This window comes from Poecilia reticulata, chromosome 14 (genome assembly GCF_904066995.2).
Source record: "Poecilia reticulata chromosome 14, P_reticulata-male-v2, whole genome shotgun sequence".
NCBI classification, from domain to species: domain Eukaryota; kingdom Metazoa; phylum Chordata; class Actinopteri; order Cyprinodontiformes; family Poeciliidae; genus Poecilia; species Poecilia reticulata.
Genome location: NC_088843.1, coordinates 14,800,167 through 14,911,216, shown reverse-complemented (window position 1 = coordinate 14,911,216; position 111,050 = coordinate 14,800,167). Strand labels below are relative to the sequence as shown.

Genomic DNA, 111,050 nt, shown 5'->3' with positions numbered 1-111,050 from the left:
TAGTTTTTTCTGTTCAAACTTCGTAGACATCCGCATCTCAGTGCAGCTGGACTCCAGGCTGACTGAAGAAGAGTGAAGTTCCCAAGAGAGGGCGTTTAACCTTCAACGGTGACTCACGTTCTTAAATTACGGCAGGAAATAAATATAATATTGTTCAAACTGGGAGTTGGGTACGTGTATACCCCTCCACTCTGGACGCTCCACCATTATCTGCTTCTAAATATAGCCCGGTCCCTGTCCGCCTGTGTGGTCGGAACCGACGCGGTCACGCTCGCTTTGCTCCCCCCTCGCCCCCCTTCTCTCTCTCGCGCGCGTGGCGTTGGAGCTGTTGGATCTTCCATGTGGTCACATGCGCGTGGCGGGCCGGGCTCGCGACTCACTAGAGGGAAAAAACTCCCGGTGCTTGTCAGCGCGACCTTGAACAAGGTCACTCACTCGGCGCTGCAGACGCTGCAACTCTGCGGGGCTGCATCACAGCCTTCTGCTGCAGAGTCGGCATTATCCCGGACGAGAAAGCCGTCACGCTGAAGAATTCACGCCGCATCCAGTGGCGGGGGGGCGGGGGGGGAAACACGCGTGTTTTAAGCAGGTTTTGTTTTTATGAGTTACTACTTCGTGAAATGTTCTAACAAGTCAGTGCGGCTTGTATCCTATGGTGGAGAATGACTTTATGGTCTGGGCGTAAGGAGCGCTTGATGGATGCCAGCTGGGGTCCCAAGGGTGCTCCTTAGTGCGGGTCATGACCTCAGACAGGTGTAGGCTCATATGGTTTATAAATACCAAGGAGCCATTGTGCCTGTAGTGCACAAGCATGTAAGGCGCAGTATCAGTGAGTCACAGATTACACAAAACAGTGTTCACTTTTACACCAAACAACCTCAAATCATTACACTATAAAAAAAATGTGGAGGGTATTAAATATAAGCTAATAGACATAAATTTTGATAACGCACAGTCTAAATGTGTAATGCTCAAAAATGGTGAAATTTGACCTGAAGTCAATTTGCCCTTCCATTCATATCCCATTTGTACCTTCATGTTGCCATTCAACGTGGTTCATCATGTATGTTTACAGCTTTGATAATTTCATATCTTGCTTTTTTAGACGTCATCTGTCTATATGACTCCAAAAGTCCATATCTACCATCAGATCTGAGGTCATAATGTGTCTTGTTTCATTAGACGTTTAGCCCAAACAACAATCAAAAATGTGTGTCATGCATATGCTTCCCATATCACATGGTATGAATGATTATAGCGAAAAATGAAGAGCAATAAATGATAATAATGATATTTCAAATTGTTCATTTAAATTAGCTTTCAAATTTAAAGTTATGTATTTCTGTCGTAAAGTACTGTGCTAAATGTGAAGATTTACGAAGGCAGAAAGGAACCACGTGTTCACTAGACAAGTAGGAAATGTCCAGATGTACAATTTTTCATACAAATTGCAGAGTAAATTTCTTCAGCCTACAAGTATTTTAATAAAAAATGTTTCCTTATATTTCTTTTGCCTTCTTCCCACTGATTGAAGTTCCCCTATGACACATGACGGATTATGACTTCCTGTTGAAACTAAAGTAAGCTTAGGCACATTCCAGTTGGAGGCTGTTATTACTTATTAGAGTCACAAAACCACAACTGTTTACAGAAAACTAAACCTCACTAAGTCTGCAGTCATCGAAGCTGGTTTTAAAAAAATTATATATGGTTGGTGCAAAATGTCCCTGTTGTCGCCTGAAAATGTTTTGGTTGTTTTGTACCCAGGTTTTTAGGGTGTTAACAAGTCAATAAAATTAAGAACCCGTCACAAAACTTGTTTTCGAGCAAGTTTCTGTGTTAGGGAGAAAATTTAAGTTTACATCCAGCTAAAACTCAAATATACTAAAACCTAAGATTACCGTTGTGACTGAGAAGCAAATTTTAGCTGTAAATATTGACAGTTCACCGTATATTTGAAATGTTTAGCAGTACTTTAGTAAAATTGTATGCCTTCATCAAAAGCCATCGCTGATGTTTGCCTTTGATGAGCCAAATGATCTCAGTAATTAAGTTGGTTTAAGAAATTGGTTGGTTTAACTTTTAAACTCACATGATGTCTTCGCAGAAGTATTGGTTCAAATCTACCAAAATAAAATGTACACACATTTTTAAACTAGTCTCACTGATTAGATTTGAACAGTTTGTTTGATCAGCTCACCAGCTAAAGAAAGCTGGTCTTGACTGATGGCCAGAAATGAGAAGCCAGAGCAAACCTAGGTCACCAAGAAGGTAGTGCAAGATAAACATGCTTTTTTTTAAGTAAATGTAACTTACTGTATTCAGATTGTATAGGTTAAGTTGTAATAATTACCCATAAGGTCAAGGTTCACCATTGTTTTTCTGAACCAGTATCAGAGAACATGTACTCAAGTCAAGGGAGTGCTGCGTTGGCAAAATAGCTAACTTTTTTTGTGACACAGATGTCTCGTTGATTCTGTATCTAGATTAGTATTGTATCATTACTAAATAAAAAAAAAAGGAGTCCTGACAATGGGAACCCCGGATTTATCTTATTCTGTCAAAAAGGCTGCGGTTTCTGTCTTGTATTGTGCGCAGCACTGTAGAGACACCATATTTGGATCTAAATTGGGTACGGATTTTCCCATTGAATTCAGGTCAGGAGTGTGCCTCGGCACTTCAGACGCTGCCCACCATTCGTCCTCTAGTGGCAGCAGATGGAGGCTGCGGTGGATGACGTTATAGCAGCTGAGAGTGTGTCCTCCAGTAAAAGGTCACCCACTGCCTTTGTACATCATCTCTGCTTCCTGAATTCCTTGGTTGCAGTCCCCAAACGTTTCCTTTTCTTTTAGCAACGTCCTTCAGAGCGGTCTCAGGTTTCCAAGGGACACGTTGTTATTTGGTTCTTTGCCTTTGTGTTTTTATTTGGCAAACCTGAGACTGGATGGAAAGATAGGATAATTAAAAATAGCCTCATGCCGTGTAATTAAGATTGATGCAAATCCACAATCAGGAGGTAGATTAAAATTTCACTCCAGCGCCACAAAGGTGTTAAATGTGTTGCTGCATCTTGCCTGCCATCTGCTGGTTGCTTTAACATTAAAGTCAGCAGTTTTTGTCTTTAGCAAGCAATTGTGTAAAACGGTTTTTATAAGCATCTAGCTGTTTTCCTAATTGAAAATAACTACTAGATAAGAGATCTGCAGCCGCAGCAGCATTCCCCCCCTCCGGTGCCGGTTTCAGACCGACTAAAGCTAGAGTTTCCAGCAGAGTATCACTTACGGGGATCACCTGAAAAGCATCAATGCAGGTTAAAACGGCCAAGCCGACGACTGCAGGGGTATCACACTGTACCTCCACCAGATAGAATGTCCTCTTTTGAAATTTGGCACCATATTCCTGACCTGAAATGTTAAAAAGTTGTGCAGTGTTTAAAATATTCAAACCCATTTCAGAAACCGTAGAGATCATGATGCAGTCTGACCAACCCTATTAAAATTGACAGAAAATATATTTTAATTTGAAGAAACATGACATGCCATTATCTGTTTTCTACTGGATCCTCCTCCCTTTTTAATTTTATACTTTTAATATATTTTAGTTCATTTTATTATGTATGGCATTTGGTCCTGTATTATGCTTTAAAATGCTTTTAAAAGGCTGGACTGGATTGGAAGCTGGACAAACTCCAGCATAATTTTATGGGAATTTATTATAGACAAGGACAAGGTACCATATATTTTTATAAAGTGGAAGTCATGTAATATATGATTGCTGAAATTACAGCTGCAAGGTTTTAAGGCTGTGTCTGTAACAACTTTGCACTTCGAGACACAGAATATCTACCTGTTGCTAAATAACTCGGCCATGAACTTCAGTTTGTTTGCAATAGTGCTAATGCTAAAGTCAAACTTGCTAATGTGAATTCTGAACGTTTTCCTTAACCAGAGATAAAAGGTGTTCAGTGGGAACGACTGACTCAAGATTAAGAAACTTAATTTGCTAACGAGACCGACTTTAGGAAAGCTTCTGTAAACAGTCATTTCAGGTCTCACTGGAAGTTAAGTAGGATTTAATAGTATAACTCGGTTATTAATTTTGGTTGGCTTGAGTACATCAAATTGCATGTATCACATTTGAGAGTAATTATGGACTCAGATTTTTAAATTTAATAAACAGATCCGCTCTGCTTGTCAAAAAAGGAATTTTTCTTCAAGTTCTGACACTCAGTTTTGTTGAGGCATGTCTTGGAGAAAACAATAGGCGCCTTAATCTCAACATGACTCGACAACTGCAACCAACTTTATGCTGGTGTCAGTCAACAATCTTTGTCACATCTTTGGCTTGTTTAAAAATCATCCTGACTGTCTTTTAATTTGTACCCAGACTAGAGCACATCTCATTTGCTTTCAGTTGCCACAAAAACTAGGTAGAACCTTAGTGGAGATGAGGGTTTTCCTGTTGTGCTCTCTCAAACTTTGGATTGTGTTGCCTTTTAAATATTCAACAGACATTTTTTCCTCCTTTTTTTTTAAGTCTCCTTTAAAGCCATTGCTTTTCAGCAGCATTTGGCCTGGTGTGAGTCGACATGCTCTTTGTAGTCGTAATCAGATTTATTGGCCAAGATGTGCACAGACAACGATTTGCACCTCGATATTAATGCGCTCACAGGGTCCAGTCAGAAGACCAGTCCAGGGACCACTGGAGATAAGTACCAGTAAGTATAAACAATGAACAGATGACAAAAAATGTAAAGGTATATCAATTCTTATGCAAGGCTCTGTTCTTTTGGAAAAAATTGCCATTGTTTTTTTTTTATCAAGCAGCATGTATGAGGTTTTTGGTGGAAGTCTGAGAAATGGTATTTAACAACAACAATTTCTTTTTGAAAAGTTCTTTAATGCACTTATGCAGTATAGTAGCAATGATGAATCTGACCATCAAAAATGCAAACGGATGGCTATGCATATTATTTTTACAAACTCGTTAGGTACCAAAAAGTAAACCTGTTAGATTGTTGGCAGGATTCAAGGACAATGGACTCGGGTAACAGCAGCATTTCTCTAAATTGAGTTTCACACTGATGTAGCAAGTTTCTGACAACACAAATCTGGTTGCAGTATCCGGATTATTAAAAAAAAGTGGTTCATTTTGACACAGTGGTGATCAGTGCAATACCGTTTTAAGCCAGTAGAGAGCAGTAGCTCCTCACAAAGTCGTAGAACCTATGGCATCTTAATCTTTTCATTTGCTGCATATGCACTCACATGCAAGGAGAAAAGTTATATGGCAAACCACACAAAGGTTTATAAGGCATCAGCATTGTGTCTTTGTTTTAACTGACAGTATATAGGCAGCATTTACACAGAAAGGAACTGCTGGACTGAGACCTCCTCCGTCAGCAGTGGGCAGGTGTTAGTATTCTCAGTCCAGAGGCTTTTTAGGAAGATCTGGGACAGGTGTTGTGTTTCCATTGGGTTGTCTTTTGTTATTGTTAGAGTAGCTGGTTTTAGAGCTTCTCCTATTAGTCGGCCGCCTGTGGCGTCTCCTCTTTGCCTGACGAGACTTGGGTTGTTTTGATTCTTGTACTGGTTCTAGTTGCACTTTGCCACTCTGAGCGTCCGAGGACTCGTCAATGAAGGCAAGGTTCTCCGCCAAGTAGTCCAGAGGCTGCGGCTGCGGCTGGACAGGATCCGGAGGAGCCTCCGTTCCTGGAACCCGGTCGGTCTGCGTGGCCTGAGAGTCCGTTTCTGATTCTGATCCAGATTCAGAAGAGGAATAGGAAGAAGAGTAAGATCCAGATTCGGTCTGACTCTGGTTTTGCTCTTGTTTTTCTCCTGGGGCCCCGTTGGCCGAGTGACCGTGACCGTGACCGTGACTGTGACCATGGCTGCGATGGCGGTGCTTTCGCCGGCGACGCTTGAAAGGGTCCTCTAAATTTCCTGGAATACGAAAGTCCACGGACATGTTCTGGATGTTCTGGGTCCAGTCTGTGGCATGGGCTCTCAGTTCCTCCATCTGAAATAGAAACACAAAAACTTTAAAATCTGTACTGAATGTCTCAACATTTTTAAACTCTACTTTTGAAATAAAATACTCCTTGTGTTTTAGTTATTTCATGCTTTACATGCAGAACAGTCTCTTCAAAGCCAAAACAGTCTTGTAATGTTATTAGTAATGGTAACTCAAGACACTGGAGCTGATGTAGCTCATGGTAGTCCGCATAGTAGGTGGAAAGAGACCCAGGAAACACTTGAAACCATTCACCATCATCTACCATAATACCTTCCCTCGTTAAAACAAACGATGATGTGCAGACAGCAGGAAAAATACAGAGAAAGGAAGTACCTCTGCCCTGGTCTTCTTTGATAGAACCCTGAGCCAGTTACCGATCATTGTCAGTACGGAAGCAAAGTATGCAAGACCCAGGAGGATCCAGAACCACACCAAAGGCTTGTACCAGTACTCTGGCAAAAGGTTCTCTCCTATGCGTGTCATAAATTCACCTTCCCCTTTGATACAAATACAAAGTATACAAAGGAAAATGTTAATGAAATAAATCAACCAATCAACCCATCCATCCATCCATCCATCCATCCATCCATCCATCCATCCATCCATCCATCCATCCATCCATCCATCCATCCATCCATCCATCCATCCATCCATCCATCCATCCATCCATCCATCCATCCATCCATCCATCCATCCATCCATCCATCCATCCATCCATCCGAGACAGAGTAATCAATAATTCATCCCTCGCACAAAATATTTGAATAATTAATGATGCTGTCTGTGCATTAGAGAACTTAATGCATTGCAACTGACATGTATTTATGGATGACTAATTAAGTCACATTGCTACTTGTCTACAGATTAATAATTTCATCAAAAACATACCAAAAATGGTCAAACGCGTCTGTTGACTTGAGTTCCTTTGCAGTCTGACATTAAATCAAAGAAAGTGTGAGAGATTTTAGGACAGTTAGGATTAACATTTCTTTTTGCCAAATACCAGAATAATGAACGAGAGATTTTTTTATTTATTTTGGAATATTTTAAAATTCTCTTCAAATTCAGAAGTTTACATACATCTCCTTAGCATTTGGATAAAAGGTCTTCAAACTGAGTCTAAGATTTTGGGCATCCTACAAGCTTTTCACAGAAGTTTGTTGTAATTTTGGCCGATTCCTCTTGACAGAACTGGCATAACAGAGTCAGGATTGTAGACTGCCTTGCTCGCAAACACCTTTTCAGCTTTACTTATGAATTTTCCATTGGGTTGAGATCAGAGGTTTGTGATGGCCTTTACAAAAACTGACTTTGTTGTACTTAAGCAAATTTGAAACAAAACTGTCAGTATGCATGGGAACATTCTCCAACTGGAAGAAATGCTTTAGCTTCCTGGCTCATGTCTTGTGATGTTGCTCTAATATTTCCGCAAAAATGGTCCAATGGCCAAATTTAAAGACATATATCAAAGCATATTGGAGTCTCTTTTGGGGAAAAGTGCCGCTTTAGAAGAAAATGCACTAGAGAAGCTACTCAGTCATCCAAGACATGACAGTCCTAATTACTTAAGTAGCAGGCAAGTAAAGAAGCATGTTGAAAGAGAAGTGAAACATCAGCAAAAAAAACAAAAAAAAAAACAAAACAAGAGAGTAAGTCCAGTTTCCCACTTATTAAGAATACGTTAAGGAATGACAGTTAAGTCAGAACTGTTTGTTTACCTGCAACATAGTCACCAAAGCCCACTGTGGTCAGTGTGATAACCACAAAGTAGGAAGATTCCAGAAGGGACCAGTTTTCCACCTCTTGAAAAACCAAAGTGGGCACAGCAAGAAAAAGCAAGCAGCCCAGCAGGATGGACAGGACTGCTGAGATCACACGCACAACAGTAGGACTGACGCGCCACTTCTGTCAACAAAGCGAGATAACGTGGTATAAGACAAAGAAAAACTTAAAATGAAAGGAAGTGTTTTAAATACTATGAAAGCTTCTGACCAGGAAGAGCTTCTCTATTTTGGCAACAATGTTCCTCAGCCCGGTACCGAGACGGTCACCAACCCCAGCAAGCAGGATGCCAAACATTGGGATTCCCACGAGGGCGAAACAGATGCAAAAGAGCTTCCCTCCATCTGACTTGGGGGAGATGTTTCCATAGCCTGTACATGTCAAGTCAGAGGTGAGGAAGCAGCTTATTTAAGTCAAGGCAGTTATATATACGACACGGTGAATGTTTTAGCAGACACCTACCGATGGTAGTCATTATTGTCCCTGAGAAGAAAAGAGCACTGGCCATATCCCAGTTCGTGGCAAAGGTTTTATTGAGTATAGCAGCTTCAGCGTCCACTCCCGCACCTACAGCCTCAAGCACTTTCTGAGAAGGGACAAAGAACAAGAGATTAGAAAGGTAAAGGTGCTTTGAAAAATGCAATGTTGGTAAAAAAAATGTCTGTGAACTAGAACTAGAACTATAATGGCTCACCAAGAAGACTATCACTTCCATCTATTTGTAAGAGTTCACATACATGTGGCATAGCTGGTTGTTGAAAACACAACATTAAAAACAGTCCATGACTTATTCACTTGATTGCAGTCACAGCAGCAGATGTGTTCAAAAATATCTTTCCCCTCACCAGACACACAAACAACCCCTTTAATATCCACTCGCAGTTCCAAGATTTTCTACTTATAACTTTGTGGCTTTAGGCCCAGAACATACTAGAGCAAAACTTTGACTAAACCAAAGAGTTGTTTAGCATCCAACATGTGGCTCAATGAAACCTGACACACAATACCACCTTGGGGCAGGGGTCGACATCTGAGGGATAACTGCGAGGGCTGCCAACACAATCATAAATAAGAGGAACTAAGTTCTTGCGTAAGCCGTCGTTACCTGCATAGTCCTGTTGAGTAACTATTCTAGATTTCTTCATGTGGTCTGTGAATGCATGGTGATAATAAAATAATCCTATTTTGCTTCGTTATATACTATTTGATCATGTCAGTAAATCTAATGATAATAGCACTGTAAAAATATAGCACTGTAAAAATGTTAAATTAAAAATTAGGTACGGTGTTTTCTACTAAAATAGCATAAATGTTTGCCTGTTGAACTGGACCGTTCAAGGTCGCTATCAAGCTAATTTTCTTTTAGCTAATTCTCTTCTACCAAGCGACATACAAACATACCTTTACCTTGGCTTTTTTTTCTATTCTTCCTCTTTTTCTCTCTCCCTGAAGAATAAGTTCTTTTTTGCGACAATGTAGCAGAGTCAGAGGAATTTTCACAGATCCTCTGTTTCATATTCTGTCAGACACTTGTCACAAATAATTCATCCATCCATAATCTAACACGCTTATGCTTACACACACACATTCACACCTTAGGACAATTTAGAGAGTTTAGAGAGAGGACAATTAATCAATTAATTTTTTATAAATTTTTTATAAACATTTTTATAAACTTTTTATAAACTTTCCTTATATAGGAAAGTTTTAATAACGTTTGTTATGCTGTTTTTAACTCTGAAATTGATCTTGGTTTTTCTCCATTGATTTTGGAGTTAGGAATTTTGCCTGTCTGTCATGTCGTTTACTTACTGGAGGGTTTTTGTTAGCGCTGCAGAGCCACAGCTAACAGCTAACTCCTCCCTTAGCGGCTCTAACGGAGCCTGTGCCATTAGCAGCGCTGCTGTTGCTCCTCCCACACTTTGGACCGAACCATTATTCCAACAATGGTGGGGGGGGGGAACTAAAATGTCATTCTTTTTTTTTCTTTCTTAAATGTAAGAAAAAAATAAATGAGGGGAGGACTATTCTAGACTTTTCCAAGATTGTGGGGGTCCGAATCCTTCCGACCTCCGCGAGATTCCGCCCACGCATGATACAACTATTCACAGATGAAGTCGGATAGGCCTGTTTTATCTCGGCACACTTCAAAAACACACATCTAATGTTTACTGTAGGCGCTAAAGGACCTGACGTGTGTGGACATATGTTTCAGTCACAAATCTGGGATACCTTCTGGCCCTGTCTGTGTGTAGAAACAGGCTGAAGTCAACCTGATGCTGCTACATCAGGCTCAAGGCTGTAATGTATTGATCACAGATGGCTGGCGGATTGGAGACAGAAACCAAATGATGAACCACTGTGGTGTGGTACATCAGGCATACTTCTTACCATCAACACGCACAGGACAGGTCAAAGGTGTCACACACCTCCAGGAAGGTGTCGTACAGTCCCATTGTGATTAATCTTTTGGAATGGGACACGTCACATCCCATGTGGACATTTACGTTGAACCTACTGAGGTCCACTTCACTTCTCCTTTGGTTTTATTTGCAGGAGTGAATATTACTGGCTTTAGTTGTGATTTATAATTAGCCAGACAAGCTAATTGGTCTTTGGCTTGTCTAAGAGACATTTGATGAAAATGTTTTGTTAAAGAGGTTTGGCTGTCACTGTGTGGCAGTTTACTGCTCTAAGTTTTGGATGCGGACCAGAACAGATCTGCTGACTAAAGAGCTACAATCTCTGAACTTCAGGGAATTGTGGTGCTCCTTTATGCTGCCCCCCTCCTATCCCCCCTCCTATCCCCGCACCCAGTCCACTGCTTTTAGGATCGCAACTGGTAACCCAAGCCTTTCAGGACGATAACCAAGTTAGAGCATCTCAAACGTTACTCTGCGTCTGAGCTGAACAAGATGCTGTGACCTGTTCCCTCCTTACTATGTTGATATACTTACTCTGCTCTTGGTTCATTTTGCTCTGTGACATTTTTAAGACTCAAAAGCTTTTAAGATCACCCAACGTCTCCACAGCCTTTATGAACAGCAGAGCAGTTTAGAGCAGAAATGGAAAAGAAATTCAGTCTGCTGATATGAAACCATGAATTATCATAGAAACAACATAAGAACAATGTTTCCTACTGGTTTACACCCGAACCAAAGGTCACCCTACTACGACTGGATCAGCCATATCTCAATTTCCCTCTAGACATGGACATCTTCTAATGTTAGACTTCATGCTTCTTCATTAATTTGATCTCTCTCTAAAATACTTTACAAACTTGTTACTTCTCTTCCGTCCTTCGGTCGCGTTAACCTTTTCGCAAATGTCAGCCATCGCACATGTAGACAGCATAGCGAGCTAAAACAGTCATTTACGATGTTCTTTCTGAAGCGAGGACAGGCATCTTTGGATCACAACCCGGTGGCCAAACCAGCAGTGTAAATTCTCCGCCTATGTGTGGATCAACTTTCCTGTACTTAGACGCACCATGCAGCAAAACCAACGTCACATAGCTGCTCAGATCCCACCTGTTATCCAGTGGAGCTACGCAGGAACGCTGCTCTGCTACACAGAGCTGGGTCTCTATAGATCCGCAAAATAGAGACGCAGCACTCCAGTGAGTAAACAACATCTGCAAATATGTAAAATATTAAAACATTTTTAATCTATTGAACTTTTACAGCATATTTTTGCCTACAGTCATGTTCAGGTGACCATCAAATGTAGGTGTTATTGTTAGTCGGCCATTCCAAAATGTTGAATTTCCACTTGTGAGGTCCATTTATTTGCTGATTTGAATCTATGTTTAGACTCAATGTGATGCTAAAATCTAGAATCTATCTTCATCTTCAGTTTTCCACTCAAAATCTTAACTTGTAAGGTACTAAGTAAGCCAATAATGCTTTAATATTGATGAAAAAGGGCTAGTTATAAATGAAGTAATCAGCCAGTGAAAATTTTTTTTTTCCTATTAAGGATAATAATAGGGTTACACCTGCCACTAGTGCCTAGTGTCACCAGTGGCAAAGGCAGATACAGTTTGCCAGTCATGGGTCAACACAGGGCAAACGACCGTACACACACGCACACTCCCCCCCCCCCACACACACACATACTATATATGCAACACTGTGGAACCTTTTGTATCCTGCTCCTGACCGACACCTTTATGTAATGATAATTCATTTAAAAACACTTCAACTTGAATGAATCAGCAAGAGGTTTCAACAAAATACTACTGCAGTTTTTTAATTTTCTTTTTTTTTTCTTCCCATCAAAATTTTTGCCAATTTGTATGAGTCATTTTTGCATTGAAATATTCCAAACTAATTTCACATGAAGCTGTATTTAAGTTGGATGATTTAAGCGAGTACCAGATACAGCTAAAAGTTTAACAGCACCATAAAAATGTAGTTCTTTAAATTTAAAATAGAGAATATTTATGATCATAATTTTCCTTAAGATAAAAAACTGATTTTTATACAATCCAACACGTCCTAAAATAGAGTTGAAAGGATAACAAAGCTAAATACTACTGCTGTAAATGACAATGAAATAATTCTTAAACAGAAGCAGTCTTGCAACGTACAGTTCAAAACAGACAAGGACACGACGTCCCGCGATTTGTAGAAAAAGAAATAAAAAAAACCCCAAAGTTATCTATAAGTGACAGAACAAGTGGCTCCCACCTCGCCGGGTCCAGCTTTACCTGTACGTAGTCGTTGAGGGCGTACAGGTCAATGCAGGAGTTGTTGAACAGAAAATCCCGGGTTTGGTCCATCAGCACCGCGTGCTCTTTTTCCTCCAGCGGAGCCTCTAGGGAGCGGAACACCAGCGCTCCCATCACCAAGTAAAGGAGCACCACGGTGAAGATCAACAGCAGGGTGGAGCAGCGCATGGCTGCGCCGCTGCTCAGTCCGAACTCAGCCTGGTGCCTCTCTCTGCCACCCTCAGCTCTGACGGGGCCTCGATCCCAGCTGCTGCAGCTGAAACATCAGCAACCACAGAAGCGCGCGGGTTTTATTCTGACCACACAGCGTCTGAAAGTGGCTCCTGACTGCACACATGCCTGCAGCAGGCAGTCCAGTTACATCAGCTGCACCAGGCATTAAATCAACTCAGGCTTTACTGTACCACTGACACACAAGAAGATGGGGGGGGAGGAGGGGGGGGCTGTCATCTGGCCTGCCTGGTGACACTCTGAACAGAAGCCATTGTGTGTCTGTCTATAAAATGTCCATGATGCGTGTCGTGAACGCAACAGATGGATCAAACTCACCTGTCGGCCCTCTTTATTTGCCCACGCCTTCGCTCCTTTTTCGCATCGGCTCTTATGATGGTGTCCCTGGACCCGTAGTCGATTGGAAACCCGTCACCCTCGCACTCCAAGGAAGGGGACACTGCACGGGGAAAGACACACTTCAGACCTTGATGTCACTAATCAAACCAGACCTTGATGTCACCAATCAAACCAGACTTTCCCCCATCCCTACAACTAGCGGCAAAGTGAAGCAAGGTGGAGCTTTCTCAGGAGTGTGTGGGGTGGGGTGGGGGGGTTCTGGCTCTTTATCATCAGCCGGAGGAGAGAGATGTGAAAGAAACAGGTTGGGTGAAATGACGCTGATCGCTGTTGGCTCAGATCAAGACAGCACTCTACATTATTAAACCCCAAAACAAGAGGATGTTTGACTCTGCACAAGTCCAGCGTAGTTAAACTGCAGCAGCTAAATGTCATCAGAAGCTCAGACACCGAGTAAAGTTTGAGATGCTCTAACTTGGTTATCATCCTGAAAGGCTTGGGTTACCAGTAGCGATCCTAAAAGCAGTGGACTGCATGCGGGGATTGGGGGGGGGGGGGCAGCATAAAGGAGCACTACAATTCCCTGAAGTTCAGAGATTGTAGCTCTTTAGTCAGCAGATCTGTTCTGGTCCGCATCCAAAACTTGGAGCAGTAAACTGCCACACAGTGACAGCCAAACAGACGTGCACTCTAACCAGTTTTACAGCTGCTGGGAATGCACAGAGGTACTGCCCGCTTGCAAATATGAGCACATCTCAGTCATATATACATATATACGTATATAAATGACTAAAAACCCAACATGATGCTCGTTTGTAGTCAAATTGTTTTATAATGCTGGCACACATTTGGAGTCAAAATGTAAACTTTTACACGCTTAACTGAGCTCCTCTGCGACCAACCGACGTGAAATTGCCAGGCGAATAAACACCCCAGAATGCTAAGCACGCTGCGAGACACTTGACAGAAGGAAAGTGTAACATGCACTGCGTTAAGTGCCAACAGGGCTCCTGCTGCTGCTGCAGCGCAAACGCAGCCCTGCATAACGATCCACTTTTATTGCCACTCGGGAGTCCATTTGAATCCATAAGTTTCAGCCTGACAGATGCTGCGGACGCTTTGAGGCATGTGCGCTTACCTCAGACCCGAAGGATCCTCAGGAATCCAACGAGAGGCGCGGCGGCGGGGAGGGCGTCCCGTGGAGTTCAAGCAGCCGCATGCAGACAAGTGTGTGTGAGAAAAGGAGCACAGTCGGGTTGTGCTGAGCACACCAGAGAGGGGGAAAAAGGTGCTCAATCAAACGGACTTTACGTACAGAGCGAGAGAGGGAGTTAAAGAGGGAGCTGGGATGGAGGTCTGGCAGTGTAAGTCAGGCAGTTTTTGGTTTTTAATTTGTATTTTAGGAAAGATTTACTGAATTATTTACTTCATTATTGTGCAATTCTTGTTTCACTTTGCAAAAAGCAAACAAAACTACTAGAAACCCCCCCCCCCAGCAGGAGTGAATTGAGTTGTATTGTAGCAAGTTGGTCTATCAGTGCCACATTTATTTATTAGCTCACTTAAATCCTATTTAGTCTTTACTTATTTATTTACCTATGTGTACGCCATAGGTCTAATACCAGGGATTTTTTGAGTTCCTGTGCTTGAGTCCAGTGAGACCTGGTCAACATACACATGCTTACATTCGTACTATTTCTGGCTCATCTGCATCAACCTAGAGTTTCATTCATCGGTCTTCAATTTCATTCTCCACTCTGATAGCTGGCGCTGCACCACACGCAGAGGAAACTGGAGTCAAACAAACAGGAAAGTCTTCAAACCCATTGACCTTTTAGTCTTTTTCACACAATAAATCCAGAAAATCTAATGTGTTTTACTGAGTTTTAATGCAACACACCAACATGAGGATGAGCAGTTGAAGGAAACTGAGTTCAGTTCAATTCGGTAATAATTTATTTATGCCCAAAGGGAAGTGAAATGTTGTAACTCATATCATAAGACTATTTTCAAAGAGTCCAAGGTGTTGCTGTGAGGAGTAGCTCTGCTAATCCCCCTCGTTTGCTTTTGCTGCTACTCTTTAAATCTCTATCTGGCTGTATGGTTAGGTGTTTTTTTTTCTTCTTGCTGCAAACCTCTGAGGTATTTTCCTACCAGCTCTTGATATCTAGAGAATGATTTTTTTTTGCACGTTCTTTGCAAAGTAGCTCAGGCTCAATGAGAGTTGATGAAAAAAATTCTGATTCAGGACTGGATCATTCACACTGATGAGTATATTTTGATCTAGAACATTGTTTCTGAAAGTGGAGGCCGCAGTTGAAAATTTTTGACTTTTGAAACTTTTGAAATTTCCATGTTTTTTTTCCCCAGAAAATCTCTGGGATTAATCTAAATTTTTACTCGTCTCCTCGGGTTTTTGGATGAGATTGTCAGATATATGTGCTCTCAGGGTGTTGGATATATAATCTTTTGCAGGCATTTTCTGTAGTAGTTTCAGTTTGTGGACATTTTTTGGCCACCAAGAGAATCTTGTGCGCATGAGAAACCAACTTTTTTCTTTTCTCCATGTACCAGTAGCGTCCAAAATGGCGGTCTGGGGACTTGTATAACCTCAAAACGATTTTGGGTGGAAACTTAATTACAATTCATATGTAGCTTAAGTTCTGTGACGGACTGGTGACGTGTTTGATAATGGATGGAAATGGCCTAAATTTGGTTTGATGGTCAGACAGTTGATGCAGATGCACATAAAAACATCCGGGGGTGTGATTTCAAGTGATGCTTTGTCTTTTCAAAGAAGATACAAGTTAAAATCTTAAAAACAAAATTCCTCCAAGTTTTTGATTTCCATATAATTTATTAGTAAAAGGGGGCCACAAACACACACACTGACTTTTACAAAAAAAAAAAAAAAAACAGATTTGGGAATGCCCTTAACATAAATTTGGCAAAATATTGTAAGAGTGAGGCATATCCTGTTCACCATTCTTATTGTTGAAAATACACACACACGCACACGTTTCCGTGGCTATCTTTGTGGAGACTTTCCATTGACTTCCATTCATTTCTATAGCCTAAACCTTACCCTAACCCTATCCATTACCTACCTAACCAAAACTCAATTCACAGCCTTGGTGTGAAATCTAACCCCTGAACCATAAACAGCGTTTCCACTTGTGGACCCCAGGCTTCGGTCCCCACAAGGAGCAATTGGTCCCCACAATGTAGTGTCAGGAAAATGGTTCCCACAAGGTATTACAGACGCACGTACACACACACACACACGCACACACACACACACACACACACACACACACACACACACACACAAAAAATCTAGAAAAGGAAGATCAACCTGACAGAAATACGGGACATGATTTGCAGTTACTTTTTTTAAACTGGAAGAAGTTTTTCATGATTCAAACCTACAAAGACTTTGACTAGCTGCCAACAGGAATCATGAAATTAGACTGCTTCGAGTATTAAATTAAAATATTGTGTATTTAGTTTATAGTTGAGCAGGTAAAAATGAAAAAGAAAAATAGTTTTTGCTATTTTAATATTAAAAACCGAAATATTTTGCAAGTACATTGAACTGGGGGCGTTTTTGGCCGTCGAGGCAAAACGTTTGGCACCAGAGCCTCAAATGCTCCTTGAAGTTTGGTGCGTTTTTCTTCCATCTCCTCAGATTTTAGTGCACAGTGAACTATTAGCCTCCCTCAAGTTAAATCCATCTTTTTCTGTCTGGCTCCTGAATGTCTGTCTGCCTTCATAACCTCCCCTCCACCTCCCACTTGTGACAGATGGTTCCCTTATGGTGCGTGATCTGATCAGATGGCGCTACAATGACTTTAAAAATAAGAACAACAATATGCGTCTGTGTACTTTGTCTCTATGACAATTGTTTTCAGTGCGAGCTTTGTGGCTTTCTGTCGCATCAGATAACATGTTCCCCGTAATCAGAGAGCGATTATCACCCTAAATACCGGTTACCATGCTACCAACACATCTTCAGCTGTTGTGCATCAGTCAGTCTCATTCACTCCTTCGCTCTCGCCAGTTCCTCTCGTTTCTGCCCCCCGGCGGCACTTCACCGACGCTCTCGGTGGAATCTGACCAAGCGTCCGAGAATGTGTAAATATTTTAGATCAAATCTACGAGTCGTGGCCGAAACACCAGTGAGAGGTGGTTCTACAAAGAGCCGAGTCAGAGAGATCGAATATAAATGAACTTTTGATGTTCACATCCGATTAAAAAACGATGTGAAACCGTCTAGTACTTTGTGTTCAGCCCGTCACAATACGCACTAAATCAGTTAATCGGTCATTTCCATTTGCGTGCTTGTTTGCCTAATCTTTAAAGCAAGTGCTATTTATTGTTGATGAGAAGCCGCCATTTTGAAAAAGTTCAGCAAGCATTTGACACACAGTACGATGCTGTTAGTTTGCTTTTTTTTTTTTTTACTACAGGGAGTTTTGCTGGTTTTCTCTGTCTGAGCCTAATGATTAATATGTTTTGTAAAGTGATTTTCCTCTGTTGAGACTTCATATTCCATTGTATTTATCGTTTTCTTTATTTTGGATATTTGAAATGTCTTCCAGTTCCAGTGTTAAATGTTCTTTGGAAAGTTTATTGATCTCTGAGAGCGGGTCCTTTCATTATCGTGCCTTTGTTATTACATTAGCTGAAAATCTTGTCAAAGCGACAATGTTATCGTTGATCGCAATAATTTCTGAGACAATTTATCCATCCATCAAAACTGGTTAGAGTGACAGGCCTATGTTGTGTTTCCTTAGATTAAAAAATAAATCAAAACACATTGAAGGCTGTCAAAATGTAGATTTTAACCACACACCTCTATAAATTCTGTATTAAATTAATTGGTTGTTCATTTTGCTGATTAATAACGTTTCCACAACAGTCCTTGTAAAAGAGCTACGTCATGAATCACAGCTCAGCGCCGGGGTCGCCGAGTTTGAAACACAACGTTCAAAGCCGATTGATTGTACACGGCTGCTGTGGCGCCAAAAAAAGCGCTAAACTTTGAGTTTCTACGGCTGTTATAGTCGAAGGAACATGGAGTAAAATGAGCTGAGACGGACCCGACTTCAACGTCTTCATCTTTTCCTGCAAACCCGGGAAACCTCCGCTGGGGTCTGGACTTGCTGAGAGGCAGAATTGGATTTATTTTATGCACTGCACCTAATAAACTGTTAAATACATTTAGCCGCTTCAATTCAATCTGCGTGAGAGCTTCCGTCTGTCCGATCTCTGCAAAACTGAACTCTGTCCAACTGCAGTGAAAGAGGTGTGCCGTTGCTTTGAATGCATAAATTACTTCATGAGAGAGAGAAAGAAGAAAAAAGTTTGATGTTTGGAAAAACCTTAGAGAAGAGCCGTATTATATTCTGCGAAACAAAAAAAATACTTTAAAAAAAAGTAACTTTTTTCCCCAGTTCAATCATTCATGTCAAGTCACACAAACAGTAAAAGAGTTAAACAAAGAGATTGAAATTCCTCTTACTTCTCGTGGACCAGTGACTGCAACTCCAGATGTTCGTACAGTTAAATTCTTTGTTTTGTTCCTTGCAGCCAGATAAAGACAGCAGTGGAAACGGATCCAATAAAACATCTGCAAGACCCATACCGGAGCAAAAGTTTGCTCAGACTGATTGACCTGACGACAGACGCGCTCATAATTACCGTAGACATGAAAAGGACGGCAATAAAAAAAAAAAACGAAGCAGACAGAGGAGGAGAGCTACGCCGCTATTATGAGCACTTTATTTTCAATTAAGCCCTCGTGCCTCCACAGCGAGCTACACTTTCTGACAGATTTGATGATGCGGGGACTTTTTCCCGACTGGAAATTGCGTGATTAGCAAACGTCGGCAACTTTGGTCATTTGAGGGAAGACATGTTATCGGACACGACGAATGAAAGAAAGGACAGAAAAAGATGATGAAATTACAACTGGAAAATGTATACACTTTATTTTATACATGTTTTGCTTATAATCGTGTAGAATATAGAAAATAAATAAATGTCCAATACTTATTTAATAAAATATTCAATAAATTCTCAGTCAGTGGCGCCCCGTGGTTGAATGGTGCCCTGGGCGACATCCCTTGTACCTGCAGGATACATGCAGGGTTGCTCCCAGTGTATTATAAGCCTGGCGGGCTACCAGGCTTTACTTGTGCCCCACCAGGCTGAGCATTACTTATTTATTTATTTTGTTTAATGTTAGCATTTTAAGACTTTATAGTTGATGTGCAGGTATTAATCTTCAAATCTTCCAATAACATAATTATCAAGTGATATTTCCTGTCAACTATAAACATTTTTTGACGGGCCGAGTTTAGCAAGTTTTCTGGGGAAACCCTGACATAGAAGTATTTGTTTAGCGCGTGAAAAGTTTTACAGGGTAAAGAGATAAATGTGATCACGTCTTTATGCCAAACAGCAGCAGGCCTGAATCTTTTTTCTTTTTCTCAATAAAACCTCATTGTGAAGATGGAAATATCTCATTTTTCTTCCACTAGCAAGAACAGACCACTTGTTTTCCTCTGAAATTGACCCAAAAAAGAAAAGCATCAATACCTTTTATTTGCTTATTCATCGCATTCCTATTTAATTTCACAGCACTGGGAGGGATCCAGAAACAAAGCAGAAAGCCTGAGCAAACAACAGGTTTTTGTTTTTGTTCAATAACGTCTTTTTATACATGATTAATGAATATAAAGAAATGATTTTGACATTAGACCAGGACCTTCTGCAATGGATGTAAATAACTTTGAATGAAATGGTAATCAATGAAATTATGTCTTTAAATGCAGATTTAATAACAAATCCAAGTTTTAGCTTGGCTTTTTTCTGGAATAATTACATTTCCACAAAAGAATGACATTAAAAGTATCAGTAATGTCTTAAATTAAGTTTTCATGTTATTGGGTTTGAAATTTTTTTTTTTTACAAATCTTTCCTCAAAATGTCAAAATCCCAATGAAATTGTTTTTAAAAAAACAACCCAAAATAGATTTTTTTTTAAATTACCACATATTTTCTATAGAATATATTTATAGAAAAGAAAAAGTTACTTTTTTCAACAAAAAAAAAAAAAAAAAGTTTTTTCCTGGACTGAGGGAAAAAGTTAGTTTGCAAACCTCTGAGTATTTAATCTGGTTAAACTCTCCACACCTTTAATTCCCGTTGATGTTGGACTTTTCTTTACAATAATGACGACACCAAACCTCCGACTATGTTGTCTGAATCGTTAGCCAGCTTGGATTAAAATCACATTTTAATATATTGAAGCAAATCCTTTAATTTATATCAATAAAATGCCAGGAAACTCAAAGTGCAGACAAGTGAGCTAATGTGCTAAAACAAACTTATCTTCCATCTACCAGTCATTACTAACTGAAATGACACAAATGTGACCTCATTTCCCCATTTTTACTAATCATCCGACACAGCAGCTGCACAGTAAAGCCAGACCTTCGAAGCTGTGTGCATTTGACACGTCCTGTTACACCTCTTATTGATCCGCCCAGGAATCTACTTTACACTTTAATCCAATGCCTGGAGAAAGCTTTCAGACACCGAGAAGGAATCAGGACGACGAGGGAAGGAGCTACAGTAAGGCGAGTAAAGGTGTGGAACGACAGTCGCGTCAATGAGACGCTTTAAATTTCCTTCGGTCGTCATGACTCCGATTCAGATTCTCTTGGTTTCATTTGCCCAGAACATGTTTTTATGGAACATTTCTATGTGTTTTAGAAATACTATTCCAGATTTTATTCATAACCATGACTCCACACATAGAGGCACATTATTATAAAAAAACATTGAGTAATGACACACAATAATTAAAAGTTGTTTCTACTCATTTCAATTTAAAGGTTAGAAAATGGTTTTTTTAGCATTTAGCAAAGCTAATTTGAGCTTCATCTTATTTTTTTAAGTCTCTTATAAGTGCTTTTATGAGTATTCTTTATTACACCTCTTAAACTAGGATTTAGTCAGAATTTTGTTCCATAAACATGTAAATTTGAGCTGATATGACAATGAAGTTCCTTGAAATGATTCTGAATGATACTTAATATGCATTATTGAAGCAAGAGGTACTGATAAAACAACAAATGAAACACTTTGGATACATTTTGACTAATGAGATTTCTTTCTTCCAGCTACTTCTTTTCATTCAAAACCTGTGATATGTTTATTTCAAACTGTAAATGAATAAATACAATAAAACTTATGAGATCTCTCTCTCTGGGAAAAAAAGAAATATCTGATTGCGTGTTGCTTTTGCAGGTTTTTATGATATTCCCAGTTAATCTCACAAAATCCCATAAACATTTTGCAGCTACTTTTGTGAAAGATTTAAGGAAGGACCCGGATCCGGCGTGTCGGGTTTTACGACAGGCATGTGCTGGAGCCGCCTACATCTGTCATGTTATGTTGTGTTCAGGCCAGCCTCTCTTTATAGATTTTCAGCTTCATTCCTGAGGCTTAATAACATAAAACTAAGTATTATTGCCTGTATTTTTGCACTGATGCTGACCGAACAGACTTTGACTATCCGGTTTTTCTTTTCCCGTTTGATGAGTAGAGAGACTCCAAATCAATTTCCTGTTGGGGACAATAAATCACCTGTCAACCCAGAGGGAGGACAATTTACCTTCTCACGAAAACGGTTAATAGACAAAATGATCTAAAGTAAATAAAAAAAGAACAAAAACTACATGTGATGGGTTTCTTTTAATGAATAGCAAGCTCTGGAATAGTCTTACATTCGCCACATTGGGCTGCACTTGGTACATCACCACCCACCGTCCGGACATTTACACAAACTTCAAATGCTCGACTTTGTGAAAATGTGAAAAGCAGTTCATTGATTCAGACAGCTTAGCGCTGCCTTCAATCTTCAGGATTTTTTCTTTTTCTTAATTTCATTCCTTCACACATCACACAAATGATCTACAAGATAAGAATTGAGATGCATTTCTGCTCTAAAATGTGCTAAACAGGAAAGAAAAAAAGTCCAAAGGATTAGCGAGTTTTTTCCCCCCTCCCCGTCATGTAACAAATATAATCTCTTTTTTTTATATTTTGGAAGTTGCTCATCTTAAAATGTAAAAATAGACCTGCGTATTAAACAGATGTCAGTTCTGCTCATTAACGTTCAAAGGCTAAAACAAGCTGTGCTTAACTGGACTGATACGGGGAAGAGCTGCAAAATCATTCATATCATTATCATATCATCATATCACTAACTTTTAAAAATTAACCCCCTACATAGAGAAAGAGACAGAGAGAGAGAGAGAGAGAGAGAGAGAGAGAGAAAGAGAGAAAGAGAGAGAGAAAGAGGTCAGCATGTGGAATGCATAAATTAGAGCTGAAGACGTTTTGTTACTGTGGCACACAAGCAGCATTGCTGGTTTCTACAACCTGACCTCTGACCTCCACTTTGTGTGAAATGATGGTTGCTGATGTGAAGCTCCTCCTCTTCCTCGTCCTGCTGCTGGGGATCAGAAGAGTTTGACCATGCTTTCTCTCGACTTCCCCACGCCGACCCACTTCACTGAAACGAGAAACAACAGCGTTGTTTGAGGACGTGAGCGGCGGGCCCGGCTTGGGTTTCTCCATTAGCCGAGGAGATCTCTTTACAAACCCGGCACTTGCAGGAAGTCCTCGATGAAGCGGATGTAATTCTGCGCCTGAGGAGGCAGCTCCTCGAAGCTCCGGGCCGTCTCGGTGCTGCAGCGCCAGCCGGGCAACGTCTCGTAGTCCACCGACACCCGCGTCAACACGTCCATGTTCGCTGCGGCGCGAGAGACGGATGCCGTACCGAAAAGTTGGAGGAAAACAAAAACAAAATGCTTCTTTTAGGAGTTTAGTGGCAGAAAATGGATTGGATTTCATCACTCATCTGGGTAAAAGGCTTCAAATGTCCCATTTGTTGCACTCTGAGAAACAAACCGAGTGCTTAGGAAGACAAATTTTTAATTTGCTGCAAAACGGATTTGGAAAAACAGAGATGAAGCGGTTTCTGCCTGGAGGAGCTGATCCAAACAAAACCAGCGCCATGTTTATTCACCAGGGCCCAGAATCTATACGCAACAGATAAAGTGTCTTCTAATTTATGAATAAATAATAAAGACATGTCCACTTCACGGCTTTTAAGGGAGTTAAACATTAAATTGTGAAAATTCAGTTAAATACATTGTATTTACTTCACACATAAAAAATAGTGGAATTCAAGCAAAGTTTCCAACCTTTTCCAGCACCACAAATTAAAGACATTAACATTAACTAAAGAAAACAGTTTCAATTAAAGCCGTTATATAATATCATTTCTTGATGTTAATAATATAGTATTCTCTACATTATATACATTATGGTCAAGTAAACTAAAATAAAGAAAAATGTTATGTCTAGACACCTGAGAAAGTTTTAAAAATAAAGTTCTGTCCAGGTTTTCTGCCAAATTTCAAATAGAAATGATTTTGTTAATTCTAAACCAAGAAAAGGATCGGCTGATTTAACTTCAGACATTCTTTAAATATCTGGCTTCAACTGTAAACAACATTTTTCCCCAAATTTAAATCAAGCACTTTCCAAACCTTGAAATCCAAGAATTTTTAAGGATTTCAAAGCAGCCGATACAAAACCCTGACAAAAAAAAAAAAAAATCCAGGAAGACCTTCGAGCAGCAGGAAGTGCTCACCTGGGAAGCTCGGCAGGGGTTCGCCGTTGACCTTGTAAGCCACGCCCACTTTAATCTCTGGCAAGGTGTCCAAGATGTCCAGCTTTGTCAAAGCGATTCTGCACAAATGAAACACGGCCGTGTTGAGCTCTCTGCAGAGAGGAGACGGAGAGAAGACGCCGCAAAACGGTTCCTTACGCCGAGAAGCCGTTGACCATGTGGGCGTATCGGACCAGAATCAGGTCCAGCCAGCCGCAGCGCCTCCTCCGGCCCGTCGTCACGCCGAACTCTCGCCCTCTGCTCTGCAGCAGATCGCCGATGTCCTGCAAAGCCAACATGAAGTTAAACTAGTGAAGCAGGAAGCTTATCTACGACTAAAGACTTTGGATTTTTGACTAAACAGCACTGATCTTTTTTAAACGGACTGGTTCGCTGGTTTGGGCCTGATTATTAAATCATTTCAAGAGAGTCCTTTTAGGCTCCTCCCACTTAAAATGTCTGACCAATCACACAGCAGCTGTGGTCAGAAGCCACTTTAAAAAAAAGTTCTACCCAGAAGATGCGTCGAGAGCTCCACATCCAGGGTTTTCAGAACAAAATGAGATCATTTGGTTCTTGAATTGATAGGAGAGGTCAAGTAAGTCAAACTTAACAGCACAAACACACCTGGTTGGACGTCAAAGCTGCTTTTGGAAAGAGTAAAACTGTCTCACAATAAAGAATCTGGACCCCTGACCTCTCCTCCATCGAAAATGGATGAAAGTCCGGTTTTCGCCAGAAAACCAACTATAAAATAAACTTCCAATTGTGCCAAGAAGAGTGGTTGAATATTCAGCCTGGAATATGCCAGTGGGGTTTTCTTCTTGCCAAGAAACATTTATCCGGATTAGAACTGACCAATTAATCGGCCTAATCAATCACTGAAATAATTGGCAACTAATTTAGTTTGATTAATCATTAACTGGAGTATAAGACTCAAAAACACACTGTCCAATTGCTGTCCAATTATTAATTAATTATTCCAAAAATTAACAGATAAATCCTTCAGTTTCACATGTTGGCAGCGTTTGTTCTGTTTTTGTGTTTTGGTGCAGATGACTCCTTTGTTACAAACGATCAAGCGTTCACTAAAGGAATGCTGGAAATTTTTATTTTCTTACTCAAAAAAGCAAGTGAATTTCTTGTGTATTTGCATGTTGTAATGCATTTCTGACAGTTTAAAAAGCCATTAGTGGCCAAGTAAAAAATCTGCAGAATGTGCCTGTTTTTATCTGATTAACTAACAGAATAATCAATTACTTAAATAATCTTTAGTTGCAGCTCTAGTCCAGATACTAGTGGGAATGCAGACAGTAAATCTACAATAAATTCAAACTTATCTTATTTTTATTATATCACCCAAACTATCTGGTGTACCTTCATTCTAGCATTGAGAAAGAACTACTCAAAAACATCATTAAAAGCCTCAAATGAATATTCATGCCAGCAGAGGATCAGGAGGCATCAGACTTATTTTTGCAGAGCATCTCAGCGACTTCTGCAGCTTTTATGGGAAGCACTGCTCCACAAATCTGTCAGCGACTTGGGTCACTGTTTCTCACTCACGTTATCCTGCTCAGTTGGAAAAGCACCAACTCCCACCCGGGTCGTATAGGCTTTAACGACGCCGTAGACCCGGCCGACGTACGAGGGAGGCACGCCGAGGCCGGTGCAGACGCCGCCGACGGTGCAGTTAGAAGACGTGACGAAAGGGTACGTCCCTAAACAGAGACACGTCTGTTTAACAGGGACAAAGAGAAGAGCCGTTTCTTCCTCGTTTGTTGGAGCGGAGTCGCTGTCACTCACCAAAGTCGATGTCCAGTAGAGCAGCGTTGGCTCCTTCCACCAGGATTTTCTTGCTGGGACCAGTGAGGGCTTTGTGCATGAAGTACACGCCGTCAGTCACCAGGGGGCGCAGTTTCTCTGCGTACTCCTACAAAACAATAGCGCTGCAGTTACACTCAGAAATTCACCTGAGCATCATTTCAAATGATTTTGAGTTAAAAAATTAAATATAAGTGTAAAAAAAGGGAAAAACATAATAAATTACTTTGAGCTGTTTCAGCTCCCCTTTGATGTCGACGTTGAGGTTTGGATACATGGCCAGGAAGTGATCGGCCAACATCCGAAACCTGCAAAAGCAACCAGAGCAGATCTTAAAAAAAAGAAGAAAAGACTCAATTTACAACAGGAAAGAGACAGAGCAGGGAGACAACAAGGTTATTTCAGGTTCTAGACTTTAGAGAGGTGCTGCCATCTGCTGGCCAAACAATGCACAGCCTTTTGTTATATTCATAAAACTGGTGAGTTACTTGAAAAGTTGACTGTCCTGTTGACTTTTTCAGTATGAAGAGATTTTATAAAGTAGTGCTCTTAAATAAATTGTGGATAATATGAATTTAGTGTTTTATCACAATATTTTGTGATAAAGATTAAAAAATGATGATAAAAAGTATCTACTACTTATTTTTTTTAGCTAACTGGAACAGCATTCACGGCACCAGAAACACAAAAACTGCTCTTGAAAACAATTTCACAAAACAAAGTATGATCTGTAATACTAAGCCGCAAAAATCAAAAATGGATTTAATCTTATTTTCAAATTTACGAATTGCTGATGGTTTTGTGGAACAAACAATGGAGAAAGTAGTAGAAATAACATTTCAGATGTCAGTTTTTTTAAACATTAATTGAAATTTATCGGGATAACTACACGACAAACGCCCACCACTATATGGAGGAAGCAAGAAATTGTCATTTTAGGAGATTTCTCCGTAAATGTAGATGTAAAATCTTCTTTTAATAGCTACAACAGGCTTTTCACAAAGTAAATTCCCTGTCCTTAATTTTCCACCTTATTCTACTTTTTTGCAATATAGGAATCATATTGTTCTAAAATCTGAAAATAGAAATGCATTCCGGTTTGAGTTTGTGTGCTTTAGCAATAAAACATTTTACTCTGGTCGGGTTTCATTTTGTAGCAGCGGGAGGAAAACAAATCGTCTCCTTGAATGGAAAAGGTTGAGCTGGACGGTTGGAACTTGGACACAGTTGTCACTCACTTCTCTTCAAAAACCTTGAAATCTGAGACGAGGTCACAGACCCTCAGACCGTTGCGAGCGGCTTTGGATGAGTAGGCTGGTCCAATGCCTTTCTTAGTGGTCCCCAAACTGGAGGGCAAGCAGATGAAAGAAAAGCCACAGAAATAATTCGCAATTTGAGACGAGTTGCAGAGAAGCACATTCACATTTTGTTCAGGTAACTTATCAGACGTACTTTTTCCCTTCTTGCTGCTGCCGCTGCTGCTCCTGGATCCCATCAACAGCTTGGTGGAAGTTGAACACTAGAGGATACCATGAGGACAAAAATTATGTTTCCAGGTCAAAAACATGAAAGAACGAGAGGGGTAAGCAAACTCACCGATGTGGGCCCGATCGGAGATCTTTAACCTCTCCTCCCATCCCTGTAGTCCTGCAGGAAACAGAGAAAACTTCAACTCGCGTGTTTTCACACAAATCTGTCTGATCTGACCGGAGAAACAGTTTTTACCTTTCCCCTTCCGCAGATTTTTGTCAGCCTCTTCAAACAGTCCTGGCAGGTGAATCACCACTCCGTTGCCTGTTTACAAACGAGGAAGAGGAATTATTTAATACATCTAATATCCTAGAAAATGAACACTTAAAACTTATTTGAGGCAATAAAATGTTTAGTTTTCTTGTTTTAAAAAGGAGGTGAATTATTAATTTGCATGCTTTAGTGTATTTCTTATATTGGGTACAAAATGTTTGGTTAAATAAGTGGTTAAATGAAAAATCTGCAGAATGTGCCACTTTTTAAAAAAATGCAATTAATCAATCATTAAAATTCTAATTCAAAAATACTTTACCGATCTCAAAGAGAAACTGAATGGTGTTGTAACTCATTTAATTAAAATTTTTTTCAAGGAGTTATTGCAGACGGTGATGCTGTGGGCAGGAAAGATCTCTCGTAGCAGTCTGTATTACAGCGGGTTTGAAGAAACCTCTGACTAAAGACATTGTTTTTCCACTAATAATGTTAATAATTACTAGTTACAGTCCTACTCTGGTCGGATAAGAACAAAATTGACCTTTTTGGCCTGAACATCCTCTTCATGTCTTCAGTCAGAGGCTTCTTCACAACCTCTGTAATACAGACAGCTACGTCAGAGCATTCCTGCTCACAACAACTGTTTAAAGAATATGAAATATAACAACTTTGGGATTACTAACGTAATTTTACATTTTTAAACACTGCCCGGAGCTATGGGGGGGGTCTGGCCGGATGGGGGCCCGGGTCTGGAGGTGCCAGGGATGGAGGAATGGTTTCATGTCGCTTTAATGTCTGATTATACACGGGAGAAAGTGCACCCTTGCCTGTTCAGAAAGGTGTATGTAATGGTAAAGTTACTGTCCCTCAATTGAATATATAGTAGTCAGTCCCAGTGGCTGTTTAGCCAATGTGCTTCCTGGGTAAAAATGAAACGGGAAACGGGCCTAAACACCCCCCCAACACCCCACCGCTCAACAGTTTCCAGCAGCACAGGTGATACACATGAGGGGCCCGGTAATTGGCCCCGCCCCAACGCTGACTTGTTCTGCTAGTGGCCCACATGCTGGATCCAGAGGAAGGGGTGATGGCAGCATCATGCTGATGCCAATGAGAAGCTAGATGGAACTAGACAAAGGCAACCAGGGAAAAAAACGTTTGTGGAGGCTGTGAGAGGATCTAGTAGGACAATGACCCTAAAAAAACACAGACAGGACTACAAAGGCACATTCAAAGTCCGGACCTCAATACAACTGAGAATGTGTATCCAGGCTTAAAAAAATTAGTAAATCACTCGCAGGCCCAAAACAAAGCTCATGGAGGTGGGGAAACAAAACAAAGCTCATGGAGGTGGGGAAACATTTACGACAAGTCCATTTATCAGTTCCACCCAGGGTAAACCGGGTCGTTGCTCAGTCCAGCTTTCTGCCAAGCTGTACTGTCTCTATGGTTCAGTGCCCTCTGTTTACTATGGCGCTTTCTTATCTCTTCCTCCAGCGCGACTGAGGAAGAGATAAAGGAGACCTGCCTTAGTTCGGATGCTGTCCTTGTTAATGACGCCTTTATCATCCCGCCATCTTCTGGCCTGAAAGCGAATAAATGCCTACCGATGAATGAGATGGCCTTCTTGTTGAGCACGCCGCTGGGCAGCAGGTGGAAGTCGTACTCCACTGAATCCACCACCACGGTGTGACCTGCATTGTTTCCTCCCTGCAAAACAGCACACAGCATGCAGCCGCTCTGTCAAGACAGTCCTGCAAAATCAGGTTAGCGAGCTGTAATATCATTTTCTGATTAAGCCTCAAAAGGCCGTGGCAGCTCTGCTGCTGGACAGGCAGGGGAATTGCATTTGGGGTAATAATCTCTGAAGCTGAGAGTGTGAAGAGCAACAGGGACAGCTGCTTCCTGCAAGGTCGATGCCTTACATAACTGATTATTCAGAGGCTATGCTTATCGGTGTGGTCACGAGCTTCATTCTCTAACCGTGTCGTTCTCGTGACTATGACTAAAAGAGAAAAAAGAAGAAGAAGAAATAAACAGGATAAAAAAATGACTGCTAACATGAAACTAGCCCTTCCACATCCGGGAGGTCAGGGGAGGTGATGACGTCAACATCGGTCATGAATATGTAAAGAAGGCACACACGCACACACACAAACAGACCGACTTCCACTCACGAGTGGAAACATAACTGTTAGTTCAAACATAAAAACGACACTGACCTAACATACAGACGCCGTTAAGTAAAAACTATTGCGCTAACACGGTAGTGTAGTTTGGTACCTGGCACCTGCATACAATATCCGCATCCATAGCGAGCAAGTCCACAACTTTTCCCTTCCCCTCGTCGCCCCACTGCGCTCCGAGCACCACGGTCACTTTGTTCTGGGGCTCCCTCGGGGCGCGGAGCGACACGTCCTGCTGGACGTTTTCCCTCGGCCGCTTCACCACCGGCTCTCCGTTCAGGGAGGCAGCCTCCTTTCCGTTAATGTTAGCCATATTGTCGTCGGATGCCATGCTGCCCTCTCTCCTCGTTTTACCGCGTTCTCCCTCTGCTCACGGGAAGTCCTGTCGGCCTGTGCCGCTAGGTTGCGCTGTTTCCTTCAATTCACTTATTGTTCTGGCTAAAAATAATTACTGGACGTTTTTAGTTTACTCTTTCGATACCTTTATCTGGTGGCTGTGAATGACTTTGGAAGTATAAAATAAACCAATTCTATTAAGTTTTAGCAGATTATCAGTTTATTAGAATATCGCGAGTAGGCAACGAAAAGGTATGTGACGTTATATGACGCAGTTTGCACAACTTCCGGTTGTTTTGCTTCGGTACTGATATGGGAGGAAAAACGTCATGTCGTTGAACTCTTGACAAGTCTCTTGTCCTATTAGATGTTCATGTGCTTGTTAATATTTAACTTACTGAATTTTACACCAAGCTGTAGATCTCTAAGGACACATAAGCATATAAAGAGAGGATTTCCCTGTGCGCTTGTCCCTGATAGAGAGAGAGCATGGCTGTGCTGAGAGCGTCCAAACAAGCCCTGAGGAAAGAGCTGAAGCGTCGGCTTGCTGCGCTTAGCGCCGAGGAGAAGCAGCGACAGTCCCTGGTGCTTTCACGCAAGCTGTTGAAACATCCCAAGTATGTCTCCTCACAGCGAATTGCAGTGTTTCTCAGTATGGATGATGAAGTGAGCACTGAGGAAATAATCAGAGACATGTTCAAACGGGGCAAAAGCTGCTTCATACCCAGATATCTGAGCAAAAGCTCACATATGGACATGCTGGAGATCAACAGTCTGCAGGACTTGGAGAAGTTGCCTCTGACATCTTGGAATATCCGGCAGCCGTCGGATGATTGCAAAAGCAGAGAGGAGGCATTGTCCTCAGGCGGGCTGGATCTCATGCTGATGCCAGGCCTGGGCTTTGACCTCAGCGGAGGACGTCTTGGACGAGGGAAGGGCTTCTACGACACCTATTTGAGACGCTGCAGCGAACACCCTAAAGGGAAGCCTTACACCATCGCCCTGGCTTTCAAAGAGCAGCTCTGTGAAAAGGTTCCTGTGGACTCCACTGATGTCTTCATAGACGAAGTCCTATATGAGGAGCAGTAACCAGTCACTTATGTGTACATCTCACATGATCCAGGATAATTCACGAATCACTTTCCACGTCAAAGGAATGGCGGCATGTAGTCTTGTCTTTATGACCTTCTGTACAATGACGGTTTGGTTTTACAGTCATCATTTGGTGGTCATCCATAGATGACCTAGCTGTGATGCTTGTAATGCCATAATACAGTCTGACCTACTAATGAAAAATAAAACACAAAATATCAAACAACCAACCTGGTCATAAGAATCATAATTTGGACTTACAAGCTTATAAACAGTAGTTCCTCAGGGTTATTTATTTTCTGATCGAGTTTTAACAATTTATGACTGAGAAATGGTGCTATAAGTGTTTTAACGTGTATTTTACATCACAGTGGAGCAATTTCAGTCAAATTTCCATTTTCAGGATTGTTTAACATCAGTCCCATTAAAGGGGGTTGAGCATGAACAACCTTTATAAAGTCATGCCACAACATCTCAAGCTGATTTAGGTCTGGACTTTGACTAGGCCACTCCAAAACCATCCTTATGCCCAGCTTTGTGGACTCGTTCTCTTTGACATCACATTGATATTTAGGGTGGATGATAACAGAATATCCCAACCCCACTAAGGGACAAGGGTGCAAGAAAATGGATGGATGGATAACAGAATAATCTTCTTCCTGTGTCATTCAGCTCAGACCTCCATTTTGACCTTAATTCAACACTGGCCCACTGCAGGCTTCTCTTTGTGATGTTCTGTCATGCAGGCAGGTGGCAGTATTGGCCACATATTGACATTTTACATGTGAATCCTTATCTTCTCTATATAGTGTTTGTATTTTAAATAGCCCAGCCTTCACTAGCTATCCCTAGGAATAGATACAATGGGCACCATTAGTCCTGTAACATTTCTATGAAACATTTTCTGTTAATATGCAAATTAAATTTGTTTTAGACTGATGAGTTTAGTAGTAATGTGGTGTATAAAAAGTAACCTGGGTTATTTCTAACTATTCTTGACACTTTGAGTTCACATTAGTCATACAACACTTTCCATGACAAGTGGCACGGTAGTCACTAACCAGCAGGAACAGAAACCTCCTGATTTCGGGTTTAATGACTTTAAAATGGCCATAAGGGTAAATGTGCACTTGAGGGTTTTAATTACCAGCCTTTGACTTAGCCATGATATACAGAAGAACTACTTAGGGCTAATCTTAGCCATCTACAGCTTTGAGCACAACATGCTAATAATTTGGAGGGGGGGAAGAACTTAAAATATTAAGAAATAATTAAATAAAAGCTCATGTAACACTAGTTAAGGCTAGGAACCTGACTACTGACAAATATGGTAAAAGCCAGTCAGAAAGGTTCGAATGAGGAGCTGTATGTGTGTGTGTGTATAAAACACCATTAGACAGGAAGTAAGCTTATTGTATTCAAATTAATATATTTGCATATATTTAGTAAAGTATTCAATAATAATAACATTAATATTTCACTATAAGTATAAACAATAAACACAACAGGAAAACAACAACAAAAATAAACCCTGATGACACCCAAGAGTTTTTATTTTATTTTATTCAAGTTCGTTCTTTTGTATGCAGGGTGATTAATGGTCCATCAATCAATAATCAGAATGTTTTTAGTCCACGATCCCAGGCAATAGGTCCGGAAAAGAAAAGTAGTTTGGTTCAATAAAGTTCTACCGCAAAGCTGCTGTGATCCACTAGCCAATCTGGGTTGAAAAAGGGGTGGAAAACAAGAGGAAAAAAAACTGACCTAGCCAAAGTCATAAATAAATAATAATAATAATAAAATTAGCATTCACATTTAAATAGTTTTATTGCTATCCAAAATAGCTAAACATTCATTAAAAAATTTATTGCTATATTCCGTAAAGCATTTCTCTGAAATAATACAAATGAATTTTAAGTTACAGCTCAAATTAAAGTTACAGATCAAATTAAAGTGCATTTTCAAGTTTAGTCCAAGTTTAATTGACATTAAAGTCATTTAAACTTAATTTACTTAAGCATTGATTCAATAAACAATGAATTGGTTTTTTGTTTTGTTGCGCATCTCCAAATAAATGAACCAATTCCAGATTTCTATAGGCCGTCTACAAAATCAATGAACAGTAACTAAAAGTATCCTAAAAAGGATGCATTTACAAAAATCAAAGAACTTATTTAATACTTTGAGGATATTTCTTCTATTCGGCTATAAAATGAAGAAAAAGATAGACTTTTTAAATCTATAAGACCATTTTTAAGTCGCAAATACAGATTTTGAGTGGGCGTGTCGCTACCGCATTTCTATTGGTAAAAAACACAAATTACGTAAAATTAACGACTCACCGTCGAGTGGTTGCCAGAAAACACACAATATAATCCTTCGGCTGTGTTAATTTGGCTCGAACCAGCAGTATTCTTCAATGATTTTGGAAAACACTAAGCACAAGCAGCTAGCCACAGCGGCAGGAGATCCGAGTTCACCTCTGACCGGGAACTTAATAGTGTGCCGTCAGTCTGACCCGCCAAAATAAAACACAGGTTGATTATTTTGCACAGGTTACACTCGTCTAGATGCAGGGCGGAAGTGGCTCAACTGGGGCCAATGTACTCCTCCCTTCACACTCCATACTCACCTGTACAACTCTATTACAACTGTATTTTCATTGGCTACATCCATAAAAATGGCCAACGTTTGTGAAAGTGGAATTTCTTGAGGTTTCCTGGTTGGTAGCAGCTAAACACACACTCAAGCTATATGAGGCCCTTATTTTTTCCCCAAGATTGTTTGTTATGGAAATTGTTAAATATGGCAAAAACTTTGACAAATCAGTTCGTTCTTGAAGTGAGCAGAGGTGTGACCAAGTCACTGTGTTGCAAGTCTCAAGTAAGTCTCAAGTCTCTGTCCTCAAGTCAAGTCAAGTCAGGAACCTTTAATTTCAAGTCCTTTCGAGTCGTTTTTTTAAATATATATATATATATATATATATATATATATACACACATATATATATATTAGTTTGCAATTATACATAAAATTCAAATAATGGACCATTTGTTCTTTTTAAAGAACAAATGGTTCTTTAAAAACCATTTTAAAGAACCATTAGATAGAATTTTGAGATAAATTCTATCATTTATCTCAAATGATAGAATATGTGCAGCTGAACAAAAAGTATAAAAAACATTTTTAAATTGGACCTCTTTATTGCGCAGTTCTGTTAAACTTGATATTCAATAAAAAAAAGTTTTCAAAAAATGAAATAAGTATATATGAAGTTATCACAAGTAAACTCAGGAAGGTCTAGTGCATTTATTTTTCTGCTTTTATTTCTAAGTATGTTAGTTTCAGTCCTCCGTAAATATGGGCCAGATATTCTAAACACAAAATTTATTTGGGACAGTCACTGTATTTGGTCTGTTTTAACAAATAAATCACATGAAAAAATCAAAATCATTGCAAATAAAGTGGAGTGGTTTTGAATTTGGATGTGATGGTAAAATAAATATCTGTCAGGCCAAGTTGGTTAAATCTACAGCCAATTTCACTTCTCAATATTGATAAAAACATGTTGTGAATCAAGCTGGTCAGAATCACTAAACACAAAATAATGAGCTCATTATTTTATGTCTTACTCAGTAAACTATCCCACTTAGTGTTATATTCAGGGTCAGTGAGATTGTACAATTTTTATTTTTACAGAAATTTTTGAAAGATGGCCAAAAAAAAAACGGGATTTTTTTTTTTTTTTTTAATTAGTTTTTCCAGCAAAGCTACTTGGAAATGGGTTCTGTGCGACATGTGACAGTCAGTCAGCGCATTAAGTCAAAAACAGTTGACTTAATCCACTGACTGCAGTAAACAATATATTGTCAATATAATTTCCCAACGTAGATGTCTTCAAATACACCAACCATCCTTAGATGATACTAGACCGGCTCTTCATCATGATGGGACAGAGAGACTCTGTTCCCCGAGTTCAGGTCCAGAATCTGCTTTCTGTTCCGGAGCCCCGCTCACTATCCACCGGCTTCCTGAGCTAATAAACACGGTGCACATTATTTGTGGAGGCATATGAAGGACCGGATTTATGGTAAATCATCACCAATTTAACCCGGAGTACACATGCTAACACGAAGTTAGCTAAAGTCAACTATCTTACAGCAATAGAAAAGCGCCACCTACCGATCTTTGTGAAGCTTCAAATGCCGGACAAAGTTGGACAAAGTCGTGGCATCTCCATCCGGTATTCTCTTCTTGCATGTTTTACAAGTTGCAGTTCGTTTTTTATTCGAAAGTTCATAACCTACGTAGCCAAAAGAAATTACTCGTGGAAGCATATTCGAGCGGTTATTTCGTCTTTTGTTCCCTGAGCTCTGCAGCGTCGCCGCGTTTTTTTAAACGTCCAAATCCTGTTAATTTGATTGGTTGAGCTGCAGCTACGCACACATACATACATAGGAGAGAGGAAAAACAGAGGGACGGTCTGCGCATATTGATACGGAATGAGTGAAATTAATTAATGACGCCACTTTATAAATAATGTGTTTTAGATTTTAAGACTTTGAGTAAAAAATGTCAAGTCTTTTCAAGTAAACAGCTTCAAGTCCCAAGTCAATGGCATGAAAGTCAAAGTCAAGTCCGAGTCTTTGAGCATTTTTTCAAGTCAAGTCTCAAGTCGTGATTTTAACGACTCGAGTCTGACTCGAATCCAAGTCATGTGACTCGAGTCCCCACCTCGGTTGTTTAGTCTTTCCAATGTGTTTGTGAAATATTTTTTTAATGTTTCACGGCTGGTGACCAGTCGGGTCACCATCTACCGGTTCACTTGGTCCTCTGGGCTGAGGTTCGCCATCCAAGTTCTTGTAAGGGTGATGAGGTCTCTGGACACAATGCTCCCAAAGTGCACCATAAGAAAAAAAACCTGACCTGGAAAAAGGTCACAGTAAAACATCTTAAAAATCAGGATGCTAATATCAATAAAGCTTAAGTAACAATTGAAATTTCAAACTAAAAGTGCCAAAGTACATCTATAACATTAAATCTACATTCAAAATGTGGATTAGAAACCCGCATTAGCTCTGACCTACAGAAAACAGAAAGTTCCTAAGTAATAAGAACACATCACAGCACCATCACATTAACAACGTTGAAATATTAAAACGTACTAATAGAAAAAGAAGTATATTTACATGGAAAAAATACAACATACACAATAATAATGATATAAAATTTATAATACAATTACATTTTTTATTAAATTTGAACCGTTATTAGGTATTTTAGCCAATTTTTAGTGAATTTACTGGGCCAACGGCTGAGCGCGTGCAATTACTCACCGATGCTTCAATGCTATACAACTACCAGGGATTTTTCCGGACATCAGGTGTTAGAAGCTTTTGGAGATCTAATTTTAAAAAATCTTCTAATTTCCTTTGCTGCATAATGTACATTGCATTTATTCTGGCGTTAGGTAAACGTATCTTGAAGGAGAATAACACTTAAAAGTCCAACAAGGATATTTATTTAGAATTAAAAATAACTCGCCCTGAATTACCATAATAGATATAAAGTGTATCATTAATTAAGGGGAAAAAAACTCAACCCAGATGTAACCCAGTGTAAAAAACACAAGTAAAATGAATAGATGTTGGTTTAATATCATTCCACAACGAGATTAAAAAGTATTTAAATTAAAAAAAAAAGAATGTTTGTAAATATGTTCATAAATATTGATAAAAAAGAGTGCTAAAAATCTTTTAAACCTGTGAAATATCCCTTTAATGATTGCTTTTAATTACATTTTAAACAACCAATAACTGGCACCGTCTGATTTCAAATCAGCCAATCAGGTTGATTCTTTAACTGCAGCGCTGAGATTTAACTTCGATTGCGTCTAACTCCCGTGAGAGTTGAAAGCTGACGGTTGTTCCGTGAATACCCTGTAAGATTCTGTTAAATTCTACAAAGAATCCTGGAAATTGGTAAGACAATGTTAAATTAGCATCTCAGAATTCATAATTCAAAATAGTGAATTTGTTTTTTTTAATTAGACCTCCGAAAGTTTCTAACAGCTTACGTCCGGAAAAATCCCTGGTAGTTATATAGCATTGAAGCGTCGGTGAGTAATCGCACGCGCTCAGCCGTTGGCCCATTAAATTCACTAAAAGTTGGCTAAAATACCTAATAACTGTTCAAATTTACAAAAAAATTAAATTGTATTATTAATTTTATATCATTATTATTGTGTATGTTGTATTTTTTCCATGTAAATTTACTTCTTTTTCTATTAATACGTTTTAATATTTCAACGTTGTTAATGTGATGGTGCTGTGATGTGTTCTTATTACTTAGGAACTTTCTGTTTTCTGTAGGTCAGAGCTAATGCAGGTTTCTAATCCACATTTTGAATGTAGATTTAATGTTATAGATGTACTTTGGCACTTTTAGTTTGAAATTTGAATTGTTACTTAAGCTTTATTGATATTAGCGTCCTGATTTTTAAGATGTTTTACTGTGACCTTCTTCCAGGTCAGGTTTTTTTTTTCTTATGGTGCACTTTGGGAGCATTGTGCCCAGATCACCCTTACAAGAACTTGGATGGCGAACCCCAGCCCAGAGGACCAAGTGAACCGGTAGATGGTGACCCGACTGGTCACCAGCCGTGAAACATTAAAAAAATATTTCACAAACACATTGGAAAGACTAAACAAACTTTGAAAGAACATTTGACAGACATCAAAAAGACTGGTTCATTTTATGTATTTATTTTAAAAATCGCGCAATTTTTGTTTATTTGTACAATGTGGATCCACACATGTTGTTTATATTAAATTCTACTTTTTAAAAAAATATATTATTCTACTTTTTTATATACATTGTGTGCTCTCCTCTGTTGTTCACACCTAGGCTCCCCCGAATTTAGAATCTCCCGATCTGGCCCAACTTACTTATACTTTTGTAGTGTTGGTATTGCCATCTACTATTAAAAAGTATTCAAAATAACCTTTCTTGTGGGTTACACAGACTTTAAGTTTAGGGTCTGGTTCACAGAGTACGCAGTTAAATTTTTTTTTCCCAATGGGATAAAAGTAAAATAAAATTGTAATCAAAACTTTTGGAATTGTAATGATTTCTTTTTTAAAAACAAGTCGTTTTGTTTAAAAAACTTTTTTTTAAATTAAATAACTAATTTTTGTCTTGTGAACTTAAAAAGTTATTTGCCAAACATAAACTTTTATTTGCATACATCAGAAATCTTTTGTTGTGATTTTAGGCCCTGCCCACGACGTCATGTGAGAACCACAAGTAAAACTATGAGTCAAACAACAACTTAGAATATCAAGAAAATATTTCTGACATGCACAAATAAGTTTGTTTTGCAACAAAAAAATCACTTCATAAGACAAATGTGTGATTTAAATGTTTAAAAAAGTTTTTAAAGCAAAACTCAGTAGGCTTTTCTCATGGTGGCATGCATTAACAATTAAATTTTTGCTTTTGTTTTTTTCTTTTTTCTGCAGTTCCACCTTAGTTTGATGCAGCTCTGCTTTCCTGAATGGACTGGCTTCATCTCCACTGCAGCAAACAGGCAGTTCTTTTTTTATAGATTACAGTCCACTAAAAGGTTGCATTGTGCCCTTGTTTATATTTTTAATAGTGTAATTCTGTAAAAACAAAATATGTAAATCACAGCTAGATCACCAGCTCTTATTTACATATCTTGCTAAATTGCTGGTTTGAATATGGCAATACTTTCCTATAACAAAATAGCCCTGCAGAAAGAAATTACTAATAAAATATCTTACATATGCATAGTTGTATGCTTTATATAGAGATTTCCTTTACCTCTGATTGTATATCTCACAATTTTGTAATTTATCATTGTTTATTAAACTCTGAAAGCTGAGTGGCTTTGTTAATATTCGGTCCTAGAATGCGGTTAGATGTGCCCTTTTTTGTTGTTGAGCACCTGCCCCTTTAGTGGTCTCTGCACGGCCCTGATAATGGAGATGATAAGTTTTGGACGGGCGATGTGCCTCGTACACAGGGAAGGAGCTTTTTAGTTATCTAGCTTTGCTAGCAAAGTCGTTAGCTAGCAGCTAGCTAATAGTACAACAACAACAGCCTAATGTCTGTATGATAAAAATACTGAATCGATAGATAAGAACAGTTTTTCCTCACCTGGCTGTCTCCTCCCGCTCAGTAGTTCTTCTGAGAAAGGCAGACGCAGAGGCCTGTCAGTGTCTGTTGTATTTTATTATCTCTCTGCTTAAACCGCTACTCTGTGCTGAAGCAGAAACGATACTTCAACGTTTTCCTTCATCTGACAAGTAGCAAGTCTACTCAACTTTATTCACCAAAAACGTTTTTTTTTTATAATTAACCAAAAACTCTTCTATAATCTGGAACGTTCGTTACGTTGAGCTCCTGTTAGCCACTTTATCGCACTGCGCGAGAGGCAATTGCGTCATGCGTCACGGGCATAAGGTCAAAGGTAACAAGGTGACTGGAGGGCTTATTATGTTGTACAAAAAAAATAATAATCATTTTGGTACATGTCATTATGTGTCAATAATAATACAAAAAATAATACAATAATACAAAAAAAAAAATAAAAAATTGACCAAAAGGGCACTTGGGGGCAAGGAGCGAAAAGGGCAGGTGCTCAAGCACCCCCAGCCCCCCCCTCTGCACGTGACTGACAAACGTATTAAATTGAACTGCAGTAAAACTCCAGTAGCGGGAAAAAAAGAACAAAAAACAAAAAAAACAACGTAGAAGTAATTGGAACGTTACTTTCTAACTAATCATAACTTCCATGGTAATATTCCATAAAAGCTGTTTAGCATGAGGTACGTGTGTACTGATGCAGAGGTGCTGAAATTTTTACATTAAATACAATCGCTAAGCTACCATATTTAGTACATTCATTAAATATGACCTGTTGACTAAAAACTAAAACATTGGCTTAGTGGGCACTGTACACAAAAATGCAGCTCTTTAAACATTCAAGCTAACAGGCTGTGAGATTTAATCTTTTATGCTAAAACTCATTGGCATACATATAATCAACAACTGAAAAGTCACAGTAGAGTTCAGGAAAGGTTTTCTGTAAGACATTCTTACAGAAAATTCTTACAGAAAACCAGTTCTACAGAAAAAGTGGCACAGGGCTGCACAGTGGCGAAGTTGGTAGAGCTGTTGCCTTGCAGCAAGAAGATTCTGGGTGCATGGAGTTTGCATGATCTCCCTGTGCATGCGTGGTTTTCATCCGGCTTCCTCCCACAGTCCAAAAACATGACTCTTAGGTTAATTGGTTTCTCTAAATTCTCCCTTGGTGTGAGTGTGTGTGTGCATGGTTGTGTGTCCTGTCTGTCTTTCTGTGTTGCCCTGTCCAGGGTGACCCTGCCTCTCGCCCAGAACGTTAGCTGGAGATAGACACCAGCAACCCTCCCGACCCCATTAAGGGACAAGGGTGTAAGAAAATGGATGGATGGATGGATTACAATTACTAATTATTCACATGTTGTATTCAATAATTTACACATGAACATGAAAGGTACAACACAACATGTCAAAGAACATTACTAATAAATTGGAAATACTTAAACTACCCACTTGTTCAATGGAACTTGGTTGAACAAGCTCATCACCTGCTTGACCATCAGTTGTTTCTGTTGAAAAGTTTTCGGTATTAGGTTGTATTTGTGGGAGAAAAACATACAAAACCACATGAAAAAAGCATGAAGACTGTTGATGGAGTCTTCAGTGGAGAGTCAAAACTTGTGCAGGTCACTTGGAAGAGAGCGTCAGGAATAAATAATTCTGTTTTCCTCTACCTCTCTCAGCTCTTTGCATGCTCGTACATACATACACATAGGTGGTTTTCACACACCCATGTGCTCGAAGCTAAGGTTGAACGAAATGACACGCTGGGAACACCGTCTTTAGGGCAAGGCTTAGATAGCGGCCAACAAAAGAAATTAGAAACTATTGTTAGGTTCCTCATAAAAAAATGTATTGATGAGGAAAACACTGTTGAGCAGATTTAATGGGAAACCGGGTTATTGTGTTTTGCACATTGTAAAGCCTATATCAGTTACAGCCACATTGGCTGAAGCTTGTCTAAATTGTTGAAAAAGTTACATTTGTATTAATATGAATGAGTTTATTTGGAAATGTTTTGATGGGTTGAAACGTCTCCTTTACTAGGAAGTGTGAATCACTTCAGAGCTTTTCCTGGTTACCATAGCAACTATTACACTTCTACCTAACTGATGATGTCACTAGGAACCCAGGCTTTGTGTCATAGATTCTATGACATCAGCTCTGAACCCTTTGAATATCTTGTTACGTGTGTTCTAAAGCCAGATGTGCAGAACTCAACGAATTTAGAGAATTGCAATTTTTCACCTAGAGACTGAAACACAAGATGGATTCACGTCGATTCCCCAAGAGGCCTAACACCCCTATGCCTATGACGAGAAAGGTTACATTTGACCCAAACCCATGTGATCTTCTATTCAAGAAAAGTGTCAAATTTCAAGATGAGGACAGCACTTTAAGAAACTCTACTTTAAAGTTGCCTAAAATGAAAGATTTCCATCCTACCCCCATACCACAACGTAAACTTGATATTCAGGAGAATTCCGCCACAAGTGATTCCGACATTAGAAATAGCTCAGGTTTCCTTATATGTTTGGAAGACGGAATTGATGATCAGACACGCATTGACCTAGATAAATTTCGAAGAGCACATGAGTTGAAAGAAAGACACCAAGCTGCACTTCGTAAATTACAGGAGAAGGAACCAAGACCAACAAATGCTTGTGCACGGGATGTGCAAAACCGGAGAGACAAGCGGGAGAAAACTCCATCAAAAACGGTGCTGCAGATTGACAGACATGGGCAAAAACCTCTCAACTTGTCCCCAGATGTGGACAAGTTCAGAGATGACAAGTTGAGAGCTTGTCCACAGCTCACTGTCCTTTCTAATGTGGATTCTGGAAAGGACAAACAGTTTAAAAAGTCTTCGTCATGTAAAAAAGAACAAAAACTCAACAAGCAGCTTAGTGAAAAGGCAAAGGAACAATTTGTAAGGCCAAGGAAAACACACAGAGTTAGTGAAGGCAAACGGTCAGAATATGTACATGACGAGAGGGAGAAAAATGGTCCCGAACAGGTAAAATTTCAAGAGAAATGTAAAAAGATGGCCTATGATAATTTAGAGAATATAAAGAGACAAGAATATCTCAAAGAAGCTTTCGAGGAGAAAAACCTTAATGAAGAAATTATTAAGCAGGAGTTTGCCCAAAAGTTACTTGAAAAACAGGAGAAAAAAAATAAAATTAAGATGCAAAAGTATTTGACTGATGCATGGGATGGTCAAGTTGAATATAAACGGCATAAGCAGATTGAAATAGACAAAATTGTAAATCAAGGGCAAGAAAGAGGTTTTCAGTATAAATCTGGCTTTCTAGGCTATGGGAGTGACTGCAACATTCCTGATAAGGACAGAAGTCGTGAAATACGTCAAAAAATAGTGTACAACCAACTGTCACTTATAAAGAAGGAAGAAGCTGAAAAACGGGCTTTTATGGAGGATAAATTACTGAAAGAAAAGACACAACGGGAAACTGCAGAGCAAAAGCGTGAAAAACTGGAGAAAGAGAAAAAAGCGACAGCTATGAAGTCTCTGACAAATTCTTGGAATTCCCAGATACAACTTAAACAGCAAGAGAAAAAGGAACGTTGTGAGATTGAAAGGAAAAACATGCGGACCTTGATGGAACTGGACAGAGTGTGTGGAGGTGAAAATAAGATAAGCCACCAGACTCTGCCAGGGAGAAGTACCTCCAAGAACTGTACAAGAAGATCGGTGTGTTCTGCTGACAAACATGACGAAGCAAAAATCAGACCTATACTGAGTCGTCAGAAAGTTAGCAATACCAAGCCCGTCACACTTCCATTACACAAATCCACCACTGTGCACTTTGCTGAGGATGGCCAACAGCATAATAAAAGAGTAAGCTTCCCATCCATTTCCAGTCCCTAATAAATATCTATTTCTCAGCTGGCCAAGGAATGTGATGGGAATCCCCCGGAGGAGCTGACCCAAGTGCCTCCCTACTTAGGCTGCTGCCCCCATGACCTGAAGAAAATGGATGGATGGATGGATGGATGGATAGATAGGTTTTCTCTGGGTGCTCCAGTTTCCCTACAAAAATGACAAATAGGTTTTCTCTGGGTGCTCCAGTTTCCCTACAAAAAACGACAAATAGGTTTTCTCTTGGTCCTCCAGTTTCCCTACAAAAATGACAAATAGGTTTTCTCTGGGTCCTCCAGTTTCCCTACAAAAATGACAAATAGGTTTTCTCTTGGTGCTCCAGTTTCCCTACAAAAATGACAAATAGGTTTTCTCTGGGTCCTCCAGTTTCCCTACAAAAATGGTAGGTTTTCTCTGGGTCCTCCTGTTTCCCTACAAAAATGATAGGTTTTCTCTGGGTCCTCCTGTTTCCCTACAAAAATGATAGATAGGTTTTCTCCAGTGTCTCTTAAAACACAAGTGACAGACACTGTAATTTGCTCTGTTAGTAAAATCAACTAATATTGTTTTGAACAAAAGTTTTCTCTGGGTGCTCCAGTTTCTCTACAAATACAAATGACAGACAGACAGATATTGTCTGTAATTTTGTCTATTAGTGAAATAATTCTACTTTAAACATAAGTTAAAATTAAACATAAGTTAATTAAACATCCATCTATCAAGTTTGTAGAGTGCCTCTACAAACTTGATGGATGGATGGATGGTTCTCCAAACCACTCTTTGCTTCTCTCTTCTGCCTGTCTGTGAAGACGACAGCTTTCACTTATCGTTTACATAACATCTTTGTAAGAATGTGCGACATTCTGTGTTTTCTGCGTAGTTATTTTTGAGGTTTTTCTGTGTTTTAGTTCCGTTTCCCCTGTGAGTCTCTATTCCCTGTTGATTGCTCCCAGCTGTGTCCAGTTCCCTGATTAGCTTCCATCAATCCATCCATACATTTTCTTCCCCTTATCCAGGGTCGGGTCGTGGGGGCAGCAGCTTCAGAAGGGAGGCCCAGACTTCCCCCTCCCCAGCTACTTCTTCCAGCTCCTCTAGGGGAATGCCAAGGCGTTCCCAGGCCAACCGAGAGACATAGTCCCTCCACCATGTCCAAGTCTTTCTGATTAGCTTCTCTGTGTATTTAACCCCAGCTGTTGTCTCTGTCCTTCGTCGGGTCCTCGTCATTTGTTCATCGTTCGTCTGTCCGTTTCCAGTGCCGCATGTCTTTCTGAGTTTGTTCCTGATTCTTTATTAAATACATCATTTCCTCATTACTACCTGGGTTTACCGGCGTCTTCCTCACTTACAACCACGCAGATCATGGCAGAATGTCCCTATTACGACAAATATATGGGTAGGGCCGTGCAGAGACCACTAAAGGGGCAGGTGCTCAACAACAAAAAAGGGCACATCTAACCGCATTCTAGGACAGAATATTAACAAAACCTCTCAGCTTTCAGAGTTTAATAAACAATGATAAATTACAAAATTGTGAGATATACACAATTATATCTAAAGGAAATCTCTATATAAAGCATACAACTATGCATATGTAAGATATTGTATTAGTAATTTCTTTCTGCAGGTCTATTTTGTTATAGGAAAGTATTGCCATATTGAAACCCGCAATTTAGCAAGATATGTAAATCAGAGCTGGTGGTCTAGCTCTGATTTACATAATTTGTCTTTACAGAATTACACTATTAAAAAAGCGAAGCTCTCGATTTACCGGTCGATCTACGTTCCCACCCTCATCTATGGTCATGAGCTTTGGGCCATGACCGAAAGAACGAGATCATGGGTACAAGCGGCCAAAATGGGTTTCCTCCGCAGGGTGGCTGGGCTCTCCCTTAGAGATAGGGTGAGAAGCTCGGTCATCCGGGAGGGACTCAGAGTAGAGCCGCTGCTCCTCCACATCGAGAGGTGCCAGTTGAGGTCGCTCGGGCATCTGGTCAGGATGCCTCCTGGACGCCTCCCTGGTGAGGTGATCCGGGCACGTCCCACCGGGAGGAGGCCTCGGGGAAGACCCAGGACATGCTGGAGGGACTATGTCTCTCGGCTGGCCTGGGAACGCCTTGGGGTTCCCCCGGAGGAGCTGGAAGAAGTGGCTGGGGAGAGGGAAGTCTGGCCCTCCTTTGGATGGATGGATGGATGGATGGATGGATGGATGGATGGATGGATGGATGGATGGATGGATGGATGGATGGATGGATGGATGGATGGATGGATGGATGGATGGATGGATGGATGGATGGATGGATGGATGGATGGATGGATGGATGGATGGATGGATGATTGATTGATTGATTGATTGATTGATTGATTGATTGATTGATTGATTGATTGATTGATTGATTGATTGATTGATTGATTGATTGATTGATTGATTGATTGATTGATTGATTGATTGATTGATAAAAATACATTTTAAAAAAATTGACCAAAAGGGCACTTGGGGGCAAGGAGCGAAAAGGGCAGGTGCTCAAGCACCCCCAGTCCCCCCTCTGCACGTGACTGACGACCACATCAGATTGAAAGTTCAATAAAAACTGGTTCAGCATTTTTTTCCCCTTGACTTTTTATTACAGGGGAATTTGATGAATATAACCCTATTGTTAATGACTTTTATTGCAGCAACTGGAGTAAAAAAAAGTATTTGAAACTTTCCAATTGTTGGCTGTTTGTCAGAATGAATTTGTACTTTTCCACCAAAAACCCTCCAGTGGATACGTAAGAGCAAAAGTAACCATGTTAAATCACAAATGAGTTAGTGACCAATTAGTCACTGTGTGTCTTTCTTCCTCTTGAAAGTAATTAAGACAAGTGATTTACAACAAGGGACACTTGTTTGGACAGCACCTGGAGAATAGAGATAAAAGTCAGGAGACAACCATTAATGACTTCCCTTTGGAAAAATACTGATGCAACACTGATGAAACTATCCAAGGCGCTTGGCCCTTTGGTAATGCCGGTCACATGCAGTATTGTCTTTGTTATTCTTATCAAGCTGGATTTCACAAATTAGACTGTTCTGACAACACCTTTGTAACAATATCCAGTCTCTTAAAGAATCAAAAATCAATCTGAAGCAACTCTTTGTATAAAAATAAGCACCACCAGAAAAACCACAAAAGGTACAAGTACCATATTTGGTCTGATATCGACTCTTTAGCTCAGTCTGGGATAGTTGTATTAAACTGACTCTAAACACTTTAGCCACATTAAGACTGGCATCCAGTGGTGACCTCTTCTGACCTTGGATACCTGAAGAGGTTTTAGATCATTACAGAATCAAACAATATTTAAGGGAAACAATCCTCTTGATCAGTTTGCTGGGTCAAGTTGATGGAATCTTTATGGTGTGTACAGAGGAAAAATAAGGTCCTGCAGGAATTGTAAACAAAAATCCCTAACATATGATGGAAACAAAAATGCATGTAACACAACTGGAATTTTAAGTTCTTCTTAAATTCAGCTTCTTGGAAACATTCACCTCCATGATTAGTGTTGGCGTGTGGAACTAATCAGCCAATCAGAAGCAAACACAGGGTGACATAAACAGACTAAACTCATATGGCACTTTAGTAGAAAATCCTGTTAATTTGATTGGTTGAGCTGCAGCTACGCACACATACATACATAGGAGAGAGGAAAAACAGAGGGACGGTCTGCGCATATTGATACGGAATGAGTGAAATTAATTAATGACGCCACTTTATAAATAATGTGTTTTAAATTTTAAGACTTTGAGTAAAAAATATCAAGTCTTTTCAAGTAAACAGCTTCAAGTCGAGTCAAGGCCCAAATCAATGGCATGAAAGTCAAAGTCAAGGCCGAGTCTTTGAGCATTTTTTCAAGTCAAGTCTCAAGTCGTGATTTTAATGACTCGAGTCTGACTCGAGTCCAAGTCATGTGACTCGAGTCCCCACCTCTGGAAGTGAGACACCTCCCCGTTTGTTCAAACGGACTCAAATTAAAGGTTGTATTTTTGTAAAATCCCCAGCATGAGAGTGTGAGACGTTCCTCCTGCAACAACAGGATTTTAATTAAGGCTTAGGGGGTGACAGTAATTGCAGAGAGCACAACAAGCCCACAGTTTATTAATAATCCAGAGTGTGACTGAGCAGTCCAATAAAGTTGTGACAGTTTTAAAGTGGCTACTTTTCCTCTAAAACGCCGAGGGCAAAAGCAGCAACTCGATGGTTTGCATAAATCATCGCTGCTTCATGAAGGTGATAACAGGTTTGTTTGCAGGCTGAAAAGAAAGAATGCATTAGCTGAATTATTACCACATCATATATTATGAGAACAACGAAATAAAATTGGGTTTTATTTCCACGCTTGTCTTGCTGCTTTTTAATAGTAATTTTTGAATCCGTTCTTACAACATTTATCTTAACAATAGCAATAACAATTGTAGCAATAAAAAAAAATACTCTGTTACCCTCGATGTTAACATTTGAGAGATTTTTCTAGGTGGAACTGAAGATATGTACTATCTGGGAGGGTCCAGTGGCGGTTCTTACATGAGCGGTGCCCCGGGCGTCCCCCCCTTCCCGCTGGGGTCCCACTCTTATCTCGGACAAAGCTAAAAATGTATACGTTTTTAATTAAATAAACTAAAATGAACTTGCTCAATTTATTATCTTAACAAACAGTATTGGAAAGAATCAAAGTTTAGTGTACAATAACCAAATTCAAGAGCAACTAAATATGGTCAAGATTACTTAAAAATAGTGAAATAGCCCTTTAATATAGCCTCATTTGTAGCTGTAGCACAGCATCATTAAGTAGCTTTAATATTAAGAGGACATTCACATAGGAAATAGGAAACTATTTCAAGTCGCAACCGACCTTTTGTTTGTGACGCCCCCAGTGGGACATGACGCCCTGTGAGGTTGCCAATATCTGATGAGACCTGTTCCACTAATATCACCTGATCCCTCTGAGGCTAATAATCAGTCACCATTAAAACACTGCATGAAGAAAAGGGAAACGTACAAACAAAAGACTCGTGGACAAATAAATGTGTATTTTTATTTATTGTAAGTTCACAAAAACAAAAGACAAAAAAACATTTTTAAAAAAAGTCACTGGTTTCAAATCTGTGAAGGCTCAGAGGAACAAACGCAGCAGTGGCCTACAGAACTGACAGGCAGACGGTTGAAATCACTGGCTGTCAATTCATAGGTCATCACCTTGTGGCCCATCGCTTTAAAAAAAAAAAAAACACGAACTTTCTCCAATCGGCAACGGCAACCCTTTGGTAATCGGTCGGTCTCTGCAGGTAACAGCACCTCCACTGGAACTGACAGCAGCTTCCACATGGAGTTGCTGTTACATCCAGCGACAACCACTGGGATCGTCGATGACACGGATGATGAAGATCGCCTCACACGTCCGCCTTCCTTCAAAGAGAGAAAAAAGACAGCTAAGAGCTCAAGCGAGGATCTGGATTTAGTAGCCGGCCGACGCGGCTCCGCTCCCAGGCGACTTTGACCTGACAATTTCCTCCTCCCAGCTTTTATAGCCTGAAGTATAAACAGCATCAATGCTCGCACTCCTCCAACAGCACGGCCAAAGGGCCAAGGCCTGTGTAGATAACACAGATTTTATGGCAGCTGTCAACATGAAGGCGAGTATAAGGGTGTGTCTGACCTGTGTACCTGCAGGCCCCGCATTTCCTGCTCACTCTGACATTTGTCTTCAAAAGCTCTACATAACTAACCTGCTTTTTAGGTTGAGATAGAATATTTCTAGTTTTTATTCTAGTTTGGAAAGTTGCAAAAAAAAAAAAAAATTAATAAAGAAGAAATCACAGTTATAATTATGACTCATTCGTCATGGATCAATAAAGTACTAAAAGAGGAATAAACACCAAAGAAGATGAAGATGGGTTCTACCTTTCAGAAAATCATGTTGGTGTTTTTGTTTCTCTCTCTTCTACTCACCTTCAGATCCAACATGGCCCGGCGGATTTCACAGCAGAGGCCAAAGGTTCGAAGAGCAGCAGGGGTGTCGTGACCCACAGGCGGACGTGAAGGCTTGGAAAAGGGGCCCGACGCCCATCCTGCCGGGACCGGCTCAGGTGTGAGCGTTGCCCACGGCGATCGGCCGGAACCAGACAGAGAGAGTCGGAGGGGAGAGAGAGTCGGAGGGGAGAGAGAGTCGGCGTTTCGATGCGAGCGGCAGGAAAGACGTCGATGGCAATGGCAGCGAGGCACTGCGGCCAGTTTAAGTCATCGGGAGTCGCTGGAGGGTTAATTATTACATCCGCCGTCAATATTTAACAGGCCGAGCGCCCTGCCCCTCAACCCAACATCCTGATTCCACTCTGAGTGGCACCGAGGGTGGGGCCGGGCCCTCGAGTGCATCTCTTTTGTCCCTCATGCAGAAAATATGTATTCAGCACCACTTGTATCCCTCTGGAATCAAAATCATCTACAAAAACGGACAACTTCAACTGGGATCGGTGAAACCTTTACTTCATAGACATTTAGAGATTACAGAGGACTTGACTTTGGTTGGAATGAGTAATAAAAAATAAAAAAAACCTGCGTTAGCTACAGGTTGCTTGATCAGAAGCCAAACTCAAAAGTGTGAAGCAATCTCACATGAGGAAGCAAAAAAAAAAACTCTTGATCTCTATGGAGCCCGATTAGACGACATTACAATACAATAAAAGGTTAAAGGCTTCGTTAAAGATTGGTAGAGGCCTCTTTGGTGCGAGGGGGTTGCAAAAAAGTACTCACTTCATGGACTTTAATCGTGTTTTATCACGTTATTACCGCAAACCGTGTTTTATTGAGATTCCATGCGATAGAACGACACAAAGTAACGCTTAAATGTCAAGTGGAAGAACGACAACACGTGGCTTTCAAATTAAAAAGATAGAAATCTGAAATGTTGATTTGTCAATTTAATGATTTAGGGAAACACCGTTTGTTGCTCTGAAGGTTGCACAAATTTTGTTGTACAAACAAAAATATTTGCCTATTTCTTTTATTTGTACAAATGAGCTCAAACTAAGTCAGGATTTCTAGGTCCAAGCAACCAAGTTTAATGTATGTTTGGTGGTCTTTATTCCAATGATTGCCTTGTGTTTGGTCATTCATTCATTCATTTTTTTATTCTGATTGTTATTAAAGCTCCAGCAGACCTCACAGACTAAAATCCCGGACCTCGATCAAACTTGAGGTCCGGGGGCCAAATCTGGCCTGCCGTAGCTTTTCGTGTGGCCCTCAAGACTCCATATTACCTGATTAAGTCCTTCTAGTTTTTCCGCAAATCTGAAAAATTCACAAAAAAATCAACAAATCTCCACATTTGTTTTCTGATTTTACTGCAAATTTTCTCAAAATTGGTCAAAAACTTTACCGGTTTAAGTGACTGCTGACTCAGCCTGACTTGATTTTATGGGCTGTAATAGACACTAGTAATAAAAAGTCAGACTTAACACCATACATTAGCACCAATGTCGTAAAAATTCTTTAGAAAAGTTTTTTAAGTTTGCGCCACAAAATCTGTAATTTTGATTGCAAAAAAAAAACAAACACTAAAACAATCACAAAATCTTGGAGGAACAGCTATTTATTGATGTTTTCACTGCTTATTTGGTTTTATCAATGCATTCTGGCACAACCGGCCCTTTAAGAACATTCAGATTTTTGATATGGCCCAAAACGAAAATGACCCCTGACTTAGAAGTTTTTGTTCTTGAGATTTTCCACTGCGCGGATGTGTGGATGTAAAAGCTCAGAAAGACAAGGAGACAGAGACCGTTAACACGTTTAAGCACTAAAAGCGATGGGCAGCCATCGGAGGGGATCCAGAATTGGGGTGACGTGTTGTTTCCGTCTCGTCCCCTTTTACAGGCGAGCGGATGAATTTCGAGTTAGCTGAAAAACGTCGATGACGGCACGTCCCGTCTTTCAGTCAACTCTTACAGACTTCCCAGTTCCAGCAGAAGAAACGATGTCCTGCTATTGTTCAGGTTGATATGAAGTATTCATCTTCCTCCACACATACCAGGTCTGCAACAACCCAAAAAGTGACAATTCATCTGATCAGAGCAAAATAGCAAGTTTTCTATTGGTTTTCCCCCTAGCAGTTGAGCTAATCGTTGTCCTACATGATCCTACATGATCCTACATGAGCTGTGGATCGTTGCAGCTCATCCAGAGTTGCTATTGAAATCATGACTGCTTCCAGGCTGATTGAAATGTTTTTATTTCCTTCTTCAAATGTCGACAGAAGTTTCTCTCTGACGTCTCTGCTGCTTTCCTTCAGGACGCTGTTTGTTCTCCAATGGTCTCTGTCAAACCTCAGAAGCCTTCACTGCCAAAACACAATATCTTAATATCTAATTTTAGTCGGTTTTGTCTAAAATCAGACAAAACTGACTTACAAGTCACACTTGAGCAAGATGTAGGAAGCTTGCTTTAAGTCAATAATCCCTTAATATTAATTTTAAAAAGTATTAGTTCCATTGGGAGATGACTTCACTTATAACAAGATGTTTTCCCCATATTATGAGTGAAATAATCTGCCAGTGGAACAACTTTTTTATATCAATATTAAGAAATTATTGACTTAAAACAAGCTCCTATATCTTGTCGCAAAGTTGCTTTTGTCCTATTTCAAGTGCACTAACATATTTGAAACTAAACCAAGGGAAAATCTTTTTGCAGCGTTCACAGACATTACGCCGTACTGAGGTGGATTTCATTTAGGGGTATCAGAATTAGGGAGATGATTCTGATCTCTTTTCATGAAAGGTTAGCGGCTGTAATGTTGAAAAGTTCAAACTGTACGACAGTTATAAAAAAATTATAATACAGATGTCGAACAATGCAGACTTGCAGAAAAGAATGGCTGATTATGAAATACTGAAATATGTTGTTTTGTATCAGCATCATGAAAATGTTTCATGAATTATAACCTGCATTTCTTCTTAATCAAACGGGCAAAGGTCTGTTTGTTCTGACCTGAGTCACAATGAAACTACCCTAAAACCATAAAAGAAAGATAAATCTCATGTTTTTCTGTCACCTTCTTATATTAACCCTTTTTTTAAAGTGTCTAAGTTTTTTATAACGGAATGCTTTAGCTTAAAAAAAAGAAGCATGAATTATGCTTCTTTTTTTTTCTTTTACCTGACATTCTACCTATTTTTTTTTATATATATACATATTCATACACCTGAGCAATCTTATCTGAGGGATCGGTACACCTTAGAGCAGAGTCCAGTGTCCTCAGGAGAGAGAATATCCACACAGCACTTCTTGCCGTGCAGATAAAGCCTCTCTTCACGGCTTTGAATCGACAGTGACGAAGGTCGTGATAACTCCGAAAGCAATTTAGATCAGATAGCCGCCAGAACCCAGAGCACGTTGTCACACGCGGGCCCCTCACGCCCCCCTCCAGCTCCGCCTGTAGTTCAGAAATGATTGACTGTTTAGGGTTGTATATTCCATGAGTCCAATGACTAATTCAAGTTTAGAGCAGCCTGTGGCTCCTTTCTTTATCTAAAGGTCTTGTTCCTTATGTCAATTGCCATCTCAGCTCTTTGAAGATTTTGTTTGACATGAAATTGATCATGGACTGCAGTTTGGTTGCGGTGAACGTGACGGGGAAAAAAAGAGTTTGTGTGAAACAACTGATTGTGGCAGGGAAGTGGGATCTGCCCACCATTTCCACTGTGTTCGCAGAGGAAACTTTAATGCATTTTATTCAGAGTTTAAAACTGCGAAGTGACGAGACGACGCATGGTTTCCAAATTCAAATGTTCCGCAAAAGTAAATAAATCTGAAAAGTGTGGTTATGCATCTGTGTTCAGTAGCTTTTATGCTAACGCCCAGATAGTCATCAGCTCTTGCTAAATCAACTGTCCTTTTTTCTATCTGAACAAAAACTTGCCTTTCTGAAATACTTGTGTTTTTTTAGTGTAAAGTTTGTTACCCAATGTAGCATTTTTGGATTCAGAAGTCTGTATTACCAATGACCCACATTTCTGTAATTTTGCCTGACAAGTCCATGAGATGCTAATGTTAAAACTTCACTTGACTCATTTTTGTCTAACAGCAAACCTTTCGCTGCTGCGTCATTATTAAACATCAGCATCAGACAGAAATTATTGATTTGAAATAGGTGCACATGATGGTCTCAAATTGTCACCAATAGAGTTGCCAATTTGTGGCAAAAAGACAAAAAGGTGTTATTTCTTTGTTAGTAAAGGTTACCGTGACCTCTCTCGCCCTCTGCTGGTGGCAGCAGACATTGCAGACAGAGACAGGAGTACAGGACCTGCTTGCAGTTATCGTTATGCATTCAAAATAAGACGAGCAATATTGTTTCACAACACATTTCCAGATCAATCAACAGTAGAAAAATGAACTCGACATGGTCATGGATGTGCAGCTTTAGATGTGCATTCTGAAACAATTGTCAATAATAGAGGAAGATAAAACATTTAAATATTTACCCACCACCAAACTCATTGGTTAAAATTTCTACATAATTATTCAAGTAAATTACTGCATTATTAAGCATGCTCTGTGCGAGTTGGCAGCAAATATCTCTAAAGCGAAATGTCAAGTGGGAATGTGCGTTTATGAGAATCTTCCTCTTATTCCTCCAACAGAACATTTGCAAGGTCAGACACCGATGTTGGCTGAGAAATCCTGGCTAGCACTCGCCCCTCCAATTCATCCCAAATGTTTTTTGTTGGGTTGAAAACAGAAAACTTTGAAAAGTCAAGTCAGTTTGGTGTTGAGGAACCTCACAGTGCTAGCAACTTGTAGCTAAATGATTTTAGAGGCTAGGGAATTCACCATCGTGCAACTGAATCGAGTATCAAGTATGAAGAAAGAAACCACAACAGGTTTGTAAAATATTACAATTTTTATTCATTCTAAATTGATGTTATCCCACAGATAGGTGATGAGATTAATGGTTTCAAGTAATAGTGACGCTGAGCTTCTCGATCCCCCAGGAGACGGAGTCAAAGGAAAGACCAATGTGAAGTTCAGCCAATTAAAACACAAAACGTCTTGAAAAATGGGACATAAAAATGTTAGACATCGGCACCAGGGCTCTAAAAATCTAAAAGCGTCAGTGGTGGATGAATAAACTTGCCTAATAACGAAACAAAGTGCATGTTAATTTTATGCAAGCTTAATGTGGAAGAAATGGGATTAATTAATGTAGTTAACCGTAAGAAATGGTGATTTTGAAAACAGATTCCAATACACAATGTCTCTGGAACAGCAGAAAAACTGGACATGAAATTACCATTTGGATAAATACAAATATTCTTCATCAATGCTTAGAAATTGAATGTTAATAGAAGAAGAAAAGTCATTTTTGTTCAAATCTAGATGTGATGTCAAGACTTTATTCAGCTCAGATACTAAAAGCACATACAAAGGTTAAAGAGCGCTAGCCAAGGCGACGAGTGGCAGCGGATTATTTTAACGTTAGTGAAAGAAAAGATGACAACTAAAGTTCTGTACAGGCGTTCTTGATCGTCACGGATACCAGTCGATGTTTCAAAACCTCCATTAGTTTACCTCTATGAACGGAAGAGTTTAAATCTACAGCGACTTCCACGGTACAGTAGATGACATAAAAATAGACAAAAGATGAGACAAAAACACACACACTGACGACTACAGGAAGAAAACAATAAAAACAACAACAACAGAAGTTATTAGGATTCCTCTCTAATGGGAGTGCAGCCGGAGAAGAAACTGTTCTGGAAGCTGGTCAGGAGCCGCTTCTTCTTCTTGAGGAAGCTGACAGTCGTTCTGTCCTCGTTATCCTCTTCCTCGCCTTCCTCCTCCTCCGTCCAGGCGGGTTTCCTTAGCAACTGCAGCTCAGCGGTGCTTTGGCCCATGTCTCCGATTTCCTTCAGCACCTACAAACATTAAAGTGTTTTTTTTTTTTTTTTAAATAAAGTTCATTAGGAATAAAAAATATTCACAGCATTGAACAGGTTGGTTTGTATTAAGCTAAATGACCTTCCTACACAAATTAAATGCTTAAACACAATATAAGCACTCATTTGACATTCTGCCAAAAAAACAATATTGAGCACTTTACGCCCAATCGAGCTCTGTCCAAATCTTGAAAGCACCGTATTGAAGTTTAAACATTTTGAAGGATTTCCAGCACATGTATGAACCCAATAAAACACACTAGAGTTTCTGTTTGCGACTCGGGGAAATGCTGTGCGCGTGTCCATCGTTACCTTTTTGGTTGGGGTGCAAGATGGAGGCTTGAAGAAGGTGGCGTCGTCAGGGTTGTCGCAGGATGGCTCCTGCAGGGACGCAGAGTCTCTAGAAGTGCCGTCTGTGATGCTTCCGTCCTGAAATGAGCAAACGGAGGTCAGAGGTCGTCGTTTTTCACTGCACCAAATCTTAAAAAAGGTATTTGGTTTTTAGGTTTTTTTTGGGGACTGATTAAAATGAAACGGTTCAGCTGCAAGATGAACAAAAAAAAGCTGTGTAGCATTGTCACTACTTCCATTATCAGAACTGTTACGCGGCACAGATGTTTCAATGCATTTCCTGTGAAATCTTTCCTGTATGCTTGGTTTTTGGGATGAAACATAAATGAAGAGCCCCTTCTTCAAATCAAATGAAACTTGTGTCAAACGTTTGTGCAGCAAAATAAAAAAAATTGTGTGCCGCCATCATTTTAAAGAGAATAATGATAAATGTTTCCACAGGTGAAAAATCAACCAGCTTCTGTCCCACGTTTACAAAATCAAACACATTGACTGGGCCATAAAGTTTTTAGCTGCACAAACATGCAGGACAAAAAAAATACAAATATTAATTTGCTTGATTATGTGAATGTGGAAGGGCAGCAGGTTGAACTCTGGAAAATCTTTGGTTTTAAATGTTAAAAACTGTGGCGGCACAAATGAAAACTTTTGAAACACAAACCAGCAAAAGTGTATCACAGTTGATCGTATTTTATTCATTTGTGTTAACACGGACTGGCTGGTCGACCTCAGAAGACGTATGGAAACATTTGGTAGCATCTTTAAAACGATTGCGGCACAAACAAAAAAACAAACAAACATTTTTGCAGCACAAACGTTTTCGTTCCAACTCGAGGTCACAGTTGGACTCTGGAGTGGCAGGAACTCACCGCCGCCTGGCTGTCCAGGTTTCGACACTTCTCGTGATCACACTGGCAGTTCTCGCCGCACGTCATCTTGCCTTTGCGACACCTGCACTGCTTGTTGCCGCAGCGACCTTTGCACGCACACTGAACAAAGACACACGGCTTTGCGTTAGTGCTTTCCTGAGCTCGACTTTAGCAACTGCCAAACTGGTTTACTGGATTAAAGCAATGCTAGGAGAGATGGTGGGCTTTTTTGTCTGGTTTATTAATGAAGGTTGCAAGCCTGAGTTGTAGTTCACAAAAAAGTTGCATCATATTAAGAAATGATCTCATAAATCGAGTATTTTTACTAATTCCATTGAGTTCAATGTAAAATATTTTAAAGGCTTCAATTTAGAACCCGAGCAAATTATAAAAATAACTTTGCTAACTTAATAGCCAACACAGTTAATAATTACGTGAAATCAGATAATAAAAGGAACTGCAAGAACTCTGCCTACAGGCGTGAACGTTTGGTATCCTAAACTCGAGACATTTAAAGAAAAGTGGGGGATTTTATATTAAAATGGGAAGTAAACTCATCAAAATATCTGGTGGATGGGAGCAAATCAAGCTCTGATGTGGTAACTAATTTAGTTACAATAAAAAAAGAAATAAGCCAACAGAAATTAGGCATAAGATTAAAATCTAAATTCTAACAATTTTAACTTATTTATCCAGACATGAACACACTGCTACTGACACTTCATTTCTTTTTTTTGTATTTAGCAGAATTTTGAGAAGCTGATTTTAAAAAAAAAGAAAAAAGAAAGAAAGTATCTTGGTCTTCATTTTTATTTAGCGTTCCCCACGTCGTGAATCCCGTCTCTGCTGTGGAGAACTTGGGTTGGTCTTACCCCGGTTAGTTTGGGTTTCCTGGAGGCCCTCCGGCCCTTCTCGGCATTCTCGGGACGCCACTCGTCTGCTTCGTCCTCGTCCTCATCCTCGCTGGGGGACAGCAGCTCCGTCACGCTGATGGTCGTGTTCAGAGCTGCCTTAGCGGTGGTGGGCCTCTTCTGCTTGGGCTTTTGGGGGAACACAAAGTAAACAGAATCAAATTGTGATTACGAGTTCTGAGTCTAAACACCGAGCCAGATGACAAGCAGCTGCAGTCGTGAGGCAGGTAGGCTGGGAAAACTTCAAAATCATCTTCAAGAGAGAAAAAAAAAATAAAAAAAAAATACTTACTTTGGGAGGAACGTACTCGAATGAGTCGTCTGGGCTCATTTCATTCTTGATGGCAGGTGCAAGAACTTTCTTCTCACTTGCCAAGTGGAGCAACGAGAGTTTCTAAGGTGGGGACAAAAAAAATTGAAGCCCGATTAGATTAGATTCGATTAAAAAAAAAAAAAGATTAGGGATGTTACCTGTCTGTACTGCTCATTCTGCTCCATTAGGTTCTGGTTCTGTTCGCTTAATGTCCGTAACTTTTTGAGCTCTTCCTCCTAAAAACAACAATACAAAAAGAAGTACTTTATCACAAGAGACTTGCGAAACATTTAAAAATGTAAAAAAAAAAAGGCATTAAATGTGGAATAAGCAGACCTGGACTTTGAGGCGCTGGAGAAGCTCTCTCTCCTTTGAGCTCGTCTCCTCTTCCTGCTTCGCTTCTTCCGACTCCTCACACATGGGTTTGTTCTGCAGCTGGTTGAGGAGATACAGAACCTGCAGAGAAAACAACCAGAAAGGGTTCGACGGACAGAACGTTCCCGTCTGAAGAGGATTTTTTTTCTTCTTTCCCCCCCACAGATGCAGCATCACCTTCTCCTGGTGCCTCTGCTCCAGTTCCACCAACTGCTGCTGATGCTCCATGTCCATGGCCGACAGCACGTTCCTCTCATCAGCCAGCATCTTTCTTAAATCCTGGGCATTTCCCTTCTCCTGCTTCAGCTCGCTCTCCAGCTTGAAGTAGGCCGCTTTAGCCGACACCAGCTGGAAATGAAATGAAAGCTGTCAGTGAAGTTCATGTTGTGAAATGCATTCCAAGGTCACTGGCTTTAGTTTTAGTTTTTACCTCGGCCATTAGGACCCGAACTGCACTCTTTGCGTCCACGATGCTGGTGAAGCTGTCGACTCGCTGTTTTAAACGCCCCTCGCCGTCGGCGACGAGGACTTTCTGCTGGAGGTCGGCGATCTGAGCGTTTCTGTGAGGAATCAAACCACTTAGCACATCTTATCGCATCGCTTTAGGACATTGTTTTGCTGCCACTATCAGATGTTCACAAGTCATTTCTTGCAAGTCCAAGTCAAGTCTGAGTTGCATATTTCTGCTGTTTTGTGGTTTGCATAAAACGCTGCATTGTGATACATGAGACTATTGACTATTAGCTTCAACATTTAAAAGAAAAATTAGTTTAACAATTTCTCACACCTTTCTTGTTAAAATTTGCATCTGTATTTTTCTACGCGCCATTTTCTTACAAAATCGACTTATTAGTGGATACAGCAGTAAACGTCTGCCATCTTTTACCCAAAAAAGGAAAATGAGGGCTGTGAAATAAAAACCCTGCCTTTTGCTAGTGATATATGAATAAAATTTAAAATCAAATTTAAAGACAATTTCAATTTAACAACAATTCCGACATAAAAATCTCTACAGTAACAAATTTTTGTTCCTTAATGCTCTAGAGCCTCTAGGCGTTTTTACGAACTTGACTTTGAACGGTGACGCCGCCATGTTTGTGATAGTTAGCATGTAGTATTATTAGCGTAGGCATAGAGAAATGAATAACCCAAAGCAGGCAGGTGAATAGACAGATAAGAGATTAGAAACAAAGCACTAAAAATAAAGTCATGTTCGTAAGTTTTAAAATTGTGAGTCGAGTCTGAAGTTTATGTGATTTAAGTATTATTGCATACTGGCTGTAAGTGGACGGTTTGACTCACCGCAGGCCCATTTCTGTCTGCAGGTTCTCCACCTGCTTGGACAGCGGGGTCTCCAGCGACCCCTGCGTCTCCAACTCAGAGATGATCAGAGTCCGACGCTGCATTAAAATATTCCACGAAACACACGAGTCAAAATCTTTCCCTTTTTCCTGGATTTCTTTTACATTTTTTAGGCACTGCAGGACAAATGTCTCCACCTACTCTGATTTTAGGAGCAGGTCTCTCCCCGGCCTCCATCTGCTGTTTGAGGTTGTTGATCTCCTGGGCCAGGACCTTCCTGTCGTCCAGCAGGTCGTTGAGGTGGCGGCGCGCCTCCTCCGTGCTCACCATCACCTCCACCTCGTTCAGCAGCCACGTCTGACGCAGGCAGTGCCACAACTTTTAGTCAAACTCTTTCAGGAATGAGTGTTGAGTGATACAGAAACCTGGTCAGCTACCTTGACTCTCGCAGCAGCTCCCTCCATGCCTCGGTTATGGCCATCTTTGCGCTTCTCTGCAGCTTCGCTTCTCTTCAGCAAGGCGTCTTTCAGTCTTTTGTTAGCAGCTGCTGCCTGTGACGAAACGACAAGTGGGTTAATGTGCTGTGAGGAGCAGCACAACAAAAGCAAGCAGCACAACAACAGAAGAAACCAACCTCCTCGGTTTTGCGCCGCAGGACGTTGGCTTGTTTCTGGAAATCTCGCTCCAGTTTAAGCAGCTCGTACTGCCGTTTACGATCCTGTAACACGATTGGGAAATAAAGAGCAGACATTATAAGGATGGCCTCTTCTCTCCAGCTTCCCCAAATGATTTTCATTTGTTCCAGACCTTCTCCTTCAGCTGCAGGACCTCCCTGTCCTTCTTGCTCTTCCACTGCCTGTATTTATCAGCATCTTCTCTCATCTGCTTCATCAGCTGTATTCGCTGCGACTTCATAGCCTAGAAGAGAAAATACCAGGTTATTTCAGTTTGAGATCATGTGACTTCAATGTAATAAGTTCGGCTTTCGCCCCAGAAAACCTGAAACGGCCACCATTAAAAGTTGACAGCATATAAATATCAATTATTTGAGCTTCAATTAAATCCTTAAGTAATCACCTGTTGGACCTTAAAGCTCACATTTAAAAGCAAATAAATTAAAAGAAATTATACCAAATATAATGAGTAATTGTAAGCTAAACTAATTATCCTTAGAGTTCATAATTCGGGTATGTATTGCATTAAATAGTCTTCTCCTTTGCTAAATCCTATGGTTTGGCGCAATCTTTTGATTTCCTGGTTGCGATTGGCTACCAATCCAAACCTAAGGAGAATTTGTAAGGTACACTCCGATTGGATGAAAACGACGCTTAAACTTTGTGACGTTTAAAGCGCAGACATAGGGTGCGTTCACACTGCAGCCTGAAGTGACCCAATTCCAATTTTTTTTGACGTAGTGCGACCTGTATCTGATCTTTTCATGGCAGTCTGAACAGCACAGTTCGGATTCTTTTATGAATGTGACCCGATATGTATCCGATTCAAATGCGACCTAACGTTCAGGTCGCATTCATCCAAACTGAACATCACTGATTCTCAACAAATCTCACTATTCTCTGTCCTGATACGCGCAAGTGGGAAGAAAAACAACAACTATGACGGACTATAATGGGGATTAAGTTATTATGCTGCTCCAGTCGGACAACAACTTCAAATATGTAAGCTAAGCTCCACCGTTAGCCTCCATGTTTACTTCTGCAAACACAGAGCACTTTTTCTTTTTATGGCAGTTGGCAGAACACTGAGAACGCTGACGCTATTGCGCCCTCTACTGCACATGCGGGACACTTTCAGGTCGTTTGCCCGTTTGCACTGCAGAACGCATACAGGTAGCATTTACTGGCAGTGTGAACGGCCCTGGCAAAAAAAATCGGAATTGCCAAAAAATCGGAATTGGGTCACTTCAGGCTGCAGTGTGAAAGCACCCATAGAGTCAAGCGCTAAGAATAGAATAGAAAACGCACACGCCACACAATGTTTGTTTACAGAGCGCTCAACGTGAAAAAAAAAATTAAAAAAAGAAGTAAAAAAGTGCGACTATACCTCAGCCGTTATTGCGCGCGAGTCGAGGGTTTTATACTTGTCGCATGCTGAAGCCGCCATACTACCGAGGCCAAGGTGCGGTGACGAGGACGACACGTTTAACTGCGCAGTGTCGCGACCAGTTTGTTATCGTGGTTTCTTGTGTATAAAAAATATTTAGGGCCGTATACGCGGCTGTACCGAGTCCGGCTCCCATCCTCGGTTCTTTTACCACGTTTCCCCCCTTCCTGTCTGATAACCGTTAAATAAAAAGGTCACTATTGTAACAAAAAGCTCTATTTAAAATAAATAGGTATTTATTTTAAATAGCCTGAGGGGGCAAGTGAAGTCAGACGGTGGCCAGGTTTATAATCCACTGGGGGAAACACTGAAATAACAGTAATATTTACAACTGACTACTACTTGTTTTTAATTTAAAAGTCAAGATGGGCAGCTTAAGTTTTACCGATCATGTCAAGTTAAAATATATTTTTAAAAGAACAATTACCTGTATCTCCTGCATCAGCTTGCTGACTTTCTGAACAGAGGATTCCTTGAGTTTCAACAGCTTCGACTGATCAAGTAGCTTCTTCTTCAGATCTACGAGCTGAGCTTCTAGCTCCTGTAATCTCCTCCTCCGCTGCTCGCTGAGTCTAGAAGAAGTTCATGGATGTCAGAAGTCAATGGAAACATCGTTTTGTACTTGTACGATTTGAAATCAGATCGCTGCTACAGGGAGGATAAAGTTGTCGTACTTTGCCTGGTTGGTGTCTTTCTTGGCCGACTGCAGAGCTAAAACCAGTTCCCCTTTTTCCTTTTGCAGAGAATCGACGGCCGACTGCAGAGTTTGGACGTTTCTCTGGGGGGACAAGTCGATCTGAATAAGTGACCTGGACAAACTGACACTGAGCTCTTTTGCTCGTCTTGTCGTCTTACGTGGTGCTCTGACTGCATGGGCTCCAGCTGGCTGTCGTTCTCGCACATTTTCCTCACGTAAGCTTCCTTCAAACTCAACACGTTGTTCAGCTCTATGAGCTCTTTGGAGAGCTGGGCTTGTCTCAGAGCATGGTTGGCTGTGAAAGCTTCTGGGGAATCCTTTGCAGACGTGAAAAAATAAAAAGTTAGAAAGTGTATATGTATAGTTTAAAATAATTTTATGCTTTCACAGGGAACTATCTACAGTCATCTAGTTACACAGAAACCGTACTGATGCAGACTGCTCAGGGGGATTTGTTCTGTCGTCCGCTGCCACCTCAGGTACTTCCTCTCTCGCAGTCATGGCGTCGATGGAGGCAGATATGCAGACGCTCTCGTTCTTACAAAGCAAAAACGGAACAATGAACGGCCGTAGTGTCAGCCAAGACAATTACCTTCACTTTAACAAAGGTGTGGGGCAACGATTCTGATCGACAAAGTTGTTTGTCGTTAACGATGACAACATTTTATCGTCGACGCCCCTTTTTTTTCATGACGATAACAAAAAAAAAAAAAAAAAAAAAAACATGGCAAAACTATTTGATGACTAAAATTAAACGAAAATGTTAATAATAATAAATGGCAAAGAGAATATTTTTTGGCTCTTTTGGGAGTAAAGATTTTGTCGACTAAAAACAATCACACAAAGAAATGACTAAAACTAAGACATTTTTGAGAGAGAGAAAAAAAAACTAAGATTAAAACTAAAATGGCTGCCAAAAGCAACAATGCTTGCACACTGCGTTTATCAAATTTATGGATGGACATTTTACCTATGACACCAACTGCAGCAGTAAATTAAAGCAGTAAAGAAAAAGCCGTTTGCTTCGTTCTGATGAAAGCCGGTTCATTTACCTTGAGCTCCAAGATGAGCTCTTGTAAGTTCTTCATCACCTCCACATTTTCCTTTAACTCCTGGTCGTCCAGTGACTGCATCACTTTCTGAAGATCAACAGCACAGCTGAAAGAAATAAAGAGTTTAAAATCGTTGCATTTAAAAAGAGACTAATTGTGCTTCTGCAATCGGACCGTTGCTTCCCTAAAGACATGCGGGTTTTCTTCATTTTGAAAACTTACGCTGCGTGGCGCTGAAGCTGCTCCAGTTTGCTTTGCAGTTTCTCATTAGTTTGTTCCGTCTGAAAACGAAAGCAAAGACAGTCGACAGTGAAGCTGAGAACCTAAAATGTCCACTTTAGTTTGGAATAAACCAATAATCCCCCTCTATTGATCCTATTTGAAACTTCATAAATGTCTTTACGGCAATAATTCTGGTCCCACTTACCATGATGATCTTCTCAAACATGAGGGCCGTCTGTCCCGCCGCCTCACTCAGCTCTCGGCACAGCTTTCTGTTCTCGTCCTGTAGAGTGCGGTTCTTCTCCAGCAGCTTGCCCACGTCCTCAGCTGAACTGGGCCTGGAACAGAGAGCAGTGACCAACACGTCAGGTGTGTTTTCTGACTGGATTTATCAGCTCGTCCTCCCGGTTTGACCCCCACTTCTTACCCGGAGAGCACAGGAGCGACTCCGCCTCGCGCGTGCAGAAGCATCACCTGCAGCTCTTGAACCTGAGCAAACACGGAAAGGAAAAGATTCTTTATGCTTTCACTTGTTCACTACTTCCAGAATCAGGTTTTACATCTTGGAAAACACAGAAAAAAAATAGTTAAAGAAAGTAATTCTGCCAGAGAAACAGATTTCCAACTGAATAAGAGTAACCAGTAACGATTCTTCAAACATAACATGTATAGATTTCATAATGGAGCATTCAGTTTCATATAGATTTTTTAAATACCTGCTGTTTCAGTCGGTTCATTTCTGCGGCTCTGGGGTCGACGTTAACGATGGGTTTATTCTTAATCTTGCGCGCTCTGTCGGCGTAGCGCAGCGTGTTGATGGTTTCCTCCATGTTGGAGTCTGCAGGACTGACGCACGCAATCATCAGAGTGTGGCTGTTTCCTCCGAGAGAATCTGAAGGGAAGAAACGGCGCAAGACTGATTTACTTATTGTGCATCACATTTCTGAACTGCATTGTTTTTGGAAAACAAGCTTTCGCCTTCGTTCTTTATTAATTAAAACGAAGAAGAACCCGCATGAAATGTTTTTAGAAAACAAGTTTGGGGCGGGGGGGAAGCGATCGTCTTTGTTAGAGAAAAAAAACCCGGTATGTATGCCTGATCTAATGACCAGCAGGACTTTTGAACATTTAAATCAAAGCCTACCCTGGAGCAGACGGGTGAGTTTGGAGTCTCTGTAGGGAACAAAGGTGTTTTTCTTGCCTTCATCACCCAAAGCACTGATCACATTACCCAGACACAAGAGGCCGCGGTTGATGCTGATTCCTGCGGATAAAAATAAACAGCGTCACAAGACAAGTGCTCCAAGATAAGCTGTAGTTTTAAAACACTGGTAGACGCACATTGAATTACAATGTTTGCTTGGCGTAATAAACAAAAACAAAAGAATGTTGTTTTTTTCCAACTGCTCCAAAGCAAAAAAAAAAAAAAAACAAAAAAAAAAAACTTTTTTCTACTAAAACTGTAAGCTATCTGAAAAACTTTTTTCAAAAATAAGTCAGAGACAGTCTGACTAATTATTTGTATAAAAAACAAAAAAATAAGTAAAAGGGTATTGTGATTGCCTTCTTTTAAACGGTCTCCCTCTGCTTTGGTTTTCTTCTGTCTCTCTGAGCCAGCCAGATCGACAAGGTGCAGCTTTGAAACAATCGAATCCACTCTGCAACAGAAGTTTGCACAGGTTGTCTTAGGAAGGCCAACGTTTGTTCAAATAATTTTTTTGCAACTAATTACTTGTTCGGATCAATAAAGTGTATTATTTGTGTAGTAAAGGATGAAAGAAATGCTGATGAGAACTGATCTGAAGTCCAAAACATATTTGATGTAGAAGAATCTTGAAATCTTAAGAATTCACTTTCTGTTCTATTCAGTTTTGACCTTTTCTGCTCATTTTCCTTCATCATCAATCTGATATTTTGTATTTTTTGAGTAAAAAATGCAAGATATAATTAAGCTGCATGTTTCGACTAATCATGCAGTATCAGTAAATAACTTTTTCTTTTAAAAAAAATCTCTTTTCTGTTACCTTTTTTTCATATTTATGTAAATCAGAAAAAGTCCCAGTTCTGTTGTCCTCTGGTTTTACCAGCTCTAGAACAATTGACTTTGAGAACCACTTGTAACTTAAATAATCAATGTTTTGTTATCATTTTCTTACTTAAAATGAGTAAATTGGTCAGGTTATACATGTGTTTTCAGTTCCTATCAATAGAGTGTCACTGTGGCGTTTTTACTGATCGTTTTAACACTGAGAATATAATATCAGTCAGGACTAGTTGCAAATATTAAAGAAAACAAGTTTTAAAGAAAACAAATCCACACTGAGTAACTACAAATGTGTGAAAAGCTAAGTATTAAAATTGGGATACATTTAAAGAAAAAGACAGTAATCAGAATCTTTAAAGGACCCGTAAATGCAGAGATTGTTCCACTAAAGTGTTGTAATGAAAGCATATTAATAAATTTGATATTGCTGAGGAGCTATTCTTTTTTTTTTTTTTTTATTACATTAAATTAAATGGGGAAAAAAAGAGAGAAGTATATAAAGCTGACTTGTCTGATCCTCTGCGCTGCTCCAGTGTGATCGTGAAAATGGCGTGGGAACGTGAAGAGGCTGCATTCATGGCTGTGGACCCCACTGTACGCGCGGAGTTCCCGAGTTCCAGACAGCCCACCATCTCCGGGGCGGTAAACACCTGCCGCTCAGTCAGCCCAACAATCTGGGGGCAAAAATTGGGTAATTTTCAAAAGAAAAAACAGAAAAGGCTTAAAAAGCCTTAAATATACCCAGTGTAGCACTACTGGGACGTCTCGCTGGCTGAAATAAACCCACCTTAATGCCTTCTTTAGGGTCCTCCCGAATGCTAATGGCTGGTTTATCTTTAGAGGAACACAGCAAATCTAATATGTCTTCGTTATATATCTGAAAAAAAAAAAAAAAAATTACAAGATGATTAACAATACAAAATAAGGCTGGGGGGCGATAATCTTAGATTTTTTTTTCATACCAGATCTGGTTTAAATCTTTTTTTCTTTTTTTTTTAGAAATAGAATCTACAAAACACAGAATTTTCCAAAACTGAAATCTTCAAATCTAAGAATTTGATTAACAGCCAACCTCCAGATACGACACAGCCAGACAGAACTCAGAGTTTGCTCTCTTTTCCCTCTCCTCAAAGATCCTCTGAATGACTCGGGGGATAACTCCGACCGAAGGGTCGTTTTCCTGCGCCGATGTGTACGTTCCTCCCATCGAGTAGGTTTTTCCTGACCCCGTCTGTCCGTACGCCAAAACAGTGGCATGGTAGCCTGACAGAGAAAATGTTTGGCAGAACAAAAAGTTTGCTCAGCCAGCTTTGTTTTCCTAAAAAACTAACCAACATAACCAGAATTTTATTCAGCTGATATTACACTGCAACCAAAAATTAAGTGTGATAGTAAAAATGCACATCGCCACGCAGCCTTACCTTTGAAAAGTCCGCGCAGTAACGGTGAGATGGCGGTGCTGAACACTTCCTCTTGTTCAGCAGCGGGGTCGAACACGTAATCGTATGTGAATGCTTTCTCCGTGCCCACGATCACCTGAGAAAAAGACAAACGCGCTGAACAGAACTTCATCTTGATCCCATTATTCAAGTTTAATACAACCCACCGCACCTGTGGCTCGTCAAGAACAAACGTGAGGCAGGACTGACATCCCTCGTTGATCTCTTTTGGCACCAGCGGGCGACATCTCAAGGCGACGCGCACCGGAATCACCTTAGCGTCTTCGTTCGTCATGGTGGAAGAATCCGGTCAGCAGCTTTAAGACATTTGAAGAGCAAACATGCTGAAAACCATGGAAGTAACTTGAGCAGATACAGTTTTACTGCACACTCACAAAGTGGAAAGCAGCTGAAATACAACTAGGCAAATCATTCAGTTCCTTTTTAAAAAATAAATAAATATGTTATTGCATAAATTGCAATAACAGCATTTGCTTGAGTGATTTATCACTTGTAGCAAAGGATGCATCTGCACCTAAAACAATAATATGTGAAAAGATCAGACTGTCTGCTTGACTTAACATCAGAACAGTGTAGGGTTAATCTGTTGATTATTTTTGGATCAATTAATTAATAATTGAATTAAAAAGGTGCTCAATAAGAGGTTTTTATTGGGGTTTTTTTTTTTTTTTTTTACACAGAATATTAACCAGATGGAGCTAAAACTAGTCCATTTGAGGAGTTTTGGGTAGAACACATTTACAAAGAAGATTTCTAATTTTATATACAAAATGTACATGTATTTTGTACAGTTTTGGTTTAATTACTGCTCTGAATACGTTGTTTTTTCAGCAACAGGGCTTTTTTTCAGTCAGTTAATTATTTGTTTACTAAATGAACTGAGGATTATTTCAATAATTGATTAATCATAATTAATCCGACTAACAGTTTGAAATCTAATCCCTTTATTTGATAAAATGTAGAGGGGAAATGAACATTAAATTATAGAGAACAGTCCTGTGATATACGTTAAGTTTCTCTTGTTTTACCATAAAGTTGCATGATATTATAAGTCGCTAGTGTTTTTGTTTTCCCATCATCAATAAGGCCCACATTCTTCCTGAGCTTTAAGGATCTTGTTCGCCAAAATCTCTCAGATGTGGAAATAAAGGAGGCTGGAAGACTGCGTATAAGGTTAAAATGAAGAGCTAAAAACAGCTGCAACAACTCACTTAAAGACAACATAGTAAAAACTGTCTCTGGCCACTTCAGAATGAGCTTTTTGGTCTTAATATGTGATTCATGTACAAAAAATCCCCGTCACATTACATTACTGCAAGGTGTCACCGAGCTGACTCCATGCTTTACTTTTACACGTCAAAACAAAGACTAGTTAGCGTCCATAAACTGTGGGGTGTGGAGGCAGAGAATGACAATTAACTCATTTATAGGGGTTAACTTTTTTTTTTTTTTTTACATTAACGTTATCGCACTGAATTATTAATAAAACAGGCAGGGTCGCGCTGTCTGTTCACTGCCTAAGTATATACAGTCAGCGTCAGCTTGAAGTTAAACAGCTAGCTGCAGTTATTAGCAAGACGTTAAAGTTAACGTACCTTTTTCAAGTTTTACCCAGGACTTAGGACGATAACTGCATTCGGTAGCTCACGTTGACAGTGGATTACTGCCACATAAGACACGATAATGCCACCGTCTACCGTTTAAAACCCGTTGATACTACAGATAATTTCCCTTCACCAAAATATAAAGAGTTCCTGCCCGCCACTTTCAAACGCGCAGCTCCACCTCCTTATTTTTCTTCTGCACAAACCAGGAAGCACACGCACCAGTCGAAAACAGCGCTACTGACCTCTACAGGGCAAAGACGAAAAATGCAGTACTACACTTAGATTATTCAATTTTACTTTTCTTTGGTCTTTTTGACCATTTATGGTATCATCACAACATCACACGCTGTTTAAATAGACTATGTCAGTGTTTCTCTAACATTTTAGTCAGTCATCAAAGTAAAAATTAATACATAAGTATATATAACAAAATCATCTGGCACTGCTTCAACTGTTGAAATATCTGGTTTCAATTATGCAATTAATTTTCTCTCAAAAGTAGAAAAAGTTCAAAGTTTGTAGTTTTATAACCACATGATGTGATTATGGTAAATAAGATGTAAACATACAATAATATTTCAAAAATAACCTTTTGGATCAATTCAAATCTTAATCAAGTAAGTTAATTAAGAATGCAATCTGGAAATGCAACATTTTTACATTGCTTTTTAAAATTTCCATACTTATTCAAACTTGGAAAACTATAAAATATAATTTTCTTCCTTCCAGACTTTTTAAGACTCAGTCGGAGCGCCGATTTTTCTCTTCAGTGCCAGACATGGAAAATACTGCAAATCTGTCCAAACTCCCAGTTACTTTATTGCAAACTGACAAGAAAATGGCAACAGTTTAAGCCTGAATGCGGCCGGCGGCCATCAAAGATAAGCTCTCATGAGGCACCATGTGACTCTGTGACTATCAGACAGACCCTGTCCATTTAAAAGATGAAATGCTCAGGATATTAAAAAGAAGCAGAAAAAGAGGGACAGAAAGAAAACCAAGTGGGCGTTATGACTTCCCGGTTGATGGGAGGAGTTCCTCGTCTGCGGTGGAAAATCAGCAGTTACTCCCATCCTGGATGGAAAAGAAAGGTCACTACAGTTGGAGCCAAAGGGTAAAACAGCTGAGCTGATGACAAGGTGTATGCAGAAAGAGAGAAAAACAGAGAGAGAGAGAGCTGGGCGGACTGGACATCAGCAGAAGTCATTGCATGAAATCCCATTGCATTTTTCTACATCTATTAACGATTTTTGTAAAACGATGCATTTTCACAATTGCACAAAAAAAATATATTTTTGTGCAGACGAATCTCATCCTGTCAGTGCACAATATGCACGACAAGTGAGCATGTTGTGAAACGCACCAACATTTGTGGAGTGTCTATCTTGAGTAGCTAGTGGGCAAAATGCGTAGTCCATCATATGGCAACACAGAGACACACATGCATATTTTGGGATTGTTGGAGAAAATGCAAATTTTGAAATTTAATCGATATGCTTTCTAGAATTTTTGTCATTACTGTCTCTTAGTAAATATGTGCCACAGATTCACAAAGCTGCTGTGTTGTCCTTACAATATAGTGTCTTATTCTTATTTTTCAGTTTTTTGTTTATCTTAGTTTGAATATGCATGCTTCCATTTACCTTTAACTTCCTGCTGCCACGCCTCAATTTTCCAATTAGACAGTAAAGAATGTTTTCTTTTCTACTCAATTAGCACTTCATTATTTTGTTAGTTCTGACAAGCATTTGAATTCTATTACCCCCAAATTTGGGGCTTAGGTGGTTTTAAGCAACAGCCATGTTTTAGTGTTTAATATATTTATTAGAGTTTTTACATTATATGCAAAAAATAAAATGAAATCACAATTCCAAGAAGGAAACAAAAAAGGAAAACAAACAGCCAAAATTCCTGTAAATACTGTCACCTGCAATGTATATAGCAAAAAAAAAAGAACTATTCACAGATACTGTCACAAAAGATTGTTTTAACTACAATAATGTCAAAAATCTAAATCACAAGTTATAAAAAAAAAAAACGTGTATTAATAATAAAAAACAGGAATAGAAGAAGATGCATGAGAAGATAAATATAAATAAGTACTAATATAAGTACAAACCAGAGGCAAAAATTGTATTAATTGACTGACTCTTTAGCAACACAAACCTTGGGGAAATCCTCAGGTTGTTTTTGCTTAGAAACTCTTTTCCTTTAAAAGCAAAAACAATCAAATGCAGAATCAGGAATTCTTGCAGTCAAGTAGCAAAAGCACAAAGTAATGCAGAGCAGCTGCAGCCATCCTACAACGTTTGTATTCCTTTGATAGTTTCTGTGAAATGTTAGATTGAAAATAATGAGAAAGCTGCAGTCTGGCCTCTTACTATCTAAAAAATGTTGCTAATGAATCATGCATGCTTTATCAGCAAGACCTAGCAGTAACACACCAGACTGTCCCATGCTGGGAATATCAGACGATGAGAAACCTTTGATCACTCCATGAGCGTTTCTGTTTTTTTTTTTTTTTGCTACATTATTATTACATCAATCGCATCAATAAAACTACAATGGCAGTGACGATTACTTTCATCTCAACCACATCTTTGACTTGCTACTTGCGGCTGAACTTCAGCAGATGTGAGGGGAGGAAATTCGACCTGTTTCACCCTCTTCCTGTTGTAGCTTCAAGAGCTAATCGGGATGCGGCGGATTGCATTACCATGACATCATGCATGTCTGCAGTCCACTGGTTGCATGAAGAGGATTTTATAGAGAATACACTCTGCTCTGCAGCACTAAGCTGTGTGTACACGCCAACTTTATGCTATGCTGAGTTAATGCAGTTTATTATTAGCAACGGAGAGTTCAACTCAAATTCAGAATGAATGATTAATAAGCGAAAACAAGAGATTTTGTCCTTTCTTTTATCTGTTAACTTCAGAAAGAATTATGCAATTTCTTGCGTAATTCTTTCTGACTTGCAGGTTTCATATAAATGCTGCTCCACATATGTCACTATTAATGTCATGAGCATTAAAGAGACAAATATTACTTGGTTATTTGGAACTTAAGAAAGATTATGATACAACTAAATGTGTATTACAACTTAGATGGATGGAAGCAGGCTGTTCATTCAGGAAGAATGTGTTCATAGAATAAACTCCAACAAATCCAGATTGTCAGTCGGAGCTCCAAAGAATAGAAAGCAAAATTATGCTGCAAACTTCATTGGTGCTCATTTTATTTATTCATTTATTTATCATTATTATTATTAAAGAAGAATTTTCCATACTATTCCTGTAAACACAGTCACAAACCTCAATATATATTCAGAATTTAAGTGATATGCTAAAACCTAGTAGTGCTTAATGACACAGTTTTTTTTTCCCAAACAAAAAGCCTAAAAAGAATGGGATGCATATGTAAATAAGTAATTTGCAGAAGTATCTTTCCGCGGAGTTAAAGCTGCAAATTCTTTGTTATCTACCACTTTTGCGTCACTATAAAGTCTTGTCAGATTTCCAACAAGATTTCGATTCGGACATTGGGTCATGTTGTCATAGCCTTTGGGATATGATTGCTTTTTGAAGGTGCCATGTTCCTAAAGGAATATGACGAATAAGAAGGAAAATATATATCTATGTCTTCATTTATATATCTCCTGCTATCCCGAGTGTTAAAGGCTTGAACACAGAATTATCACGACAAAATTTTTTGACAAGATAATCCCAGATTTGACGGGACCAACAAATTCACCTTAGTCCTCCAGTGCCTTTTACAACTTCGGGGCAACTGCTTTTATTCGTGCACGCGCACGCAACACGTCATGCTCGCGCATGCTTCCACAGCAACGAATATTTCTTCTGAATTGCAAATTCGACCCCCCCCCCCCCCACCGCCCCCCCCCTAAAAAGCTACGCAGTATGAGTAGCAACTGGGCGCAGATCATTTTCTGAATACGGTTCCGGCGTGCCGACGACACCGATTCCCGTGTCCACTGACTGATCGCAAGGCTTTTTACCCGAACAGCACAGAACTGTAGCAGCTGACGGGCGGATGCGGAGGGAGGGTTGCCAAACCCGGCGGAATTCTCACGGTCCGCGGACTAGAAGGCTCTTCTGTCCGGATGACAGCCTCCCAACAAACATATGCTGAAAACTTTCAGCTGTCCGTTTGACGCGGGGGTGTTATTTAGATTTACAACCCGGTCCGAGAAGCAGTCATGATGCAGGTGCAAACTGTGGGCTAACGGTACTGAAATGACTTGTTCGGCGCTGACGCGATTCGTTGTGCCATGCCAACCCCGCATTGTCAGATGCCATTTTACTCTGCGTTTCCCAGGCGTTTGGGTTTCCATTATTCTGGGCCTGTTGTATAATTAGAAAGAAGTTCATGAGGCAGTAGCAAACAAGCTGGTGCAATGAGAAGCTACGCTGTCCGAGGAACAGTGCGCAGTTTGTGCTGAAGCTTATGGGTCCTGCGTACTCGAGCACCCGGCTTCCAGTTGGAGAGGTGTGCTGCGGGACTACAGCGCACTGGCTGTCGGCTACACATCTGGACCTCCTGACTGCTGTCATCTGCGGCCTGATCGGACGGTGTACTCCTTGAACTTGTGTGTTTTAAGGGGGAACTGAGTGAGGTCGCTTCGGGCGGTGTCGTATTAGCAAGGAGGGGTGTATATTTGGCTCGGACTTGGGGTGGTGATCCACTGGAACACCACAGTCCAAACCCTGACTGGCTGACTACTCCAGCCTGTCCAGCTATGAATTTTGCGTAGCCGAGTCACGCATTTTTAAACGCAACACTAGAGTGACATTGCAGTCTTGTCGCGACATTGGTTATTTCTTTGCAAGACTAAAAAAAATAAAAGAGTGAAAGTGGAGTATTGTCCGTCGTACGTCTCAACGCAGTGGGATTTCTACGTCTGGTCGGCGTTCCCCCCCACCCTTCCCGCGGTGACGGTTATGGGTCGGAAGCGGTGTGTCGGTGCAGATTGTTCCAAGATGGCGGCCGGGTGCTGCGGGGTGAAGAAGCAGAAACTGTCGGGATCTCCCGGGTCGGGGGGTCCCGGCGGGGTGGGGGCGGGAAGCGGGGTGGCAGGAACCGGACATTGTGGCTCGGAGTTGGGGATTGGCTCCTCCGCGACGGTTGCAGCAACGGCGAACGTGAGCAGAGCCAACGGCCTGGGGGGACCCGGAGGTAACGTTAGCGGTAGCAGCGGCGGCACAAACGCTCTGTCCCCTGCCCCGGCCGGCTACTCTACATCCGGCCTCTCCCCGAACCTCAGCCCAGGACCAGGTTCGGGAAGTGGTGGCAGAAAAATGGTCGTCTCAGCAGAGATGTGCTGCTTCTGCTTTGACGTGCTTTATTGCCATCTGTACGGATACCAACCTCCGAGAACACCCAGGTTTACAAACGATCCCTAGTGAGTATTTATGTCTTTTGTTGTTTTTTTGTTGTTGCTCCATTTCAGCTCTTACAGTTGAATTCTCACAATAGGAACTTGTCTGTGAAAACCTTCTACAACCACGTTTGGAATTTTTTTTGTCCATTATATAGAATTCGAATTGTCACGTGAAAGCAGAGCTTAAATTTGGTCGAGTTTAATTCATAAAGCTCCTCCCGATTGTATCTCAACTGAGCAAGTTTTAAGTAGGGCCTAGTGATGGAGGCTGCTCGGGCCTTCTAGCTACTCAAACCGCACGCCAAATCTGCTCCTCTTTGCTGTATTTTTGAATAAAATATATTGAATGTTAATGACTGTTTGAGTCACCAGATCAATTTTAGGCTTTCCATGAGTATTTGCCGATTATAAATATTTCACAGTACTTCTAATCTAACTCAAAAGCTTGTAGCTAGTGTTCTTCTCTACTAGCGCTAGCTTTGATCGGTTAGCCATTATTAGCATCTAGAAGATAAAAGGATGGAGCGTTTATTTTTTCTGTTCAGCAACTTGAGGTTGGCTAATTTATTGCCGGACATTGACTAAAATATATTTAAAAGAGCCCAATGTTTAACTTAAGTAGTTATGGTTCATCTCAAGTAAATTCTTGGTGGCATATACTGAGTTTAGCCTTGTTAGCCTTAAGCTACATTAGCTTGCCAGCAGAGTATCAATGAGCAGATAGCGTATCATTAGCAATTTTATTTTTTGCGGTCTCTCTCATATGTTGACAAGTTAATGGTTGGCAGTTTATTGTATTTTATTTTACAGGTTTAGCTTTTTGTTAAGTCGTTTCCTGTCGAAGTAGGGAAGAAATAAGGTTTTCACAAGCAACAAAGAAAAGATGCTACTTGCTAAGTACTTAGCAGTTCTAAGCTATACTTAATTGAACCGGCATTAAAGACGGACTAAGGCCATTAGTAGATAATCAAAGGAAAACAACAAGCCTGTTCAATATCACGATTAGAGGGATCTACAAAATACATTTTAGTATGATAAAAATAATTCTAAGATTTGTAAATGAATATCGGTTTTCTTTTCAGTAGGTTTCACGTTGAGGCCTCTATAGAAACATTTTGTCCCCTATCTAACATGGTAATATGACACCATGTGACCTCAACGGGTGTCTTACATTTTTTTGAAGTATTTCGAAACCAGAGTTCACTTTTTTCCAGAATAAGTAGGAAAAGTTCATTCATGTGGCAACTTTTTCAAAAGAACATACTCAATGTATCATAATGTTTGTTGATACAGACATAGACCAGTGGCAGTTTTTTGAGTAATGGCGGATGGAGAGTCAAAACAAACTTGAAATTAAAAATTAGCTTTAGTGTAAGGCTGGTACAGAATAAGCTATGTATTTTGAGCAATACTCTTTTGTACCTCCTAGCACTTTTGTCAAAGTTTAAGTTCAACAAGAACCATTTCAAAGTGAACACGTTTTTTAAAATATCATTTAATGCTCTTCTATTCTTTTAGCAAGCTAGATTACAATAAAAATGTCCTTTATTTTCCCTCAGTGGGGATATTCTGGTACCATAATTTCCCAATGTTTGCCTAATAAAGTATCACTGTAAAAGAGCTTGTATTTTATTAACTATATGATAAATGTGAGATTAATGGAATGCTGTAATTCGTGATAACTTTGAGTCTTTGACAGAAAGAAACAAAAAATCCTTTTGGCAAGTTATTTTCATAAAGTTCCAGACATTCTTTATTCAGTCTTGCAAAAACCGACACGATTCCATTAAAATCGTCATCAAATAAAGCAAGGTATGGAGTAAAAGATTGGTATGTAAAAAGTTTTCATTCTTCAGCTTTCCCGGTTTTCGAACAGTGGCATGCATGACATCTAAAGAATTCAGTGCTTAACGGTGTGCGACTGCAAGTGAAAAGAAATGTGGGTGGACACATTCTTCTGTGAAAGACTGTTTTACCTGAAGTGCTTTGCATACCTCATTTATTAATGTAATAATGTGAGATGTACTACACTTGGGAGAAAACTGACACGGTCTTCAGATTCCACACTTTGGAAAGATAATTTTTTTTAATATATAGTATTCTGTAATTTAAAAATGTTGAGATATTTGACGAATGCACAAATCTTTTGCATCTTATCTAATATTACTCACCAGAATGCAAAAAAAGTTAATTTTGATTAAAAATTTGAAACACCTTTCTAAATGTGCAGCAACACAATATCCATGCAGATCTCTACAAACCTTCAAAGTATCCTTTTTTGTCTTTTAGTGCAACATTTAGTTTTGCTAAAAGATGCTGCTTTAAATATCAAGTTGAAGAACAGAAGCTTGGGTTTCAGTCTGGTCTTTCGTTTCTCCGTTTTCTTTTCAAACAAATCTTTTTCTCTAAAGAGACTTTCTCCCATTTGGACTCGACGAGCTTTGAAAGCACATCTTGAAACCCAGCCTTCTCCGCAGAAGGAAAAACGTCCCGTCTCCACGCTGAACTCGAAACCCTCCCGGACGCGTAACATAATCCGCACGAGAGGCAGAAAAAGTCTGATCCGAAGTGTTAACAGGAATTTTCCACACGCTCATAAAGTCTTGTGAGTAATTTAGCATTAGGAGCATTTTGTGGTTGGGGTGGGGGCGCGGAGGGGAACAGTGTTGGGTGACTGAGAGCTGGTCACGTTACCCAACCGTCACAGTATCGCCCCGGACCAAAAAGATCCGTCAACGGATGCATAACAAGCTAATTCCTGCTGGATGTATATGTGTGTGTGTGTGTGTGTGTGTGTGTGTGTGTGTGTGTGTGTGTGTGTGTGTGTGTGTGTGTGTGTGTGTGTAAGCTCCATCCGGTCGGAGGAACTCGTGAGTACTCTGTGCGGTGTCCTCGACATGTCCTTCACTCGGGGGGTGGGGGGTAACTTGTCAAGCTGAATTATTGAAATGCTCTGACCAACTCCAACTTTGGTCATAGGCATAATGCTGTCTGGTGTTTTTGAGAAAAAAAAACAACAAAAAAACCCCCAAGAATCTCACATCGTTGCAGTTCTGTCATGTTTTTAGTGATTAAAGCAGAGAATAATTTCCTGTTTTGGAGTTGTGACGTGGAAACATCCCTAAAATAGTTTATTTTTCTTATTTAGCTATTTTTTTTATAGCACAGCAATAACGAAAAAGGGAAATTGACAATGCAATCATTATTAAATTGATTTGTCCACATTTTAAGCTAAAAAAAACAAACCTAAGAAAAAGACAAACATTGCTGTTAAACAGTTTCTGACCTTCATCATCTGTGTTGTAGACATGTATATCTCCATAAAACCACTGCAGTGATGTAACACAGAGTGGCATGTCACATGCATCTTGTGGGAAGCAGAGCATATTTTCCAAGATAATGTAGAAATGAAATTTTAATATAAAAGTACCTGGTTAATGTCGCCGTGTCAATAAGTGTTTCCAGTGTTTTTAATGTGAACTAGTTGTTGACTTAGGAATATTTTTAAAAAGAAAGATCAGTTTTTTTAAATTAACTCTTGACAGTTTAATATTAAGAAGCACAATTGTAAATGACTTATCAGGGCTACACACTTGAGGGCAAATAGGTTTAATTATATATATATATAAAATTAAACCTAATTTTTTTTCAAATGAATGACAGATTTATTATTCTAAAATAAAAAACTATTCAAAATTGAACTCTTCCAAATGAGGGGAGGAAAGGTATGTCATGTGTAGGCATGGAACGGTATGAGATGTTAACAAGTTTTAGAACATCAGCAGCTGCAACAATGTTTTCTTGAATATTTATCAGTTTTTAATAAACAGTGAAGCTGAAATGCAGCTTTTCATTTACTGGGGGATTTTTACGTAAATGTTCTTAGTGGGCTTTTCTAGTTTTAACAGTTTTATTTAGTTATAATGTGAGGTTAAGTTTTTGCTCCACCTTGTTTTATTGACCGAAAAATTCCCAAACGAAACTCGTCTCTTTTGTGAAAGCGTAAAACGTTTGGTAGCTTTCTCTCAGCCGCCTGACTGGCAGTGCGCAGCCTTTTCATTCTTGAAATTGCTTTCACACAGAAAGAGAAATCGCTCTAAAATGTATTCTGGTGACATAATAAAATGAAAATCTTTTTTTATTTTTTTCCGTGGTCGTTCCATGCTCATGTTGTGCTTTGTATAATTCCTCCTCTAACACCACTGACATGAAACTTTTTTCCTTTTTTACCGGTGTCGTGATGTTCTCCGCTCAGTCAGAAGCAGTATTTTGCTGCGTTAATGCAGCATCGCATTGGGCTCTTCATTGTCATTCATGGCTTTGTTTAGACATCAGACGGTGATTAATTAGCTATAAATGTAGATCCACTGCAGGGGCTTTAGTTGGGTTCTTCTCAATCAGAAGTTATCTCATCATAAAAGCTGGAAGAATCTCAGTTACAGCATGAACGAAGGGGGTGGGGGGGCGAAAATTGGAGTCAGACAAAGAGAGTTGGTTAACAGGCGGCCCAAAGCAATGAAGGAAAGACTTTGATGGAAAATGATCCATCATGATGAAAGACATTAGAGCTAGTTCCATCTCATGTGAGTAAAGATTCTGTCGTATTTAATAAAGAAAGCAGCAGGCGCTGACGTACTACTGGAGTGTGTGTTAACATCGTTTAGACTCGGTAAATTAAATGGATCACTCTGATTTTTTTTTTCTTTTTTTTTTTTCTTTTCTGTCTTTCAGCCCACTGTTTGTCACATGGAAAATAGGCAGAGACAAACGGTTGAGGGGTTGTATAGGTACATTTTCTGCCATGAATCTGCACTCAGGACTCAGGGAGTACACCCTTACCAGGTAAGCAAACACAGTCGAAATTTATTACTTATCTGTAAGATTGATTATAAATTGGGCTATTTTTAATGTTTCATGTTGATATCTGTGGTTGTAGAAACCAGCCTGTTGTAGTAATTCAGTTTGTCAGGGTTTTCCCTCAGTGTATTACAAGCCTGGCGGGCCACCAGGCTTTACTTGTGCCCCCATCAGGATAAGCATTGCCTATTTATTTAAGTTTTTAAAAAAATGTTTGCATATTTTAAGACTTTTATCGTTGGTGTTCAGGTGTTAATCTTTCAATAACATGATTATCAAGTGATATTTTTAAATTTCCTGTCAACTTTAAACATTCTTTAACTCAAAGACGATGGATGGATGACTGCCCTAGCGCCCAAACACCAGGGTTAGCAAGCTTTCTGGGGGAAACCTTGAGTTTGTGCTTCAGCCTGTGTTTCTTTACGCTGGTAAAATATGTCGGTAACAAACAGACTTTCTTAGTGTAAATTTGTGTGGCGCCCTCTTCTGTACAATATGCAGTTTAAACGTATTCATTCATCTAGTGGTTTGCCAAAAATTTGACATGATCTGTTCAATAAAAACAATTTATCTTTTTTGATAAATGTCCACTTCAGAAATGTGTCTATTTTTTATTTTTTAAAGAAACTCCTCTTTGCTATTTTTGAGTTTTAAATAAAAGTGATATTAAACTTTTACCAAAAGAAGATGGCAATGTTTCCTTGTTAGGGATGTTTGCGGGGGAAAAAAAAAAAAAAAAAAAGAATTTACAAAAAATATTTATGGTGGAAATAAAATAAAAAAAAAAAAAACTAAAGCTGAAATTTGTTATATCTACATTTAAAAACATTGATGAGTTTATCACTTTTAGTCAAAGTTATCAAGGGGCATTGTGTAAAGACCAAGAAGCCACTTGTGGCTCCGGAGCTGCATGTTGCAGACCCCTGAACTAGATAAAAGGCAACAAAACCAACAAAAAGTTCCTGTTGTTATAAAGACAATGGGAAACAAATCCGTCCTGCATGCTGACGTCTCCCTAGTGTTGGGATTGTGTTTCTGCAGCACCAAACATGCAGTTGAGAATTTCAGTAGCATAGATCCAGAGCCAGATGGCGTGGGGCCCCACGGAGCCCTGATCTCCGCTGGATTAAGTCTCTCTGTCATGAAAACATCGAATTACCTCACTGGTGCCTTTAATTTAATGCAGCCCGTACAGCATTAAATGATTTTCATTCTCAGTCTAATTTCACAGCGAGATCTTATGATTATTAATCTGCGTCCCCCCGTTCTCCCCACAGATGTAGTTGAGCTCGGTGATCTTTGGATTAGTAGTGCACATGGCCGCCTGCGTGCAGTGCCTGTCACTTCCATGTAGGTCTTTCTGCAGACTCGCTGTAGTTCACGCAGGGTCCAAAATTAACACCAGCCAGGAGCCAAAATGCTGATAATATGGTGAGAAAAGCAAAGTGTGGCCTGGTAAGTAGATTGAAGTTACAGGCCTTTAATCGCTTCTTTTTTTTAATTTTTATTATTATTATTTTGTTATTCTAATCCTTCCCAGTTGAGACTATATAATCCTCCCTTCCCACCATCTTACTCTTTGATAGCAGTAAATGGGATACGGTCACCATAGTAACCAGAAGGTTAATTTGCCACTAGGTGTTTGGAGACTTTCGGTGTTTTCAGGTGGCTTGAAATCCTTGAAAATGCTTGAATTTCAACTGAATGTTTTCAAGGTTGTGGAAAGTGCTTGATTTCCCCCGCCCCCTCTTTTCTTTAAAGTCCTTTTAAGTGATTGATATTCAAACTGCACAGTTTAGTAATAATTTGCAGTCTACAAGTCTAAATTTGGAAAACGTTACTTACAGTTGAAATCAGGTATTTTCATACACATAATGAAAAGACAAATTTTTTCACACTGAAGTTAAATCAGACAAAACGTTTCTTATTTTTAGTTGATTAGAATTAGAAAATTATTTCTATCTGCTAAATGTCAGGAAATTTGGCAAATATTTTCTCTTTTTTTGTATGTTGTGTTTAAGCAAAAGCCATTTACCTTAGTATTTAAGGTTTTTAATATAATGAATATTTATTATTCCTAATGGCTCAATGACTTGTTGATCTGTGTAATTGAAACAAAGGTCATAGTTCAACAACTTTATTGAAGTTGAGGGATTTTTTTTGTGTTGCATTACAGCTCAACAGAGTAAGTGAGAGATCCATTTCAAAACAAAATTTAGTTATATTTTAGTTCACTTTGTCCCTGCTGCAGAACGTAGAATATGCTCACAAGACAGTGATAACAACTGTAACAAATTGTGTTGTATAAACAGCGAATTGAAACTGGAGATAAAAACAATACAAATGAACAAAAACAGGACAAAGTGCAGTGATGGAAAAATTCGACAACTTGTCACTGGTTCACTGGTTTTGATCCCATCAGCAGGAGTCTTGACGCTCACGTAACAATCAAACACGCCGGCTTATAACACCTTTCATCCATGTGATCCTCTAATTCCTCTCGCCTGTGTGACTTCCTGTCTGCAGTGCCCTTAAAGACAGCCGCTTCCCCCCTATGACAAGGGATGAGCTGCCTCGCCTCTTCTGCTCAGTGTCTCTTCTCACCAACTTTGAAGACGTCGGTGATTATCTCGACTGGGAGGTGAGCGCTTCACAAGGCAGTCAGGTCACGTTTTGCGAGAGCTTTTTTTTTTTTTTCCCCCCCTGCAGCTGCTGCGCTAATTACTTAAGGTTATTCTGCGGGGAAGTCTTGTGAAATACCAAAAAAAAAAACAAAGTAATATGCATTACCATTGTGTTTGTCATGCTCCTTAGCAAGTCTAAAGAAGCTAGTGGTCGGGGTTTATGGGCAGGTGGACGGACACAAATAAGACAATTTGAGAAAACGTCTTCGAAGCTGAAAAAGATTTTACACTGGGAAGGTTTCGATCAAATTAAATCAATGTGTTGCTGGCCCAGTCCAAGTCCAGACATAAATCAACTTGGAAAGCTGTGTGGTACTTCCTGTCTAATGAAGAAGCCGAGCTGTGCCGGAAAGAAGAATCGACTGTTTGTGTGGATTTTTAAAGGTGAAATACCAACAGACTCGCAGCTTTAAGTGAAATGTGGCTATAAAAGGTGCTGCATGCCACACTTTTCAGATTTTTGCTTTTAAAAAGTTTACAAACTATGTCTCATCTTCACCTCTGTTACATCCGCTGAGGTTTATTGCTGTAACGTGATGAAGCTCAAAGGAACCGTACGAATTATCCGATTATCTTAAATTGGTTTAGGTGCCAACACAGTTATAGTCATTTCCATTAATAAAACCGCCTCCATTCAGTTGTTCAGAAGTTTATTTTACAAGCCTAAAGCAGACGTGAAGCAACTCTGACTTTGTAACGCAACGTTCTCTTTGTGTTTGGCTCCTGTCTTTGCTTTTAGGTGGGTGTTCATGGTATAAGAATAGAGTTTTTCAATGAAAAAGGATCAAAGCGCACCGCCACCTACCTGCCAGAGGTTGCAAAGGAGCAAGGTGAGCAGCCTCTCCTGCCTTCAAACAAACTTCTGTCAAAAGAATTACACTGTTGCATTTTTAATTATTATTTTTTTTATGATTCTAGGTTGGGACCACATTCAAACCATAGATTCCTTACTACGAAAGGGAGGTTACAAAGCTCCCATCACAAATGACTTCAGGAAGACCATTAAGTTAACCAGGTATAGTTGGTTCTGTTTCATCAGTATTTGAGTGTGTTGGTGTCGTTCTCTACCATAGCAACACATTTTCACCTACATACCTGTTTGCTAACAGTAGAAACTTAAATTTAGCCAAATAAAATGGAAAATCGCACTTTTATTTTTAAATAATTTAATTTAATCATAATAAGCAAGATGTTTAAAATCCAGTGACTTAATTCCCCCTAACCCCCCCCCAAAAAAACAAGCACATCTGTTCTTCTAGACCAGGTAAACTGGAAATAAATTGCCCCAAAAATTAGGAAACAGTTTTTAATTGAGACAAAAAATGTGCCACTTTGTTTCACTAAAATTGTTGCCGAGCGTATACAACAAATTCACAACATTATTTTGCGTTAAATGGGGAAAAACAGTATTGACTTTCTAATGCCTACGATTGAGATTACTTACAATTTCACCAAAAACCCTGAGAAGTTTGGGAGGAAAGAATCTGGTGGTGAGTAACGGGGCATTCGTGAAAAATCTTAAATGTACGTGTTTAAAATTAAGGCCTTAAAATGCCTTAAACTAATTCGGAAAAGTAAAAAAGTTGGCTTTAAATACGTCAATTATAGGTCCTAAATGTTGTGCTGACTAGTTTATCTCGTATACTCTATGTAGTTCATTTTTCTTATGGGATTTTTCTGTCAGGCAAACGTTTTAAGTCGCCTGACCTATCGAGGCGGTTCAGGCTACCGCTAACCAGCTGCAAGTTTAAATTCATTGCCAGTTCGCTGGACGACCTTCTCCTTTGCCGCTGCCTCGCTCCTGTTGTGAATCCATATGAGGCTACATCCATTCTGCGCAAAAAGAAAAAGGCTTGGCACTACAACTATGTGAAGTACACAGTTGTCGTTTGTACATCTCTGCCGTGATACGGGTCTTAAATTTCATTCCTGGTGGTCTTAAAAGTCTTAAACCAGAGTCTGTGAAACTCCTTCCGTCATGCCGACTTCTGAGGACAGACTCTCGCATTTCCGTCTCCTTCTCTGTTTCAGGTACCGTAGCGAGAAGATGACGATGGGTTATGCAGAGTACATCGCCCACCGCCAGCACCATCACTACCAGAACGGCATCGGGCACCCGGTGCCGTCGTATAACCATTATTCCTGACAGCGAGCCGCATGACCAATCATTGGACCTCTCCGCGGACCTTTTCCCAGGAGAGCCCGCCCCCTCCTGGTCTAGCTATTTCTACTACTGTACCATTTTATGATGATAGTTTCCGTTGCCGTGCTGGCCGTCTCACAGACGTTGACATGGCAACGGGTGGCAATGAAGCATCGTTCGATTATGGCGAGAAAACCATGTTCCTTTTGTTTGCCCGTGGTTGAGCTTTTGCAGCATATGTATACCTATATCTATAACCCCCTCACCCCGTCCCCCTCCACTCGTTCATATTATTTTGGGAAAATTAACCAATATTAGATTTTCATTAATATTGCGTCTTTTCAGCAAAGCTAATCAGGTGTTTGATTCTGTGGATGGAAGCGAGTCTCCTTGGGTGGATTTAGGCTTTGCTACACTTTTACATTTACTAACCCTTTTTATTTTTAGCGTCTAACTTGTCGTTTGTTTTACTTCACTATCCAGACGTGTAATATCATGTAGCAAAGGCGAACTGCAGTTCCAAAAGGCTGTGTCCTCACTACTTTCAATTCCTCTCAAAAACTTGACTGCTGAGGTCGTGCTGGCCTTGTAAACGCTCGTCGTGTCGTAGTTGGAATTCGTACGCGGGATGCGTGTACTCCAAAGTGTAGATAGGATTGTGACGCCTTTTGATCGGCTTTTGCTGATGCGGTTTATTGATTTGGGTCACAATTGTGTGTGTGTGTGTGTGTGTGTGTGTGTGTGTGTGTGTGTGTGTGTGTCACTGTGTGTGGATTATAGGCTCCACTTTGTCACAAGATGGAAAACCAGTAGAATAAATTAGAAATTGGGTTTCAGCTACAGGTTCAGCTGCATTTGTTTGGCTTTAAGTAAAATTTTAAACGTATTTCCGAGGGTTCATTTAGACTTCAAGAAGGTCGAGGAACAAAAAGATGTACATGAAGCTTTTGTTTAATTAAAAAAGTGAGTGTTTCTTTGTTTTCTTTTTGTTTTTTTCTGGGTTTACTGACAGGGAGTCGCGCGATAGGGACGTGCTGAAACAATTTAAAGCCATACTCTATCTTCCGCAGTTTTGTCCGTTATCAGAGGCGTTGGGTGCTGAAACGTTGCTTCAGTCCGAAACCCAGACGCTTCACTTAGTTCCTCGTGTCATCGTGAAAACTTCGTCTTGCATTTTCCGATTATTAACCATCGTCTCGCAGAGTACGACGTATATTTAAGAAGAAGAAGAAGAAAAAAAAGAGTCGCACACAAACAGAAGTGATCTTATTAACATGTTTGTGTCATTTAGAAGTGCATGTCATAGTGCGTAGTCGTGGATATGGCGCCGCCGCTGTTCCCCCTCGCTCCCGTTGATCCGCGTGTTCGCAGCACAGGGAATGTTCTAGTTTCTGTCTGTTTCAATCAGAAGGTTGAAGGAAGCGTAATTTTTAAAAATGTTTTATAAAAAGAAAAACAGCCAGGGCTTTGTAAAGCCAGTTCTTATCCAAATATTACCCAGGTGTGAGTTCGATCCACACACACTCTGCTAGTTAGGCATACTTCAACGAATGTTCGATCTGTCGAGGATCGCCAAGTTCTCGGTCTGCGTGTTTCTGTTGCAAACTGGAATTTTATTGTTTGTTTTTTTTTTGAGGTTCTTGTTACTTGACCAACATCTTCTGTCGTAACAGCCTTTTTCTAACTGACAGGTTCTTTCTTTTTTCATACATTTTTTTCCTTTATGCAAAAATGTCAAGGGCTTTCGGCAATCCATCCACAGTAACCCGAAACGATCCAGATTTCCAGTTGTGTTGCCTTAAGTTTTTTTTTTTTAATAAAAAGAAGAAAAGAAACCCAACAAAGAACGATGGACCAGGAGAAAGTCGCTCTGACTGCATCCTCTACTTGAACGGCGTACAGGCGCGCTCGTCGTCCGGGAGACTCCGCGTGCTTCGCTCCATATCCTACGCGTGGATTTCACATAATCAGCGTTAAAGTCGTGCACCATTCAAAGTTCCAACCACCGGGGGTCAGCGTTGCGGCCGTAGGAAACCGTACCGTACACTACCACACCAGAAGAAGCTGCAGTCGGCGCCTGCTCTCCTGGTCCGCCGACTACAGCACAACCTGAATTTTTCTCTGCTGCAAAACCAAATTGACCATGCTCTTTTACATATATGTCTTTGTATACACATGCAATGTATTTAGTTGCATGTATGTATGAGTATGAGACCTATGGTTTTATCCATGATATGCTTGATCTATGGCTTAGACACTCTTATTAACCATTAAGAGATTTAAAAGACAAATATGGTGCTATAGGACCTCATATTGGGGTGGTCACATCTCGTGACTGGTCATGCGGACTCATTGATCATATCATATATATACTTAACGATGCGACATGTAAGATTTTCTCTGGAGTTGCGTTGCTGTGCAAGCCAAGTCGTGGTGAAGGATCTGTGCTCTCCGACGTGGACGGAAAGCTTTTTGTCGAGGTGGACTTGGGTGATTTTTTTTTTTTTGTTTGTTTTGTTTTTTCTTTGGGGTGGGGGATCAATTCCACTCCGGGAAAACTGACATTCTCTCTCGTAATGAAGAAAGACTCCACAGGCGCTATGGAATGTACTGTTAACGGTCACCAGGGGAATTGAACAGCGATGTGTAATAGGAGAAAATCCTACATGTTAACCTTTTTACAATCCTTGATATATGCAGATCTGTTCAACAGGTGTTTTTTTTTTTGTTTGTTTGTTTGTTTTTACATTTATGTTGTTTTTTTTTCCCTACCAGTGCAAATCAACACTGTGCAGGTTTGAAAGGACAAGAAGTCACACATATTACCTTCTGTCTCTTGATTACTCCCTTCACTGTGGCCCAACCTCATGGCCTCGTTTGTCTACGTGTGATGCATGTCGTTCACTGGCGAGATGGCGGGAAGATCCGGGGTTCTCGTTTTATTTTATTTTATTTTTTATTTTCTCTCTTTATTGGGAGGCTTTTTAGCTGCTGAATCGGCTAACCACCTCCAAAAGGGCAACGTTTAAGACGTTAACTAGCATAAGGTCCTGTTGAGGTCGTTTCAGCCTCTCTTTATTGAACTTTACCTCTACAGAGACATAGATTTTAATTTCTTTTTTTTTTTATCTTGTTCAGTGCGTGTCCGCACTGATCCGACATTTTCGAATCACTGATACCTCAAGCAATCGCAAGGAACGACATCGGTAGACTGTTGTAGCAGATCGCGTGTTTTGGTTCCCATACCAGGGTTTGGAGTTCAGCCTCGGCATTCCCCGCGCGGCCGTCCCCCACGCCGCGCCGCGCGGCGTGCTCAAGCTCTTTGTTACCTTCGTATGTTCGACCGAACCAAAGATGCCAGCGGCCATGCTCAGATGCTGCTTTTTTTCAGGCCTGGCTTCCTGTCCTTCCAAAAACAAGCCCTGCTGGTGACTAAATGTTGTTTTCTTTTCTTTTTTTTTTTTCTTTTTTGTGCTATTTCTGACTTGTTAAGCAACCCATTTCTTCAGTGAATTGTCATTCTTTCCGTCTCTGAAGCCGTTTGTGGCGTCAAGACGGTGAAAAATGGGTGCAAATTGTTGTTACTTGTTTTGTTGTTAGTATTATTATTGCTATAATTTTATTTTATTTTTTTCAAAAATGAAAATCCCATGGTGTGCCTCCTAGCTTTATGGGTTTATAAATGTTTGTTTTCCCCCTAAAGACCAGCAGTTATACTTTGTATAAAAGATGGATTTTTTTTCCTTATTTTTTATGCCATTAAAGATGAAAAAGCCTGTTTTCTTTACTCGACCCAGTAGCTGCACTGGTATACAATCGCACTGATAGAAGAATCACAAAAAAAAAAAAGAAAAAAAAAGAGGAATAAGTGAATCAATAATAATAATGACAAATAAGAACTACAATAAACGTGTTTGAAGCTTTTATTAAAAAAAAAAAGTTAAAAAAAAACAACAAAAAAGATGATTAAAAAAAAGAAAATGACTGTTTTTGTACATCAAAATAAATTTTTTTCAAAGGAATATTTTGGATCTAGTTTCAAAATTATTTTAGTGGTTTTCTATGTTCTGAAAATTTTTGAGACACACTTCTGACACGTGTCGCTGTATAAAATGACTTTCTTTTGCAGTGGCCTGATGGGCTGGGAGGGTTACCTGGTGTAACTCCTCATACCAACTTTTATTTCCTTTGTCAATTTTTGGATCGACTTTTTTTTTTTTTTTTTTTCCCTCTCTCTCTCTCTGCTTTAGTACTCTGAAAATTGTTGATGGGGGGGGGAATATGAACTGGGAACTTTTAATTCCATCCCTGTAGAGCTAGAATCCCTCTTCCTTTTCAACTGAATTGCTGTTTAGTGTGACGGAACTCCGAAACGGGCATTTATGATCGTATGACTCCAAAAGAAAAAGTACAAAACACAAAAAAAGGTTAAAAAAATAAATAAAATAAAAAAAAATTAAGGCTGAAAGAATATATATCGATGGGTTATCTGTAAGCAATGGCTGTGAAGATAATGTAGTTTTAAACATTGTTACCTTTTAAAATCATTTATTCAATAAAAAAAAACTCCAAATCAGCTAAAAACGTGTCGTTCCTCTTGTTTTGCAACACTTCTGCCCATGAGGCAGGGGAGAGGCGGGTTGGATGAAATGTTACTTTTTCCAGTTGCTATTTAAGCGGCTTCACAGCAGGAGGTTTACTATTTTTAGTTTGCTATCAAAATGACAGTCATTTGAACAAGGTTTGTATTGATCAAAATGTATTTCAGATAGCTTTAAAGAAGGGGTGGGCTTGATGTGAAACGGATACATGGGATTAAAAAAGGTTGGTGAAAACAAACAGTGGGAAGAGACCAGCAAAACTTCGACTTTCACTTAATTCAGTCTGAAAACCTTCATTTGTTTTTGCCTTAACTGACTTGTTTGTTTTTCATTCACACTTTAAAATTGATGTCACATGTTATTCATACTGTGATGGTGTATTGAAATACCAGGTAAACCTTTCCTTCAACCAATTTCCATAGCTTAGTTACGTTACTGTTAGCATGTTAGCTAATGCCTGCTAACATGCAATTCATTTAAGTGGCTCAATGTAAATCTGAATCATTTTGTAAATTTGAAAATATATTTTTTGATGCTGGAATTAAAATCCCAATCTTCAGCAGCTGTGTGCAGATTTAGGCCTGGTGTGTCGTCAAGGAGACGGACTGGGAATATATGCCAGGAAGTAGTTTCCTACTTTCTTCACATTCATGACTGAGTGCAATTCTCGTACTTTTACCGATTTTTACTCCATGAATGTGACAAACACCTGTATTAGGTTATTCTACCTGATTTTAAGAAGTTAGCGGTTTGATCAGCTGAACAAACGGTGTGATTTCATTCTGAGACCCAACCTAATTACAGTTTTTCTCGGTGGTTTACCCACATTTTCTGAACGCATGCCTCATACTCTCAGGACTCTACACACAAAAAAGAAAATTCACACACAATGAGGAAAAACCCTTCAATTCTCCTGCGAAATGAAACTTTCACATTCAAAACAATGTTATGTCTTCTTCAAATGATATTTTGTTTTCAGCAGAAAAAGGAGTAGGACAAATGTCCGACTTAAATTCGACTATTACAGAACATAAATACAAAAGTACACAAGGAAAACTTTGGCCACTGGAAATCCCTTTAATTGTTGCCACAACACACACATCTGAACTTGGAGGTACAAAAGTTTTTCCTCTCCCTTTTTGATCCTGAAATAAAGACAATGCTACAGTTACACGGACCACCTCAGACTTGAAATGAAATATACATACGAGTGACATTTTCCTATAATAGGTGTTGATTTAACGACATGAATTTTCAAGGTACACATTTTTATGCATGATTTGTTACAGTAGGAGCAAGAGTTTCTTTCAAGTGTCTTGATACATAAGAGAGCCTGGTAAAAGTATTCACACCCCCACTGCACTTGTTCACGAACCGTGACACATCTTATGTGATTAAATTCACAATTATTGTGAAGCGGAAGGAAAAAATGACACATGGTTATAATATCTAGGTTGTAAAATACGGCACAGCTGCACCCAGACACGACCGTCCACCAGGCTGAAAAACGAGATGAAGAACAACGGTTCTGTTTTGGGGATTACTCTGGAATGTCTGGAGATTATCGTGCAAAGAAGGATTCTTTATAAAAATTATGGAAAACCCTGAGCATCCTCTTCACGGGACTGTTAAAAAAAACTAAAAAAAACAGCAGAATTTTCAGACAGAGGCTTCTTCTGAGCCGCTGTAATACAGACTGGTTTGCTGAATAATGTCCGCTTTGGGCTGTTTAGGTGTAGCTGTGCTACACTCTGTCCACTTTTGGGCAATGGATTAGCATAAAACCGCAAGAACTGCAATCTGTTATCTTGGGCACCGGAATAAAGAAACCTTCACACAAACGCAGAAATTACCATCTTTCATAATGACGGCCTAATAAAAGTCATCGAAATGTGGAGGTGGCAGCATGAAACACGAGGAAAAGGTACAAGGGATATGAATGCTTTTGCAAAGACCTTCAGTTCCAGATCTGCCTGCCATTGGCAATTTTTTTTTCCTAACAATGTTCAACAAGGTTAAACCTTGACGGATATAGTCAAACACCACGATAAAAACAACACACACACACAGAGAGAAACGAAACAAGTCCCACCCATTCACTCATTATTCTTCGCTTCAACCTGCAGCATGTAAGAAGTCCTTCATGCCTCCTGATTATCATAACTGGAATGCATTGAACAGGCTGGAGACTGAAAGATAAAAGCCACTTACAAAAAATATTTCCTATCCTGATCATATATGGTTTCTTTTTTTCTTCATTCAAAAAAAAAAAAAACAGAAGAGAACATTGGCATCCACGCGCTATTAAACGAGCAGTGACTTTAACAACAACTCACATTTAAAAATCTGCTTCAAAGCGCACTTGAGACAAATAAAAAACGACTCAGTAAAATGAGTTAGCGCAACTAAACTCATTCAGAACTGAAAGCAGCGCCTCCCACCTGCTGAGTACCCGAATGGTCCCACCGGCTGCGCCACAGACAGGGGGCCACATTCAGGTACTCAACGTCGACGTTACATTTATAAAACAAAAAAACAAAAAAAAAAAGGCAGCAGGATGAAAACTGTATCACAAGGTTTCCCCCAGCTTCCGCCATTACAAGCACGGCGGCAGCTTGGCTTTATTTGCCCCGCCTACGTCGCTAGTTTGTTTATTTCAGATGAGCTTTTAATACACCAGTAACAGCGAAGACGGGTCTATGGTTGATGCATTAAGCTGGGCGCGACGACGTGTTGGCATCGCGCACAGTCATGGCGTCTGGTGGTCATGCGCCTCCAGGAGTTTTGCAAATGGCGCGCGCCACCTGGAAGGAGCTCCATTGGGGCTCATTTTCGGACAACGCCGTACCAAAGTAGGCGGTTCGCGCAAGCGCAACGCAAGCCGCCGATACAATTTCACAAATAGTCGCGCTTTTTGAGGTTCTCGTTGCGAAGAAAGAGTAACGAGAGGCGTATGTGTTTACATATCCCACGAGCTCGCTCAATGCGAGTTCTGGCACGCGCTCGACTCTTTGTCGGCACTTGCAACTTGATAAAGTTAACCAGTCAATCGTAGACTAGTCGTCTTCAAACAGCTTTCCTCGCAAATACTGCATTCGCTTGGATAAAAAATAACCAATCACAACTAGCAAAACACTGCACCAAGCAGCAGACATTACTGAAGGAAAACTTAATACAAGAAATACTTGAATTTTGTACCCTATGTATATTTAGTTGCCATTGCCCATTTTAGGTAACATTTCTTTTAATTTCTTTTAAATATGATCGGGGCTGGCTCAAGATTCTACTGAGAGGGGGGCAAGTTTAATTAGCTGACCATAAACTGATCAACTGGTACTTGGTTATTATTTGTGAAAAACCAAGCTCAAACGCAAAGATTAAACTCATAGCATCATGTTGTAGCTATGGTAACACAACAATCATACTATGAAGAGTTCATTTTTTGAACTTTCACAACGTAATCTCGTCAGCTTTTTCAAATCTTAAAATTTAAATGGCAAGGAATGTAAAGGTTTTATCGCTACTGAAACAATTACATAAAATTTTATAGGATTTTTATCCTCAATAAAAACAAATGTTAAAGTGATAGTTCTATGTTAAGCAGTCATGGGTGCTCCTGCAGGTCTGGGCGGGCCTTGAGGAGCTGAGTGTGACCAGCATTACATAACTTGTTCCAAGACAAGATCAATGTCTGATTAAGTAATGACAAATTAGTTCAAAAACAATTATCTAATTTGAATTAATGATATTTTTGTTTGTATTTTTTAAGACTACAGTTGTGTGCTTAGGTGTCGTCAATAATACCTTCAAAACAGCATACAGTTACCTAGTCACAATAAATTTACCGTCAACTTTAAAAAAAAATTTAACACAAAAAACAGAAGGGTGTGCTGTGGTGGCGCAGGGGTTAAGCACAGCCCATGTATGGAGGCCTTAGTCCTCGACGCAGCCGTCGCAGGTTCGATTCCTGGCCAGGCGACCTTAGCCGCATGTCTTTCACCTTCTCTCAAAATCAACTTTCCTGTCAATTAACTATCAAATAAAGGCCACAGGAGCCAATAAAACCTTTAAAAAAAAAAAAAAAAAATGGCAGGCCGCTGGTGGACTGCCCTCCCACCGGGCTTGGCAAGTTTTCTGGGGGAAACCCTGTCAGTGAGCGCATGTCCAGCTGCTTAACAACCAGCATGGAAACTGTACACACAAGTACGTATTTGAGCCACCAAGAATGACATGTGGGTTTATTGGCCCCTGGAAAGCTTCCCTTCGGCTCAACGGAGCTAAAAGACTCCCGAAAACGCAGATTAAAAGAAAAAAAAAGAAAATCAAAGCCTCGGGGATGCGTGTGCTCGGACGTCTAGTCGACCTTGCTGCGCAGTGGAAGCGTGTCCAGCAGGTATCTGCAGGCGGAGCCGCTGTGCTGAGCGAGGAACGTCAGGAGCTTCCCGTGGAGCAGCGTCAGCGCGGTCTGGTGGCCCGTCGCCAACACCCGGTACCACGGCCCGTAGAAGGGATCGGACACGGCCGGACACAGCATGTTGTTCAGGTTGACCTCCGTCGCCTGGGGGGTGGCGGGGGAGAGCGGGGACAGGTTAATTGGGCGTGAGACCTAGTTTTCATGTTAATGGTGATTTAAAAAAAGAAAAAATAATTATCCACTTGGATGAGGCTCTGGCGAATGTCATGCTCGACTTAACTGTGCATATCTTTATGAATCATTAATTTCCTCTGGATTTCTGCTCCAAAAAGCCCCCTTTCCCCGCAAATGGAATGAGTGATGAGTTCACCGCCTGGAAGTCCTCCGTAACTTATCATTAGTCTGCAGAAACTCATTTGGCTGCCAAATGATTTCACATCTTGTTAGCGCTGCAGATTTTCTCTGGATTATTTTCCTTATTGCTTAATTGGCTTCATAGCTGAATGAGAAGATAAAAAAAAAAAAAAAGACAGATCGGCTGGAAATCCTCAAAAATATACATATTTTTGTTTAATATATTTTTTAATTTCATATTCATTTTTATTTGTATTATAAAAACATAATTATTTGCTGAATAATGTATAATAGTTTTTGTTTAAATATTTTTTTGTTTCTTTAAACAACTTGGATGCACATTTCTCTGGACTCGAGTATTTTTTAACTACCCAGTGTGCAGGTATATATTGAAATTTTGCATTTACTGTGCAGTACTTAATTCTTTATTTTCATATATATTTTTTCCATATTTTATCTTTGTGCGAATCCTTTGGTTCCTACAGTTGCATAGAAATGTCCCCATTGTGGATCAATAAAGGATATTTTTATTCTATACTTCAATAAATTTCTGATAATTTCAGCTGAAAATTATTTTGCATTAATTTCTCTTCTCAGTAAAGTAGGAAACAGGTTGAATTCAGCAACTGGCATTACACCGATTGTGGGAAGAAGTCTAACGTTTGCCTCAGAAGAAACATCTTTATTTCTCTTCTTTGCCAATCTATCATGCTGCTACTAAATTTTACAGATTTTACTCTGTAAATACACCCAAATCAACTATAATTTCTCTTCAGAACTCCCAGAATTACTCATCACCAAACTGTTTTGAACCTGCTCCGCTTTTGGATTCCCACAATTTGCAGCTATCCTGTTGACTCTACCGATGGAAGAAAACATGCAGGCCACATAGTGAAGTACCACCCGAGCGCCTCTAGAGGGCTCTGTCTTACCAGGCCAAGGGGCTGCAGGAAGAGGATGTGGTAGAGAAACAGGATGCCAGTAGAGAGCACCGCCCACCACATGTTCCCCAGAGGCTCGGGCTGGTACACACCTGCAAGAGGCAAGAGCTGCCGGTGAAAAATCTCACACAGTTTGAAGGTTAAGCAGAGAGCAGGTGCATGATATGCATCTCGATCGGCGACCCCGGCCACCTGTTACACATCCTGCTGCTGCTGCAGCATCGAGGAGCCGGCTGGTGTGTGTGTGTGTGCTTCACGCTGGCTTTTCCTGTTTTCTCTTTGGCAGAATTTTCAGGTGCCAGAGGAAGAACTCTCACTCTATCAATGTTACAGATGAAATTTTCTATGTTTGGCTTTCGATGTGACGCTAAGAATGAACGCTGAGTGTTGGTATCACTGTGGTACAAATCAGATGATGTTCTCCAGCCTTCTGTCTGGTTGAATGTTGCCCTTTGACCTCCTACTTGCTGCTTTGTGTTTTATCCAGATCAACACAATGAAGTGAATCAAATCTAAACCTACTGCATGACTTCCAGTAGCATTATGGATTTTTCCTCAAGGTCTGCTTATTTGCTTCAAACTCAAAGATGAGACACGATCAATTTCTGCACTGCAGTTCTTGATGCGCATAATATCTCTGCATCCTGTTGCTATAACGACAGGAGAAACAAAAACGTCCTTTTTTTTCCCCCAACACAGGGGAGCAATACGCAAAAATATTAAAGGGTCTTTAATAAACCGCTGGGCCAACAGAGTGTCATCAGATGCTTGTTTACAATAAACACAGCAGTGACATAAACCGGAACCTGTGAGCGCAAAGCCACAACAGGAAACTGCAGCATCGTCAACAAAGGTGCAAGTCATTGTGCCGTCTTAACTTGGGGACGTGTAGAGACCACATCACTGCCACGTACCTCCTTTCCTCATGAGGTAAACAGGCACCCAGTACATCATGGAATGTTGGATGTAGTAGATCTCCATCTCAAACGGCAGCTGAGGAGCAAACAGAAACGTCAATCACGTCAATGTCTCTCTCTGACATTAACAGCGTACTTCTCAAAGTGCCACATGCTTTCGCTTTTTTCAGACATTAGCGAGGTAAAATGCATCATATATATCATTTTCGAGGTTTGCCCCTCAGAACCGGTGACCAGATCAGATAAGATAACACCTTCATGGTAAAACAGAATGCAAAGCAGTCTGCTGTAGCCGTTCTTTCCTGTTTGGGAATCTGATAAAAACTTAGTTGAGAAAGACAAAAACACATATTTGCATCTGATATTAACGGTAGATTTTCTAGGGCTATGAGTCAAAGTTGAAACTGTTCAAAGTTTCATTTCTCAGAAAGCAACAGAGGCAGCCCTCATTAGCTGAAGTGAGGGCTGGTTCACTTTAGCTCATGTACAGAAGAAGTAAAGGTGTTGAAGGATGAATTTTAAAACTAAATAGCTAGTTATTTATTTACCATACTGAGCTCTGACTATTCATCCTAGATTTTAGGGTATTTATTAAAAGGATCGTTCAAACAACAGATATGTTCAAGTTTAGGCGTGTAGTTGTGCTCTTCATGTCATTCCCTGACTTAAACTGGCATGTTCTCTGGTTGTTCCCATTTTGAAGAGCAACTATAAGAAATCCATTAGGTCATATTTTAATTCATTTCCATTCAGAAATACTTTATTTATCCCAAAGCGACATTAAATGTTGTAACTCATATCATACAAGTAACGTTCAAAGAGACGCTGTGACCTTTGAAGACTTTTATGCTGTAGCTGTCTAATGACCGTCATAGCATGCTAACAGCTCTATTGCTGGGCAACATCCTGGCAAGAACTGCTAATCCACCTCATTTGCTTTTGCCGTTAAATTAGTTACTCCCGATAAATTTTGCCAAACAGAAAGTAAGGGTGACAATAAAACTGGTAGAGATAAAAGAAAAGCAAAAAAAAAACCCAAAACAAAACAAATAATGCTTATATACTTACTAGCCTGGTGTTGACTATAGGGAACACTAAGCCCAGCAGCGCTCCATTCAGCATGTGAATATGCAGTCTGAAAAGATGCAGAAGAAAAGTGGCGTTAAAGTGAAAACTGATAGAGCAGCAGGTTGTTCTTATCTAGAGCCATTTCTGATGAGTCTTTGTAAAACAAAATTAGAAAATCATCCAGAAAAGCTCTTTACATCAAGCATCCCCTAACCTCTGCAGTTCTTCCTCCTATAACTTGGATTTCCAGTAGTTGAGCCTTTGGGGGAAAACACACCGATTCTTCTTTAACCACACTTTATTCAGCAGCCGCCCTGCACAGTCTTGAAGGCCAGTAGGTCGTGTCAAACCACAGCCCCGACATGTCCGACACACAAACTGCTCTTTTTGTCCAATGAGCCAAAATAACTGTTGTGACAGATAAGGTCATTGGGAAAACAGAAGTGCTGTGGGACTGTCACTTCTAATACACCCAGCTGTCAGTCTGAGCAGCCTCCTCACTTTCTATTTTTATTTTTTAAACCACTTCATTCTAATTTAAATACACTATTTTCTCCTTGCACTAAATAATGAAGGAATGTGTGTTTGTGACGTAACCAAAACCTGCGTCACGAACTACATTTATGGAGGATAATCTCACCTTTTATTTTTGATATTATGTGTGAATAATTAGACAAAATATATATGTAGTTCTATGTAGCTTTGTGCAGCAGTTACAGTCTAGTGAAGACGTAACCATAGCACTGTAGGTCAAATATTCATAGATTTAATGCTAGTTATTGTCCAATTAGGTTATTGGCAAACATTTTAATGAACCTTCTTGTTCTGAAATAAGTTAATTTAGTTACATTTTACTGTCCAGCTAAAGACACCCAAACTGGAACTGTAAAAAGTTCTTTAAATGGAAGCAAAAATACAAAGCTAGCAGCAGGTCAAAGCGTCAAAAACATCTTACTGGACACTAGCCACAGATCCGAGATTAACTGCTTCACTAGATTCAATGTGCAGACTGGTTCGGTCATGAACTTGAGTAAGGGTTTTGAACTTCCCACAGAAAGGTAAATGCTTATTCTTTTCTTTGTCGTTTCTGATCCAGTGTCACTTTAAGCCCAAGACGTTAAAAGTGACATGGAATTCGCTTCTTGTTCAGAATAAGGTCAGAGGTCAGGGATTTTGCTGCGCATGTAAATGAAGCGACCGTGTGAGAGAGACGTCGCCCTGGAGAAGTCATTTGGCGAGTCGCCGTCTTTGGGAATTCAAAGATCGATGGCTTAAATCCCCTGGGGAACAGAGTCTAGCACACCAACTATGCGGCGCTTTATTCGCAGGTATGCTTTCAATCTGCTTCTGCCGCATCTATATGAACGCAGGAGTTATTGTTATTCTCTGGGCAGCTACTATTCTTTACAAAGGAATTTCCAATTCTTGAACTTTAATGTAGTTTTCTGGAATTTCATGTAATAAAAACCAACTGGGTTGTGAAAACAACAGGATTTTCAAGTGCAAATTTGAATGCCGCAAATTTGCATTTAGCCCCTTTTTAATGGACAAGTGTTCTTTCAAAAATACGTTGAAGTGTGTGTTTGCCACGTTTGAGGGGTGTGAGTACTTTTACGAGACAGTGTAGTTTGATTAAGTCATATTACTAATGTATTTTATGATGAAGTTGCGCAAAATGTAGGACATCTAATCAAAAACCAGTTGAGAAACACTCTTTACATTTACAGTAGAGGTGGCCATTGCCATACAAATACCGCACCGCTCTGCCTCCAAGAAAGTTTAAAGAAAGGAAATAAAGTTGTTGCATTTTCTTTTCAACAGCCGAGTTTTTTTTTATGGGGCAATATTTCATGTTTTTCCTCCCATTTCAAGAGTACGCACTCATATTGGCCGACCACTCACTGCGATTGTTCCCTCTGCTGAATTACAGAGTGACCCGGCTAGGATTTATTTCAGAGTAAATTCCACACTGTCTGCCCCGCCGGCTAAAACCTTCCCATGAATAATTAACCTCTCTGACCAGAGGAGGTTTAAAGGAGAGGCCATAAACCCCAAACCAAAGTGTTACAGTAAATCTCCGGAAGAAGCCGGCACACTCCAGCGAAGCTTGCAGGTCATAACAATCGGCGATAATGACGATGCCTTCAGGACGGAAATGAGAAGTACATTCATGCTTTTACAGCTAGAAGTCCCCACTGGCAGGTTTGTAATGCAAGTGGATGACATAATGCAGGAATCTCAGCTATGGGACTTTTCCTTTCTCTCTTAGTTCTTAAAAACTTTTGGCGGACGACACGGAAGAGGGTAAACACACTCACCGAAAGACAATCATCGCTGTTTTACACGGCGGGCAGGCCAGCAGGAAGATCTGTTGGAGAAACCACAAAGTGAGATTGAAAACCAGCCGACATCACATTCAGCTCTGACGGTCATTAGGAGCCGCTTGAATGCGTTAAGAGCTTCCTGCTCTTAACGCTGCAAGCAAATATACAGTAAGAGATTTTGACGAGACCGGTCCTTAGGGACCGGCCTCCAATCAATGAAAATAAAAAGTTTTTAGGTTGAGACAAACAGCGACAACCCAGACTGCTTCACGGTGGTTTTTAGAGAAGGGCCGTACGTTTTTATCTGTGAGGTGAAAGCGTTAATTTGGCACATTCATCGCTTGGATTTTAAAATCCTCTCCTAGATATTTGACTCGGCAACCTGCCTGGTGATGAAGGCTGCAGAGCAGCTGCAGCGTGGCCTGGTTTGTGTTAATATTTGCCGTCGGACAGCGTGCGTGTTTGTGTGCCGGGTCGATCGAATCGAGTCAGCGTCTTACTGCTTTGTGGATCCTGGCTTCAGCCTTGCCGATATGATAATGATAATGACTGCTACTTTTACACCTACCTCTCAGTGAGACAATAAATACATGACAGGAAACAGTTGCCATCTCATTTCCATAGAGGCATCGCCGACCTGTTACTACAGCTCAAAACAAACGGCTGTGGAATATTTATTTTTATCTTTGAAGAATAAAATTGACACGTACTGATGAGATATTTTTAGATAATAATCTAATGACCTACTTTGAGGTCAGTGGCATTATGTTTGTGTAGCTGTAGTTGCTGCTGTGGGTCAAAGGTCAAGTCACGTCAAGATTTATCCCATTTTTGTTCCTATTTTGTTCCCGGTGAACAAATAATTTCACAACCACAAGTTTAGCGTTTGTTGTACAACATATTAGGATAACATGGCACTGTGATATTAGTATTGAATATTCTGTATTTTAATTGCGATTGACATTTTATTTACCAATATATATATTTTAGCTATGCTACTTTACTCGCTATTGCTCTGGCATTTCTAAAGCAACCAGTTCATTCATTTCCCTTGGTGCTGATAGGCTGAATCCCCCAACAGCTGAGATTCTGTTAGCTTAAATGCAGTAGTACAAAAACGGCTTCAACTTCAATGTCACATGCTGTTTTTATTTTTATTATGTAACGCACCTTGAAATGCCTGGCTGCTGAAATGTGCTATACAAATAAAATTTGATTGATTGATTGAACTGTGCACATTAATGGACATTAAGGTATATTTGGTGTTTGAACTCAAAAAACTAAGGACATTGGGGCAGATTTATCTGTGCACTCCTTTAATATATAGAGCAGGTCGCCTCGATATCGAAAAATGAATGATGACACTGATGTCCTTCAGTTACCATAAAAAAAAAACAAAGCCAAAGATGGAAAAATATTCGGTTAATGCGACCGCTGCTTTGCCGAATTGATGCCTTTTGTCCCCCAGCTCTACCACCGGCGCTTCAACGTTTGACATGTCCTCCGTTTTCTCAACGTCTGTTTTGCTTCTTCTCGTCACAGACCGGATGGGGCGGAGTCACGTGACTGCAGACTGTACACATAGCGCAGCATCTTAAAAGGGACAGAGCCAAAAAGAAAAAGACAAAAACGACTTCATGTTTTTTCAATTAAAACACCGAAAATGCCGACACGAGCAAATTGACATCTGTCATTGTCATGAATGTCATTGTCATATTGTCCTTTGGAGGAAACTGAGACAATTGAGAATGTGTAGGTGATTAGTGTAAAAGATGCAGTATCCCCAGTTAGTAACCGTAAAACAGAAAACGTTGTAAAAGTGCGAATGAGAAAGACGATAACATCCTTCTTCACCCTGTTAGAGGCAGTTTTACACTAAGCGGCCATGTTTAAAAGCTACAACATAAAGTGGAACGTGTGCCGTATCACCACGGCTGCACGGTTCACGGCCTCTCCTGTCTGGTCTGTACGAGTAGCAGATTGGATGCATGTTTTAAGTTCAGCATCAAAGGGAAGACAAAGGTACAAAGGTTTTAGCGTTGCCCGGAGAATATGCAAACTCTGTGTTTCCATAACAACAGTATGAAGCTAAAGGACGTCCGTGGAGACAGATTGAGATGCATAAGAAAGCACCATGTGACGCCTTGTTAAGATGATCTCAAAGGAGAAAATAAAAGGCTTCAAACTACTCTGTGCTCATTCACAGCAGCAGCATCTTTTTAGTTTTAGACGAGACGCTAGTTAAATTGGTTTAATTTGGCTCTAGCCGCTGAGATTGTAACTCTTAGAAAGAAAGGAAGGAAACATTTGACTTGTGTAAGATCTTCACAGAAAAGAGAAAAATGCAGATGCGTGCAATATATTGCATAATTAGCACATTCTTTTCAGTGGGAAAGAACTTCTCTTTCTGAAATTCAGAAACAGACTTTCTTGCAAATAAAAAACAAAAAAACATTTTACCAATTATTGAACTGTAAAGAAATTACTTAAATTCTTAAATATGAATATGTTTACCCAAGCTAAATCTAAACAATTTAGTTAAAACACGACAAGAGAAGGGAGGCATTTTGGCGTTAACCCTGGTAATGTGCAACAGACTTCTGTAAGGCCTGGAACAGCAGAAATGGTACTTGAGCAATCTTTATGGTGAAAGATGATCACACAGCGACATTATGACCCAAGTTCTTCACCTTTCATTAACCGGCTTAGAAAATAGCTTCTAAATTTCCATCTTTGGCTTTGTTTTCGATTTTAAAAGTAAGTTTGTTCCCGTGTTCTTCATGTTAATAAAAGTTCTACGTTACCCCAAAGAATACAAGATCATTTTCTTTTCGGGTTTGCCGAGTGCAACAAGCAGCCGATTATTTTCAGTTGTACTCACTCAATCTTCTTTGTAACTTGCGGTTTATTGCAACAATTTGGTTGGCTTTGTGCCCAGAACTTAATTAGAGACAGAAAAGCAACATATTGGAGAATTTTTAGCCACGCATAATGTGTCTCACATTTGCCTCGGGATGTTGAAACATCTGTAATAAAAATTTTTAAACCAGGTTATTAGAAAAACAAAAGGAGTTTTAATTTTAGTTAAATATTTCTATATGCGAGATGAATTCAGAGGTTTATCTATAAAGTACCACAAAGAAAATCACCAAATGCCTTATTATCCTCTCTTTACCTTTCAGAAGATCATAAGGCATAAATAAGGTGTACATCACAAAACATAAGGATGATATGAAAGGGTTTTCTTTTCTCACAAGTCCCACTATAAATAACCAATGACCTCCTCTGGCAAAAAAAAAAAAAAAAAAAAATTCCATTTGAATATATTTGTTTTCAAATGATAGTTTTAAATAGAGGCCACCTGAAAACGCTCGGCTACAGTGTTCTGACACTGTTTGCAGCAAAAATTGCCAAAAAACTATTTTTCAACATATTCAAAAAGAAGAACTGTTCTTTTTCAGTTTCACCATGAAAGAAATCAGTTCACATTGTGAAACGTATTGATTTCCAGACCAGGGGGAAAATGAGCTAGCAGAAACAATTCTGATCAACTTCAAGCATCTCGTATTCGGCGCGAGTGTGTCAGGCGAGAAGCTGGACCAATACCGACGTGAAATATTTTACAGTAACGCCCAGTTGAAGTCACTCATTAGCCTTGGGCCAGCAGAATATTCTTCACACTTTGTTACAACGGGAGGCGAGATGGTTAGTGAAGAGACGCAGAAACGGCTTCAGTCTCAAGTCATGAGATCTGAAAAGTGAGAAGGCTACATCCTCTCTGTGCAGCAGAAGCGTCAGATGTTTTGGCCAGACCTTCCTCTTTTCTGACAGGGTGTGATGCAGATCTACTCAGGTCTTGTTAACGCTTGAGGATCTCTCATTTAGAACTGGTCTCACCAGTAAAACCAGTCTTTTCTGGTTTCACTGGTGAGACCAGTAAAACTAGATCACATGTAACATCAGTGGCTAGTTAGAAGACTGGAAGATTAACACCTGAACACCAACTGGAAAGTCTTTAAAAGAAAATTAAATCATAAAAAAAAACTACAATAAGTTAATAATGCTAAGCCTGGTGGCCCGCCAGACTTATAAATTCACTGAGGGAAACACTGCATAGTAAATATACTAAAACTCTGTCAACGTTACAAACTTCTAACTTTGACTCGGCTGTAGAGAGCAATCTTTGTGAATCAGTTACTATTTATATCAGAGGTGTCGTTTTGGGGCCAAATAAAGATTGCGAATGCTCTTAAAGGGCCGGTCGTGCCAGAATCCATTGACAAAACCTGTTCACAAGCTGTTAAAATATCGATGAATTCTTAAAATTAAATATTATTGAACATCTTTTCAGTTCCTCCAAAGTGTTTGTGGTACTAATTTATAAACATTTGCAGATATTTGCGCTTATTTATGACGCTAAATTGTGGCTTTTTATTACTTGCTGTATACAATGGACTACAATCTGACATCAATTAAGGCTGAGGCAGTTGTTTAGTACAAGTAAGAAAGTTTTTGAAAATGAGAAAAATCTGCAATAAACTCCCAATCACGTATTGGCACAAAAAAATCGTGGGGATTTGTTGACGTAAGCATGAATTTCCATGATAATTCTCAGGAAACTGGTGGAACTGACTGATATAATTTGGCAGTAAACATATAAAAACTGCATCGATTTCATTGATAACATAAAATATGAGCACACTGAGTGTTTAGTCTAGAATCTAGAGGGCCATGTAAGAAGCTGTGGCGGGCCGAATTTGGCCCATGCACCTTGAGTTTGACACCTGATTTAGATGATGCCTCCTCTCCTCTGCGTCAAAGATAGAAAACAATAAAGTCTGAGTCACTGACGTATTCAAAACAGGAACATTTAACAAGGTTTAAAGTACTTTTACATAAGTTATGAAGTGTAGCTGCCATTACAGAAATACTGGTTATACAGTAGTTTGATTGCTGAAATCAGGGCTTTTTGTTTTCTCTCTCTCCGACACCGAGAGGCTGGAAAAATACAACAATCAATATCTCTGCATTAGGAGAATCATTTTGATATTAGCTCATGCAATTTATATAAATCAACCCAGTTTGGGTGGAAATTCACACAAGAAAATCACTTTCTGCTGGAGAAGCGTTCAGGTCACATAGTCACAACAATAAATAAATAAATCGACTGACAACTTAATGCTGAGGAATCAGTTTGCTAATTAGTCTGAAAGTTACTATGGCTTGATTCACAGTATCACATGTGCAAAAAGAAAAACAATGATTCTTTGTTTAAATCAGGTGATATTTTTAAGTGAATCCAGTGTTTTTTCTGTAAAATAACACACATCTGATCACCCCTGTCTAATAATTTAAAAACAAGAACTTGAAGCTACAGAGTTAGCTTTTAAAAAAATAAAAAAACACACCTCAAGAAGAGCAAGAAATGAGCACCAGATTCATGTGCTCCGATCAGCATCTCAGCCAGCTTCCTCATCTCCTGCAGCAATAATATACAATAAGGCTACGAGCATGAATGCATTTATGATAGTCAAATCAAGCGGGAAGCTGCTGCAGCTGCACTATTAAAAAACAAACAAATAAATCTAATGGGTTTTTTTCCTTCTTCCTTCTGGAAATGAAATGCAATCTCATCTCAAGGCGCACCAGACTGAAACACAACACAACCCGTCCTCTCTTTTTGTCCTGTGTTGCTCTCCGTCTGAGTCCTGGCTCAAATTAAACGGGATCTTCTACGTACAGGTTCCAGGCAAGAGCGAGCCGCGAGGGCAACGGTTAGTCAAAGTCACGGATGGAGAGTCCCAGAGTCCTCGAAGGCGACCTGAGCTGCACTGGTTGTTGGAGTGGTAGATGTTTTAATGCCACACTTGCACAAACAACTCTTCAGCTGCCTGAATATCAATTCAGAGACGACATGAATCATTTTCTCACTGCTGCCGAGCTTTAAAAGAGGAGTAAAGTTATTTACCAAAGACTATCAGTTTATAGATTGGCGTATCTCAGAGTAGATACGTTTTTTTTCCTCCCCTCCTATTCCAACAGGGAGAGCCATGTCCTTCCAGCCTTATCTGAACAAATGAGTCAACAATCCGCTCAGCTGGCTGTTAACGTTACAGCTGATACCGTAAACATGACCCTACTTAACACCGCCTGCTAAGCTGATAGAGAATATCTTGGTGATATTTTTACTGGAAATAAATTGCAAAATCTTACGCTAATTGTGAATCCTTAAATGCATTTTGTTTTAAATCCAGCAATCCTGATTTTACTTGTTATTTCTGACTTAATTTTGAACAATTTCACACTTTTAAAAGGATGAGAACATGAAAAATTGGGGCTGGCGATATGGACTTAGAAATGTATTACAATATATAGAGTTATATCATTAAAGATGATTAAGAACTATTTATTAGTGGATGTTTTTTTTCTTTTATGCAACTATATTCCCATTTCAGACAGGCTTCTTCAGGATGTCAATTACTTAAAAAAGTGATTTATGTCACTAAACTGCACACATTAACCGTATTTAATCTCATTATAAAAACAGCAAAAACATTTCTGATCATACCGTCCGTTTTGTTTTTTTCATTTGCCATCAATAGCTGAAATTCATCGCCACAACGATACATCGGAATTCTTAACACAATAACATGTTTTTATCTTTACTTTTAATAATGTTTTTATCTTTTTCTAAATCTCTCTCATTCTCTGTTTTTATTTTTATTTTAATTATGTAAAGCACTTTGAAATGCCTTGTTGCTGAGATGTGCTATACAAATAAAATTTGATTTGATATTGATAAGAAATTTTTAATGATAAATGATCCGATAAACGCCCCCCCCCCCCCCATGAAAAGCCAATTTTCTGCTAGAGCTCGTACTTCTGAATTCAATGGAAAATAAAAGAAAGACAATATTAGTTCATTTCCTGAGTCATAGCTTATGTAACTGACCGTTATTCTTTTAATCATATAAAAAAAGTTCACTAAAGCCTTTGTGTGGTGCAATACCAGGCATTCCAGAGGTCAGATCAGCAGGATGAATCTTTTCCTGCAGTGTGTGAAAATATTTCCCATCAGCCCACCTGATTTCTGCAGGAAACTCTAACGTGATCAAAGTGGAGGTTTACCAGAGACAGGGATGTGCATTTTATTTAGACATAAAACACATAATTTTCTTTAACCTTTACACCTGAACGTGATTGATTGCACTTCCACAGTGATAAAAAAAAAAACTCCAACTGAAGGAATTTTGGAAAGAAGGTCTGAGCTCCTTGTTTAGCTGACAATCTCGGTTCAAAATCCAAATATTTCTGTTGCTAATTTATTTGTCTAAGTAGCTCCGCCCAATTCCAGTGAAAATGTGCCACAGTTAACTGATAAGTTAGTGCGTGACTGCTAATCTGATGGCGCACATACCAGACGTCCACGTTACGCTCAGAGGGGCCGCATGTCCTTTATTGTACACTGAACTCATTCCTATTTTATTCATGCTTCCTTGTCCGTTTTGCTGATATGAATCCTGACCTTTTCCACATTTGGTGACGACAACGGGACTTTATGTGATAACCTGGCATATGACCTCTGCACCAATTCAAACTGAAGACGTTTCAAGACCTGTTTGAGATTGCTGTCAATGAAATTTAAGAGCTGGTAAAACTTTACAATCCACTAAACCTCCGACTTCATAGTTTGAGACTCACACTGCATATGGCTCTCTACAGCTTTTACAGTGCCGAGCTTTTTCTGCACTATGAACGTAGCATTGTATGGGTTAGCAACAGGAGCGAGCCAATGGTGAGGACGAACAGCGTCCACCCAACTAGCAATGACTTTGCACTTATTATCACAAATAGGCTAGCTGGAAAAGATATATTAGCAGCTTGTTAGCTGTAGCTTCTGCCAAAAAAGATGTCTGCGTGCGACGCAAACTTTTGTCCGACAGAAAAGTCCTGCTGGGAAAAAAAAAGAAACTATGTAGAATATTTGACAGTAAATAGCACTGTCGCAACAAAATTTAAGACCTGTGATTATCCTATTTAAGCCCAACATACATTTTTTAAAATGAATTTAATACATTTTAAGGCCTTAATTTTAGATACATGAAAACATGTATATAAATTCATGTGTTCTGAGCTGAATTTTTAGGTCTTAAAATTGGAAGACTTTAAGAGATTTTATGGATGTGTGAACACCTTGTAACACAGAGCGGTGTGCAAATAAAAGACACACACGCCAAGAAACACATGAGGCTGATCAAGGATGAAGTTGTGAAGTCTGAAACAGAGTGAAAAAAACAAAAACAAACTCAAGCTTTGAGCATTACATTAAGCAATGCTCAATCCATCATCTGAAAATGGGTTGAGAATAAGAAAAGCAGACAAGAAACACTTGGTAACGCCGGAGAAGGTGGTGAGAACCACACGGCCCCCAATGCGTATTGGAAAACTTAACTACCACATTTCTCATTCCATAAAAATATCTTTCAACACTCAATATTTAAGACTAACTACCACCCTGAGCCCTGAAGAGACCAGAACAGCTGTTACTATGGAGGTGTTTTCATTTGTGATGGAAAAGTATCAGAAAGGGATTTAAGTGGACGAGCCACACCCGTTAGGAGCTGCAGATCAGATGAGGAAGCGTCAGTAAAAGTACACATCTGATTCTGTACTTCTTAAACACTTATGTTCGCTGATCTGGATGGAACAAACACAATAAAAGGCCCTATCCTGCTCAAAACACATCACGCCTTTAATCGCATTCCAGTCATCCTCTGAAGGAGTCCAACTAATGAACTGTTGACTCTGCAAATAACTAGAAAATACTCACCCAGCTGGGGAAGCAACAGCTTTGTAGTAACATGACACTTAAGACTTATTTAAACAAACTCCTTCGTGCAGTTTCCTTCTCAGAAACAACCCTACTGACCTTGTCCGTCAAACATTGATGGTGTTTTTTGTTGTTTTTTTTCTACCATAAATCGATTTTTCATCACATACCCTGTAAATCATGAGTGGGCAGCGGCAACTGTGCTGGCACTGGATCAACAGCATTACTCATCCCTCTGTATTTCATTTCAACACGAGAGCAGGATCCAGGACAGGACGTGGAGGGAAACGTGCTACAACCTGTAAAGCTGATCAAACCTACGGAAAATGACTCCATCCTGCACTGCTTCTTTAAGGAGATGCAACCATGTCTTCGCACATCGCCCTCTCAGTAATAAATCGCTATCTGGGATTCAATCAGACCACACCCAGTTCTGGTTGGATGCCTCCAGGGCTCACAGCATCCCAGCTCCAGCTTTATATCACAGACATGACGATATAGTTTGCACCAATTTGATTTTTTTTCAGGCTCCAATGGGCTTTATATTATTTAGAAAAGGTTTAATCAAATTATCCTGCATCAAAACGACACATCCACAACCTTGATCGGATTTCATTGATGTTTTTGCAGTATTTCACTCGGGGATCACAAGGAAAAACGGGATGATTCCGATCTCTGGAGAATCTCCGATTTCAACAATACTTCGGTAGAGATTGGAGATACTAGAGTCGAGGTCATGCAATTGAAATATTTGACAAGGTTGGAGGCCTTGTTTTCAAATTATGCATGCTGACATAAATTCCACATTTGTGAAACCTATCCAAGGGAGGTAATAGGTTAACTAAAACTAAATAATTCAATAAAGCAGCGAATTAGTATAATAAAAATCACTGATCAAGTCTTTCCTGGCATATGCTGATTTGGGGTTTTCCTTGGTGCCATTTGCTAATTCATGTTTTTTCTATTCCCAGAAGTACAACGTGGAAAAATCCGAAGGAAAGAAAAAAAGAGAGAGAACCTCCATAGGGCAGTTGTTTTGAACCAAATAAAAAATATGAAAGATTAAGAAAGAATCTCAAAAATAGTGCAGGAATATGTGGTTGATGTGTTTCTAGGTTGAAAACAATTGTTATGAAGAATTTTTTTAATTGCCACAGTGTCAAAAATATGGAGGAATATATTATACTGGAAAATATTGGTTATTGGTCATAACAGCTGTATTAACACCGGGTCAAATTCTTATATCGGTGCATCTCCTCATTCCACCCTAAACTTGCATGAACTTTTGCCTTTACTACTATATATTTGCCCATTTTATTTGGTAAATATATAATAGTTCAACAAACACAGCAAGCAAAAAAACAATTTGAAATCCACCAAAAGCTTTTTTTTTTATGGCTGATACAGAAGTTTTCTTTGAGCAGCAATCTGCCAATTTCAATTCTTTCCTACTTACAATGCTACATAAAAGAAATCAAAGCAGGTCAGGACTCTTTGACCTGTCACTAACAAGTCTGATTCTGATCACTGGCTGAGGAATGTTTTGAGGAACCCACATCCAGGAAGTAATTACTGCTACAGTGTTCCTCCATTACAGAGGCTGGACCATCACTACTCAATTCAATACCTCAATAACAGAACAGGATCTTAAAGGGTGACAAAAGTCTTCACACACACTCTTTGAACAGTTCTCTAATGTAAACACACATCACGATCAGCTCATGCCTACCTGAGTCATGGTGATTATATGGCAGGGATTCAGAAGATAAATCACAGTCTTAGTCGCAAACTTGAACCCGACTTCTATTCCAAAAGTCATGCAAAGAGAGACCAGCAACAGGTTCTTGCCCAGACTGTCCTTCTTCGGCTTCACGCAGTCCCCGCCGACAACCCTGAACTCCTTTGCAAAGTTTATCTTCTTCAGTGCAACGCCGACCTCCAGCAGCGAGATGAAGAGGATGGCCAGGCTCTCCACGATGCGCTGATGGACGGGGAGGAAGGCTGCGCACTCGGGCCCCCCGTTGCCCTCAAACTTCGGGTCCACCCCGCCGTAAATCCAGTCCAGCAGGCTGTATATGTTGTACCGGGACATGTTCCTCTTTTCGGGTTGGAATAGATACGAACAAGATGGGATAAAAGACGTCACACTGACTTCTTGGCGAAACATGTACAGCGGGATTTCCTTGTGGTTCACTCCGTAGTAGACATGTACTCACCTCCTGGGTGGATTTCAGATAGCTAGCCCGGTAAACTACCTCATCCGCAGGCGGAGGAGGAACTTCGGTTAGCGACAGGAGGAAGCTGTTGTCAAGGCTACCCGCCGCTGGTGTTTAGTGTGGAGCAAGCCCCTCTCTCGTTTCTCGCGTTACTCCAAACAGGTTAACTCGTCAGGCTCATCTCAAGGCAGTGAAAATGCTGGTCGCCAGCTACCAATAGATGAGTCATGTTTGGAGCAGGTTACCGGACGCTGCGTTAGCATGTGTAACCACCAATACACCACACAGGTAGCTAGCCTAGCTTCGGAGCCCCACTGAGCTGCCGAAGAGGTGCCGCTTGTTATCGCTTCACCCGGTTTTTAGTTTCGCAGGCTGCATTAAGCTGTCACTGAAAGTCACGATTCCACAATTGCTAATCACAAAAGCGTCTTTTCGGACTCATTATTAACAGCTGTGGAAATATGTTAAGGCTTACACCTGCCGAGGTAAACCACTGCCATTGCGTCAAAACTACCTGCAAGTCAACGCTTAGGACATAACTAGATAAATCAACACCGCCCTATGTGGTGTATGTAAGTGGTGCGTTCATTGGGAATGAGGAAATTTTCATTTTCTTGTATCTATTAGAACAAATGACTTTATCGCGTTGACAAAGCTATTCTAAACCACAATGGCGTCTCTAGATCGAATAGACATTTTATGTAGGGACCTTCCAATAACTACTAGCATTATATAACGCACGTTTGATTTTGCAGATGCATTATTAGTCACATCTAAAAAAGTTACACCCACTACCAAATATACAGTACAGTTAAAATTCTTTTTAAAATAAAATGTGTTAAGCTTCTGGGGAGAAAGGTGTTGTTTTTTCCCCCCTGATAGTAACATAAGTTAGAGTTGTGAAACAATATTTCTTTGCGTTCTGACATTTCTTCTGTTTTTGTTTTTCGGCACAGCTTAATGTTTTTAGATAATGAAATAAAGGTTGACACCTGACAATATAACACAAATAAAATGTTGCTGTGAGCTGACAATTTCTTTTAGGAGAGGAAATCACCTGATGTAAAACGAACTGTTGCCTTGCTTGATGGTAAAAAATTGCCATCAAACATCTGTTGTGCCTGGGGCAGCGAGCCTTTTTATGTCGTTGTGAGTCATTTTAGTGCACTTTGCTTTGCAGAATCGTTTAAGTTATGCCACAAAATAGTTTTTCTTTCCTTCTGTTTTTTTTTCTGTTTGTTTAGAGAGCATAGAGGGACATTTGCACTTGTTTCGGTATTCATAAATATTTACTTGATTTGAAAGTGGTGAATATTGGACAAACTTTCACAACATCACTGGAACGAGCAGCTTTTTTGATTAAATACCAATAATAAATAAGAAGAAAATTAATTTATTTGACATTTGGTATGAAAAAATTAAATTGTATTTATCCTATATGAAAGATACAGTTTCTTCCATAATATTATAGGATGTTAAACAGAACTTTGAAGGCGAGCAACATCAGATATAAGGTTCCTTAAAGTCCAAGCATTAAAGGAAATTAGCCATAAACGTCTGTGACATAATATGGTTGACAATCTGTACAGGAGTTGTTGTTTATTGGTTAACAGTATTTATTCTGACACCAATCCTCTTGTTACTGAATTTAGTAATAGCTCAGATAGACACCACAGCGCCAGGTTATAGATTTGGCTGCAGATCCACTGCTTTGATTACTGGAAAGAACGGTGCCAGTGGCTGGCTCACTAGTACAGACATCGCTATGGAGACCATCAAAAACAAAGTATTGCTTTACTTGTTGTACTTACGGTTGTCCATAACATCCTGTTATCCAAGGGACAAACATTCGTGGGAAACTGCCATGGTGTAGTTGTTTTATGCAGCTAAGCTCTGAGCTGTTGCTAAACCTATGGCAAC

General features: G+C 39.9%; 6 protein-coding genes and 1 long non-coding RNA gene across 10 annotated transcripts; 3 read left to right on the top strand and 4 right to left on the bottom strand.

Annotated features, from left to right (window-relative positions):
* Positions 1-4,878: 4,878 nt before the first annotated feature.
* kcnk4b (potassium channel, subfamily K, member 4b) lies at positions 4,879-20,034 on the bottom strand. Of its 2 annotated transcripts, none has more exons than XM_081615464.1 (8): positions 18,624-20,034; positions 13,079-13,199; positions 12,509-12,785; positions 8,260-8,383; positions 8,008-8,168; positions 7,734-7,920; positions 6,349-6,512; positions 4,879-6,018 (listed from the first exon to the last, which is right to left on the bottom strand). In XM_081615464.1, exons 1-8 carry the CDS (start codon positions 18,742-18,744, stop codon positions 5,425-5,427), a joined length of 1,749 nt encoding a protein of 582 aa, XP_081471590.1. In that variant the 5' UTR covers positions 18,745-20,034; the 3' UTR covers positions 4,879-5,424. The 2 variants fall into 2 exon arrangements, with proteins under 2 accessions (XP_081471590.1, XP_081471591.1); XM_081615465.1 differs by lacking the exon at positions 18,624-20,034 and adding an exon at positions 14,238-16,380.
* A 1,812-nt stretch (positions 20,035-21,846) lies between these two features.
* adssl (adenylosuccinate synthase, like) lies at positions 21,847-30,008 on the bottom strand. The gene is made up of 13 exons (XM_081615466.1): positions 29,703-30,008; positions 29,027-29,129; positions 27,402-27,470; positions 27,273-27,323; positions 27,129-27,195; positions 26,915-27,022; positions 25,903-25,984; positions 25,659-25,785; positions 25,419-25,573; positions 24,012-24,136; positions 23,835-23,932; positions 22,779-22,928; positions 21,847-22,688 (listed from the first exon to the last, which is right to left on the bottom strand). Exons 1-13 carry the CDS (start codon positions 29,934-29,936, stop codon positions 22,636-22,638), a joined length of 1,422 nt encoding a protein of 473 aa, XP_081471592.1. The 5' UTR covers positions 29,937-30,008; the 3' UTR covers positions 21,847-22,635.
* Positions 30,009-30,109: 101 nt separating this feature from the next.
* Positions 30,110-31,263, top strand: mthfs (5,10-methenyltetrahydrofolate synthetase (5-formyltetrahydrofolate cyclo-ligase)). Its single transcript, XM_017308723.2, has one exon. It carries the CDS (start codon positions 30,431-30,433, stop codon positions 31,028-31,030), a length of 600 nt encoding a protein of 199 aa, XP_017164212.1. The 5' UTR covers positions 30,110-30,430; the 3' UTR covers positions 31,031-31,263.
* A 4,791-nt stretch (positions 31,264-36,054) lies between these two features.
* LOC145554860 (uncharacterized) lies at positions 36,055-54,195 on the top strand. Of its 2 annotated transcripts, XR_014090891.1 has the most exons (4): positions 36,055-37,014; positions 37,084-43,058; positions 49,076-54,000; positions 54,112-54,195. It is a non-coding gene; the product is annotated as an uncharacterized LOC145554860 (long non-coding RNA). The 2 variants fall into 2 exon arrangements; XR_014090890.1 differs by having other exon boundaries at positions 36,055-43,058.
* A 298-nt stretch (positions 54,196-54,493) lies between these two features.
* kif4 (kinesin family member 4) lies at positions 54,494-68,590 on the bottom strand. The gene is made up of 31 exons (XM_081615650.1): positions 68,369-68,590; positions 66,925-67,069; positions 66,735-66,849; positions 66,386-66,576; positions 66,101-66,190; positions 65,821-65,987; positions 64,833-64,927; positions 64,414-64,533; positions 63,986-64,161; positions 63,697-63,758; positions 63,475-63,607; positions 63,270-63,328; positions 63,048-63,153; positions 62,425-62,532; positions 62,154-62,312; positions 61,973-62,076; positions 61,726-61,870; positions 59,985-60,095; positions 59,812-59,895; positions 59,615-59,728; positions 59,379-59,534; positions 59,178-59,275; positions 58,306-58,435; positions 58,053-58,223; positions 57,837-57,956; positions 57,659-57,736; positions 57,480-57,581; positions 57,149-57,316; positions 56,277-56,396; positions 55,369-55,485; positions 54,494-55,035 (listed from the first exon to the last, which is right to left on the bottom strand). The coding sequence occupies exons 2-31, from the start codon at positions 67,045-67,047 to the stop codon at positions 54,829-54,831; spliced, it is 3,729 nt and encodes a 1,242-aa protein (XP_081471776.1). The 5' UTR covers positions 67,048-67,069; positions 68,369-68,590; the 3' UTR covers positions 54,494-54,828.
* A 3,718-nt stretch (positions 68,591-72,308) lies between these two features.
* Positions 72,309-87,487, top strand: ammecr1 (AMMECR nuclear protein 1). Its single transcript, XM_081615463.1, has 6 exons — positions 72,309-73,802; positions 78,513-78,623; positions 81,165-81,279; positions 82,062-82,152; positions 82,241-82,337; positions 83,354-87,487. Exons 1-6 carry the CDS (start codon positions 73,342-73,344, stop codon positions 83,466-83,468), a joined length of 990 nt encoding a protein of 329 aa, XP_081471589.1. The 5' UTR covers positions 72,309-73,341; the 3' UTR covers positions 83,469-87,487.
* A 1,642-nt stretch (positions 87,488-89,129) lies between these two features.
* tmem164 (transmembrane protein 164) lies at positions 89,130-109,624 on the bottom strand. Of its 2 annotated transcripts, XM_008402632.3 has the most exons (7): positions 109,131-109,624; positions 108,644-109,012; positions 98,079-98,128; positions 95,761-95,827; positions 94,690-94,768; positions 93,767-93,867; positions 89,130-92,624 (listed from the first exon to the last, which is right to left on the bottom strand). In XM_008402632.3, the coding sequence occupies exons 2-7, from the start codon at positions 109,004-109,006 to the stop codon at positions 92,421-92,423; spliced, it is 864 nt and encodes a 287-aa protein (XP_008400854.1). In that variant the 5' UTR covers positions 109,007-109,012; positions 109,131-109,624; the 3' UTR covers positions 89,130-92,420. The 2 variants fall into 2 exon arrangements, with proteins under 2 accessions (XP_008400854.1, XP_008400853.1); XM_008402631.3 differs by having other exon boundaries at positions 108,644-109,624.
* Between the last annotated feature and the right edge of the window lie 1,426 nt (positions 109,625-111,050).

What these genes read in the sequence shown, in the direction of transcription:
- adssl (XM_081615466.1), bottom strand. Translation starts at nt 29,936, where the DNA reads ATGGCATCCGACGACAATATGGCTAACATTAACGGAAAGGAGGCTGCC. An exon ending in TTCCAACTGAGCAGGATAAC is followed by an intron (nt 24,137 to 25,418) that starts GTGAGTGAGAAA and finishes TTGGCTTTGCAG; the next exon opens with GACATCGGCGATCTGCTGCA. An exon ending in ACCCCTGCCGAGCTTCCCAG is followed by an intron (nt 22,929 to 23,834) that starts GTGAGCACTTCC and finishes CTCGCGCCGCAG; the next exon opens with CGAACATGGACGTGTTGACG.
- kcnk4b (XM_081615464.1), bottom strand. Translation starts at nt 18,744, where the DNA reads ATGGGTCTTGCAGATGTTTTATTGGATCCGTTTCCACTGCTGTCTTTA. An exon ending in CAGTCACTGGTCCACGAGAA is followed by an intron (nt 13,200 to 18,623) that starts GTAAGAGGAATT and finishes TTCCCCGTGCAG; the next exon opens with TGTCCCCTTCCTTGGAGTGC. An exon ending in CAAATAAAGAGGGCCGACAG is followed by an intron (nt 12,786 to 13,078) that starts GTGAGTTTGATC and finishes CTGATGTTTCAG; the next exon opens with CTGCAGCAGCTGGGATCGAG.
- kif4 (XM_081615650.1), bottom strand. Translation starts at nt 67,047, where the DNA reads ATGACGAACGAAGACGCTAAGGTGATTCCGGTGCGCGTCGCCTTGAGA. An exon ending in AGCTCATCTTGGAGCTCAAG is followed by an intron (nt 62,533 to 63,047) that starts GTAAATGAACCG and finishes TTGCTTTGTAAG; the next exon opens with AACGAGAGCGTCTGCATATC. An exon ending in CCATGCAGTCAGAGCACCAC is followed by an intron (nt 62,077 to 62,153) that starts GTAAGACGACAA and finishes TTGTCCCCCCAG; the next exon opens with AGAAACGTCCAAACTCTGCA.
- mthfs (XM_017308723.2), top strand. Translation starts at nt 30,431, where the DNA reads ATGGCTGTGCTGAGAGCGTCCAAACAAGCCCTGAGGAAAGAGCTGAAG.
- tmem164 (XM_008402631.3), bottom strand. Translation starts at nt 109,081, where the DNA reads ATGTTTCGCCAAGAAGTCAGTGTGACGTCTTTTATCCCATCTTGTTCG. An exon ending in TTACCTCATGAGGAAAGGAG is followed by an intron (nt 93,868 to 94,689) that starts GTACGTGGCAGT and finishes TGCCTCTTGCAG; the next exon opens with GTGTGTACCAGCCCGAGCCT. An exon ending in TCCTGCAGCCCCTTGGCCTG is followed by an intron (nt 92,625 to 93,766) that starts GTAAGACAGAGC and finishes GCCACCCCCCAG; the next exon opens with GCGACGGAGGTCAACCTGAA.
- ammecr1 (XM_081615463.1), top strand. Translation starts at nt 73,342, where the DNA reads ATGGGTCGGAAGCGGTGTGTCGGTGCAGATTGTTCCAAGATGGCGGCC. An exon ending in AGGTTTACAAACGATCCCTA is followed by an intron (nt 73,803 to 78,512) that starts GTGAGTATTTAT and finishes TCTGTCTTTCAG; the next exon opens with CCCACTGTTTGTCACATGGA. An exon ending in GTGATTATCTCGACTGGGAG is followed by an intron (nt 81,280 to 82,061) that starts GTGAGCGCTTCA and finishes CTTTGCTTTTAG; the next exon opens with GTGGGTGTTCATGGTATAAG.